Source organism: Adiantum capillus-veneris, chromosome 21 (genome assembly GCF_014529385.1).
Source record: "Adiantum capillus-veneris isolate H3 chromosome 21, ASM1452938v2, whole genome shotgun sequence".
NCBI classification, from domain to species: domain Eukaryota; kingdom Viridiplantae; phylum Streptophyta; class Polypodiopsida; order Polypodiales; family Pteridaceae; genus Adiantum; species Adiantum capillus-veneris.
In genome coordinates, this window is record NC_140951.1 from 92,469,902 (window position 1) to 92,614,080 (window position 144,179).

Below are 144,179 nucleotides of genomic sequence, written 5' to 3' on the forward strand. Positions count from 1 at the left end.
CTGGGAAGTTGCCTTACGCGCAAAAGAGGCACCATGAAATGGTCAAAAAAATTATGAACTCCTTAGATACATGATGTAAAATCACCGTTTTGGAAGTAATAAAAAATATTTGAAATTGTCTCTCTATCTTGCAAATTCTTTTGAATGTGATTTGTCAATCTTGAAAATTGTTTCAATTGGTGATATGGAAATTGTTTTGATTAATGACTTTGTAATTTCAAGTTCTGTATGTAATTTTAGTCAATTTCAGTAAATTTAGGTATTTTATGTTCCCTAGGGGGTAGATAAGCCTACCAAGGGCCAAAAAAAGCGTGGCCACAAGGGCGCACAAATGGCCCATCCATCAGTTTTGGATGGGCCATTTGCGCGCCCTTGTGGCCAGGCTTTATTTTGCCCCTGGTAGGCTTATCTACCCCCTAGGATACTTACAAAGCACAAATTTATTGAAATGAATTGGTTTTGCATCATTAATTTAGATGCACCCTTTTTATGGCAATTCCAGCATATGTTCACACTCAAGGACACTAGAAAAGGTGAAATCAATTATGAAATGAAGTTTCCAGCACACTATCACCTGCTTTAGCTCTACCTAGTACACCCCTGCACCAAAAAGTCCAATTACATTGGACATTGAAAAATCCAAATTAATGTTGCATAGACACTTGGTTTCACAATATGTTTTTTTTTTAAATATCCTATAGGGAATTCAAAGCTTGAAATGGCCAAAAAAGGGTGTCCACAAGGATCCATGTAAAATAATGTTGCAAAACCAATAGGTTTTAGTAAATTTTTGCTTTTTAAGTACCCTTGGGGGTAGATAAGCCTACAAGGGGCAAAAAAAATCCTGGCCACAAAGGCGTGCAAATGGCCCATCCAAAACTGATGGATGGGCCATTTGCGCGCCCTTGTGGACAGGCTTTTTTTTTGCCCCTTATAGGCTTATCTACCCCCAAGGGTACTTAAAAAGCACAAATTTACTGAAATTGACTGAAATTACATACAGAACTTGAAATTACAAAGTCATTTCATTACAAAGATAATAGACACAGTAGACACAACTGTTGATCATATTGTCATTGGAAAGTCAAATCATTACAAAGATAAGGGTGTGCAATACAAAAAAAGGGGTAACTTCGGCTAATGCTCAAAGTCTCGTTGCCAATGGAATTCAAGAGTACCTCCACTCTTTCGATCGTTTCCTGGGACTTTTCCAACGGTTTCATTGTGAAAGGATAGTCAATGTGAAGCTTCAATAGCCTATCAAAAATGCGCATGAATGCGTGTAATGTACAAAAATGTACATTCGATAGAGGAAATCGAAAGATTGGATTCCAAGCGTGGTCCTTTTGATCACGGTCTGGGGCATTGAGCATGGGACATCTCCGAATAGACGCTTCCCATTCTCTACCTTCATCTCCGACATCACGACAATCTAACCCTTGTTCTCCATGCCCTTGCCATGGAAGCATGGAACCGGCCTTTGCAGTGCTCTTATGTGATTTTTTTCCATTAGGTTTGTACCCTCGAGTGCAAAATGGACAAGGCATGAGAGAAGAAGCCCCTTGTTTGCAGCCAAGCAAACACTTTATGGTCTTCAAATCCTCATCTAAGTGCCACTCCATATCATAACTACCAAAACCCTCAATCTCCAACTTCTGACCTGCAATTTGGGAGTGTATTACTTCTGTGATCCCTGGAGTTCTCTCAAAAATCCATGAAAGTACTCCATTGGTCTCTTTGGGCACCTCAATAGCACCCAACCACCAAATGTCTTTCTCTGATTGCACGTTAAAAGATGGGGTGGGAGATGGCTCGACTGAATCCCTTCGCTTGGTTTGCAGAAGGGCCTCGTTCATTATAGTGACACTTAGCCTCTCTAACCTTCGGCCTATCACTATTTGACACTCATCAAGTTTCAGCACAAAATCGACTTTTGTGCGAAGCACTACAAAATAAATAGTGCTAAGACCTTAAACTTCAGAGTCTATGATAAGAATAATACCAAAGAAAAAAGTAAAGTGTGTCACCTTCTTCAGGTAACTCGTAAAATCTAAGCATGGCTTTTTGAAGCCTTCTAAGATCCACAAAAATTTTGTTCCACATTGTGTAAGGAAAGCCCTTCTCCGAAGGTCTTATGGATTGTTTCTTACCTTTTCCCCTTGTCTTTGTTGCGCACGAAGCATAAAGGGAAGTTGCATTGTGTCCTCAATGTGTAGGTATGTCCAAATGCGGAAGAACACATCTTCGTTTGTGGCCTTCTTTGCGAGCTTGACCTTGTGAGGAACGGGAAATAGGTTTTCCACAATGCCATGTTCTTTGAGGGCATCCTTTAGGAGTTGGAAAATAGCCTGATAGGCTTTGGTGTTGATTCTAGCCTCATCACAAGCTTGTTGAACGTCATCATCACTAACCACATTTCTTAATTTACGCATAAGGTCCTTGGTGACTGCATCCTTAATGTGCTTACCTCCAGGTGATTATAAGATAGAAATCACGTCTTGGGTATTGAGACAACTAGTGAGAAGGTTGACTCGATTATCTTGGCTTGTTCCACCGCATGCCTCCTGGATGAAGTTTTTAGCAACAAATAAACATAAATGTTAGAAAATAGTGTGAAGTAAGAATGCATCATGCAAGTAAAGACCAAATCACCTTGTGGCTGTAACTCGTCGTTTGCGTGCTCCTCCCGAATGTGCAAGAGTTTCAATGGATGAATACGTGCGTTTGTGTTCCCTTGCACCAAGGGGTGTTTCTTTCAAGTATGTGATGGTGTTGGTAAGCTTCTGGATGTGGGACTCCTTTTCTTGCATTTGTTGTTCAAGAGTTTTAACTACCCTCTCCGAAGAGGCAACACTCTCTTGTAATGCCGTCGTCTTGAGGTGAAGAGCTTGACATTCGTGCATCCACATATGCAAAGAAGCACCTGCACCATTACACAACCGCTTGCAATAGCCTAACAAGCCTGCTTCTCCCCTCCCATGAAATTGAAGAAATGTGGAAAGGCTATTAAATGGTGGATGGAAGCGGCTTATAGGATCGTAAGGGTAAAAATGGCCATCCACCCAAATGTCAATATTGGTCTCACAAGCGGTGCGACGTTCTTGTGATGACCTTTGATCACCTTCACTAGTGGTTTTCGGTGCAAATGCCGTGGGTAAGTGAATATGTATGCTTTTGGTGTGCGGAGTACGTGGTGGTGGAAGCAAACCATTTGTGATGTCCGTGAGCACCATGGAAGCTGTTGCGTGAGGAAGCCAATGATGAAAAGATAGAGGGGGAAGGGTAGAGAAGTTGAGGAAGATGGGAGGAGAGAAGGAGGGAGGGGGGGGAGGGAGAGATTAGGGAGGAGGAGGAAGGTAGGGGCAGGGAGGGAGAGGAGAGGGAGAGAGAGAGAGGAGGGAGGAGGGAGGAGGAGGAGAGAACAAAATGTTTATTACTTTTTGGGGGAAAAGAGTTTTGAAAAAATGGACTTTCTAAGCTTGTGGATTAAAAAATGGGTCAAAAAATGATTTTTGGATATGTATATATGTTGGGAGGGAGTTTAAAGTTAGAAACAAGTAAAAATGATTTTTTTAAAAAAAGTCAAATTTTGTCTCTTTGTGACCCACGTTTTTGCTGATGTGGACACACCCCTATGCTTCCTTCACTTTAAAAAAAGCTAAAGAGAGAAAGTAACCCTTTAGGTCCACATCCTACATTTGTCTTAAAAAAAGGCTAGAAAAGCCTACTCAAAACTACCTTCTTCAATGCCCTTGCCCCCTAAATCCCACACAACATTAGCCTTAATCCCTAAAAATTAAGATTCCTTACAAGGCCCATGCAAGGTTCATATTTCTCCTAATTCGGAAGATGGAAAGCTTCATGCATCACGAGCTTAACATAAACTTTTCAAAAAGCATTAACTATCCCAAGCCTCAGTCTCAATACCTCAAACACCTTCGAAGGTGGAGAGAGCTAGCGGGGAATGAGGGCAGGGAAGAGGAAGAAGAAACATTTCATACGAAAAAGAAATAGTTCCTCACTTATCATCGCTCTTCTTGCTTATCATAGCCTAATAGCATAATAATGAAGATGAAGAAGATGGAAAGCTTAAGCATTGAAGCATGGCTCTTAGTTGGATTTGCATTTCATAGCCAAGAGTGTTGGTGTAGGCTCTCCACTTCTGAACATACTTGGAGAAGGAGATGGAGCTCTTGCACTTTGCACTCCACACAATGAGAGAATGTATGTGGGAGAGTATACCCCCCTTCTCATGCTTGGTCCACCTCTCTCTCTCTCTCTCTCTCTCTCTCTCACACACACACACACACACACACACATTATTTTATTATTTCATTTGGACATGTGTCCTCTTTTTCCTCTTTGAGAGAAAGAACTTATTTATTTATTTTTATGTATCTAAATTCTCATTGGACCCCTTTAAAACCTAACCAATAACATTCAAACACATCATGAGATCCACATGTGGAGGATCATTTGAACATGTGTCTTTTGTGCTTATTAAGTCATTTGGTTGAATAGAATACTTCAAAGACTTAATCAATCAAGCAAGCATGTGTCTTTTATGCTTCTTGAGTTATTTGTTTTGAATTGAATACTTAGTCAATCAAACATGAACGTTCATGACTCTTGAGAATTTATCTTTGAATTTAACCTCATTTAAGCATAAAAATCACCTCATTTGGACAAGGTTCCCACAACCACTTTAAGCGCCTTAGCACCGCATGCTTGGATACGATTCCCACCTCGAGGTTAGCCCTAGTTTGCATAAGGTCAAAGGACTTTTTAACACTAACTTTTAGAGGTCTTTAATGAAGCTAACCCTAAGGTCTTTTAAGCTCCATTAAATGCACTTTGCTCTTTGATAGACTACCTCCATTTGGACACCTTTTGAGATGTAACCATCTCTCCTCTTGGTCCCTTGCTGAGGTAAATATAAAAGCACTCATTGCACATTGCTCTTTGGTAGACCATCTCCTTTTGAACCCTTATTGAGATGCAACCATTTCTCTTTTCGGTCCCCTGTTGAGATAGGTCTAAAAGCATACACACACACACACACACACACACACACACACACACACACACACACATATATATATACTAACTCTTGTTCCCCTTTTATCTTTCCATATTAAGTGATCAGTTTAATATAAGAAAATCATTTGGTAAAGTTAGATATTATATTTTATGACAAATCACATAAAGTCTATGTGTCATTTTCTATAAGTGCATCATATTCTGATTGCAAGCAAACATGTAATTTTCTAAATTTTGTGTTTCATCAAAAGATAGAGGTTCCTCCACATCACATAAACTAGAAATAACCAAAGCATAACAATCTAACGCATAAGATGCATGGCGAGAACTTGAACAAGTACAACTAGACGTAAGTGCATCCAATTTATTTTCACGCAAAGTATGCACTAGCCATTTTGGCATCCCTCTAGTCTGCTCATTCTCAGTCCTTTCAACATCATGTACATCTGCATCAAGTACATATGCATCATAAATAGGTTGATCTATAGCATTTTCAAAAGTCCACATACCCTATACATTTGCCTCATTAGAATTTACATTCAAGTTTTTATCATTAAAAAGAGAGAACAAAGATACATAAATGTCAAGTGAGCTTACATTATTGTCTCTAGTACATGGCAACAAAGGCTTAATAGAATCTTCCACAAAGACAATATCTTATGAAACCAAGATACGTTTCATTTGCAGATGGTATAACCTGTAACCTTTTATTTCAGTACTGTAACCAACAAAAATGCATTTAACAGCCTTACGATCCAAATTTTTGTGCTGCGTTTGTGGCACCAAAGCATAAGCTAAACAATCAAAAAAGCACATGTGATCAATAGATGGCTTCTTATCATGCCATGCTTCATCAAGAGTCATAGACTGCAAAGCTTTCGTAGGACACCTGTTAAGTACATAAGTAGTACACATGATAACCTCAAGCCAGAACGAATGTGGCAAAGCTTGCCTCTTGACCATACATCGTGCCATCTCCGTAAGAGACTTGTTTTTCCTTTCAGCAACACCATTTTTTTGGGATGTACGGCAATGTATATCAGTGTTTTATCCCACGATTAGTCAGAACATTAAACTCATGAGACCTATACTTCCCCCCCTCAATGATCTAAATGTATGATGCCATAGTACATTTAGAGCATTTTCATCCATATCTAGAAATTGCTTGAACCACATGAACACTTTGGACTTAGCTTCAAGCGGATATACTTATGAATGCCTGGAGTAATCATCAATGAAAGTCACGAAGTATAGGTAATTGCCTAGGGATGGAGTTTTGCATTGACCCACAAACATCACTATACACAAGTTGCAACTTGCATGTAGCCCTTACTAAACCATCCTTTGGAAACTTCAAACGTTGCATCTTACCCAAAATACAACCTTCACTAACATGCTTCACAGATGCTTCAAGAGGCGGCAAAGAAGCAACCATATAAGATTTTTGCAAATGCAACAAACTAGTAAAATTCAGATGCCCAAAACGTGCATGCCAAAGTTTTGCATTTGAAACAACCTTTGAATTCACAACTACATTTGCAAAATTTTGCCCACACTTGTCATACAAAGTGAGCTTATACAGCCTACAACACAAAATGCCAAATGCAACAATTTCATCACCAAAACTGAGATCTAGCAATGCACCAAGAACAATCTGCACAAGTGAACTATCATAAATGACCACCTGCAAAAACAAGTTGCTCATTAATATCCTTTTTAGCCTCATTGCGACTTGCATAAAGACCATCTAGAATATTCAAAGCCTATTTTGCATATTCAAAGCCTATTTAGCTGGTTAGTTGAGCAAATGTGAGGAGTAATAGTGCGCTTCGAAGATAATGCAATGAATGCATGAGCATGTGCATCTCTAACATCGCAATGAGGCTGTTCAGTTGTAGGCAAAACAGCTCTAGCAACAGCAATCCTGCCACCAAAACCTACAGCATCCTCAACAGAACCTATATCCATAGAAGAAAAACGTTCATCAATGCCCTGCACAACATTCCAAACACCCTTTCTTATAAGAACATGTTGCATCATGTAAGCACACATTGGGTAGTTGTCCCCATCCAATTTATCTTCAACAGCAAACACCTTGAAAACATGTGTGTTGTCATCATTTAAGAATTATGTGTAAAATTTTGTAGTGTCTCGTTTGCCATTTTTCTATTGTTCTGATATTTCAAGATAATTAACTTTCTATACTTTTGGATGAATGGGTTGGCATCCTCACCTTAGTTTGCAAAATGTTCAATTTTTGTATTTCTTACATTAGTCTCATACTTCTACAACTTTTCTTCAAGGTGTTCATACATTGTTGTTTGATTAGTTTTGGACTCTTTGTGACTATATTGAATATTTACTTAGTGTGTGCATGTGAGGCTTTGTGCACTTGGTAAGATCTTGAGCTTTCTAGGGCGAAGAGATGGTGGTTTCTTTCTCGGTGCAATTGGTTGTTTAAGATTTTACTAAATGCATGATGAAATTGTGGTCACGAGTGTTGCATTACAATTGCACATGCACAAGAATTAGACAATTCTTTGCATGATGAAGTTTGCGGTTATACTTCATATTTTCTTCTGGAGCTTAGTCTAGCTTCACGAGGTATACATAAAAGTTTTCAATGCAAATGGAGGATATGAGAGGTGAAGTAATTAAACACAAACAAATTAGACGTGACATGCCCTTCAGCAATTACCTTGTTGTTTGGACTCCTATGTTCAGCCTCAACAATCTTAAGAGTTGAGATCTTGCATGCATGCATGTGCATGAAAGGCAAGTAGTCATCTTCAAAGTACTTGTTTTGACCTCTATGGTCTACAAGTGCTGCTTTTTTTTAGATAAAGGAAATTCCTTCATTAAATATCATTTCTTAAAACTCAACAGCAAAGTGAGCTTTGAGTAGCATACTGGTTCACTTTTTCCAAAAAATTAATTAAATCAACCACCCTCCTTTTTTTTTGACAAAAGTGGAATATTAAGATGGCCATTTACCTAGAGTGACATTGTTTAAGCACTTTAAAACAAGGTGTCCGGAGATGGACGTTGGCACTGCCTTTCACTCCAATTATTGAAGAAAGAGAGAGAAGAGAGTCCGAGGGAGAGAAGGAAACGAAGGAGAGAGGGTCAAGCACATAACATAGTTGCTAAGCAAGTGAGAGAACACTAAAATGCGTACACGCATGCCTCGCAAAAAGCTAAAATTCTATCCTTTTGATCTTCATGGCAAGCTCAAACATTTTAGACCTATTCTTTCCTAAATGACATATTGCACTAGCACAATCCATGCCAATGTACCAACTTCCCCAAAAATCGAACGTGGTTATCTGTCTTTTAATCTTATATGCATGTTGAGAATTATTCGATATCTGTCAATTGCCTGATATAAATATCATCCCAAAATTGTTTGAAAAGAGAAACTCTTTTTCATCTCTCTTTCAAATATAGTGGAAAGCTGGAAAAACCATGATTTCCACTTGCTTTGCAGGCGATAAAAAATGCCTAATGTTGCACAGTTTATCAAGATGATGATTGTACCCTCGAACCTTCAGATTGAGGCCCTTTTAGATGGAAGTCTTCATCATCTCATCCTCTGCCATTGAATGCCCGCTGATCATACAACCAGAGCTCAAAAGAGAGGAGCCCCTAGGGTTGACCTTGTCGACGGCTTAAATTCCAAACAGGTGGTAGTCCATCCAATGCTTGGATTGACCTCAAGTGGCTGAGATGCAGAGTACATTGGAGTTCAATATTGTTCTGCCATAACCAAAAGAATTAACGAAGTCCACCCTGTGAATGGATGTGCTCCTTTGCCTCTGCCATTGGCAGCATTGTCATACTGTTCCCATAGATAGCCACTCTCATTGTACGACTCGACGACATTCCTTCAAAGAGAGCTAATGTTAAGCAATTTTTCGTGGAGTAAAAACCATTAAAACAGCCAGTTCAACTCATCACAGACCTTATTAAGTTGTCGCGTAGTTGTGTATAGATTCTCGATGCAGCATCCTTGTACGGTCCCGGTTCTAACATGTCAATGAGAAAAGCCATCAAAGGAGCCCATTATCCATGCCATTGATTACCTTGTGCAACAGTAGACCCTCTACATTTTATACCTTGGGAGTAGCGATGAAGAGCACCAAGGACGAGGTAGTTTATATTGATCCACACAGGGCCTCTCCAGTAAGGCGGATCATGCTCTGTGTTGCGTGCCATGTACATTGAACTGCACAATTGAGCACAGAGACCCCCTTAATGCTGGATGATGCTCAAGAATTGAATCTCAAACTCCACTCTCTTTAGGAAAGGGGTCCTTATGAAAGAAGCATAAGAAGACAACTTGAGCCTTCAAAATAATTTCTAGCCACTACTAATTCCATTGCAATCAACATGCTTGCAGGTTAGCTCCTTTTTGAAAAGGTAGGAGAAATTTTCGACTCAAAAAGGTGTTCTTCTCAACCCTCTATGTGGCTAAGCAGACCATAAAGATGATGCTTGATAAGTCCAAGAAACTTTAATAGTAATGATTGAACCCTGCGCTATTTACAAAGCTCACCTTGTAGTTGCTAGTGATCGAAGTCCATACGCTGTCCATAGCAACTTCTCATCTACAATTAGGTCTAATTGATTCCTGAGCACAGGTGAGTCCTGTAGTTTGTTCACCTTCAGTTAGAGGAATGTCACAAAACTACATGTTGAATCGATACAGCCTTAAAATCCCTTCCCAACACTCACTGCTGGTATTAGCTTCATAATAAATGGAAAGAGGCTGACATATCCAAAGTGGGGAACTAGACGAAGATAAGGATGCCTCTGCACTGAACGAACCAGTTCTTGCCTTACATAGCCAGTCTTTGGATCTTGCCATACCTTCCATGCCAGCTTAACCTACATCCAGAGGCCAAGCCTATGGGATCAACATTGACCAATAAACAGCATAATAGACTGATTACCTTTTCGGTGTGATTTCCAAAGTCGTAATACCTCCCAGAGACCGTATCATAGTGAAGCTATTTTGTGTTCAAAAACAGATAATCAGAAGCTGTTCTTAAAAACATCATTTGAATTAAATGGAAAGTACTTTAATACCTTGTTCAAGAGGTCCATATTTGCTAATTGTTCGGCCATCCTCCTATATTCCTGTCCAAGGCCAGCCATCACAATCAATAGTCTATCTAAAGGTCTTTCTAAATCCTGAAGCATGCAACTTTGGTACCGATAATGCTGGTAGAAGAAAAACACACTTACACCACTGTCTTTGCCCAGTAAGGAGGAGATGCGTAACATAGACTTGGTGGCCAGAACCATCCAGCATCGCAGATCTAGATGCCGTTCATCAGTACTTGGATGAGATGAACGAGGATAATCATCGAGGCCAGAAGAAAGGGTCTAAAGGCAACCATAACAAATTAAATATGGGTCTCATTGCAGTTTCAAAAGTCCTAACTCAAATCTGCATACCAACCTCCACCACAATCATGCTTCATGACATGAACATAAAGAAAATACATAAATACCTTTGCATTGAGCTCTCGATCAGTATCTGCATTTCTTCCATGCCAAAAATAGCTCCCAGGAAGCTTTCCTGAGCGACATGAACACGTCATTGTTTAAGAGGCATTTTGAATAAAAGGATAAATGTCTTCATCGAGATTTTACAACCCCCCCCCCCCCCCCCCCCAACAAAAAAAAAAAACCCCATCTCACAGAAATAAAGCCACAGATTTTCATTACACAAAGTGCATAAGAAGACTACACATTGCCTGTGTTTTCGCAAGTTCGCTAGATTTTACAAATTAAAGAGGATGTGCACAGAAAAGGGTTAATATGTGACTCTCAGAAAACCATCTGCAAACACGTTTTTGCACCCACAACAAAGTATGATTGCAAGAAAAAACCTGCACACTGCCTTACCTTTCAACTGAAAAAGTTGTGAATTTCCAATTGTCCAATTGTAACACAATCACAGAAAATGTCCATGCCTCAGGAACAGCCAATGCCACATCCAAGGAATCTTATACCGTAGGCATGCATCAGACATTTTTTATTTAAGCTGGACAGCATAAGTGAAGACCTTTCCACTTCAAACTGAAGAGCATTGCAGATGTCCATCCTCAAAAGCATTGACACAGTACAGGATTTTCTTACCGACTTGGCTGGTGTTAAACCAGTTGAACCATGCTTGCAGTCTGGGAAAACTTCTTTCCAAAAAAGCACGATCCTCCTCCCCCAACTTAGATGCTGATTCTTCAGATAAAGTGGACAAATAATCTGCATAAACAAGCAAAGGCCTGAGAGAGAGTTTGCAATCACAAAATCCAAGTTGCTGCTGTACAACAATGCTCTTTGCGAAATGAACAGAAAACTAGACATTCGTGAAGTTAGATAAGACCTCCTGATGAGGTGGTAGTTGTTCAGACATTCAACAAAGTAATGGTAAGTGCCAAAGGAGAAACCTTGAATTGCTAAAAACAACGTTGGCGGGTTTGCATTGCTTGTATGCTGTAAAACAAACTCCTCAGGAACCTTGCTGAAAAAAGAAATTATGTATGCTCAGATAAACGAGTGACAACAGCATTGTAAACATGTGGCGGTGCAACAGACTGCAAGTGATTATATTATACCTACGGGATTCCGTTCCAAGTATTTGTTCACGAGGTATCCAACCATCAACATTCATCAAATCAAGCCAATTACCAATAATCTCCATGCTTACCTTCTTATCCCAACGCCTGTGAACATCACAATCAGTAAAAAGTTCCTGTGAGCAGCTGATAACAATACAACTAAATACATAATTTTTGTATGACTGAAACATGCACCACCAAGTTTTGCAGTTGTGGTGCCAATCACCAATTTGCACATTTGACACGGTTGCAAAATTTTCTAAGAAATGCCTAAAATCTAAAGCATGATAAGTATATTTAGAAACAAGAATTGGTTACAATCTCACAAATTTGTCTCATTAGGGTACATCCATGTTTACATAGATAAGGTGCTGCTGCAAAGTGCTATGCAGCCAGATGATTGCCATGCTGATTTGCTGGTAACAATTACATGAATCAGGCAACAGCTTGATTCATAACCATTTTTCTTCTCTAGTATCTAGGACAGCTCCTGAAATGAAATCACAGTTTATATGCACAGTACAAATTGGTATGACAGAGCACCAACATTATAGCCTTTAGGGTTGAAAGGGTTGACAATGAGTGGATTTTGACATGGCAATGAAATCGTATGAGTGGATCGTATGTAAGATAGCCATTTGCACCTTCCCTTCCATGCAAATTTTCAATCTGCTATCATTCTGACAAACATAAAATAAAATTCTCTTCTGCAACAGTTGGTAGCCTAAAGCTCTCATTGCACCTCATGCCTTATGCACTCAAGAAGAGCTTTTGCAACAATGTCATTTTCCATTCAAACTACAACAGATACAAAATCTATCAGGATATAGTCTACAGCTATTATTACACTTCAGCATCACGATGAACCATGAGTTTGCCTTAACGATACACAAACTCAGTTAGAGACCTTATTAGTAGCTGGTGAAAACCTTCATCCCAAAGAAAACCTCGGGGAAACATAGACCGACTGGGAACTGCAGTGTACAGAGCTGAAGGCCAGTAATGCCAGAACCTTTGACTGCTGCTTTCACCCTGCAGGTAAATTTTGGAGCTTATAAGGCAAGTAAAGACTCATCAAAACCGAATGCCTACTCTTTGTTACACACTTTGTTATGAGGACATGAATCAAGAGCATTATTGGTTTAATGAACCACCCTTTCCAAATTAAAAGGACCATCCTCCCTATCCTCTCCATTGTCACTCTCTGCATGCCTTCTCTACTGCAATCCATCCCAGCCTCATCCTGCCTCTCGTAGCCTCCCCCTTGCTACCCTCAAACGCCCTCCCAATGTTGCCACCGCATCCCACCTCGTGTAAGTGTAGATGTTGTTGGGGTATAGGCGCCTGTGCCTTGCCCGGCCGCCCAGAGTCTGGGCGCCCACTGACTTGTATACCTTATACATAGCATAAGTGTATAGGGTGTTGCTCACTCTGATTGAGTCTCCCCACCCATACATCGTGTGTGTGTCTCCTTCTCTCTCTCTCTCTCCGTCTGTGGTGCTCCCCGATCCCCTTCAATTGGTATTAGAGCGACAGGTGTGAGAGCGTAGATGGACGGCTTCGCGATGAACTCGTCGGCTATGGCGGAGAGGTCACATATCTGAGCAAAGAAATAGAGGAGGCTTGTGGGCAGCCATACAGAGGCTTGCAGGAGAGCTCTCAGGAGCTTCCTAGTGCTCAAAGATCAGTCCACAGTTCCTCTACAGATCAGCCCACTGTGTACAGCATCTTCCCTCTTCTCGGCAAGCTTTGCAACAGCTACATCGGCGACAGGTGTAGCAGGGCTACAGTGTCACTTCACAGGACAGTTGGACAGTTGGACAGTTAGTACAGTTGGTCTAGGCTGGTCTAGGCTGTTTCACACTGGACGGACCCTCTGGGCTAGGAGTGACACGTGGCAGTGGCAGGGTACCGACGGTGATCTAGTGGACATCGTGGCCAGGTCACCACATGGCTGACATTTATGAGCCGTTGGTGGCCCTTTATGGTGGTACATATGAGTAGTCGTTTTGGGCCAATTCTATTATCTTGTACGTAGTCGTCTAGAGTGAGTCTATGCACAGAGCACTGCTTCACCATCCCTGCACATCTGAGCCTCGACACCCCATTTGTAACTGTGAGTCCTGGGTTGGAGCTGAGTGTGCTGCCACGCCAGAGTCTGTACATGGTTCTGTGAGATAGTCGAGTCCACATGTTCTGGTCCACTTTGTGTCTTTGTTGTTCTGTTGTTATCCATTGTTTCTGTGTTTCATTCTGTTTGAGTGAGTTTCCATCTGTTGAGTGAGATTGTCACGCACATTGCATTGAAGGGCACCCACATTGTAGAGAGCACGACACATTATCTGCGCTACAGGTACTCTCATTTTGGCGATCACGATGGGACCTCAACTGAAGTCTCACTCTGTTGAGTAGCTGGTTTCTTCGCTTCGCCTGTGCAGCCTGTTGGTCTGGTACAGTTTCACCCTTGACAACTTAATCTAGCTGGTCTAGTCTCTCGCCTTGCTGGTATGGTCCTCTCTCGCCTTGATCCACCCAGTCCTCGTCCTCGTCTAGTCCTTCCTCATCCTGGTCCAGGCCAGGTGGTCTAGTCACTCGCCCTGGTCTAGTAGAGTCTAGACCAATGTTCAACCAAGGGAAGGTTGTCTTGCCCAAGTGAAGGTCTTCTTGCCCAAAGCTTGGTGGGGTTGGCGGTTACTGCATGACACATACAAGGAGGTCATTGGAGCGTCAAAGTGCACTACTGAGTCCTCTGAACTACTGCCATAGACGACGTCAACCCTTGGTGCCCAGTAGAAGCATATTAACCCCATCACCCATACCTACTAATACGGCTACCTCCATTCCTTCGACCGGTTCTACATCCTCCACGTCACCTTCACCGGTAAGGCTCTCCCCCATTTTGTTACAGCAAGCTAGTGAGCAACAGACTCAAGAGCAAGAAGCCATGGAGGAGCTCACAAGTGTTTTGGCAAAGGTGAACATCAAGTTCCCTACCTTTAAAGGTCTCTCCACAGAAGATGCAGACGACCATGCTCGGAGGTTTGTCTCTCTTTGCAGAGGTCGTGGCCTCAACAGAGAAGACGCATACCTGGTGCTCTTCCCGTCCACCTTGGATGGTCTTGCAGATAAATGGTACAGTCAGTTTGCTGAAAACCACTTTACTACTTGGACCATGTTAAGACAGCAGTTCTGTGACGCTTTCCGACCAGGGGATTATCAAGAGAAGATTCTAGATGAGTTGGCCAACCTGTTGCTCCAGCCCAAGGAGACATTTGTAGAGCTCATGACCAGAACAAAGTCCCTGGTCGCCAAGCTGCCTCAGCAACCAGGGGAATTCATGGTGAAGAAGTGGGTAGAGAAGGCTCTGCCTAAGACTTCTCAACAAAAGCTCAGAGAATCTGGAGGACTTTGTTGCTACTGCTACTAGAATAGAAGGAGCAAGAAGGCAGTTCACTGACTCTCCTCGGTTAGATACTGCCCCTGTACTCGTGGACAGTCCATCAGACCCCTTGACTTCTTTACGAAGGCAACTCGAAGCCCTAAAGTTACAGCGGGCCCTTCAAGAAGAGAGATCCTTCTCTCTTAGACAGGAGAAGCCTCCACATCAAGAGGCTTGTGATCAACTTAAAAGAGAGTTAGAAGAGCTCAGGTCTCAGCAGGAGACTTAAGGTTATGGTATGGTGTAGTTCATGCCGCTCTCCAGGACACCCTCCACAGGACTGTCCCCTTCGCTCTTATTGCCACTTCTGCGAAAAATCGGGTCATGAAGATAAGGATTGCTACTATATAAAGGGATTGCACAAAATACAACAAAGTCTTGGTCCTACTCTCCAACAGGGGTTAGCACCAGCATCCAACATGGTTTCCCACTACGGCCATCCCAACTACATGCCACCTTTGCTCTATACCCTTGCTGTCCAAGGTATGTCAAGTACTTTCCCGACTCAAAGTTTTTATAATGCTAATGCCACCTCAACCCCTCAGAGCTTCTACACTTCAGCCTCCAACTCCATGCAGCAACCACCTCATCCCCCGTTTCATCCTTCCAATTGGCCCATACTCTGCTACAGATGCGGAGAATATGGGCATTATCAGAGCAAGTGTCCTTTACCTGAGGAGTCCCCTCCTTGTCGTCATTGCCTTGATTCGAAGGATCACTATAGTAAGGATTGTCCAACGCAAAGGGCATCCACGTCTTCAGGCTCGACTCAGAACCAACAAGATTTCACCTTCCCGAAGATAAACTTGATTACTGTGAACACCGTGCCTCAACCATCACCTGCTACTCATGTGGTTAAGCCACTGCAAGTGGAGGAGCCTGCTAGTGTCCTTACTCGGGCACAAAGAGCAGCTCTTGGTCTCAGTCTGCCCACAGGTCCACCTCACCAGTTCCCACTTCCTCAATCTGGTCTACCTGACCCAAAGGACGAGTCCTTCAAAATTGCTCAGAGCAAACCAACTTCCCTGTTATCTGACATTGATGGAGCCTTCTTGGAAGCAGTGGCTCACTTGGAACAGATTAAGGACCCAAAGGGAGCCCAGTTCGAAGGCGCCAAGCCCATAGCAGAAGCCATCTTGAAAAATACTTTTCAGCAAGTGTCACTATACGACATGCTAAGGCTCGACGCAACACTCAGAAGTGACACCCTGTCAGTCATTCAGTCTCTGTACCCGGGGGCTGGGCCTAGTGGCGGGCACCTCCCTGTACAGCCCTCAGAGTCTTATTTGATTTCCTATCCAACTGCTCCCCTCACCGATTATAAAAGTCCTCGTCTCACTGTATCTATTCTTGAGCACCAGCTATCCGACGTCATCGTTGATGGTGGATCTCGAATCAATTTGATGTCCGAATTCACGATAATGGCCTTAGGTCTACAGCCTACCCGACCTGCTCCTTTCACTGTTACATTGGCCGATCAGAGAACAGTCTACCCAGTGGGCATAGTCGACAAGGTGGCTCTAAAGGTACAAGATTTCACTTTTAACTTGGATTTTGTGGTAGTTAATCTTCCCCAGGTAGAGGGAGGTTATCCCTTGCTGATTGGTAGGCCATGGTTGCGACATACGAAAGCACTTCACGACTGGGGAAACAACGCCATGTGGATACATACTCCTCGCTCCCCGATGCAACCGATTCTTTTAGGAGGTATGGATCCCGTGGTGCAGCAAATTTCTTTGTCAATGGAAACCAACCCTGAACAAGAACAACCTACTACACCTGAAGGGTCAGACGAAGATCTGCTGGAGTGGTTAGAAGCTACCAAATCTATGCCGTGCTATGGAGTCTCTATTCACTCCTTGCCTAGAGATACACCCTCTTCCATTGTTTCCACAATAACTAACCCCAATGAGCCACCTGAGCCAGCTCAAAGGTTGAAGGCCATAGAAGTTACTTTGGATGCGCCCTCGGGGGAAGTCTTTGAATTTGGTGAGCCTATGGAGGAAAATAGAAGTGGGAAGAAATCTCCTCGACAGAAGTTCACCCAACATCAAAAATCAGCCCCATTGGTGTCTGCTTCTCCCAGAACAAAGCTCCCTTTACAGAGCTCGTCCTGCTTGATGAATTCCATTCTCTTTATAGTTGTCCTGCTCATGGTGGCTGCGCTCTGTAGCATCTCCTCTTTCAACCAGGGGACCATGGATTTCATCTACTGCCCTACCCACCCCCTCTCTTACCCTCGCCCCTACCCACCCCCCCTCTTACCCTCGCCCCTACCCACCCCCTTCACCCTCACCCCTACCCCTCCCCACTCTCGCCCCTACCCACCCCCTTCATCCTCGCCCCTACCCTCCCCCTCCCCCCCCTTGCCCCTACCCCTCCCCACTCTCGCCCTACCCACCCCCCTCCTTCACCCTCGCCCCTACCCACCCCCTTCATACTCGCCCCTCCCCCCCCTCGCCCCTACCCCTCACACACACTCGCCCCTACCCAGCCCCCCCCCCCCCCCTCGCCCCTATCCACCCCCTCCCTTTCACTCGCCCCCTATCTATGCTTCCCCACCCCTCTCAGCCTCAACATGTTTTCCCCCCCACTCCGCATCATAGCTGACTCGCAACTTTCACTTGGTTGCCATCCTGGAGCAAGTTTTTCCTCACCCACCCTGCATGATAAGATGGCTCGATGGTTGCCATCCTGTTGCTGCGAAGGCCTTTCTGTTCTGCTATCATGATGGAGCTTAACCCTATAGCTTAACCCTATTTGCGGTGTTACTCGGGCTTATGGTCATCCCACCTTTCGAGAAGAGTGTTGTTGCAAAAAGTGTGGCAAGGTTCATCTACAACTGCAAGCATAGACCAGGTCATTTTCCTATCACTATGGTTAGGGCAGATAAAGATGCATGGAATCAAACTGAGCTTATCTCTTTGCTGGAGAGCATCATTTTTTGCCAATTGGGATTCTTGGATTATGCAATCATACTGAGTCCCGCCTATTCAAAGCTTAAAACGTTTGCAAGCAGTGCAGTGTGTTTAAACTCCACTTTTGGGCCTAGAACCTACTTCAATAAAGATGTACAGATACAGTAACTAATGGTTTTCTTTCACAGTTTTTTCAGTATTCCTCTCACCGGGACGGTGAGCGGTCTTGTGGCGGGCAACCTGTAGAGCAGGGCTACAGTGTCACTTCACAGGACAGGCAGACTGTCACCAGCGTGTGACTACTATCTATCCTTTTTTTTAATTTCTTTCTTAATATCTATTTACTTTCACTTTTTGGAAACACCCCTCGGGAAATCTAACTGCCCTGCATTGCATAGCTAGTGTGGAACTGTCCAGAGGGAGTCCAGGCCTGAGGGCAAAAGAGCACTAAAGTTGGACAAGGACTATGGTTAGCCAAGTGGGGTCATTGACTAGCCATACTGGAATCTTTTGTTACAGAGGCTACATTTCAGTTCTGGGTGTGGCTGCAGTGTACAAAGAGGGTCGGATGACCTAGAAAGATACAATGGCAGCATCTCCTAAAATTTATTTTGGGACCTGAAAATGTGTTTGCGTCATTACCTCCGGAATGACAAGGAGAACATTTTCTTACTCTGCCGTGAAGTCAACTGGGCAACCGGTTGGGAGATTTTTAGGCGGCAACCCCGAAACGGGAAAATGCTTGTAAATGTGCCAAGTGGCACCTTCTGGTGCACTTTCCTCATGCAACAAGAAGTGGCGCTGAATTTTAAGCTGGGAGAGGCTCATTTTCAGTTTTGTCACAGGTTAAGAGCTATGGAGTGCTTGCTTTCCCTCTTATGCACAGTGCGATGCCAGGAGTGATGCCCTGCACGCTACGCACTGCCCTCTCTCCCCCCTTTGGCAGTATGTTATGCCCCACTAGTGGGCTCTTCATTTGACCAATGTACAGTTGTGTGGGTTCATGCGCGATTGCCGAGGCAAGAGCCTCTTGCACAGGTACTAGATTCGCTAGCGGCTAATCCCCCGCAGATACAGGTGATTCGGAGAGGTTTCACGCTCGAAATCTCGTCCGATTCAAAGGGCAAGTAGCCCTATAGGTGCGGGAGCTCGAGGACTTGCTACGGATGCGACCGGCACGCGAAACGGAGCCCGAAACAGTAAATTACAGCCTGCTGTGTATTTTTGCAGGTTTAGGGTTTTGGCCCTAAACGGACCCTAATACCCCCAGGAGGTTCGGGGACGCGAGGGGACCGCTGTACAGGTGATCTAGCGCATTTTCAAGGCTGAAAACAGAGAATTCAACGTGCTGCAGATACTCGCCAGGTTTTGCAAAGTGCCCGTATGCGTCGGGAAAGTCAGTCAATGCGTGGGAATACTCACTGTGAAGGGTCCTAGTACGGTTATGCTACCGAAATCAGGCCGGAACAGTTGAAATTCAGCCAAGTGTGTGCGGGGCAGCTTGTAGGGATCCACAATGTTTATTCCCTCTTTTGAACAATAAAGAAATACCGAAAGGGGCGCCTAAGTTAGGGGCCAATCTGGTGTCGGTCTACTCATACAGGTGCAATCTAGCAGCCTGTATCCCTCTCCCCTTTGTTGTGTCTTGAAAGTACAGGTAAAGTGGACGACAAATTAAATGGGTGAAAGCTAAATCAAGGTTTGAAGTAAAGTCTACCGCCCTTTTTGGATTGAACAGGCCGGTTTCACAGACAGTTGGACAGTTAGTACAGTTGGTCTAGGCTGTTTCACACTGGACGGATCCTCTGGGCTGGGAGTGACACGTGGCAATGGCAGGGTACCAACGGTGATCTAGTGGAGATCGTCGCCAGGTCACCACATGGCTAACATTTATGAGCCGTTGATGGCCCTTTATGGTGGTACATATGAGTAGTCGTTTTGGGCCAATTCTATTATCTTGTACGTAGTCGTCTAGAGTGAGTCTATACACAGAGCACTGCTTCACCATCCCTGCACATCTGAGCCTCGACACCCCATTTGTAACTGTGAGTCCTGGGCTGGAGCTGAGTGTGCTGCCACGCCGGAGTCTGTACATGGTTCTTTGAGATAGTCGAGTCCACATGTTCTAGTCCACTGTTGTGTCTCTGTTGTTCTGTTGTTATCCATTGTTTCTATGTTTCATTCTGTTTGAGTGAGTTTCCATCTGTCGAGTGAGATTGTCACGCACATTGCACTGAGGGGCACCCACACTGTAGAGAGCATGACACATTATCCGCGCTACAACAGGTTGGAGCTTGGAGCTTCCATAGACATGGAAGCATTGTGAGATTGATGCATTCAGCTCACGCATCGAGGTGGGAAGTGAGTTTGAGCCTTTCTATGAGCTCAAAGAAGCATAGAAGAAAGTCGTTCAGTTTTTGACAGTTTGACAACAGTCTACTGTTTTGCTCATAACTTGAGCTACAAAGCTCCGATTCCAAAACTTTTTGGTTCAAAACGGAGCTGGCTTCAAGCTCTACGACTTTGTAGAAGGAATCGTTTTCTGATTCCGAGTGCAGGTGGGTCTGAAATTAAAAACACAGAGACTGTTTTTCAGGACAGTTTTGGGCTCTGTTGTTTTCTTTGTTGCAGACAGCTTACCCGTGCACACTGCAGGTAGCTGGCACATATGAGGTGTTACAAGATCGGGTTTGATTCCCAGGTACAGGTTGAGTCTAGTACTCCCACAGGTGTTGCCAGCTGCAGTTGAGTGGTTCTTCTGCAGTGTTGTGGCTTGCATACATGGTCTTTGAGCGGGTAATGCTCTATGTATGCTTATGTGGTGAGCAGTAGATCTTGTGAGCAAGTGCAGAGGTTGGTTGTGGATGGCATGTATGGTCACCTGTGGTACTCTTTGTGAGCATTTGTTGGACACATGTTTGCAGAGCTTATGCATGTATGTTGAGTGTAGTTTGATGCGCATTGATTGCTCATTGTATTGAGCTTGCAGGACAATGGTTATTTTGTGTTGATAGCCATTGTGCGTCGAAACTCTGGCGAAATTTTCCCAGGAGTTTTATGCGCATCATTTATGCGATCTAGGTAGAGATTGTGGGTTGCACTCAGCATTTGCGTGCGGTGTTCTCTGCAGGTGGGAGATTTGTGCGTGTGTATGCATCGATACCGCACAGTGTGGGCTTGGTGATTAGCTCACGGTTTGATAGGCGTACAGTTATCTTGGCACACTCACAGGAGTGAATATTGTGATGTATGCTTGTGTGGCTACGAGCTAGGTAGCCAGATTCGAGCAGTAATGGCTTGAGTTTTTTCAGCAGGTTTCAGCTACAGGTTTACAAGTTACAAGCAGGTTTGAGGGCTTATTTGGGTGCTGAATTTTCAGCCATTGTTTCCTCTTTGCAAGTGTCCATGTATGGCTCAGTTGTAGGCTGATCTGGGACACGTTTGTGACTTGTTTATGCAGCTGTTTAAGAGCTGAATTTTGGGGCTGATTTGCAGCCATATTTTACAGCCATACAGGAGCTTGGTTTACTCTACAGGAGCCTCGTACACTTGGCATTTGGGATTTGCATCATTGCCATTTGTGGAGCACAGTGTGGTTACACTACTGCAAGAGATTTTATACGTGGATTCGCATGAGCATTGTAGGTGCTGGTGAGCTCTTTTTTTGAGAGCATTTTCTCGTTGCAGGTTGCTTCTTTTGGATTAGTTGAGTGCATTTCATTGCTACCGTACCTAGAGTAGAGTTACAGCTCTTGGTTATTTTTGACATTCACTTATAGAAGTCAATATGTGTGAGACTTTCGAGTCTAGGACAATGACTCATGAGAGACGGCGTTCTCGTTCGTGTCGACACTTGAGATGTTGGCATTGTGGTCACACAGGGCACATAAGACGGCGATGCTTTCGTCGTATGAGACAGCACAGGAGACAGGCTAGTCTCAAGGATGCAGTAGATGCTATAGGCTCCGTTGACTTGACAGTTGAGGATCAGATACAGTGTCTGAGTACCCTAGTGATAGTGAGGTCACATTTGCTTCCTGTATTACTCCTAATTTTTTGACGTCTGAGGATAGTGCACTTCTTTTTGCAGTGGGTGCTAGACAGGAATGCTACTTTTCATGTCTCTCTGTATCGTGACTGGTTCAGTAGCTATTCTAGCAGAGTGCATGGTACTGTGCGATTGGCAGATGGGTCACTGCATGAGATTGCTGGTTCAGGAGATGTGAGACTGTCATTACCGAGCGGTGCATCGTACATACTCAGAGATGTGCGTCATGTGCCAGATTTGACGATGAGTTTGATCTCCGTTGGTCACCTCACGGATAGTGGATGTCGGGTATCACTGCTTGAGCGATCTTTTGCGTTGCATTTGGGTTCGCTAGTGATTGTGAGAGGTGCTAGAGTTGGCACATGGTACCCATTGCACGTAGTACTGGTGCGAAATGGTCGAGTCTCAATCTTGTTACAGCCATGCAGAGAGCGCGAGACCCGGACAGTCTCTTTTGCTCATGGGTTGCAGGGTGCTTTGCATGGAGTGCAGAGTAGTGAGTTCGTTGTGCACACAGTTGGGGCACGACTTGAGCAGTCACACAGAGAGGTGACAGAGTCAGACATGCATGCTTTGCTAGTGACTGAGCAAAGCAGAGAGTCAGTTGTGCAAGATACTTCTATGCAGGATAGACAGGTAGAGCGGTCTTGCTCTAGTGAGTCCCGACAGGAGGACGTTGTGCAAGAGTCTATGCATACGGAGTTAGAGAATGAGAGCTCTAGTGAGTCGCAACAGATTGAGTGGTCATGTTTGCAGTGGATGATTGCAGAGGAAGCTCAGATGTCAGCGATTATGCAGTCATTCCTTTCTATGCTCGACAGTGAGCATGGGAATATAGTTGTGCAAGATATGTCTTCCAGCAGACACCTAGAGCAGCTGGTTTGCTCTGAGGTTGCACGACAGGTTGATGCGTCTTTTGCGGACAGTCAGGAGATGAATGTGGCTGACACGCCTTGTCAGTCAGAGATGCCTATTGCCAGAGATATATATGTTGATGCATGCTCCGTAGAGCTAGCAGGGCCCACTAGCATTGCATCGGCATTCGGTGGTCTCATGTATGAGATGTTGATCTTGAGACCGGATATCGCAGCTGCAGTGGGAGCATTTGTAGTTGGGGTTGTCAGTCGTTTGTTGACTGATGATGGCATAGTGCACGAGGAAGATATGCAGGTATTGCGTACATACTTGCAGTACGTGTGCGGTACGTCTAGTGGTGTATGGACTTACAAGGGAGCAGGACAGCTGGATGCACACGATCACAGCCAGCCAATGGGCATCGGTTGAGAGCGATTTTCTCTCGCCTTTTGTAGTCTTTAGACTAGGTTCCCTTGCTTAAAGGCACATTCGCCTTTAAGTGGGAGGTTGTTGGGGTATAGGCGCCTATGCCTTGCCCGGCCGCCCAAAGTCTGGGCACCCACTGACTTGTATACCTTATACATAGCATAAGTGTATAGGGGGCTGCTCACTCTGATTGAGTCTCCCCACCCATACATCGTGTGTGTGTCTCCTTCTCTCTCTCTCTCTCTCTCCGTCTGTGGTGCTCCCCGATCCCCTTCAGATGTGCAAGCGTGCTGATGTGAGAAGGTTGAAGGAGCACCTAGGATGCATCTACTCCATTTTGCAACAAACACAGCTCTCAAAGTAAGCAATCCAAAATTTAAAATTCTGACGGCATATTCATATTTCTTGTCAAAACAAATGAAGGCAGAGTATGCCGTTTGACAAGGATCTCAATGCAAAGTAGCAACAATTGCAAACACTGACAACTCAAATACTTTGTGGTCATGTTTCACATCTTTAACATTCACCACATGCCCAAAGTGAATAAGACTAAGCCTCACATGAATCCCTTGAAGCATTGATCAAAATGTATATGTATGCAAAATGAATCCTTGAAGCATTGATCAAAATGTATATGTCTATGTATATGTATGCATCTCCATAGCCAGTGTCCATGCACTTTCCCATGCCAAGGTAAACACTTCAAAATTTTGAAGAACAACTTTTCTTACTTCCGAAACAGATGGAACTGCAATACGAGATCGCCCATAAAAATATCCAATACCACCAAGCATATTGCTTAATGCTGCCATACCAGCCTCCACATACCTATCATCAAATCCCTGTAAACACATGTATTAGCAAATAGGTTAGAACCAACTAATGACTCTTTTGCAGTAAAACAAACTCCAGGAGTATAAAAACCTTAACCATGATCCCACCTTTTCTTTTAAGCAAAATGTTTGTTCGAACTGCTTCTCAAATGAGGTTTCCCGTTCACCTAATTCGTTGTTCAAACTGAGACCTGCAAAAAGCCACAAATTGCAATCATTGAACAAGCTTATCTTCTTGAAATTCCATTCAAATCAGGGACCTCTGGCTTCTCTAAGCTAGCTGACAGAACATGTAAAAAGAAGTTTGTTTGCTTTATCTTGAGAAAAGCTGTTTCTGACCTAGCCAGTGAAATGCACAATAGTTACCGAATGCTAAAAGAAGTAATATAAGGACTTTGGGTTGAAAAACAAGAAGGGCTTATACAACTCTCCTCATTTCCTGATTGGTGTATCAAAATTAGGAGAAAAAGAAACTCCTAAGATTTAGATTCATGCAGAAAAAAGCTTAGAAGGTAGAAATAACCTTTATCAGGAGCTCTAAAATGTGAAAATCAATTCAAAGGCCAACTACTACGAGGGCTCCTATATCAGTCTAGAGACCTTGTTGTGATACCACCTTCCTGAAGAGGTGACAAAATCCCATGAACCGCCCAATGGTTCACTAGGCAAACTCAGTATCCTGCTGCTCTATAGCATACCTGCATTCTGCTCTCAAATTTTCTCAAGAGAGAAAAAACTGCCGATCTTGTTTTATCTATGGTACTAGTGCCCAGATGCCTTTGCTCATGCACAGACCTGGTATGTGTGTTGTTGTTTGGAGCCTTTATTCATTAAATTGAGAAAGAAGAGACATAATAAATCAATCACCTTGTCTCTCTTTGATAGGTCATGCATAGAAGGGTTTCACCAAAAAGTTAATATGTCATAAAATCTAATATCTAACCAACCCAAATGATTTTCTCATATTAAACTGATCATCTAAAGTGGGAGAATAAACGGGAACAAGGGTTAAAGTATAGACATGTGCTTCTGGATCTATCTCAACACGGGGCCAAGGTTAAAGGGGTCCAAATGAGAGATGATCTGTCAAAGAGCAAGGCTAGCTAATGGAGCTTAGAGACCTTAGGGTTAGCTTCATTAAAGACCTCCAATGGTTAAGTGTTAAAAGTCCTTTGACCTTAGGCAAGCTAGGGCTGTGCTTGAGGTGGGAACCCGGCCAAGCTAGAGGTGCTTGCTGTCACGAGGACGTGGCAATTGCTAACCTTAGTTGTTGGTTTCTTTCCAATGATTTTTGTTTAATTTTTGAGACCCTCCTTTTGAAGTTGCAAATGGTCGGACATTGTATGGCCAATGTGAACGGTAGTATCACCCGCAGACGGGAAGTTGGTCGGCAGTGGAACTTGTAATGTAAAAGGATGTCTTGGCTCAGTTCAAGATCATGTAGGTCCCCCCGTCACACTTAGCAGTTGGTGGATACTAGGAAGTGAACTCAATAAAAGCATAAAGTCAAGGTGGGATCACCAACAGAAAGTATCCAACAGTTGGGCCACATTGCACTTTTGGATGCGGTTCCAATGAGGATAGATGGTCAGATGACAAGTGGGAGCCCAACGGAAACATCTCCTAAAAATTAGGGAACTACTATTTTGGGCCATGAAATTTGTTCGCATCATTACCTCCGGAATGACAAGGGGAACATTCTATTGCTCTGCTGCAAAGTCAACTAATGCACGAGTTGAAAGATTTTTAAGCAGGAAGCCCAATGCGGGAAAATTGCATGTATGAGTGCCAAGTGGCACTTTTTGGTCAATTTACCAAGTCTGGGAGAACAAAACTCGTAACTGACTCTTTGGGGCAATTTTGGAGGCTGTTAACTCTGATTTTCAACCATTTCTCTCCATTTTTGAGCTTCCCATACTTTACCTAGGTCCAAGGAGCTCATTTTCAGCATTGGAAGGCATCAGATGCGTGTTTACAGGGCTGTTTTGCTGCGTTTTCAGCAATATGCAGGTTTTGGCAGCCATGGAAATCTTCTCCTTTTTGAATCTATTTGTTCACAGATGCATTACAGGTCAAGCACAGAAGAGGGGGCGCTCGATTTATGCTGGGGGGATGCTTCATTGAGAACCTGTCATCACAGGTTAAGAGCTATGGTGTGCTTGCTTTTCTCTCTATGTACAGTGTGGTGCTAGGAGTGATGACCTGCACACTACACACTGCTCTCTCTCTCCCCTACGTGCAATTATGTGATGCCCCACAAGAGGGCTCTTCATTTGACTGATGTACAGCTGTGTGGTTTCATGCTTTTGTGCTGAGGCAAGAGCCTCCTTGAGCAGGAATAGGGGTAGCTAATTGCTACTCCAAAGCAGGCACCAGTGAGGGTCATAACCTCACCGTACAGGTGCGTTCTCAGCCCTGTGTATGCGCTGTAAATTGACTGTTTTTCAGCCATACGGACGCCAAAACCATTGGGAATAGTGCCCCACTGGCAGAGGACAGTTAGGGGACTGTTTGGGGCTGAAAACAGGGCAAAGACCAGTAAATAGTGTGCTGAATTTACTGTTTTGGGCAGGAATTAGAGGGTTATGCCAGTGGAAGTGGGTTCCAACAGGGGAATTGGTTTCGCGCAAGTTTTGGGGCTCTTATGCTGCCAAAATTTGGCCAAATCACGTAGTATCTAGTGTGATACAGGTAAAGGATTCCTAGGACCTTACTTTGTAATTTTCCCTCTCAAAGAATAAAGAAATACCGAAAGGGGCGCCGATTTTGGGGCCTACAAGTTGTCGGCGTCTGCTCGGGGCATTCTAGCTTCCGAGCCGTGTGTGTATTCAAGTGTTAATTCCCGTCGCAGATTCTCTTTGCAAAGTGTTCTGTGTGTGTGTCTAAAGTAAAGAATTTCGGGTGAAAGCCAACGCCTACCGCCCCACGGGCCGGTTCCAAGGTTCCGTTGCCGGGACATCAATCACTTTTTCCTCAAGAAGTGAGCCTCGGTTGTTTTGGGTAAAGATAGAGAGTACATGAACGCGGGAATACACTATGGCCGACAAAGGGAAGGGCATTATGGAAGAGGGTTCCTCTTCGAAGGACAGAAAGGAAATTTTGCATGTACGCCCTGCTAAAAAGCGGTCAAATTAGGACTGATTTTCTGCTGCGTTTTTAGGGTTTGCAAGTATGAACCAAGATGAGATAGGGAGAGGTCTCACGGTGGTAGATTGGCCACTAGATCTCCTGCGGGAGTGATGTGGGTTTGCCAAGTGACACGCTACTTGCCGATTCTTTGAGGCGATTGCTTGGATTCTATGACGCATTGGTAAATCATCTTCAAATTTGAGCTTGCTTGGTCATGGGTGGTACTTCAGTGTTGTGGAATTATGCTCGTTTGCAGAGGCAAGAGCCTTTTGCACACGTAAAAAGTTAAGGGACAGGTTGCAAGATGCTATGTGGTGAAGTTCAAGAACTATCCACCTATTGATGCAAAGTGGATGGAAGAGCATGAACTGTCAGAGTCACCAAATGAATGGTCTCATTAAGCCATTTGTATCTATGTGTTACGACCTTTCTTGCTGATACATGCGATGATAAAAGAGTGCTAACAACACAAGATCATCAGTGGTATGTATTTATGGTTGCAATCGAGGACGTTTGCAATTTCAAGAGGGGGGTATGTCACGTGGACGTGGCAATTGCTAACCTTAGTTGTTGGTTTCTTTTCAATGATTTTTGTTTTATTTTTGAGACCCTCTTTTTGAAGTTGCAAATGGTCGGACATTGTATGGCCAATGTGAACGGTAGTTTCACCCGCAGACGGGAAGTTGGTCGGCACTGGAACTCGTAAAGTAAAAGGATGTCTAGGCTCAGTTCAAGATCATGTAGGTCCCCTCGTCGCACTTAGCAAGTTGGTGGATACTAGGAAGCGAACTCAATAAAGGCATAAAGTCAAGCTAGCATCACCAACAGAAAGTATCCAACAGTTGGGCCACATTGCACTTTTGGATGCGGTTCCAATGAGGATAGATGATCAGATGACCAGTGGGAGCCCAACGGAAACATCTCCTAAAAATTAGGGAACTGCTATTTTGGGCCATGAAATTTGTTCGCGTCATTACCTCCGGAATGACAAGGGGAACATTCTATTGCTCTGCTGCAAAGTCAACTGATGCACCAGTTGAGAGATTTTTAAGCAGGAAGCCCAATGCGGGAAAATTGCATATGAGTGCCAAGTGGCACTTTTTGCTCAATTTACCAAGACTGGGAGAACAGAACTCGTAACTGACTCTTTGGAGCAATTTTGGAGGCTGTTAACTCTAATTTTCAGCCATTTCTCTCCATTTTTGAGCTTCTCATACTTTACCTAGGTCCAAGGAGCTCATTTTCAGCATTGGAAGGCATCAAATGCGTGTTTACAGGGCTGTTTTGCTGCGTTTTCAATGATATGCAGGTTTTGGCAGCCATGGAAATCTTCCCCTTTTTGCATCTATTTGTTCACAGATGCATTACAGGTCAAGCAAAGAAGAGGGGGCGCTCGATTTATGATGGGGGGATGCTTCATTGAGAACCTATCACAGGTTAAGAGCTATGGAGTGCTTGCTTTCCTCTCCATGTATAGTGTGGTGCTAGGAGTGATGACCTACACACTACACACTGCTCTCTCTCTCCCCTACGTGCAATTATGTGATGCCCCACAAGAGGGCTCTTCATTTGACTGATGTACAGCTATGTGGTTTCATGCTTTTGTGATGAGGCAAGAGCCTCCTTGAGCAGGAACAGGGGTAGCTGAAACCGGCCTGTTCAATCCAAAAAGGGCGGTAGACTTTACTTTAAACCTTGATTTAGCTTTCACCCATTATTAGTCGTCTATTTTACCTGTACTTTCAAGACACATCAAAGGGGAGAGGGATACAGGCTGCTAGATTGCACCTGTATGAGTAGACGGACACCAGATTGGCCCCTAACTTAGGCGCCCCTTTCGGTATTTCTTTATTATTCAAAAGAGGGAATAAACGCTGTGGTTCCTACAAGCTGCCCCGCACAAACTCGGCTGAATTTCCACTGTTCCAGCCCGATTTCGGCAGCATAACTGTACTAGAACCCTTCACGGTCAGTATTCCCACGCATTGACTGACCTTCCCGACGCATACGGGCACTTTGCAAAACCTGGCGAGAATCTGCAGCACGCTGAATTCTCTGTTTTCAGCCCTGAAAATGCGCCAGATCGCCTGTACAACGGTCCCCTTGCGTCCCCGAACCTCCTGGGGGTATTAGGGTCCGTTTAGGGCCAAAACCCTAAACCTGCAAAAATACACAGCAGGCTGTAATTCACTGTTTCGGGCTCCGTTTCGCGTGCCGGTCGCATCCCTAGCAAGTCCTCGAGCTCCCGCACCTGTAGGGCTACTTGCCCTTTGAATCGGACGAGATTTCTGGCGTGAAACCTCTCCGAATTCACCTGTACCTGCGGGGGGATTAGCCGCTAGCTAATCCAGTACCTGTGCAAGAGGCTCTTGCCTCGGCAATCGCGCATGAACCCACACAACTGTACATTGGTCAAATGAAGAGCCCACTAGAGGGGCATAACATACTGCCAAAGGGGAGAGAGAGGGCAGTGCGTAGCGTGCAGGGCATCACTCCTGGCACCGCACTGTGCATAAGAGGGAAAGCAAGCACTCCATAGCTCTTAACCTGTGACAAAATCTGAAAATGAGGCTCTCCCCTCTTCAAATTCAGCGCCACTTCTTGTTGCATAAGGCAAGTGCACCAGAAGGTGCCACTTGGCACTTTTACAAGCATTTTCCCGTTTCGGGGTTGCCGCCTAAAAATATCCCAACCGGTTGCCCAGTTGACTTCACGGCAGAGTAAGAAAATGTTCCCTTTGTCATTCCGGAGGTAATGACGCCAACACATTTTCAGGTCCCAAAATAGCAGTTCCCTAAATTTTAGGAGATGCTGCCATTGTATCTTTCTAGGTCATCCGACCCTCTTTGTACACTGCGGCCACATCCAAAACTGAAATGTAGCCTCTGTAGCAAAGGATTCCACTGTGGCTAGTCAATGACCCACTTGGCTAACCATAGTCCTTGTCCAACCTTAGTGCTCTCTTGCCCTCAGGCCTGGACTCCCTCTGTACAGTTCCACACTAGCTATGCAATGCAGGGCAGTTAGATTTCCCGAGGGGTGTTTCCAAAAAGTGAAAGTAAATAGATAATAAGAAAGAAATCAACAAAAAGGATAGATAGTAGTCACACGCTGGTGACAGTAGCTAACTGGTGCTCCAGAGCAGGCACACCTCACCGTACAGGTGCGTTTTTAGCGTTGTGTATGCGCTGTAAATTGACTGTTTTTCAGCCATAAGGACGCCAAAACCATTGGGAATAGTACCCCACTGGGCAGAGGACAGTTAGGGGACTGTTTGGGGCTGAAAACAGGGCAAAAACCAATAAATACAGTGTGCTGAATTTACTGTTTTGGGCAGGAATCAGAGGGTTATGCCAGTGGAAGTGGGTTCCAACAGGGGAATTGGTTTCGAGCAAGTTTTGGGGCTGTTATGCTGCCAAAATTTAGCCAAATCAAGTAGTATCTAGTGTGATACAGGTAAAGGATTCCCAGGACCTTACTTTGTAATTTTCCCTCTCAAAGAATAAAGAAATACCGAAAGGGGCGCCAATTTTGGGGCCTTCAAGTAGTCAGCGTATGCTCGGGGCATTCTAACTTCCGAGCCGTGTGTGTATTCAAGTGTTAATTCCCGTCGCAGGTTCTCTTTGCAAAGTGCTCTGTGTTTATGTCTAAAGTAAAGAATTTCGGGTGAAAGCCAACGCCTACTGCCCCACGGACCGGTTTCACTTGTCGTGCTTGCTGACTAAGATGTTTGAGGTGCTTGTCGTGCTTGCTAACTATGGTGCTTGAGGTGCTTAATGACTAAGGTGCTAAGGTGCTCCATGACTAAGGTGCTTGAGGGGTTAAGGTGTTCAAAAAGTCAATGCACATCCCTACTCATGAGGGGACGGGCCCTCTTTGTAGGAGCTAGAGAGAGAACACGCACCCCCTCACACAAGGCAAGCTTGGTACAAAGAAAGCAAATAGGACACTTGTCAAGCTCCTCTTCATGTTGCCCTCATAGTGTGCCTAAAGCCTATTGGTTGGCCTCCCAAGGTGTCCAATGATATTTAGTTAATTAAATTAATTGTTTATGCATTTATCAAGTCCCCCCACCTAGGTCACAAGGAACACAAAGATTGTATTTTTCCAAGTCTCTCTTGATGGGAGAATCTATAATACAATAGCATATTGGAGGGAGGACCGGCTCCACATAAATCGGTTACTACCGCTAATTAAGTTCACCCTCTATGTTCTCAAAGTAGTCTCACAAAAATGCTCACTCTAATTCTCCTAATTCCGCTATCCTCAAAGTTCATAGGCCATTTCCATTACATAATCTATCTTTGCAAAAAGATTGAAATGAAACCCCCACTTTTACAGCCATGCTTCCAAACAATCTAGATGACCTCCTATGAATTCTGACAACAAAGAAGGCTTGTGCAACATATAACTACATTATAATATTGATGTTTATCAAAACATTCAGAACTGCTATGGCTCTCTAGGAGATTTTGTGTGCATACGTCCAAATAAAGCTACATCAAGCATAGTTACAAGGGAAGTCCATTTTCAGGTCTCTATTACCCATTCCAACTTTCCGTTCCGAATCCTCGTTCCATGTTTCAAACGTGAGTATCCGTAACAGGGAATGGCCTTTCATGCCTATTGCCGTTCCCTGTTCCGCGTCCCGATTTCTTGTTCCGGGTAACTATGACATCGAGTCCTCAACAGGGAGCAGAAAATCAAGAATCTACCACAATTAATAAGTTTGGTCTCCTACACAGATTAGCAACAAGAATCTACCACAATTTAATATGTCCAGTCTCCTACACAAATTAGCAACCATGACATAGACAATCTGGTAAATGCAAACAAGAATTTGCCCAACAGTGACACAAAAATATCTGGAACTCTGATGGTCAGTGTGCACTGTAAAACCTGCACCGAGAAATAACGCTTCCAAGACTCAAAGCATTAATAATCTCTACGAAAAGCTCCTCCTCGTAAATTTATGCAACCCTTTAGAAGTAGACAACTCCCATAAGCTACCATGTGGCCGTCCTGCATCAACACTGCTACCACATGCATCGCAATGCACCTCAAATTACTTTTGAAGATGTGGAAAAATCAAAACACGTCATGTGGTTAGCTTCTACCTTAGCCACTCAAAGTTCAAACGCTGTTATTTAAATTTTGAGTAACTCCCCAAATGAATGCAACCCTTTCTTCATAAGGGCATGCAACGATGAACCGTCTCAACAAAGATTCCAATAAACCGTCAATAATAGGAACATAGCCCCAAGAAGCTCCTCACCTCATGCACCTCTCGTCTTTCCATTGATGACGAGCCTATACTCTTAGAATGCTTGAAATACCTATGCTAGATGCTCTCATTGCTAGGCCTTGGGACTTGGAGAAAAGAATGACATTATCAAAGAATTTGCCAACATACTTCCTATCCTCTTTAAAAAACTTGTCCATCATCCTATTCAATGTTGTAAGAGCATTGGTAAGGTCAAACAGTATAGCCAAAAACTCATACAATCCAAAGGACGTTGGTGCAGCCAAAGTTGGACGAGGCCAAGAGATGGTCTATGCCAGGCAGAGGCAGTAGAAGAGTAAAGTGCAGAAGGCTAGGGCAGGTGCCAAGGCCCTAGGCAGTCAAAGGATAGCGGTGAAGTATGTCTGCAACGGTTTTTTAGGCCAAAAAGTGCTGCGGGATGGTCCAGATGGGATAGTAGTTGGAGGTGTCCGAAATGCCAACTCAGTGCTTTGGAAGGTAGTGCTCAGTGTGCTCTAGAAGTGGGTCCAAACGGCTTGTCGAACGGAGTCCCAATGTGCAAGATACTGAAGTTTAAAGTTGGAGTGTGTAGCAGACCTCCGACAGACAATGCAATTGGGGATAGGTGGCCCAGGCTGATGTCGATATATACAGATATAGTGCTCGAGCTGTGAAGCATCCCTATCTTTTCGGAATGCGAATCGGAGCTTTGGATAGCAAGTTATGGCCAATAGAAGTTTTGTCGGGGGTCAAGTCTGAGTCCATTTGTCAGCATCAGAGGATGCGCCATCTGGTGTTTTCTGGAGCACGCCAAGTGTCTCGTGGATGGTGTGCACTATGTGGAGTTAGTCGAGATTGACCGCATGTGATTCTAAGCCTCGAGCGCCAAGCTATAGCTTGGGGAAGCCTGAAGCTATTGGGGGTGAAGCGGGTGAAGATGATTTTTTAGAGTTTTGGTCGCCTCGGAAAGGGGGCCCCAAAAGATTAAAATGCGGTAAGCACGGGGAAGTTTAAAGTCAAGAGCCGACTTCATCGGACGAGCTTTGCAACAAGAGTACCGGATGTCCGAGCGAGGAGTTGCAGGAGGTTAAAGGTGTCAGGAGAATAAGGTTTTGTCCAAAGAAAAGGAGAAAAAAAAGGGGGTTCAGTGGGCAGTCGATGGGCAGTTGCCACGTGGCCGGCATAAGCCCCATATGCAAGGGCAAAGTGGGAATTAGCATGCTATATATAATGGGGCGTGACCACTATTGGGAGTACACAAGAGGGAGAGAGGAGGCTCCCAACAAGGTCGAGGCCATGGCGCTCACTGGCGGCGTTGTGTTGACGACCCTGGCGGGCGCTGCGTGTGGTTTTTGGCCAGGCAGAGCGGCGCGGTGGCGTGCTCGCGTGAAACGTGAAGCGTGAGGAGAGACGGTCGGCGGCGGAGACCATTGCCTGTTGATGACGTGGCCGCACCCGACGGGGGCCCGTTCCCGCGGCCCTTAGAGGCCCCATCGTTTGAAGTCAAGGGGGGAGGGCATTAGCGACATCGCTAATGCCTCCCTGACTTGAGATAGAGAGCAGTCCCATGTGAGATAGAGAGAGGGTGTAGCCAGTCGGGGGCCCGAGCCAAAAGTTGAGTGCAAGGGGATAAGTTCCAAGAGGAGAGAGCCCAAAGGGCTGCCAAGAGAGCAGGATGATGGTCAGCCAAGCAAAGGCAAGGCGGGAGGTTGGGACCAAGATGAGGAGAGAGAAATAGGGAGAGAGAAGGCAGGGATGAGCCGGATAGAGGTGGTCAAAGAGTCAAAAGAGGAGCAGTGCAAGCCAAATTTCCCCAAGGGTTAAAAAATGAAAGATAAAAATGAAAGATAAAAATAAAAAATGAAAAAAGCCTAGGGGCAATAGCGACATCGCTAATGCCCCCCCCCCCCCAAGAGCAAAAGCGAGAGAAAAGAGCAGATAGAGCAAAGCGGTGCCCCTTTCCCAAAAATGCCAATTCAAGGTGCCAGGTGGACCAATTAAAGTGTAAATTCCCAAATTAAAGCCCCCCCCCTATAAAAGTCAAAATTGGATCAAATTAGGGGCTTTTTTCCTGGCTTTTTGATGCCGTTTGAAGCCTGCAAAGTGGAGTTCTCTAGCAAGCTAGCCCCTTGGTAACTTTTGCTTGAAAATGGCCATGGTGATGGCAGTAGAAGTCAGTGTACATGTTCTTTGAAGTGCAATCAAAGCCACAGTTGCCTCCCCTTGCTGTTGTTTCCCCTTCCCCCCTTCTCTTTCTCCTGCTTTCATGTTTCCCCTCGGTGCCGGCTGTGTGGAAGTGTGTGCCCCCCGGGACCGACGGTGTTTTGAGTGAGAGTGAGATTGAGTGGCTGTGTGTGTGTGTAAGGGTGGAGACGGGCAGTGGTAGCAGGTGTACCTTGTGTGGTGGTTTGAGGAGTGTGTGAGCAGTGGAAATTGAGCAGACGGTGGTCTACTAGTGTAAAGTGTTTCTTTGGAGGGTTTTCTGAGAGGATAGGGGTGTTGTGGATACCCTGAGCTATAGAGAGGCCCTTGTCTTTGTGCCGGGTGTGTTCCCCCATTCCCCCTCTCCAACTTCTGTTGCCCCCACTGAGGAGCATGCTGATTGCTCTTAGTTAATCGAAAAGAAGGGGTTTTTCGCGTTGAAAGTCATGGCAACTAGAAGCTATGGACCGATTTTCACAGGCGAAGAGAGCCCTGGCGAGTGGATGTCGGATTTCGAGCTGTATATGCTATCGTTGCGAATGTTGAACGAGGATAGCAAAATGCAGACTTTTCCTTTGGTGATGCGTGGTAGAGCTAAAGCATGGTACGAAGCGTTAGAAGGTGAGCCGAAGCAAGCATGGCCGGCTCTACGGGCGAGGTTTCTTCACGACTTTCGCAAGCAGACTTCCCCAGTCGAGATGGATGCAAAGCTGAAGACGCTTAAGCAAGATGTAAGTGAAGAGTTCAATCTGTTTTTGGGTCATTTTGAAGAGTGTTGGGCAGAGCTAGCGACAGCCATGCAGTTGGCTAATGGAGACTATTTCAAGCTAGACAAGTTCATGGCGTGTCTACATCCCAAGGTGAGAGAAAAAGTCAATTTCGAGAGCCCAGAGAATTACAATGGTGCGGTAGCCATTGCACGGTCGAAGAGCAGAAAGATAAAGAAGAAGATAGAGCAGGGCGTGTCAGGCTATGAGACGATGGCCCATGTTCAACCGCAGAGTCAGAGAGAGGCTATACACGAAGATAATCACAGAAATCGAGGTGTAGCTGTTGTGCCGCAAAATTGGGTACACACGGTGCAAGATTTGTCCAAGCAAATGCAGGAGTTGGGGCTCAGTGTCATGGATAGAGGACAACCAAGAGGGGCAAGGGGCAGAGCAAGGCCACTGCCAAGTAGGTGTTATAATTGCGGAGAAGAAAGGCACTATGCACCCGATTGTCCTCAACCACAGAGGGAAAGAGGAGGTATCTATCCGCTTTTCAGTAGAGGTCGAGGGCAAGGACAATACAATGGTCCAAGAGAGCAAGCGGTGGAGAATCCTGTGCAGCCGGCTCCGCAAAACGGAGGTGAGGTCACAAGAGTGAATATCATAGGGGTGGATAAGCAGGATGTCGAAGTTTTAGCCAATAAGAGTCTAGAGAGCAAGAGTTGAGAGGGAGACAGAGACAGAGCGGGAAACTAGAGCTCGCAAAGGCAAAGAGAAAGTGTACGAAGGTAGAGAGCAGCCCGAGCCTAGCCAAAGAAGGAGGCGTCGCAAAATCAAGCAAGCGGATTTCCAACTAGGACGTGGCTATCCCGAGAACAATCTGGTGAGTGACGTTCAAAATCAAAAAGCAAACATTACTTTTGGTCAGCTGTTAGCCTTAAATCCAAAGTTAAGAAGGCAGTGGTCTACAAGTGTTAGCACTAGGCTGCCAAGAGCTAAGGGAAATGTACAAGCAGTCAAAACATGGCTTTGAGGGTAGGTAGCCCCATTGATGTTCTTCCACTTGTGGATGCGATTATAGAGAAGAGAATGCAGGTACAGGCCTACATAGACAGTGGAGCGCAGGTTTGTGTCATGACGGAAGCAGCCATGAAAGAGACGGGAGTCAAGGCAGTAGTCATGTCAAATGTGCGCATGAGGATGGCCAACCATACCAAAGCCAGGTATCTGGGTGTGGCGCACGATGTAAAGGTCAAGGTGATGGGCATAGAGTGCCTGATCGATTTTTTTGTGATGAAGGTAGGGAAATGCTTATCCAATTATTTTGGGTAGGCCATGGCTTTTGGCGATAGGAACAAAGGAGAGCAAAGTATTCACTTTGCCTGACAAAGAGAAAGGCAGACAAATTGTGCTTGATTTGAAGACCAAGGAGAGCAGTTCTCGTCCTATGGCAATAAAAGATGAGGGCGACACGACGAGTTATGAGTATGAGACAGAGACGGTGAAACCGGCCTGTACTTTCAAAAAGGGCCATAGACTTGAGACTTAAACCTTATTTGCTTTCACCCATTTAATTTGTCGCCCACTTTCATCTGACCCCCTTTGTACACTGCAGCCACATCAAAAACTGAAATGTAGCCTATGTAGCAAAGGATTCTACTTTGGCTAGTCAATGACCCTACTTTGGCTAACCATAGTCTTTGTCCAACCTTAGTGCTCTCTTGCACTCAGGCCTGGACTCCCTCTGGACAGTTCCACACTAGCTATGCAATGCAGGGCAGTTAGATTTCCCGAGGGGTGTTTCCAAAAAGTGAAAGTAAATAAATAATAAGAAAGAAATCAACAAAAAGGATAGATAGTAGTCACACGCTCGTGACATACCCCCCTCTTGAAATCTCAAACGTCCTCGTTTGCATCTGTCGTACATGCTCACAGTCAACACTGATGTATTCAACACCTGTCGACATATGTACGACACATACATGCTCATTGTCGACCCTGGTGTATTCAACACCTCGTCGACACATGTATTGCCTGCGTGTGAACCCTATCCCAATGACATAGTGGTAGCTTCGCACTGTGCCAATGCTTTGAGCACACTAAGCACACTTTTGGACATTCCATAAGAGCAATTGCCAAACTGACAATCTGTACAGCTCTAACATTCATGTAACAGGTATTTCATTTGAGCTCACTTTAAATACCATGTACATCATTTCTTTCAGAAGCCATTGTCACAGTGACAATCCATGTAGCTTTGAAACTCAAGGGGTCAAGGTAGGTTGCAAATCGAAGGCTTCAAGGTAAAGTGATAACACAGTTGACTCTGCAAGTTCACCTTCTTCCATCCACTTAGCATCCATCGGTGGATAGTTGCTGAACTTTACCAAGTAACGCCTAGCAACCTTGCCTTTCACTTTTCTTTCTTTATGTGCCAAAATCTGTTCCGGGACCAAGATCTCGTCAAATTCCTCGACTTCCGGCTGATCTTCAGTTGGCATATCTTTTGGCACATCACCCACATAGGGTCTGAGAAGACTCACATGAAACGCATTGTGAATCTTCCAACTGTCAGGCAATTTCAACCTATATGCAACATCACTGATTATGTCGCACACTTGAAAAGGCCCATAGTAACGCATGCTAAGCTTTGGAAACAATCTTTCCTTGCCCTTCATCTTCTTTAACCTTGCCTTTTCAAAGCGTAGAAGCACCCAATCACCAAGTGATAATACCACTTCACGACGGTGACGATCAGCTGCTTTCTTTTGCTTTGCCTAAGTCTTTTGTAAGGCCACTTTGACCTTCTCGTACATTTCATCCATGTCCTGAACATACTTATCTGCTTCAAATATCTTGTCCTTTGTATGCAGTATGGGAGGAACTTTCTTGCCACCTTCAACTATCTCAAAAGGTGCCTTGCCAGTTGATGAATGCACTGTATTATTGTATGCATACTCCACCAATGGCAAATACTGCTCCCACTTTCCTTTATGCTCTGACACATAACACTTCAGCAGATCTAGGACAGTAGAATTTGCCTCTTTTGACTGCCTATCTGTCTGAGGATGAAATGACGAAGTGAATTTGAGCGTTGTGCCCATATTCTCAAACAAGCCTCTCGAGAACAAACTTGTCATGCGTGGATCACGGTCGCTAACAATCGACCGTGGCATGCCATGATACTTGACAAATATTGCTCATAAACAAGCGTGCCATCTGATCTGGTTTTATCTTCTTCCTGACAGGAATAAAATGAGCCTGCTTGCTGAATCTGCAAATGATGGTCCAAATACAATCGTTTCCTCTCTGCGTTCTCGGAAGATCAAAGATAAAATCCATAGCAATACTTTCCCATGGTTTATCTGGAATAGGTAGTGGTTGCAATAACCCTACTGCCTTTTGCCTGTCAAACTTGACCTTATGGCAAATTAGGCATTCTCGCACAAAGGCATCCACATCTCTTCTCAATGTAGGCCAATAGAAGAATGTCTCAACTGCTTTAACAGTAGCATCGATACCACGATGCCCTGCATACGGTGGGACAAGACTCTCTTCCATAACTTTGCGTCGCAATGGCTTTGTGACACACAATCTGCCATGCATCATCATGAACCCATCTTTGAGAAGATGGTGTTCATGACGTTGTCCATCCATTAGCTGCTCGAAGACCCTTGCAAAATCATCATCATTTGGATACTGTTCTCTCATATCATCAAGTTCACGATGATAAGGAATTGACACAGCTGAAATTTGTGGCTTCCTTGACAAGGCATCAACCACAACGTTCTTCTTGCCTTCCACATGCACAATATGAAAATGGAACATAGACAAGATATTTGCCCATCGCATATGCTTTTCAGATAACTTTGTTTGTGTCAAGAAGTATCGCAAGGTCTGATGGTCCGTTTGGACAACGAAATCTGCACCTAGCAGGTAGTGTTTCCAACTTAAGAGCGCATGAATCACAGCCAGTAACTCTTTCTCATAGACTTGCATAGTCTTTTCTGGCCCTTGCAAAATTCTGCTCTCATAGGCTACTACCCTGCCATCTTGCATTAGCACTGCACCAATGCTACTACCGCAGGCATCACACTGGACCACAAATGACTTCCTAAGATCTGGCAACACAATGACTGGATCCGAAGTCATCTTTTCCTTTAAGAGATTAAAAGCTGAAATCTCTTTTTGTGTCCATCTAAAGGTGACTGCCTTCTTTTAAAGAGCATGTAAAGGTGAAGCAATCTCAGCGAAATTTCGGATAAACCTTCTGTAATAGGAGCATAGTCCCAAGAAACTTCGGACATCGTGCACCGTCTTCAAATCTGGCCATGACTTTATCGCTTCAACTTTTGCAGGATCCATTCTAACACATCCTTTGAGACAATGTGTCCCAGAAAGTGAATCTCTTCCAGAAAAAATTCACTTTTCTTTGCATTGATGAGCAACCTATGACTGCGTAGCTCTTTGAACACAGTGGCCAAGTGATGCCTATGCTCCTCTTCATTCTTTGAGTAGACTATCATGTCATCAAAGAATGTACCAACAAACTGCTGGTGTGGACGGAAAATTCTGTCCATCATCCTATTGAACGTAGCAGGAGCATTTGTGAGACCAAAGGGCATCACTAAAAATTCGTAAAGGCCAAACATCGTTCTAAAAGCAGTCTTGTGCACATCCTATGATCTAATGCGGATCTGATGGTACCCACTCTTTAGATATGTCCTGCTAAACATAGCTGCTCGTTCTAATTTGTCCAGAATATCATCAATTCTAGGTATAGGGAACCTATTCTTGATGGTATTCTTGTTCAGTGCACGGTAGTCGATGCACATACGCCATGAGCCATCCTTTTTCTGCACCACCAACACTGGAGAACAGATGGAGATGAATTGGGCTGAATCAGCCCCTTTTCTAACAGCTCCTGTACTTGGCCCATTATCTCTTTCTACTGAGCCGCACTAACCCTGTACAGAGGCTTATTGGGTGGGCTACTGCCTGGCACCAAATCTATCGCATGGTCCTCGGGTCTCTCTGGCGGTAATTGAGACGGTAATGAATCGGAAAAACAATCACTATACTGTTGTAAAAACATTGACCTTTCTTTATCTAGCACAGATAAATTTGATTCATCACAATCTGACACTTCACGTGCAAAAACCAAGTACACAGAAAGATGCTTTTTCATTACAAAAGTAATAGCAGAAGCTGATACAGTGGGAATAGACTCCACTTTAAGCTTTACATCCAGAATGTGAGTCTTTCCCCTGCTCTGTACAGTGATCTTTTTGTGATCTTCTCGCTTGAGCAAACCATTGCCAGTGTTTGCTACGTCGATGAGCTGCGTCAAAGTAGTGTCTTTGGTCTTCGTGCAGTACTTTCTCAATCCTCTGGGTAGGCCACAACAGTATTTTTCAATTTGTTCTGTCAATGGCACAAACCTATAGGAAGTTACTAGAAGTAGAGCTTTCCAAAACTTCCGATTGTAATAATCCACATTCTTGCAAGTGGCAGCATTAAGCTGGTGCCATTCTGTCATGACATCTGCTTCAAAATCATCAGATAACCATGCTGCTGCAAAAATCTGCTTGAAATAAATCCATGTGGACTGAGCTTGCCCTTGAAGCAATAAAGTTGTCTACCATTGTCCCGCATTCCCTATCAAGAAAGTGGCTGCCTTGCGGACCTTTGAAGCCTCTATAAAATTTCCCCCTGCATAGGCCTTGTCAAACTGCTGGAGGAATGAGAGAGCCTTCTTCCTGTCATCAAACCCTATAAAGGTCGTGAATGTCACACCTTTGCCACCTTCTTTGTACGGACTTGGCCTCTCCAGCGGCGTTAAGTTGTCATATGGAAGTGACTGAAACATGGGAACGCTCTTAGGGTTCATCAATGTTCCCTGACCGCAATTAAGTTGACCTGGAAATGTCATATTTGGCTGCTGATTTATAATTCCAGCCATACCAAAATTTGCCTGTGGCATCCCAAATTGGCCTTGAGTGCTTTGAAACCCTGGTAGCATGCCCGTGACACCATACATGGGGTTAGGCATCATCGTTTGAGCACCCCCGAACACTGTTCCTGGCGTGTAAAATTGATTTCCAGGTGCATGACCAGCCATGCTCTGGAATACCGATCCACCTCCAAAATAGCCAGGATGTACTGAAGGTGGTGGGAAGACTTGTTGCATAACCTGTAGGTTGCTTCCCTACCCATTAGAACCAGCTATAGGCTGCTGAAAAGTGGCTGGCTGAACTGGTACAGCTTGAAAGACTGGCATCTCAGCCACCTGTTCTTGTACCTTAGGCACAGGTTGTGGAGACCGCATATTCTCCGTCAAGTGTACAGGTGTTTCCATTGACTCTGCAGTATGAATCACCTGTGCTTGAGCCTTAACAGGCTTTTGAATATGATCCAGTGACCCAACTTGCTGAGACGGAAGAGGAGCTTACAGAAAGGCTAAAAACCTCGGGTTCTGCATTACGTGTGTGAACATAGCCACAGCAATAGCCAACTGGGTCCTAAATATATCATCATCCGTCTGTGTTGGTCTTGAAGACTCATCCACTTCATGTGTCCGTTGACCCTGTGAAGAGGAAACCTCTTCAGTCACATCATCTGGTCTGTTAGCCATAATTGCAATTCCCTGTGTCTGGTCTATGATCCCCTGTGTCTACAAGCCCAAACTGACCAAGGCTCACTTCTATGGAAAAAAGTGATTTAATCCCGGGGATGGAACCATGAAACCGGCCTGTACTTTCAAAAAGGGCGGTAGACTTTAGACTTAAACCTTATTTGCTTTCACCCATTTAATTTGTCGCCCACTTTACCTGTACTTTCAAAACACAACAAAGGGGAGAGGGATACAGGCTGCTAGATTGCACCTGTATGAGTAGACCAACACCAGATTGGCCCCTAACTTAAGCGCCCCTTTCGGTATTTCTTTATTGTTTAAAAGAGGGAATAAACGTTGTGGTTCCCTACAAGCTGCACCGCACAAGCTTGGCTGAATTTCAACTATTCCGGCCCGATTTCGGCAACATAACTGTACTAGGACCCTTCACAGTGAGTATTCCCACGCATTGACTGACTCTCCCGACGCATACGGGCACGTTGCAAAACCTGGCGAGAATCTGCAGCACGCTGAATTCTCTGTTTTCAGCCCCGACAATGCGCCAGATCACCTGTACAGCGGTCCCCTCGCGTCCCCGAACCTCCTGGGGGTATTAGGGTCCGTTCAGGGCCAAAACCCTAAACCTGCAAAAATACACAGCAGGCTGTAATTTACTGTTTCAGGCTCCGTTTCGTGTGCCGGTCGCATTTGTAGCAAGTCCTCGAGCTCCCGCACGTGTAGGGCTACTTGCCCTTTGAATCGGACGAGATTTCGGGCGTGAAACCTCTCCGAATCACTCACTAGAGGGGCATAACATACTGCCATAGGGGAGAGAGAGGGCAGTATGTTACGTAGCGTGCAGGGCATCACTCCTGCCACCGCACTGTACATAGGAGGGAAAGGAAGCACTCCATAGCTCTTATCCTGTGACAAAATCAGCAAATGAGGCCCTCCCTCCTTCAAATTCAGCGCCACTTCTTGTTGCATGAGGAAAGTGCACCAGAAGGTGCCACTTGGCACATTTACAAGCATTTTCCTGTTTCGGGGTTGTCGCCTAAAAATCTCCCAACCGGTTGCCCAGTTAACTTCACGGCAGAGTAAGAAAATGTTCCCCTTGTCATTCCGGAGGTAATGACGCAAACACATTTTCAGGTCCCAAAATAGCAGTTCCCTAAATTTCAGGAGATGCTGCCATTGTATCTTTCTAGGTCATCTGACCCCCTTTGTACACTGCAGCCACACCCAAAACTGAAATGTAGCCTATGTAGCAAAGGATTCTACTTTGGCTAGTCAATGACTCCACTTTGGCTAACCATAGTCTTTGTCCAACCTTAGTGCTCTCTTGCCCTCAGGCCTGGACTCCCTCTGGACAGTTCCACACTAGCTATGCAATGCAGGGCAGTTAGATTTCCCGAGGGGTGTTTCCAAAAAGTGAAAGTAAATAAATAATAAGAAAGAAATCAACAAAAAGGATAGATAGTAGTCACACGCTGGTGACAGACGGGCTATGATAAAGGCTATACTAGCACGGAGGAAGAGAAGAGCGAGGATGACATGCTGAGGATAGATGCAGACTTATTCAAGGTCACCATAGACGACTCCCCACCTAAAGAAGAAGGTATGCAGCCTCGAGCTCATGGTTTAAGCATAGAGGAGGTTTCAAGCATGATAAGTGAGGATTTAACCAAAGGTGAAAAGGAAGGTTATGTTCAACTGTGTGGGTCCTACCCCAATCTATTTGCGACGGAGTACAAGCATTTGCGAGGTGCAAAGGGGGTGGAACACAAGATTGTTCTGAAGGAGGGACAGAAGCCAAGCACAGAAGCTGAGAAGACTAGGGGAAATCCAAAAGGAGGTCCTTTGGCAGGAGATCAATAAGCTACTGGAGGCAGGCATCATATTTCCTGTGAAAGAGTCAGAGTGGATCTCGCCAGTGGTCATAACCCCTAAGGAGAATGGGAAATGGAGAGTGTGTGTTGACTACAAGCCACTGAATGCCGCGACCAAGAGGAATCACTATCCATTGCCGTTTCAAGATGAAATCCTAAACCAAGTGGCTGGGCATGAAAGATACTCGACTATGGATGGCTTTTCGGGGTACTTTCAGATAGGGATTGCACTTGAAGACCAGTTGAAGACCACATTCATATCTCCATGGGGTTGTTTCGCTTACCGCAAGATGCCGTTCAGATGGGTGAATGCATATGCCACCTTCCAAGATTGGATGAACAGGGTATTTTGTCCATACTTGGGCCGATTTATGAGGGTCTTTATGGATGCTATTGACTGCTGCAGTTCAAGGTTCGAGCACCTATCAAAGCTCCAGCTATGCTTTCAAAGACTCGATGAAGAAGGGTCAGTTGAACCCCAAGAAGTGCAAGCTAGCACAGCCTCGAGCGCAGTTGTTGGGTCATGTGGTGTCACAGAACGGTACAGAGGCTGATCCCGAGAAGGTGAAGGCGTTGGTGTTGATGGAACCGCCATCAGATGCTCAAGGTTTGGCTTCGTTTGTTCATAAGCTGAAGTATCTGTCACGCTTCTTTTGGATGCTGTCGCAATATGTGCATCATCTTCAAAAGAGGGCTCAGCAGGTGCATGGTTATGAGTGGGATGGGGAAGCTCAGGAGGCTTTTGATAGAGTCAAGGAGATTTTGTGTCAGTTCCCAACAGTGTGTCCTCCCAATCGAGAGGACGATTTCTATGTGTCTATGACAGTGGGCACGGTTGCTATTGCAACGGTTCTACTACAAAAAGTAGGGAAAAGCTACAAGCCGAAATACTTCGAGAGCAGGGTGATTAGCCCAGGAGAGGCTACCTACACCGAGGCAGAGCAGTGGGTGATGCCTCCGGTCTTCGCTTGCAGGAAGTTCAAGGTGCATTTGATTGTGCGCAAGTTTTTTGTGTTGACAGCTAATAATCTATTGCCAGAGGTAGTATAACCGGCCCGTACAACGTAGAGAGCGGAACTATTTCAATTACCTGTTAACTTTACACAGAGCACTGAGAAGGGAAGAGAACACAGTTGCGTCCAGCGACTAGAATGTCACTGCGCACACGAGACCGACACCCTGTAGGCCCCAAAGATGGGCGCCCCGCCCCTTTCGGTATTTCTTTATTCAAATTAAGGTAGACGATCCGACCACTTAGCACAAGCTTTCACAAAGCTGTCCAAACCTGGCGAGGGCTGAAAACGCAGGTTTTCGACCGGATTTCGACAGCATAACAACGCAAAACCCCTGTAGGTCAAAAACACCTATCTAGGACGGATTCCCTCGATATCTAGAAGCTTTCTGGTGAGCTGTCACAGAAATTCAGCAGGCTGTAATTCTCTGTTTTTCACTGCCGAGAGCCCAAAAGCCTGTACACGCATCCCAAGGCTCTCACGAGGCTCCCCCGATGTTCCCTTGCAGTTTAGGTGCGAAACCCTAAACCTGCAGAAAAACACAGCAGGCTGTAATTCCCTGTTTCGGATCGTTTTTAGCGGAGCGAACACACCTACGCGTGTCCCAAGGGCTCCCGCACGCAATGGGACGGTTCCCCTGTGAATTGGACGAGTTTTCACGCGAGAAAACTCTCCAAACTCGCAATCTTTCGTGATGGAACTGTGCGTACCTGTGGGGGATTAGCAATTAGCTAATCCGGTTCCTGTTCAGAAGGCTCTTGCCTTGGCAAACGTGCATAAACCCCCAGAACTGTACATAGGTCAAATGAGAAGCCCACTAGTGGGGCATAACATACTGTACGTAGGGGAGAAAGAGAGCAGTATGTAGCGTGCGGGGCATCGCTCCCGTCACCATACTGTGCATAGAGGGCAAGGTAAGCATTCCATAGCTTCTGTACTTGCTACAATCCACCTGAGGCTGAAATGGCGTCCCCTTTGTTGATATGCAGCTCGTTTTTGCCTCCCAAAGTGCCAAATCGCTCACAGGCTGACACGTCGCCCAGTTTCCAAGTTTCGGCTTTCCCTGCTAAAAATATCTCAATTGGTGCATTAGTTGACTTGGCAGCAGAGCAATAGAATGTTCCCCTCGTCATTCCAGAGCTAATGACGCGAACACATTTTCCGGTCAAAAATAGCAGTTCCCTAAATTTTAGGAGATGCTTCCATGGCATCCCTATCGGTCTCCTGACCATCATTGAAGACTACCATTTGACCAACATCTACAATGTGGGTTAATTTACTGGCCCCTTTCAACTTATAAAGTTGCAGTGACTTGACGAGTGGCCCAAATTCCAGTTTGGCGCACACGAGCTTCCATACTCATCAGAGTTCAGTGCTAACTGGCCAGGGCAGTCCCTGTCTGACCGACCTAGATCCCCGATGTGAGAAACCCATTTGGCTGCAGCCGTTTCACACTGGCCATGCAATGTCCACTTGCACCTTTTCAAGGGTTTTGGGACAAACAAGTAAAAATAAAATAAATATATCTAATACTTATTTACGGAAGGCAACAGGAAAAATACACCTTCTGGTGACACACCCCACCCTTGAAATACTGCAAGCGACCTCGCTTGCATGCCAATAATACATGCAAATATCTCCTAATATCACATATATTCTATGATGGGAATCCAAGATATACATGCTTCCGGAAATGTAGCGTTGGACGATTAAACAATCCCACTAACCTGGCTACGACACATATATCAAGCATAGAAGTCTTCTAGTGTACTCTTGAGCACAAACTTCTCTAGCAAAATTCTGTATGGAAAGAGTAGATACAATTGCTTAACTACTCTCTTGAGCATCATGAACCATGCTCTTGCCTTGCTCCAAAAAGGCGGCATCAAGTCACTCTGGGTTCCATTTGAAAGGCTTCAAGATACAATTGCAATAGCTGAGGTGAATCAAGCAATTCAGACTCTTCCATCCATTTGGCATCTAATGATGGATAGTTCTTGAACTTCACCAAATAGCGTCTTGCAACTTTTCCTCTAATCTTTCTTTCTTTATGTGCCAATATCTGTTCAGGAACAAGGATTTCATCCAATTCTTCCACTTCGGGTTGTTCCACATCAAGCATATTCTCTGGCACATCACCAACAAAGGGCCTTAGAAGGCTGACATGAAAAGCATTATGTATTTTCCAGCCTTCTGGTAGCTTTAACCTGTAAGCTACATCGCTGATCTTTTCTGAAATCTGAAAAGGACCATAATATCGCATACTGAGCTTAGGAAACAAGCATTCCTTGCCTTTCCTTTTCTTTAACCTGGCCTTTTCAAAGCGCAAAAGTACCCAATCACCAAGTGAAAATACAAGTTCACGACGGTAACGATCAACAGCTTTCTTTTGCTTAGCCTGAGTCTTCTTAAGAGCAATCTTTATCTTCCTGTATGTTTCATCCATATCTTGCACATACTTGTCTGCCTCAAATATCTTGTCCTTAGTCTGCAAAATGGGCGGGACTTTCTTTCCTCCTCCTACTATCTCAAATGGTGCCTTACCTGTTGACGTATGCACAGTGTTATTGTAAGCATATTCAACCAATGGGAGATGGTGTTCCCAAGTTGCCTTGTGCTCTGAGACATAACACTTGAGCAGGTCCAAGACAGTAGAATTTGCCTCTTCTGACTGTCCATCAGTTTGCGGATAAAACGAAGAAGAGAACTTGAGCGTAGTGCTCATGTTCTCAAACAATGCCTTCCAGAAAAGACTCGTCATACTTATCCTGTGCCTTCTTCTGTGGGCACTCATTTGCAAAGTGTCCTTCCTCTTCACAAATGTAGCATTTCCTGGCCTCCCTAAGAGCTTTCCTTTCTTGAAAAGTTTTGCCAGAAAAATGTCTTTTTTGTCCTTGTCCTCGTTCCGAAGAAGATTTAGACTGCTTCTTGGACGTATCCGCTTCTTGAGTGGAGGGCTTCTTTACAGGAGACTCAGAAGGCTTTGCTGCAACATTGCCCTTGGCTGAAAACTGTTTGCCTTGGGACCCTTTCTTGTGGCTATTAAATCCATCGGAATCTCCCTTCGACAGATTGCTAGCCACTCGTGCATTCTCTACCAACTGAAACATATTCATGACAGTAGTCTTTGTGCAGTAGTCCCTGATTTTCTTGGGCAATCCGCAACAGTACTTCTCAATCTGTTCTGACAATGGCACAAACCTGTAAGAGGTGACTGGCAACAGTGCGGCCCAAAACCGTTTATTGTACTCTTGGAGATCTGCACACTGTTTAGCATTCAACTCGTGCCATTCCGTCATCACATCCACTTCAAAAGTGTTTGTCAACCATGCAGGCACAAAAAGTTGTTTGAATTGGACCCACGTTGTTGGGGCTTGACCCTGGTTCAACAATGCGGTCCACCATTGGAGCGCATTCCCTTTCAAAAAGTGGCAGCCTTGCGTATCTTTGAAGATTCCGTGAAGTTTCCTCCAGCATAAGCTGCATCGAACTGCTGTATGAAGGTCAAAGCCTTTAATTGGTCCTCAGTTCCTCTGAAAGTTTCAAACTTCACTCCCTGCCCACCTTCCTTGTAATCCTTAGGCTGACTCAAAGGAGCCACGTTATCATAAACAGATGCCTGTAGCAGTGGTGCTCCATGAGTGTTCATTCCAGCACTCACATCAACTGTTTTCCCTGACATATCTGTATTTTGTATGTATGGCTGCGAAAAACCAGCCATACCAAATTGTGTTCCAGGCACTCGAAACTGGCCATAGGCACCCTGAAAACTAGGTTGGACACCCATGTTCGCGTACATAGGGTTACCCATGCCTGTTTGCATTGTCCCGAACACATTCCCTAGCATATAACCTGTGGAAGGTCCAGCCATAGCTTGAAACACTGAACCACCTCCAAAATAACCAGGATAAGTATTAGGTAATGGAAGGGTCTGACGCATAGCCTGTTCATTGCTCCCTTGACCATTCACAAACGGTTCCTGTCCAACTAAAGCAAGTTGCTTTGGATCATTGGACACCGCTAGTTGCTCAACCACATGGGCTTTCCCTCGAGCATCATGAGTCCTCTGCGCATTGGAAATCTCCTTTTCCTGCAACGGCTCAGTCATGCCCTGTGTAGGAGGTTGAAAACCCTGTGTCGAAGCCTGTAAGAATTCCTGCATCCTTGGGTTGTTAGCAAACTGCTGAAACATGTCCATGCAACAACGCAGTTGAGTTCTAAATAACCTGTCCTCTTCTTGAAGAGTTGAAGGAATTTTCTCTGTGCCATGTGAGGAAGATCCCTCTTCAGGTACTTGGTCTCTCTTCTCTGCCATATCGACAAGCTCTGTCTTGCTTTCACCCACAACAATCCACGCTGCACTTTTTGAAGAAAAAGTGACTATCCCGTCGATGGAACCATATAACCGGCCCGTACAACGTAGAGGGTGGTACTATTTCAATTACCTGTTAACTTTACACAGAGCACTGAGAAGGGAAGAGAACACAGTTGCGTCCAGCGACTAGAATGTCACTGCGCACACGAGACCGACACCCTGTAGGCCCCAAAGATGGGCGCCCCGCCCCTTTCGGTATTTCTTTATTCAAATTAAGGTAGACGATCCGACCACTTAGCACAAGCTTTCACAAAGCTGTCCAAACCTGGCGAGGGCTGAAAACGCAGGTTTGCGACCGGATTTCGATAGCATAACAACGCAAAAACCCCTGTAGGCCAAAAACACCTGTCTAGGACGGATTCCCTCGATATCTGGAAGCTTTATGGTGAGCTGTCACAGAAATTCAGCGGGCTGTAATTCTCTATTTTTCACTGCCGGGAGCCCAAAAGCCTGTACACGCATCCCAAGGCTCTCACGAGGCTCCCCCGATGTTCCCTTGCAGTTTAGGTGCGAAACCCTAAACCTGCAGAAAAACACAGCAGGCTGTAATTCCCTGTTTCGGATCGTTTTTAGCGGAGCGAACACGCCTACGCGTGTCCCAAGGGCTCCCGCACGCAATGGGACAGTTCCCCTGTGAATTGGACGAGTTTTCACGCGAGAAAACTCTCCAAACTCGCAATCTTTCGTGATGGAACTGTGCGTGCCTGTGGGGGATTAGCAATTAGCTAATCCGGTTCCTGTTCAGAAGGCTCTTGCCTTGGCAAACGTGCATAAACCCCCAGAACTGTACATAGGTCAAATGAGAAGCCCACTAGTGGGGCATAACATACTGTACGTAGGGGAGAAAGAGAGCAGTATGTAGCGTGCGGGGCATCACTCCCGTCACCATACTGTGCATAGAGGGCAAGGTAAGCATTCCATAGCTTCTGTACTTGCTACAATCCACCTGAGGCTGAAATGGCGTCCCCTTTGTTGATATGCAGCTCGTTTTTGCCTCCCAAAGTGCCAAATCGCTCACAGGCTGACACGTCGCCCAGTTTCCGAGTTTCGGCTTTCCCTGCTAAAAATATCTCAATTGGTGCGTTAGTTGACTTGGCAGCAGAGCAATAGAATGTTCCCCTTGTCATTCCAGAGCTAATGACGCGAACACATTTTCCGGTCAAAAATAGCAGTTCCCTAAATTTTAGGAGATGCTTCCATGGCGTCCCTATCGGTCTCCTGACCATCATTGAAGACTACCATTTGACAAACATCTACAATGTGGGTTAATTTACTGACCCCTTTCAACTTATAAAGTTGCAGTGACTTGACGAGTGGCCCAAATTACAGTTTGGCGAACACGAGCTTCCATACTCATCAGAATTCAGTGCTAACTGGCCCGCGCAGCCCCTGTCTGACCGTCCTAGATCCCCGATGTGAGAAACCCATTTGGCTGCAGCCGTTTCACACTGGCCATGCAATGTCCACTTGCACCTTTTCAAGGGTATTGGGACAAACAAGTAAAAATAAAATAAATATATCTAATACTTATTTACGGAAGGCAACAGGAAAAATATACCTCCTGATGACAGGTAGTGCTACATTTGAAGCCAAGGAGAGGATTATGAAGTGGGTATTGGAGCTGCAAGAGTTCGAGTTCGAGTTTAAGGTAGATCACACGAGCTGGTCTCACCTCGTAGACATTCTTGTCAGCAAGGCCATCGATTTGCCAGCCTATCCAAGAGTGGTGGGAGATGAAGCTAAGGAGGAACCCGACTTGGAAGATGCTTTTACAATGTGGTTCAACGGGGCATATCGAAGGGTAGTACAAAAAAGCATGAGGAGGTGTGGTGATACACGACCCACACGGCAAAGCTATATTTTCGAAGGCGTATGATCTAGAGGATGTCCACACCAATAATGAGACGAAGTGCATAGAGTTTGGCATTTCAAGGTTGGTGGCAAAAGGAGATGCGTTGCTAGTCATCAAGCAACTGTTGGGCCAATGGCAGGTGAAGCGCGATTCTTTGAAGCATGGTTTTTTTCCATCAAGAAGATGTTGAAGTCTTTTGAAGAGGTCCAATTCAAGCATGTGAGAAGAGAGCAAAACCAAGAAGCGGATCAGCTAGCAAGTAGCAAAGTGCAGGTAGTACGTGGTGGTAGCCATTGACTACCTTACAAGGTGGGTCGAGGCCAAAGCAGTGAAGGAAGTAAATGCTAATGTGGTGGCTCAGTTTGTATTTTATAACATTTGTTGCCGTTTTGGTGTTCCATGGGTGTTAGTTTCTGATAGGGGTCAGGGGTTTAGAAGCAAGCTCATGAGTGCATTAGTGAAAAAGTTGAAGATTCAGCATCGGTTTTCCTCGCCCTATCACCCCCAATGCAATGGTCTAGTCGAGAGTGCTAATGGGCAAATCGTCAAGATGTTTACGAAGTACGTGTATAAGCAGGAAGCTGAGTGGGAAGCAAATTTAGAGAAGTGTCTGTGGACGTATAGGACGTCCTATAAAGTGGCTACAAACTTCACTCCATTTGAGCTAGTCTATGGTAAGGAGGCTGTGTTGCCGGTGCATGCACAACTAGGTGCTTTAAAGGGTATGTGGCGTGTCAATGCCACTCAACAAGGAGTTCTACAAGATCGGATAGCCAGTTTAGAGGCTTTGCAGATGGACAGAGAGGCAGCGGCAGACTACTATGTGAAGCAGAGGGAGAAGCGGGTTGCCAAGTTCAATGAGAACCTGTCGGACAAGAAGATAGAAGAAGGAGACATGGTCATGAAGTACGAAAGCTACCTGGATTTCACATTCCACAAGAAGTTCAAGAAGAAGTAGACGGGTCCGTATAAGGTGCGGAACTCTTTCCGAATGGGACGTATCAGCTGGTAAGAGCAAATGGCAAGCTTCTTAGGAACAGGGTGAATGGTGTGCGACTCAAACTGTATTTTGAGAGGGATTTAGTACCTGAGCTGCAACAAATTGTAATCAAGGGGGGTGGGCAACCCACCTAGAGCATGCAGTGTGCGAGAGAAAAGGAGATGGAGCTTTTGTACATAGCCTGTACATATAGTTATGGTTTTGTGAGTTCTTTTAATCGTCAGTTGGTGTGCCTGTTTCAAAGTTCTGTACATATGCTTTTGGTCGAACATAAATGTTCGACAAAGGGGCTGGGCAATGATGATGCAGCCAAAGTTGGTCGAGGGCAGGAGATGATCTATGCCATGCAGAGGCAGCAGTCGAGTGCACTGTAGAAGTCTAGGGCAGGTGCCAAGGCCCTAGGCAGTCAAAGGATAGTGGTCAAGTATGTTTGCAACGGTTTTTTAGGCCAAAAGTGCTGCAGGATGGTCCAGATGGGATGGAAGGTGGAAGTGTCCGAAATGCCTAGTCAGTGCTTTGGAAGGTAGTGCTCAGTGTGCTCTAGAAGCCGGTCCAAACAGTTTGTCGAACAGAGTCCCGGTGTGCAAGATACTGAACTTTACAGTTGGAATGTATAGCAGATCCCCGACGGACAGGGCAACTGGGGACAGGTGGCCCAGGCTGATGTCGGTATATACAAATGTAGTGCTCGAGTTGTGAAGCATGCATGTCTTTTCGGAATACGAATCGAAGCTCTGCATAGCAAGTTATGGCCAATAGAAGTTTTGCGGGCGGCCAGGTCTGAGTCCATTTGTCGGCATCGGAGGATGCACCATCTGGTGTTTTATGGAGCACGCCAGGTGTCTCGTGGATGGTGTGCACTATGTGGAGTTAGTCGAGATCGACCGCATGTGATTCTAAGCCTCGAGCGCCAAGCTATAGCCTTGGGAAGCCTGAAGCTGTTGGGGGTGGAGCAAGGTAGATGATTTTTTAGAGTTTTGGTCGCCTCGGAAAGGGGGCCCCAAAAGATTAAAATGCGGTAAGCACGGGGAAGTCTAAAGTTAAGAGTCGGCTTCATCGGACGAGCTTTGCAAAAGGAGCACCGGGAGGAGTTGCAGGAGGTTAAAGGTGTCAGGAGAATAAGGTTTGTCCAAAGAAAAGGAGAAAAAAAAAAAGGGGGTTCAATGGGCAGTCGATGGGCAGCTGCCACGTGGCCAGCATAAGCCCCATATGCAAGGGCAAAGTGGGAATTAGCATGCTATATATAATGGGGCGTGACCCCTATTGGGAGTACACAAGAGGGAGAGAGGAGACTCCCAACGAGGTCGAGGCCATGGCGCTCACTGGCGGGCATTGTGTTGACGACCCTGGCGGGCGCTGCGCGTGGTTTTTGGCCAGGCAGGGCGGCGCGGTGGCGTGCCCGCGTGAAACGTGAAGCGTGAGGAGAGACGGTCAGCGACAGAGACCATTGCCCGCTGATGACGTGGCCGCACCCGACGGGGGGCCGCTCCCGCGGCCCTTAGAGGCCCCATCGTTTGAAGTCAAGGGGGGAGGGCATTAGCGACATCGCTAATGCCTCCCCGGCTTGAGATAGAGAGCAGTCCCATATAAGATAGAGAGAGGGTGTAGCCAGATTGCGGGCCCAAGCCAAAAGTTGAGTGCAAGGGGGTAAGTTCCAAGAGGAGTGAGCCCAAAGGGCTACCAAGAGAGCAGGATGATGGTCGGCCAAGCAAAGGCAAGGCGGGAGGCCGGGACCAAGATGAGGAGAGAGAAGGCAGGGATGAGCCGGACAGAGGTGGTCAAAGAGTCAAAAGAGGAGCAGTGCAAGCCAAATCCCCCCGAGGGGTAAAAAATGAAAGATAAAAATAAAAATGAAAAAAGCCTAGGGGCAATAGCGACATCGCTAATGCCCGCCCCCCAAGAGCAAAAGAGAGAAGAAAAGAGCAGATAGAGAAAAGCGGTGCCCCTTTCCCAAAACTGCCCATTCAAGGTGCCAGGTGAACCAATTAAAGTGTAAATTCCCAAATTAAAGGCCCCCGCTATAGGGGCTTTTTTCTTGGCTTTTTGGTGCCGTTTGAAGCCTGCAAAGTGGAGTTCTCTAGCAAACTAGCGCCTTGGTAACTTTTGCTTGAAAATGGCCATGGTGATGGCAGTAGAAGTCAGTGTACATGTTCTTTGAAGTGCAATCAAAGCCACAGTTGCCTCCCCTTGCTGTTGTTTCCCCTTCCCCCCTTCTCTTCTCCTGCTTTCATGTTTCCCCTCAGTGCCGGCTGTGTGGAAGTATGTGCCCCCCCGGACCGACGGTGTTTTGAGTGAGAGTGAGATTCAGTGGCTGTGTGTGTGGGTAAGAGTGGAGATGGGCAGTGGTAGCAGGTGTACCTTGTGTGGTGGTTTGTGGAGTGTGTGAGCAGTGGAAATTGAGCAGACGGTGGTCTGCTAGTGTAAAGTGTTTCTTTGGAGGTGTTTTCTGAGAGGATAGGGGTGCTGTGGATACCCTGAGCTATAGAGAGGCCCTTGTGTTTGTGCCGGGCGTGTTCCCCCATTCCCCCTCTCCAACGTCTTGAATGTTATCCTAAATCTGATAGTAACAGTATATGATCAGTAATGGTATTGGAAACCTATTCTTGATGGTGATTTTGTTGAGAGCTCTATATGCATATCCTTCAAAGTCCATCCTTTTGAACAAAAGGGAGAGATAAAACCCTTGTTTAAGTGCTCATTCACTTGACTTATTATCTCCAAAGCCGGGCACTTCCTCGGAACGGAAACGGGAACGGAATGCCATTCCCTTCCCAGGCATAACCGAAACGGCATCCAAGACAGGACCAGACTGGCCAAGTTTGAAACGGGTTGTCCTTCCCATGCTCTCCTACATAAAGAAGGGCTTTAAACCCTCTCTCTCACAATCTCAATCTCAGCCTCACCCTCTCTGACATCGTGCACAGTCTTCAAGTCTGGCCATGTCTTGATAGCTTCGACCTTTGCGGGATCCATTCTAACACCATCCTTTGAGACTATGTGGCCCAGAAAGTGGATCTCTTCGAGGAAGAATTCACTTTTCTTAGGATTGACAAGTAACCTGTGTGACTGCGCAGCTCTTCGAACACAATGGTCAAGTGACGCCTATGCTCCTCTTCATTCTTCGAATACACAATCATGTCATCGAAGAATGTTCCAACAAACTGTTGATGCGAGCGGAAAATCCGGTCCATCATTCTGTTGAACGTGGTAGGAGCATTTGTTAGCCCAAACGGCATCACTAGAAACTCATAAAGACCAAATGTCGTTCTAAACGCAGTCTTGTGCACATCCTCTGGGCTTATACGAATCTGATGGTACCCACTCTTAAGGTCTATCCTGCTGAAAATTGCAGCACCCTCTAAACGATCGAGAATATCATCAATGCGAGGAATAGGAAACCTATTCTTGATGGTATTCTTATTCAACGCACGGTAATCAATACACATGCGCCATGAGCCATCCTTCTTCTGCACTAGGAGCACTGGGGAGCAAAAGGGTGAAGAACTAGGCTGAATCAGCACCTTCTCTAATAACTCCTCAACCTGGCCCATAATCTCTTTCTGCTGTGCCGCACTAACCCTGTAGGGAGGTCTATTTGGTGGGCTACACCCTGGCATCAAATCTATCCGATGGTCCTCAGGTCTCTCTGGCGGCAATTGCGACGGTAATGAATCAGAAAAACAGTCACTAAACTTTTGCAAAAATGCTGACCTTTCTTTATCTAACACAGATAAATTTGACTGATCACTATCTGAGACATCTCGTGCAAAAATCAAGTACACAGAAAGATGATTCTTTATTACAGAAGTGATAGCAGAAGCAAATACAATAGGGACTGACTCTCCTTTAAGCTTAACATCCAAGATGTGAGTTTTGCCCCTATGCTGTACAGTGATCTTTTTGTTGTAGGCATCCAAGACTCCATGCACTCGGAACATCCACGGGATCCCCAACAAGGCGTCACAACCTTCCAGCGGCATGATGTAAAACTCTTCAGTGTCCACATACGACTGAATATGCAAACGCAGTTTTCCAATGATGGGAGTAACACACTTTGAGTGGCCAGGACATGCCAACCCTGCCTCTGCGGTGTACCCCATCTCTTCAGCTCTGATGCCCAGCTTCATAGCTAACTCTGGTGAGATAAAGTTGGCTATGGCACCTCGATCAAAGAATATGAGTGCCATCTGATCCCTAACTTTACCCCATGCCCTGCATAACTCACTGGCATCTGTGTTGGGCCTGTCACCCACCATGTCTGGCACTAAACCTGCCGTGGGTTTAGGCTTCTTGCCTTTCTGGTCTTCTTTATCCTCTGAGTCAGCTGGCCTTTTCCTTTGTGGACAATTGATAGAAATATGACCAGGCTACTCGCATATAAAGCATTTGTTCTCAGCCATTAGGACCTTCTTTTCCTCGAGCGACTTGGGCACAAAAGGCTTCCTTTTCTGTTTCTTTGCCTGCGCTCCACAAGTCCCAGCTGAATCCTTCTCCTTGGTGGCATGTTCTGACCCCTGTGACGCATCAGGAGCCGTTTTCACAAAGGGCTTCTTCGCTGAATTTTTCTTTTGCTTCCCTCCTTTATCACTGCTCGGGAATCCACTCTCCTCTCCTTTCAACAGGGCAAGACCACTGTTCGCAACTTCCATAAGCTAAGTAAGGGTAGCCACTCTGTTCTTTGTACAGTAATCACGAAGGCCTTTAGGCAGCCCACAACAGTACTTCTCTATCTGCTCTGTCAATGGCACAAATCTCTAGGAGGTCACTGAGAGTAATGCTTTACAAAACCTCTTATTGTACTCCAGCAAGCTCTTGCAAGAAGCTGTCGTAAGCTGGTGCCAATCTGTCAGGATATCGGCTTCAAATTCATTTGATAGCCAAGCAAATGCAAACATTTGCTTGAAGTAAACCCAAGTGGCGGGTGCATGTCCTTGCATTAACAATGTCGTCCACCATGTAAGCGCATTGTCCTTTAAGAAAGTGGCAGCTTTCCTAACCTTCGAGGCCTCTGTAAAATTCCCTCCCGCATAAGCTGTATCAAACTGCTGGAGGAAAGTGAGTGCCTTTGTCTTATCCTCGAAACCACTGAAGGTACTGAACTTTACCGTTGCACCACCTTCTTTGTAAGCCTTCGGCTTCTCTAGTGCCCCCAAGTTGTCATACGGGATAGTCTGCAACATGGGCACTGTACTAGGCATGATCGGCACGCCTTGGCCATTCACATTTTGCGTCAGAGGTGCCGATATCTGGTTGCTGTCCAGAAAAACCAGCCATGCCAAAATGACCCTGTGGCACCCCAAAATGACCCTAGTTGCAGTGGAAACCTTGCTGCATGCCGATACTACCATACATGGGGTTTCGCATGATGCCTTGCATACCCCCGAACAGTGTTCCTGGCATGTACGGCTGACTTCCAGACGCATAACCAGCCATACTTTGGAACACTGATCCACCCCCGAAATACCCAAGATGTACCGTGGGTGGTGGAAAAACTGAGTGCATAGCCTGGTATCCAGCTCCCTGTCCATTCAAGACAGCATGCTGGCTCTGAAAGGTGGCAGGCTGAACTAGCATAACCTGTGGAATAGGCGTTCTAGCCACCTGTTCAAGCACGGGAGGAACCTGCTTTGGAGCCCCCGACTCCGCAACATGCGAGTGTTTCCTTTCCTCCTGCGCCTCATGAAGTACCTGGGCTTGAGCTTCAACAAGCTCCGTACGCGGCGTAGGTTGCCTATTTTGCTATTGCACTGGTGGCGCTTGCAAGAATTCCATAAACCTCGGATTCTGCACCAGCTGCGAAAAGACATTCACCGCGGCAACTAACTGAGTCTTAAACGCATCATCCTCAAGTTGCCCTGTCATAAAGCCCTGTACTACTGGAGGAACATTCACGTTGACAGGAGGTACAGACTGACGTGGCCGTGAGCTCTCGCCAACCCTCTTCCATAATTCCCTTCCCCTTGTCGGCCATAGTGTAATCCCCGTATTCTTGCACTGTGTGTCTTTACCCTGAACAATCCAGGCTCACTCTTTGAGGAAAAAGTGATTGATATCCTGGCAATGGAACCATGAAACCGGCCCGAAATTCTTTACTTTATACACACACACAGAGCACTTTGCAAAGGAGACCTGTAACGGGAATTAACACTTAAACACACACACGGCTCAGAAGCTAGAATGCTCCGAGCAGACGCCGACAACCTGTAGGCCCCAAAATTGGTGCCCCTTTCAGTATTTCTTTATTCTTTAGGAGGGTAAATTACAAGGTAAGGTCCTGAGAATCCTTCACATGTATCCACCTAGATACGATTTGATTTGGCCAAATTTCGGCAACATAACAGCCCCAAAACTTGCACGAAACCAATTCCCGTGCTGGAACTCGCTTGCACTGTCGTATACCCTCTGATTCCTGTCCAAAAACAGTAAATTCAGCACACTGTATTTACTGGATTTTGCCCTGTTTTCAGCCCCAAACAGTCCCCTAACTGTCCTCTGCCAGTGGGGCACGATTCCCAATGGTCCTGGAGTCCGTATGGCTGAAAAACAGTGAATTTACAGCACATACACAGCGCTGATTTTGCACCTGTACGGTGAGGTTATGACCCTCACCAGTGCCTGCTTTGGAGCAGCAGTTAGCTACCCCTGTTCCTGCTCAAGGAGGCTCTTGCCTCAGCACAAAAGCATGAACCCACACAACTGTACATCAATCAAATGAGGAGCCCTCTTGTGGGGCATCACATAACTGCACGTAGGGGAGAGAGAGAGCAGTGTGTAGTGTGCAGGGCATCACTCCTAGCACCACACTGTACATGAGAGGGAAAGGAAGCACTCCATAGCTCTTAACCTGTGACAGGTTGCAAATGAGGCCTCTCCCAGCATAAAAATCAGCGCCCATTTTTCTGCAGGAGGAAAGTTCACGAAAATGTGACACTTGGCGCATTTTCAAGCATTTTCCCGTTTCGGGTTTGCCGCTTAAAAATATCCTGACCGGTTGCCCAGTTGACTTCGCGGCAGAGTTATAAAATGTTCCCCTAGTCATACCGGAGGTAATGACGCGAACACATTTCACGGCCCAAAATAGCAGTTCCCTAAATTTTAGGAGATGCTTCCGTTGGGCTGCCACTGGTCTTCTGACCATCTATCCTCATTGGGACCGCATCCAAAAGTGCAATGTGGCCCAAATGTCGGATACTTTTTGTTGGTAGTCCCACCTTGACTTTACACCTTAATTGAGTTCACTTCCTAGTATCCACCAACTTGCTAAGTGCGACGGGGGGACCTATATGATCTTGCTCTGAGCCTAGACATCCTCTTACCATACGAATTCCAGTGCCGACCACTTCCCATCTGCGGGTGAATCTACCGTTCACATTGGGCATACAATGTCCGACCGTTTGCTACTTCAACAAGAGGGTCTTAAACAAATAAAATAAACCCCATTGGAAAGAAACCAACAACCAAGGTTAGCAGTTGCCATATCTCTGTGACATGGTTAATAACTGCCACGTCCTCGTGACACTTTCCCTCAGACCTCAAGGCTCCAAGCCTTCATTGAAGTTCAAGTCTCAAGGCTCAAGCTCCATCCCTCCCTCAAGGCTCATAGCTCCATCTGGCATCCCTCCCGCCACCAAAGCCTTATCCATATATGGTCCCATCTCCTTAGGCTTCATTTCCAACTTTGCCACCCATCTTTGGGGAATAGTTTGTCTTGGCACCGTTGTCGAAGAAGACCAAGGCCACTTGGGCCCTCACTTTACCCCACACTTTGCCGAGCTCTGTAGACTCGCTATCCTACATCTCTAAAATGATCCGACACAAGTCTTGCATTTGTCTTTGCTTTCTTAGCATTCCTCCCCTTGGCAGCTTTTGAAGTCTATGCTTTGTTCTCCTCCTTCTCAGACATTTCGCCAAAATATGGCCCTTTTCCTCGACGTGTGACACTTACTCTATTTGTTACATTCCAACTTCTACTCGGATGAAATATGTGGCTATGCAATCTTTTGACCAAATTTATTTTCATTAAACCCTTGTTCTTCTTCGTGCCTTTCTTCTGGTCCTTGTCTTGCAACTTCTCATCTGAATCTTCATTCTCGAATGTCAACCCCCTGTGAGTAAAGTATATCCATCATGTGCATGCCCTATATGATACCTCTTCAACTCAATAGGTGCATGGTATCTCTCCATCTGCTCATTGAGATCAGCAATCCAAAAAGATCCACCGGTGGAGGTGTCCAAAAAAATTTGATCATATGATAAAGGTATCATTCTTCTTGCACCATGGGTGGTTCCCAACAGTCAAGATGTCTGCTTCATACAATGGTGTCAACCATAGGGAAGCAAACAAATATTTGACTCCCACCGTAGGCTTTTGGTGCTTGTGCTGGAAGATGCTTTTGAACTTTGGAGGCTTCGCTGAAGTTGCCCCACAAAGGCAGTATCAAACTGTTGTATAAAAGCGAGTGCTTTCTTCCCATCTCTGAGCTCAGAGAAAGTATCAAGCTTGGCATTTTGGCCTCCCTCTTCAACTCAATAGCCCGCAACAGTATCTCTCGATCTGTTCATCGAGATTGATAATCTGAAAAGAACCCACCAGTAGAAAAGTGCCCCAAAAAATTTGATTCTATGAACCTATGGGAAACTAACACTTGGATTTTAACTAACCTGAAAGCTGCTCTACACGAGCCTCAGTTGCACTTGTATCACTACCACCATCTGATACGTACACGAACTCAACTTCAAAAGGCACTTTCCCATCAACCTGCAAATGAAAACTTATGGAGTCAGCTTTACACAATTTATACGTTCAGAAACACGCATCAGTGACATCTCCAAGGAAAGAAATTAATGTTTAACAAGAGTAGTTGAATAACAACTTGAAATATTGCAAGATTCGAAAAACTTTGCATGCTGTCTGGCAGCTGTAGCCGTCCAGTCCTCCTGGCCTACGACAGTCATAAATCGTATCAACAATAGTTTTATGGTCAACAAATATGCAGAAACTAAACAAAAACGAATACTGCACTAAAGAAATCCTGATGACTAACCTGAGATTGCAAAACGTGTGACACCAGGGTTGTAATGTTGTGGAAATGTTCTGTCGAATAACCCACGTAATGTATACCTTCTTTAGCCTGCAAAGGAGTCAATATTCCTGTGAAAGTCCAAAAGACATCTTTCTTGTGTTGCCATCAATTTGGCATGAAGTAGCCAAATTACTAGAAAACTAAAAGCCTTATGTATGAAGCTCGGGTACAAGGAAGACGAGGAGCTACCCTTCTCCAAAGCTTGGAGAACCGGCAAAGACCTACAGAAAAGAGCCCTCATCCTCCAATTCCCCTCCGAGAAATCCCGAACCTCATTCATCCGAAAGAGGGTCATCTTGAGAGGCCTAGAAGGCCCACCTATCTACCTTGACGACGACCTCACAAAGATGCAACAAGACCACCGCCGTGCATGCATGCCTAGAGTCAAAAAAAGCTCGCAAGGGAAGGGAGAAGGCGGTATACCGTAATGGTAGGGTCATCATCGATGGCAAGACCATCGCATAGGGACTCGCGGTGTAACAAACTGCTGACGTGTCAAGAATGGAAACCCTAAATTTCTGCCAGAAACCCTAACTGCTGAAACCCTAATTCTGGAAACCCTAACCCTCAAACTGCAGAAAACCTGACCCTAACCCCAAGGGCTGCGTGGCAGATTTCCAAAAATTGTGCTGGCATGATGACGTGGCAGGCTGTACGGATTTCCGCGTTTTGCACTGGCTGATGACGTGGCAGGCTGTACGGATTTCCGTGATTTACGCTGGCAGCTTTTTGGCTTTGCTTTTTGACCAGAAGCTTTTAAGTTTGAAGGTTTTTTTACTGTAAACTGTTTTTTAGGCCAAGGGCCTTTTAAATATGAGGTTAGGGCTCATTCTCTGGCATGCTTCCTGGAGAAGGTGCAGAGTCTGGAGTACCGGCTTGTACTGTGTTGATGCAATATAAAGAAATACCGAAAGGGGCGCCAAGGTTTGGGGCCAATACTCTCTGGGGTGGAATTCCGCCATGCTCTGACCCGTTTCTCAAAAGCAATGCCATGTAAATGTTGATGTCTATAGCTACCAAGCCACACACTCCAAGTACTTGGCAAGCTTTCAAGAAAACAAAATTTGTCCAAAGTTATATGGTTTTTGACATCTTCCAGTGCAACTTCTGGCAGAGTGGGGTATCCTGAAATGCTTGCTATGGAAACCCTAGCAGATTATAACTTGAAATTTCTTGACATCTCTAAGTAGATGTCTCTTCACGAGCAGATGACCTTGGAAGTTCGGTGTGATTGCTATCTCTTGGGACTACCATCGCCGCCAAAGAAACACTATCTGTCCAAGAGCTGATGGACCATGCTGTGCTCAGCTACGACCTCATGGAAGGAACCTAACCCTAATTTTTGGTGCAGGTTTCAAGATGGAAAGTCAATCGACTTTTCGAGCTCGACTGATGTCGAGATTGCTTTTTAAGTTTGAGTTCTCTTTGATCTTGTTTGGTGATCCTGTTTGGAATTTGTTTCAAATGGATGGTATCTGTTTTGAACCTGTTTTGGTGCCGATTTGAATTGTTTGACTCTGGTTTGATACTGGTTTCAATGATTGGTGATTTTACTCCCGGCTGGAGAAGTGAGAAATACTGTTTTGGTATTGTTTGGACCTCGAAACGACGCAGGCCGATGCCTGGGGAGTGTTTCGTTGTATGTTTGAAAACCTCGGAACGACGTAGGCCGATGCCTGGGGAGCGTTCCATTGTATGCTAGAAAACCTCCGAACGACGCAGGCCGATGCCTCGGGAGCGTTTGATTGTATGCTTGAACCTCCGAGCGACGCAAATTGCGGTCTAGGGAGCATTTGGTTGTACAGTCCTCTGAGCTCATGGCTCGGACCTTTTTAGGTTATTTGCGGGGGGAGTGACGAGCTAGTCGTTGAGTAGCTTCATACCGCAGACTGTTTGTCTCGGGGGAGTCCTCAACGGCGCTATTTGTTGTGTCTTGTAACATGCATATGTAAGCATTTATGTTGCATTGTGATGTGCCTATTACTGAATATTCCTAATTGGATGAGATTGCCTGGGTAGTAATTTTAGTGCATCAAGACACCCGTGGAAGATCAGTACGATCTGGGTGTGATGGCTAATTTTACTACGCCGGAATATCAAGAGTTCCGATCTAGACGAAAGGAGAAGCTAACTCCTTGATCAAAAGAGCAGAAAGGAGAAGCTAACTCCTTGATCAAAACAGCCGAAAGGAGAAGCTAACTCCTTGATCAAAAGAGTTAAAAGGAGAAGCTAACTCCTTAATAAAAAGAGCAAATTGATTGTCCCTCGGAATGACCCTAGGAAATTTTAGAGCTAACTTGAGTTGTTTTGCAGATATGCTGTAGTCGAGGACGATTACTCTCTTTCAAGAAGGGGACATGTAACAAACTGCTGACATGTCAAAGCCTAAAGAATGGAAACCCTAATTTCTGCCAGAAACCCTAACTGTTGAAACCCTAATTCTGGAAACTGCAGAAACCCTAACCCTAACCCTAAGGGCAGCGTGGCAGATGTCCGAAAATTGCGCTGACATGATGACGTGGCAGGCTGTACAGATTTTCGTGATTTATGCTGACAGCTTTTTAGCTTTGCTTTTGGAACAGAAGCTTTTAAGTTTAAAGGGTTTTTACTGTAAACTGTTTTTTAGGCCAAGGGCCTTTAAATATGAGGTTCGGGCTCATTCTCTGGCATGCTTCCTGGAGAAGGTGCAGAGTCTGGAGTACCGGCTTGTATTGTGTTGATGGAATATAAAGAAATACCGAAAGGGGCGCCAAGGTTTGGGGCCAATACTCTTTGGGGTGGAATTCCGCCACTCCATGTCGCGTGTCGTCTCTCTCTCTCTTTCAGTTCAGTTGTTATTGAAGTGCTAAAAGTCTGTTCAGTCTGTTCTTTTCTATTGGCACGTGGTTTCCGCCTTGTGACACGCGGCCTATGAGACACATGAGGAGATCCACATTGCGGTCTGGAACTGCAACGGGGGTCTATGGACACCCCCAGAGAGACTTGAGGAGGTGATGAGAGGAAGGACCTCATTCTCCTAGCAGAGACACATGAGAGCCCAGAACGGAGTTTACTGAGGATCCACAGATTTCAATAAGAGTCCTCACATCGAGACGAGTACTTGCCAGCACATACACGAGGGTCAAGTGGGGTGGCTATACTCTTTAGACAGAGACTCCAGAGCGGGATACAGATAGTGGCACGGGACCAACAGGCCCGCTACCTTTGGATTTGCTTCGAACTATCACGAGAGAGGATCATTTACATTGCCCTCTGCTACTTCCCCCCCTCAGGCTCCAGATTCTCTACTGTAGAGATGGAGAGGCACAGGGAGGACAGACAATCCCCATACGCGTGCCTATCAGATGAGATCATGGAGTACTCTACATCGGGGGACGTTTTCTTAATGGGAGACTTCAATGCCAGGACAGGTTGCGACTAGTGCGAGACATACGACATAGAGGACCCTGTGGCACTGCACACCACACGGGAGGAAACTACCATGAGACATTCAGCAGACACAGCCCGCATCACACACTACGGCCACCACTTGCTCAGATTAGGCTCTCAACACCGTCTCGTTATTTATAACGGGATGGCCCAGTGGCCCACTTCAGGAGGGCTGACGTGCATACCACATGGAGTTACAGCCGGGGTGGGGGGGGAGTACCATGGATTACATCATGGGATCCAACGATGCCACCTACCTACTAAGCTCTTTTACCATCCCGCCCATACCCATCAGAGCCGATCACATATATCTAGCACTCTCCCTCATTAGAAACAACACACCCTCCACACCCACGAAACACCCCCCACACCACGATTCACTTCACTCATGAGCTAGCCCCCCTATACTTGGCAGAGGTCGAAAAGGGACTCCCTACCCGTGCTCACCTACCACATCACATTCGTCCTTCAGACATCGACCATTAGCTCTTTCCCGTACACCTCCCACACATGCCGCCACCCCCCCCCCCACCCCCCCCCCCGGGACTATGCCACAGAACAGCTAGTACGATGATGAATGAGAGACCTTTGCCGCCAGTTGCGTGCGCAACAAACCCTCAAGACGATCGTTGACCGAGAGCCAGGCCACAGATGAAGATACTCACACGTTGAAAGCGGCGAGCTTTTGAGGAGGCTCAGGAGCTAGAGCTATACCGCCTATTCATGAGCATGGATAGTGCCACAGCATGGCGCGCCCTTCGAGAGCCGCGACCGCATACCCCTATTGAGGATCCACAGACATGGCACGAGAAACTCTATGAAGTACCAAACCAACCTCTGATTCCACAACCCTCTAATCCCATGAACTCCTCTTTCTTCACAGCACAGATGATCAAGAAGGCCATCCAACGTCTACAACACCATCGGTCTTTATATCACTCAGGATTACAGAGCGATAGGTGAGCACCTCATCTACAGTGCCGCCACTATAGCCCCGTTGATTCCACATGCATTCAATTGGGCTGTAGGGGAGGGCTTCCTAGAGGAGTGGACTCGGCACACCATCGTGCCAATCCACAAATCTGGGGACACCTTGGACCCAGGGAGTTACAGGACTATCATGATTGGCTATACAATGGCCAAATTCTATGAGGCAGTTCTTGAGGCTGAGCTTAGTTCATACAGGGAGACTAAGGGCCTACGGGCTCTTGGCCAGGTAAGGTTCAGACGGACATTCTCCACCATCGACCACATCTTCGTTCTGCGCTGCCTCATTGACGAGGCAAAGGTGCGAAAGAAGAAGCTTTACTGCTCCTTTGTGGATTTCCATGAAGCGTTTGACACAGTCACACGGGAGAGGCTCTTTCGATGGCTTCAAAGTTTGGGGATACCCTCAGGGTTGAAATGGGCCATCTATGCTCTCTATGAGAGAGTGATTGGGAAAGTTCGTTGCCCAAGCAATCTGTCAGAGTCTATTGTTGTCACGTGACATCCAACCCTATGTGTCCGTGGACAAGCTACTTCGATAACAAGGGTTCTGTCAGTCCAGTCAGTCTAGATTAGAAGTGTTCTGGCACTTTTGTGAGTCTGTTCGCAGACCGTGCATGACCAAGCACTTAGTGTAGATGCATATGCTCTGGTTGCACATAGCATGATCATAAGCATTCCCATCAGAATCCTTCAGGGGAATTTTCCAGTGCATTTTGAAACCGGCCCGTAGGGCGGTAGGCATTGGCTTTCACCCGAAATCCTTTACTTTAAGCACACACAAACACAGAGCACTTGCAAAGGAGACCTGTAACGGGAATTAACACTTAATCACACACACGGCTCGGAAGCTAGAATGCTCCGAGCAGACGCCGACAACCTGTAGGCCCCAAAATTGGCGCCCCTTTCGGTATTTCTTTATTCTTTAGGAGGGTAAAGTACAAAGAAGAGTCCTGGGAATCCTTTGACTGTATCCCACTAGATACCGCCTGTTTTGGCCAAATTTCGGCAGCATAACAACCCCAAAACTTGCGCGAAACCAATTCCCCTGCTGGAACTCGCTTCTACTGGCGTATACCCTCTGATTCCTGTCCAAAAACAGTAAATTCAGCACACTGTATTTACTGGTTTTTGCCCTGTTTTCAGCCCCAAACAGTCCCCTAACTGTCCTCTACCAGTGGGGAACGATTCCCAATGGTCCTGGCGTCTGTATGGCTGAAAAACAGTAAAATTACAGCGGATACACAGCACTGATTTTGCACTTGTACGGTGAGGTTATGACGCTCACCAGTGCCTGCTTTGGAGCAACAGCTAGCTACCCCTGTTCCTGCTCAAGGAGGCTCTTGCCTCGGCACAAAAGCATGAACCCACACAACTGTACATCAGTCAAATGAGTGGCCCTCTTGTGGGGCATCACATAACTGCACGTAGGGGAGAGAGAGAGCAGTGTGTAGTGTGCAGGGCATCACTCCTAGCACCACACTGTACATGAGGGGAAAGGAAGCACTCCATAGCTCTTAACCTGTGACAGGTTCTCAATGAAGCATCCTCCCAGCATAAATCGAGCGCCCATTTTTCTGGAAGAGGCAAGTCCCTGAAAATGTGACACTTGGCGCATTTACAAGCATTTTCCCGTTTCGGGTTCGCCACTTAAAAATTTCCCAACCGACGCATCAGTTGACTTCGCGGCAGTTATAAAATGTTCCCCTAGTCATACCGGAGGTAATGACGCTAACACATTTCACGGCCCAAAATAGCAGTTCCCTAAATTTTAGGAGATGCTTCCGTTGGGCTCCCACTGGTCTTCTGACCATCTATCCTCATTGGAACCGCATCCAAAAGTGCAATGTGGCCCAAATGTCGGATACTTTTTGTTGGTAGTCCCACCTTGACTTTACGCCTTAATTGAGTTCACTTCCTAGTATCCACCAACTTGCTAAGTGCGACGGGGGGACCTATATGATCTTGCTCTAAGCCTAGACATCCTCTTACCATACGAATTCCAGTGCCGACCACTTCCCGTCTGCGGGTGAATCTACCGTTCACATTGGCCATACAATGTCCAACGGTTTGCTACTTCAAAAAGAGGGTCTCAAAACAAATAAATAAACCCCATTGGAAAGAAACCAACAACCAAGGTTAGCAGTTGCCACATCTCTGTGACATGGTTAATAACTGCCACGTCCTCGTGACATACCCCTCTCTTGAAATCGCAAACGTCCTCGATTGCATACCATAAATACACGCCACTGATGATCTTGTGCTATCAACACTCTTTTATCATCGCATGTATCCGCAAGAAAGGTCGTAACATACATAGATACAAATGACTTAATGAGGCCTTCATACTTTTGCCATTTTCATCTATGGCATTGAATTCATATGTACATTTGATGTACTAGCTCTATCATTACCCCTCCTTTGCACACGTTGGGTTGGGGCATAAGTAGGCTGTAACCCAAAGGCTTCAAGGTAAAGCTGCAATACATTTGGTGACTCTGACAGTTCATGCTCTTCCATCCACTTTGCATCCATAGGCGGATAGTTCTTGAACTTCACCAAATAGCGTCTTGCAACTTGTCCTTTAACTTTTCTGTCCTTATGTGCCAAAACTTGCTCAGGTACCAGGATCTCATCAAGTTCCTCAACTTCTGGCTGATCCTCTTCTGGCACATCACCCACGAAGGGTCTTAGAAGTCTCACGTGAAACGCATTATGAATCTTCCACGCATCAGGCACTTTCAGCCTGTAAGCCACATCGCTAATCTTGTCAAGCACTTCAAAAGGCCCATAGTAACGCATGCTGAGCTTAGGAAACAGCCGTTCCTTGCCCTTCATCTTCTTTAACCTTGCCTTTTCGAACCTTAGCAGAACCCAATCACCAGGTGATAACAACAATTCACGACGGTGACAATCAGCAGCCTTTTTCTGCTTTGCCTGAGTCTTCTCCAAGGCAACTTTAATCTTCTTATACATCTCATCCATGTTCTCAACATATCGATCTGCCTCAAAGATCTTGTCCTTTGTATGCAAAATGGGAGGAACCTTTTTGCCGCCTTCAACAATCTCAAAAGGTGCTTTGCCAGTAGACGAATGCACCGTATTATTGTACGCATACTCAAGCATAGGCAAATACTGTTCCCACTTGCCCTTATTATCTGACACGTAGCATTTCAGCAGATCTAAGACATTAGAATTAGCCTCTTCTGACTGTCCATCAGTTTGTGGATGAAACGAAGACGAGAACTTAGAGCGTAGTACCCATGTTTTCAAACAATCCTCTCCATAACAAACTGGTCATGCGAGGATCACGATCACTGATAATCGATTGTGGCATACCATGGTACTTAAACACATCGTACATGAACAAGCGTGCCATCTGATCAGATTTTATCTTCTTCCTGACAGGGATAAAATGGGCCTGCTTGCTGAACCTGCAGATAATGGTCCATATACCATCATTCCCTGTTGGCGTTCTTGGAAGATCAAAGATAAAGTCCATAGCAATGCTTTCCCATGGCTTATCCGGAATCGGCAATGGTTGTAACAACCCTGGTGCCTTTTGGCTGTCAAACTTGACCTTTTGGCAAACTATGCATGCTCGCACAAAGGCATCCACATCTCTCCTCAAGGTAGGCCAATAGAAGAATGTCTCTACCACCTTAACTGTTGCATCAATGCCACGATGCCCTGCATACGGTGGGACATGACTCTCTTCCATGACCTTATGTCGCAGTGGCCTAGTGACACGAAGTCTACCATGCATCATCATAAAACCATCTCTGAGGAGGTCGTGCTCGTGATGTTGCCCCTCTTGTAACTGTTCAAAGATCCTTGCAAAATCTTCATCAGCAGTATATTGTTCCTTCATGTCATCTAACTCGTGAGAATAAGGAATTGACACAGCTGAAATTTGTGGCTTTCTTGATAACGCATCAGCCACAACATTCTTCTTGCCTTCCACATGCATAATTTGGAAGTGGAACATGGAAAGAATGTTTGCCCATCGCATATGCTTTTCGGATAACTTTCACTGTGTCAAGAAGTATCGCAAGGTCTGATGATCTGTTTGGACAACAAAATCAGCAGCTAAGAGGTAGTGCTTCCAGCTAGAAAGCGCATGAATCACGGCCAAGAGCTCTTTCTCATAGACTTGCATAGTCCTCTCTGGCCCTTGCAAAATTCGGCTTTCATAAGCTACTACCCGTCCGTCTTGCATTAGCACTGCTCCGATGCTACTGCCACACACGTCACACTGGACCACAAATGACTTCCTAAGATCTGGCAAAACAATAACTGGATCTGAAGTCAACTTTTCCTTTAAGAGACTAAAAGCTGAAATCTCTTTTTGGGTCCATCTGAAAGTGACCTCTATCTTTTGCAATGCGTGAAGAGGCGATGCTATCTCTGCAAAATTTCTGATAAACCTTCTATAGTAGGAACTCGATCCCAAGAAGCTTCTGACATCGTGCACAGTCTTCAAGTCTGGCCATGTCTTGATAGCTTCAACCTTTGCGGGATCCATTCTAACACCATCCTTTGAGACTATGTGGCCCAGAAAGTGGATCTCTTCGACGAAGAATTCACTTTTCTTAGGATTGACAAGTAACCTGTGATTGCACAGCTCTTCGAACAAAATGGTCAAGTGACGCCTATGCTCCTCTTCATTCTTCGAATACACTATCATGTCATCGAAGAACGTTCCAACAAACTGTTGATGCGAGAAAAAAATCCGGTACATCATTAGAAGTGATAGCAGAAGCAGATACAATAGGGACTGACGCTCCTTTAAGCTTTACATCCAAGATGTGAGTTTTACCCCTATGTTGTACAGTGATCTTTTTGTTGTAGGCATCCAAGACTCCATGCACTCGGAACATCCACGGGATCCCCAACAAGGCGTCACAACCTTCCAGCGGCATGATGTAAAATTCTTCAGTGTCCACATACGACTGAATATGCAGACGCAGTTTTCCAATGATGGGAGTAACACACTCTGAGTGGCCGAGACATGCCAACCTTGCCTCTGCTGTGTACCCCATCTCTTCAGCTTTGATGCCCAGCTTCATAGCTAACACTGGTGAGATAAAGTTGGCTTTGGCACCTAGATCAGAGAAGATAAGTGCCGTCTGATCCCTAACTTTACCCCATGCCCTGCATAACTCACTGGCATCTGTGTTGGGCCTGTCACCCACCATGTCTGGCACTAAACCTGCCGTGGGTTTTGGCTTCTTGCCTTTCTGGTCTTCTTTATCCTCTGAGTCAGCTGGCCTTTTCCTTTGTGGACAATTGATAGAAAAGTGACCAGGCTACTCGCATATAAAGCATTTGTTCTCAGCCATTAGGACCTTCTTTTCCTCGAGCGACTTGGGCACAAAAGGCTTCCTTTTCTGTTTCTTTGCCTGCGCTCCAGAAGTCCCGGCTGAATCCTTATCTTTGGCGGCCTTTTCTGACCCCTGTGACGCATCAGGAGCCGTCTTCACAAAAGGCTTCTTCGCTGAATTTTTCTTTTGCTGCCCTCCTTTGTCACTGCTCGGAAATCCATTGTCCTCTCCTTTCAACAAGGCAAGACCAGTGTTCGCAACTTCCATAAGCTGAGTAAGGGTAGCCACTCTGTTCTTTGTACAGTAATCGCGAAGCCCTTTAGGCAGCCCACAACAGTACTTCTCTATCTGCTCTGTCGATGGCACAAATCTGTAGGAGGTCATTGAATAATGCTTTACAAAACCTCCTATTGTACTCCAGCAAGCTCTTGCACGAAGCTGAAGTAAGCTAGTGCCAATCTGTCAGGACAACGGCTTCAAATTCATTTGATAGCCAAGCAGATGCAAACATTTGCTTGAAGTAAACCCAAGTGGCGGGTGCCTGTCCTCGCATTAACAATGTCGTCCACCATGTAAGCGCATTGTCCTTTAAGAAAGTGGCAGCTTTCCTGACCTTCGAGGCCTCTGTAAAATTCCCTCCCGCATAAGCAGTATCAAACTGCTGGAGGAAAGTGAGTGCGTTTTTCTTGTCCTCGAAACCACTGAAGGTACTGAACTTTACCGCTGCACCACCTTCTTTGGAAGCCTTCGGCTTCTCTAGTGCACCCAAATTGTCATACGGAATGGTCTGCAACATGGACACTGTACTAGGCATCATCGGCACGTGTTGGCCATTCACATTTTGCGTCAGAGGTGCGATATTTGGCTGCTGTCCAGAAAAACCAGCCATGCCAAAATGACCCTGTGGCACCCCAAAATGACCCTAGTTGCAGTGGAAACCTTGCTACATGCCGATACTACCATACATGGGGTTTCGCATGATGCCTTGCATACCCCCGAACACTGTTCCTGGCATGTACGCCTGACTTCCAGACGCATAACCAGCCATACTTTGGAACACTGATCCACCCCCGAAATACCCAAGATGTACCGTGGGTGGTGGAAAAACTGAGTGCATAGCCTGGTATCCAGCTCCCTGTCCATTCAAGACAGCATGCTGGCTCTGAAAGGTGGCGGGCTGAACTGGCATAACCTGTGGAATAGGCGTTCTAGCCACCTGTTCAAGCACGGGAGGAACCTGCTTTGGAGCCCCCGACTCCGCAACATGCGAGTGTTCCCTTTCCTCCTGCGCCTCATGAAGTACCTCGGCTTGAGCTTCAACAAGCTCCGTACGAGGCGTAGGTTGCCTATTTTGCTGTTGCACTGGTGGCGCTTGCAAGAATTCCATAAACCTCGGATTCTGCACCAGCTGCGAAAAGACATTCACCGCGGCAACTAACTGAGTCTTAAATGCATCATCCTCAAGTTGCCCTGTCATAAAGCCCTGTACTACTGGAGGGACATTCACGTTGACAGGAGGTACAGACTGACGTGGCCGTGAGCTCTCGCCAACCCTCTTCCATAATTCCCTTCAACTTGTCGGCCATAGTGTAATCCCCGTATTCTTGCACTGTGTGTCTTTACCCTGAACAATCCAGGCTCACTCTTTGAGGAAAAAGTGATTGATATCCTTGCAATGGAACCATGAAACCGGCCCGAAATTCTTTACCCAAAATTCTTTACTTTATACACACACACAGAGCACTTTGCAAAGGAGACCTGTAACGGGAATTAACACTTAAACACACACACGGCTCGGAAGCTAGAATGCTCCGAGCAGACGCCGACAACCTGTAGGCCCCAAAATTGACGCCCCTTTCGGTATTTCTTTATTCTTTAGAGGGTAAAGTACAAAGAAGAGTCCTGGGAATCCTTTGACTGTATCCCACTAGATACCGCCTGTTTTGGCCAAATTTCGGCAGCATAACAACCCCAAAACTTGCGCGAAACCAATTCCCCTGCTGGAACTCACTTCTACTGGCGTATACCCTCTGATTCCTATCCAAAAACAGTAAATTCAGCACACTGTATTTACTGGTTTTTGCCCTGTTTTCAGCCCCAAACAGTCCCCTAACTGTCCTCTGCCAGTGGGGCACGATTCCCAATGGTCGTGGCGTCCGTATGGCTGAAAAACAGTAAAATTACAGCACATACACAGCGCTGATTTTGCACCTGTACGGTGAGGTTATGACCCTCACCAGTGCCTGCTTTGGAGCAGCAGCTAGCTACCCCTGTTCCTGCTCAAGGAGGCTCTTGCCTCGGCACAAAAGCATGAACCCACACAACAGTACATCAGTCAAATGAGTAGCCCTCTTGTGGGGCATCACATAATTGCACATAGGGGAGAGAGAGAGCAGTGTGTAGTGTGCAGGGCATAACTCCTAGCACCACACTGTACATGAGAGGGAAAGGAAGCACTCCATAGCTCTTAACCTGTGACAGGTTCTCAATGAAGCATCCTCCCAGCATAAATCGAGCGCCCATTTTTCTGGAAGAGGCAAGTCCCTGAAAATGTGACACTTGGCGCATTTACAAGCATTTTTCCCGTTTCGGGTTCGCCGCTGAAAAATATCCCAACCGACGCGTCAGTTGACTTCGCAGCAGAGTTATAAAATGTTCCCCTAGTCATACCGGAGGTAATGACGCGAACACATTTCACAGCCCAAAATAGCAGTTCCCTAAATTTTAGGAGATGCTTCCGTTGTGCTCCCACTGGTCTTCTGACCATCTATCCTCATTGGGACCGCATCCAAAAGTGCAATGTGGCCCAAATGTCGGATACTTTTTGTTGGTAGTCCTACCGTGACTTTACGCCTTAATTGAGTTCACTTCCTAGTATCCACCAACTTGCTAAGTGCGACGGGGGGACCTATATGATCTTGCTCTGAGCCTAGACAGCCTCTTACCATACGAATTCCAGTGCCGACCACTTCCCGTCTGCGGGTGAATCTACCGTTCACATTGGCCATACAATGTCCGACCGTTTGCTACTTCAAAAAGAGGGTCTCAAAACAAATAAAATAAACCCCATTGGAAAGAAACCAACAACCAAGGTTAACAGTTGCCACATCTCTGTGACATGGTTAATAACTGCCACGTCCTTGTGACACATTTAGCCTTTTTTACCTATTTTTGACATTTTTCATTTATTAATTTAACTTTTGTTGGAAAGTAGGTAGGGCAAATTGGGTAAGATAATATATAAGCAAACCAAGGTTAGCACTATTTGGCAGATGAGCAAGGAGAACACGCGCCTTCGGCGACAGGTTCCCCCTCTCTCTCAACAAGACTCCCTCACCTTGGCGATTTCCCTCAACCAAGCCTAGCGTTTTTTGGTCCTCATCGCCTAGCCTTTCCCCACTTGGCGTTTTCAGCAATCGTCACCCCATGGCAGTCATTTGACATAGCGTTTCCACCAGAAGCTTCATCAAGCCCTAGAGTTTTTCATCCCAGCAAGGATCGCCACAGTTTTCAGCCTTGGCGATTTTTCAGCAGGTTGTTTTCAGCCCCTTTCCATAGCTATTTCAGCCCCACAGTAGCAGCAGATTTTCGGTCATAAAGACCAGCAAAATCAGCGTTTTCCACAGCGTTTTCAGCAGTCGCAGAATTCAGCCAGCAGCGTTTTTTGGACAGCAGATAAAGACCATCAGATTTCAGCCACAACGTCAGTCTCGTCATCCCCGTCGTCGACATCGACCTAGTCTATATTGCATCAGTTTCATGCATACACTTTGTACCAGTTTGTGCAATTGATTGTAGACCACTCTTGCCAACGAGAGTGGGGCCTTCGAAGGAGGGTTTTACAACGTCTCTGGTGTCGTATTTCTCTTCTCTCTCTATCTCTCAGTCTCATACACTTGCACGCACAGTGTCCACTCACTTTGTTCGTGATCATTGCACTCTCTGAAGACGAGCGACCTGGGAGGCCGATCGGGAGGGTCAACGAGCGGCCTTGGAGGCCGAGCGCGAGGCTCAAAGAGAACTCGGCACTCAAGAATTGGTTCGACAAGTTCTTGCATCAAAGTCTGAACCAGCCAAACAGGTTGGTAGTTCCTCAAGTGGCGCAAGCCGTGATGCGGACTCCAACAATCCAATCACAGAGAAGTTGACTTTCAGTAAGTATGATGGTAAGATGGATGCTACGGTTATTCATTCTTGGTTGCATCAATTTAATGTTTATTTTGCGACAACTAAGAAGACAGGGAACAGCAAAGTTTTGATGGCAGCTATGTACCTTGCCGGTGATGCCATTAATTGGTACCACGCATGGCAAGAGGCACAGTTAGCCGCGCACCTAGAGGAAGCCGATGAACTCACGCCCCTTTCCTTCAATTGGGCTGATTTCCAAGACAAGCTCAAGGCGCGGTTTATGCCACCTCAGTACCTAACACGATTGAAGGACCATTGGCGCGCTCTCAAGCAAAATGGTATGCCGGTTATGTCTTTCTCTAATCGTGTTTTGCAGCTCGGCACTCAATTCCGCAAATCGGATGCGGAGCGCAAGGAGGCATTCCTTTATGGATTGGACAAGTATATCAAGTATGATGTGGAGGTACTTGATCCAATCGATCTCAACAAGGCGGTAGCGATTGCTCTCGCACACGAGATGAAGCACAACAAGAGAAAGCCTAAGGAAAACAAGACCTCTCAAGGAACCCCTCAGAATTCTCAGAACCCGCAAAATGGTAAGAACAGTAAGAATGGTAACTCTTCTAGCCCTTCTTCCTCTAATTCCTCGGAAAAGAACTCTAACAATGAATCTAAGCGTAAAGCTAAAGCACCTGCAAAACCTAAGCTAACCCCCGATGAAAAAGCTGCACAAGGAATTATAGGAGGATACATCACGGCTGAAGAACAAGTGATTTATGCTAAGGAAGGTAGATGTTATCAATGTCACGTCAAGGGTCACATTAAGAAGGCTTGTCCTAAGACAGCCCCACCTAAAGAACCAAAGGCACCCACAGCAACCACAAGCACTATAGTGAACCAAGTTGAATCTTCTCATGACTCTGACACACACATTCATGAGTCTCTCATGAAGTGTTATGGTCATGTAAAGGGTCAACGTTTTATCATATTGTTTGATCCAGGCAGTATGCATGATGTGATTAGCCCCTCTCTTGTTGAGAGAGCCCGCCTAGAGGTTAGTAAGAAATCTCCTCTAGAAGTTTCTGGCTTCGCTCCTGGTATGGACTCTCTCATCACGAAAGAGTGCCTTGAGCATTAAATGGTTTCGTGAGCTTAACCCTCTCATTGATTGGGAGGCTAACACTCTCACTTTGCACGCCAAAATTGACTCCCCCCTCATCATTCTTACTGAGGAGAGCTTGCATTCTTTGCCTCTCATCTCTATTGTACAGGTAAAGCGTGAATAACGACGAGGAGCACAAGCGGCATTCATCTATGCTGCTCCAGTTTCCCAGAGCATTCTGGCTCCAACTAAGTATTCTGATTTGTTTACCAAGTTTAAGCATCTCTTTTTGCAGGATGTCTTCCACCCCGTCTCCCACCCGAGCGGCCGGAGGACCATCGCATCAAGCTTATGGAGGGGGCACAGCCTGTCAGTAAGGCTCCCTATCGTTTGAACAAGACACAAGAGGAAGAGTTAGAGCGACAACTCATGGAGTTGGTGGCTAGAGGATTCATACGTACTTGTGTAAGTCCTTTTGCTGCTCTTATTTTGTTTATTAGCAAGAAAGATGGTTCGTCTCGTTTGTGTATTGATTACAGGGCATTAAACAAGATCACCGTCAAAAACAAGTTTCCGATGCCTCGCATTGAGTATATCCTAAATAGGCACAATGGGGCAAAGGTTTTCAGCAAGGTCGATCTCAAGAGTGGATACCATCAGGTAAGGGTATTCAAAGGCGACATCTTCAAGACCACTTTTCGCACCGAGCGAGGGCAATGGGAGTATATTGTTATGCCTTTTAAATTGAGAGGTGTTGTGGGTACATTTAATCGTCTCATGATAGGTCGTTTCGGCGATATGGTCGATGTATGTGTGTTCATCTTTTTGGATGATATTCTCATTTTTTTTGCATCGTGGGAACAACATGAAAGAGATGTCGAAAGGGTACTAACCCGTTTGGATGAGTGTCAGTTGTACATTGCAGCTAAGAAGTCTGAATTTTTTCTTACTGAAGTCACTTATCTAGGTTATATCATTTCTGCAGAAGGCGTTAAGCTAGATCTCGCGAAGGTGGAACAGGTTCGTAATTGGGATTTGCCCAAAACTGCATATGACGTGCGTTCTTTTCTTCGTTTATGTCAAGCGTATAGTTCGCACATAGAGAATTTTGCACGTATTGCTGCACCTATGACTGATGTTTTGAAAGGGGTAAAGACTCGCCGTCAGCGCGTAGACTTGCCCGAAGCAGCCATTGAGGTTTTCGCAGCTCTCAAGGTTGCGGTGACAGAAGCACCGTGTCTTATCCTTGCCTCTTGGGATGATCCCTTTGAGGTATGGATGGATGCGAGCAATGTCGCCATCGGCCCTGTGCTTCAGCAGCATGGTCGTCTTGTAGCTTTCCTTAGCCAGAAGCTCAATAGTGCAAAAAAGAATTATTCAGTTTATGGTAAAGAACTTTTGTCTGTCATTCACTCTCTTAAGCATTGGAAGCATTTTCTTTATGGTAGAGAGTTTACAGTTCGCACAGATCATCAAGCCCTCAAGTGGCTCCAGTCTATGCCTAGTGCACATTGAAGTGATCGCCAAGCACGGTGGTCACAATTTTTTGAGCAATTTGGAGGTTTGATTGAGTATGTGCCTGGAAAAGCTAACCCTGTTGTGCAGATGCGTTGAGTCGCAAAGGACAGATTTTGGCTCTTGAGTCAAGATCCACATTTTCTATTCAGGGTGAGTCTTTTGACAGCATGAAGAATCAGTATGCGGATTCCGAGTTTGGTAAGCATTGGTTGCAAGCTCTTGCTTCCCAAGGGCCAAGCAACTATCTCATTCGTGATGGTTTGTTGTATTTTCGTCAACGATTATGTGTGTTGCTCTCTCTCAGGCCAACCATATTGCATGATGCACATGATTCTCTCACGGGTGGGCACAGCGGAATGAACACCACTTTGGAAAAAATTGAAAGATTCTTTTATTGGCCTAAAATGCGAAAAGATGTGTTTCGTTATGTCACACAGTGCACTATATGTCAAAAAGTAAAAGCTCCTCGGGGTAAGCAGCAAGGCCTCTTGCTTCAAGATCTTTCCATGGATTTTGTGACTAACCTACCACCAAGTTTGCATTCAAGTAACACTCAATGTTTGACAGTTGTTGATCGTTTCAGCAAGTTTTGCATGTTGATTTCTTGTAAAGCCACAGTCACGGCACAAGATGTAGCACGCTTGTTCATTAAGCATTGGTACCCCCTCTCTGGTTTGCCAAAATCCATTGTTTCAGATAGGGATGTTAAGTTCACGTCCAATTTTAGGCGCGCACTCTTTTGAAAATTTTTGGCCCTAAGTTGAATTTTTCATCGGCTTTTCATCCACAGTCAGATGGTCAAACAGAAGTTTACAATCAATTGGCTTTTGATATTTTAAAGTCATATGTGCATGATCAGTAGCCTCAGTGGTAGCTCTATCTCCCATTGGTTCAGGCTATTTTGAATGACTTCTTTTCTTCTGCTATTGGTCGAACTCCGTATAAGACAGCTTTTGGTTGTCCGTTCCAGTCACTTTTGACTCGCTCGGTCAATCAAATGCCTGATGCCAATGCTGAAAGTCGGTCATTGGATGAGATTTCTAAGAGTGTGAAGCTTCGGTTAAGCAAGGCTCAGGAATCTTATTCACAGTAGGCTAATAAGCATTGTCAGGATGTTTCGATCAAGGAAGGAGATTTGGTGTATTTAAGAATCATGAAGCAACGTCTTAAGCAAGTTGGGAAGAAGTATCCAAAGTTGTCTTTTCGTATGTATGGTCCATTTCCAATCATTAATGAAATTGCAGTTGCCTAACTCATGGTCAATGCACACAACGTTTTCCATGTTTCTTGGTTGAAAGTGTTTCAGGGAACACCTCCAAAGGACATTTCGGAAGAAGAAGAACCGGAGATCATTGATGAAGCTGAAGTCATGGAGCCGGAGCAAGTGTTGTTGCATCGGTTTCGACATGGTTCGAAGAAGCAAGTGAGACAATACTTTTTGAAGTTCAAGGATCGAGGAACCCACGAAGCGGTGTGGGTCGAAGAAGAGTTTTTAAAGATTATTGAGAGTTGTTGGCAGACTACAAGGAAGCCATGCAGCTCGGTACCAGTACCTCACTTTAAAAAGGAGGGGATGTCACGTGACACATCCAACCCTATGTGTCCGTGGACAAGCTACTTCGATAACAAGGGTTCCGTCAGTCCAGTCGGTCTAGATTAGAAGTGTTCTGGCACTTTTGTGAGTTTGTTCGCAGACCGTGCATGATCAGGCACTTAGTATAGATACATATCCTCTGGTTGCACACAACATGATCATAAGTATTCCCATCAGAATCCTTCAGGGGAATTTTCCAGTGCATTTAGCCTATTTTACCTATTTTTGACATTTTTCACTTATTAATTTAACTTTTGTTGGAAAGTAGGTAGGGCAAATTGGGTAAGATAATATATAAGCAAACCAAGGTTAGCACTATTTGGCAGATGAGCAAGGAGAACACAGGCCTTCGGCGACAGGTTCCCCCTCTCGCTCAGCAAGACTCCCTCACCTTGGCGATTTCCCTCAACCAAGCCTAGCGTTTTTGGTCCTCATCGCCTAGCCTTTCCCCACGTGGCGTTTTCAGCAATCGTCACTGCATGGCAGTGATTTGACATAGCGTTTCCACCAAAAAAAGCTTCATCAAGCCCTAGCGTTTTTCATCCCAGCAAGGATCGCCACAGTTTTCAGCCTTGGTGATTTTTCAGCAGGTTGTTTTCAGCCCCTTTCCATAGCCATTTCAGCCCCACAGTAGCAGCAAATTTTCAGCCATAAAAACCAGTAAAATCAGCGTTTTCCACAGCGTTTTCAGCAGTCGCAGAACTCAGCCAGCAGCGTTTTTTGGACAGCAGATAAAGACCATCAGATTTCAGCCACAACGTCGGTCTCGTCATCCCCGTCGTTGACATCGACCTAGTCTAGATTGCATCAGTTTCATGCATACACTTGGTACCAGTTTGTGCAATCGATCGTAGACCACTCTTGCCAACGAGAGTGGGGCCTTCGGAGGAGGGTTTTACGTCTCTGGTGTCGCATTTCTCTTCTCTCTCTATCTCTCAGTCTCATACACTTGCACGCACAGTGTCCACTCACTTTGTTCGTGATCATTGCACCCTCTCATTAAAGACAGAAGGCTCTCCCTTCCATAAGAACAAAAAGGAACCTTGAGCACATTGGAGCACTCATCTTGAGAAAGAACAACATTCATTCCGCTGCACCTTACAATTGCTAGCACCATTGGTGTTAAGCAAGGATGCCCCCTCTCGCCGACCCTCTTCGGATTCTACGTCGATGAGATCTCCGACTACATCCTACAAGCACGAGGGGCAAGAGCTGACCTAGCACGTACTCCAATCCACATTATGCTATATGCTCATGACTTTGTATTGATCTCAGAGTCACCAGAGGGCCTACAAAGCCATTTGAGAGCCTTGGATGAGTTTTGTACAAACAGGGGACTGACAGTCAACCTTTGGAAGACCAAGGTCATGATATTCCACACCTCCAGATCAATCCGACGAGCAGCCACATTTACAACAGCAGGCGGACTTGTAGAGGTGGTCACCTCCTACGTCTACCTGGCAGTCACATTCACTAGCAGGCAGGGATCCTTCTCCATGGCACAGGCCGCCACTGACAAACTCACCCGAGGATATGCAGCACTGGCCATGCTAGAGCGGCGATGCCATCAGGCACAATTTCAAGAGCCCCGCACAAAGGGGTGGCTATTTGACACATTAGTTACTCCGATCCTGATGTATGCAGCAGCAGTGTGGGCACCCACATTGACAGATAGACAGTGGGCACGAATTGAAGACCACAGATCTATATGATTTCTCGCCTGTTTCGAGGCAAGCACATAATGCCACAAGACATCATCGAGGCAGATCTTGCAACACCCCCCCCCCCCCCAACAATGGTAGTGGAGGCACTCTTCCAGACGGTCTCCTTTATCCAGAGAGTGAGAGAGCTCCCGATTGACAAACTCACGCAACGGGCATTTGAGTCAGCTATACAGATGGCAGAGTCTGGGTATGGACAGAGCATGGTACACATAGGTTAGAGCATGGTTCGGAGCACACGGCCTTGATCTTGAGAGTTTGCCACCTTTCCAGTACGACCCCGACTCTCCCGAGCTTCATCTCACGTAGTGAGAGAAACATAGTGATCCGACAGGATCTCTGGCAGCTCTTTATCAGACACACTTGGATCACATCTCCCCTCCAACGGAAGATGTCACACTACAGAGATCATTTTCTTACCATATTGGAGGACAAGTTCATACAACGACCACGCTATATAGACATCTACATGCCCCACAGCTCACAGGTGGCGATTGGTCAGCTCAGAGTGTCATCACACACACACTAGAGATCGAGGTGGAGTGAGCTCATGACATTCCCAAGGAGGAGAGAGTCTGCCGAGTATGTAGAGAGGACGTGGAGAGTGAGGAGCATTTTGTTTGCAAATGCAGAGCTTATGCTGACATTAGAGGCCGATACGAGCCACTATTCAGAGGGCAGCCTACCCTCCATGAGATCATGCACTCTCAAGATCAGAGACAGTTGGGCTGCTACTTGCTAGAGATACAGAGGCACAGGGATACACTTCTACAGCCACCTACATAGACCAAGGTGGGGGGGAGGGATAGTCAGCTTACAGATTTCTTCCAGAGAGCTACACCGCCCCCACTCGTAGACCCACCGAGGGGCGTGACCCTTCAGCAAGTTGAGATGAGCCGAGCCAAATGACGCCCACGTGCTACCGGATGCCACGCCCCACGACCCCACCACAGACAGATCGTGGAGATCTGGACCCGAGCGTATTGAGCTGCTGAGGAGAGACGAGCCCAGATGATGGCTCACCCAGTTGCGTTCATTAGGGCAGCCCTTGCTCCCAATCCTTCCATGTACCACATTTACATCCCCACAAGCACAGGATGGAGCTAGCTAGATTGATGCATTTGCATGGTTGTACTACCCTGGGCATATAGACTTTGTCTTTTTCGATAGTCCTTTTCTTTTATTATGTACCAGTTTGAACTATTTTGCCTTTTCCGATAGATGGAGGCATACACACATGTCTACTTGATTTGACTTCGGCCTCACATAGACGTTAAAAAGCAGACACACAGAGAGCTTGATGAGAGAAAAGACTAGCCAGTCTCAGAGACAGATCACAGACTTCTTTAGAGCTTCCACTAGACAACCGGAGGAGTTACTACCACAAGCAGAGCTTGTCGCTTTACACCAGAGGCATACTGATTGACCGAGCGACTGAGTTGGGGAGATCCAGACGCCCACGACTACGAAGGACTACACAACATCGACAGAGGTTGCACCAGAGGATCCGGGTCACTCTGGCTCGACATGCACGACGCCCGATCAAACTACTGACCATGGAGGAGATTGATGAGATCCGCCAGTGACCGATGCTGGATCTCCTGTGATCTAGCTATCCTAGCTAGCTGTTTTAGCTGCTTAGTCCACACCCAGCAGTCTAGGATTCCATAGTATTTTATTTTGTCATTTTGTCATCTTGTTACTCTGACTTTGTATCAAATCCACCACATTGTAACTTTCCGGTCTCATAGGTCACTTTGGCCTTTTGAAGACGTTAATATAACATTTCATTTCATTTCATCTCTCTCTCTCTCTCTCTCTCTCTCTCTCTCTCTCTCTCTCTCTCTCTCTCTCTCTCTCTCAGAGCGTGGACTGCTGGACTGCCTCACGCCACCTGCTGCAGCCTCACGCCACCTACTGCTCTGTTGAGTACTGCCCACGCAGCCCCACGCGCCCTCTCTCAGCTGGACAGCAGCGCGCTTAATCTCTCACCAGCTAGACTGCGCCTCCCGCACCCCCCCCCCCCCCCCCCCCCTGTTGTGACAGTACGTCGCCCCCCCCCCCTCTCGTGGCTGGACAATGCCCCCCCCCCCAAAGCCCGCAGGTGCATTACAGGGCAGATAGCGGGCAGTCATACCTGAAAATTTTTCGAAAAATTTTCAGACCTACAAAATTTACTCAGACTTGCAGAATTAGAAAATACAGAATTTACATTTACATTTTTCACGAGTTGCAGACCTGCAGGGAAATCTCAGAATTTCAGAATTACATAAATTTCAGCATTGACAAAAATTTGCAGAAAAGGAAAATCTCAAAAATGTACGATTGATATGGGGAACACACATGTATGCATTATGCGGGACAGGGATGTATGTGTGATGTGGACATAGTGGGTTGACATGGCAGAAGTGCATTTGTATTTTTGATGGAGGTCATGATTGCTTCACCGGTATGTAAGCCCCATCCGAAGGCAACCTTTGTGCTTACAAACAAGCGGATTACACAAATGGAGAGGGAGATGAAAGACTGGAAAGCAGATATGGAGGGATGGTGGAAAGAAAAGGCCAACCTTCTTCAAATGTTTCTCAACGAAGGCGCGCAGTGGAAGAAAGAGAAAGAAGACCTGCACGCAGAGCTACAAGCACTTAAGGCGGACTCCAAAGCACTTAAAGAAGAGGTCTCAGCTCTCAAGCGAGAACTTGATGATAGAGTGAGCAGTGGACTAGAGGAGGGGGAATTCTAGCCTTCGGTAGTAGAGGAAATCAAGGTCATTAAAGAGCAGGTACGGATGATCAAAGAGGAGGAGAAACAAAAGATGGTAAAGACGTCTTCGTGGATGGATGTGATCACGAAGACGCAAAAGAAGGCAGATGAGGCCGAGAAGTGGATAGAAGTCGTTAAGAAAGGCAAAGGGAAAGAAACCACATCTGTCCCCACTCCTACAATCATCAACATGACTCTAGAGGAAGAACAACGAAGGAAAACTAGAGCTTTGCATATAAGAGTAACCGGTCTAAAAGACCGAGATGAGGTGGAAGGGGAAGTTGAAGAACTTCTCCGCATGATGGGTAGTGAGGCTACTCATACAAAGGCATGGAGGGTGGGGAAGAAGACACAAGGCAATGGGGAGACTTCAAAAGGGAGAGCTCTAATCATACGTTTCCCATCCATGGAGGCAAAGGACTTCTTGAAGAAGCGACCTACACTAAAGAAAACGGGCATATTTCTTGGAGATGACCTCACTCTCACACAGCTTGCCCATATGAGAGAGGTAATGCCAGAGATTCAAGCGGCAAGGGAGAAGGGAAAGACGGCCTTCTACAGAGATAGCCGGGTTGTGATTGTAGAGCGGCGCTCCACATGACGGTGCGAGACCCATGCGACCACCTTCAAAGTTGCCACGTGGAATTGTAATGGATCTATGCGACTTGATGTGGGCGCCTTTGAGGATAGTTTCAGGGGAAGAGACATCGTCTTCTACTCTAAGACACATCAGGCCCCTGGGCAGTCTATGCCTCACATTAGTGGATATAGATGGGAGAGTGCCTATAGACAGGAGACACGATCAGAGCGCAGAGGGCGAGGATCAAGAGGAGTGGCAGTGTTATTCAGGGAGGAGTTGCAGCCATTGATACATATAGCCCGCAGAGATGAGCAAGCTAGGTACATGTGGGTGAGACTGAGAGCAGAGACAGAAAGATATCTTTACATTGCTATTTGCTACTTTCCCCCGAGCATGTCAGTGTATGCACCACCCAGAGGACAGTCCCCTTTCTCTATTTTGGATGATGACATATGGGAGTTCTCTAGAGATGGTGACATCATCATTCTAGGGGATTTCAACGCTAGGACTGCCCATCATCAGACAGTATTTTATGATTACTTCAGAGGAGATGCTGAGAGAGCTGGATGCTGCAGAGACAGGCCTATCCAGACTATCACAAGATGGAGAACACACTCAGTATGGACGACACTTGATAGACATGGGGACGGCACATGGATTGGCCATCTTGAATGGCCTACAGAGATTTCCCGCTTCAGGGGGTTTTACATGCTTTCCACACAGACATGGAGCCAGCACAGTGGATTATGTCAAGGCACAGCCGAGCCTCATCTCTAGTATCCAGGATCTCATGGTTGGACCCAGACCTGTTGGTGTGGCAATGGATCATGCTCTTGTGTCAATGACCGTCTCTTTTCAGTTTAGTGTAGCACACAGGCTACGGACAGCAGCCCCTACTCGCTACACCTTCACGCGGGAGACAGACTCTGTATACATAGATGGGATCTACAGACGCCTATGCACAGAGGAGCCAGGGCGACCTCTGGAGGAGCTTACTACTATATTGACACAGACACTACATGATGCAGCAGCAGAGGCATACCCACATACCCAGCCTGAGCAGAGACGCCGTTCGGGGAGCATGCCCCAGAGCAATTGGTATGATGAGGAATGCCGGGACACTAGAGCTAGACTTCAGAGGGAGGTGCTTTTGGGGGACATCACTCACAGACAGTCACAGATTGACTTCAGACGCCTAGTGCGGCAGAAGAAGAGGGCATTTTTGGCTCGGCTAGAGCAAGATCTATATCAGCTGTTCTTGAGTCAAGACTCACGTGAGGCGTGGCGCCTCTTTCAGGAGCATTCTCCCCCCCCCCCCCCCCCCCCCCGCCATCACTTCTACAGAGGACTGGGGCCAGTACGCATCATTTCTGTACACAGTTCTTGAGCAGCCCGCCCCTCCCGATCCATGCCCACACATGTGCTTTTTTCACCGCGGAGATGGTGAGGAAGGCCATTGACAAGATGAGGACTGGTAGAGCATACGATCATGATGGTTTAGTGGCTGAGCATTTCACGCATGCCAGAGATCTACTAGCAGAGCTTCTAGCAGTGATGTTTAACCATGCCATGTGTGAGGGCTTGCCGGATACTTGGAGCCTATCTACTATTGTACCTATCTTCAAGTCGGGAGACCCTATGGAGCCTGGGAATCATCGCACTATCATGATTGGACACACATTGGCACGGTTGTACGCATCTATTCTTGAGCAGCAGCTGAGTAGATGGGTAGAGAGGGAGGGGATACGCGTAGCCGGGCACGCAGGGTTCAGGAGGGGTTTTTCTACTCTTGACCATATCTTGACACTCAGAGCCATCATTGAGGAGGGTAGATCGCGTGGGAGACGGATCTATTGTAGCTTTGTGGATTTCCGCAAAGCATTTGACACAGTGCCTAGAGCTAGATTGATGCGCAGATTACAGCAAATGGGAGTACCCACAGAGCTCATTTGGGGGGTCATGGCATTATACAGGTCAGTAGTGGGGCAGGTACGCACCTCAGAGGGTCTATCCACACCGATTCACTCCACTATTGGGGTGAAGCAGGGTTGCCCGCTCTCTCCTCTATTTGGTATGTATGTGGATGAGGTTTCTGACTACATTGAGAGAGATGGTGATAGAGGTGCACAGCTGGCAGGGATATGGATTCCATTATTGTTATATGCTAATGATATTGTGTTGATCTCCGACTCTCCAGAGGGGATGCAACGTCACTTGGATGCTTTGAATAGGTTTGCTCAAGAAAGTGGTTTGTCCGTCAACCTTGGTAAAACCAAGGTCATGGTATTTAATACCACCCCACAGTGGATCAGGAGGCCAGCGCCAGCATTCACATACGGCCAGGAGACTGTGGAATATACAGAGGCATACACTTACCTCGGAGTGGTTTTTAGTGGGCCAGTATTTTCATTGAGGAGGGCAGCAGAGACTAGACTGACCAGAGCCCATGCAGCATTGGGTAAATTGGAAAGGATGTGTTCACAGGTTCAGTTTCAGGAGCCTCGGACGAAGCTCTGGCTCTTGGACACTCTGGTGGCTTCTGCATTGCTTTATGGAGCTCAGATTTGGGGACCTTCATTAGATCATCACGGGAGGACAGGCCGCAGTGATGGATGGGGGGACATGGAGAAGCCTCTGGTCTCTATGATCTCGCGGCTCATTAGAGCCAAGGCCTCAGTACCACGAGCTATTGTTCGAGCAGAGCTAGCTGCCCCCCCCACTAGTGGTTGAGGCGCTCACCAAATCGGTCTCCTTCATACACCGCATGTGGGAGCTTCCCAGAGACAGATATGCCCGCCTTGCACTTGAGTCCTCTCGACAGTTAGCCATGCAGGGAGATACTGCATGCTGGTATGGGGAGATGACATCATGGTTTCAGGCGCATGGGTTCAGCATAGACAGATTGCCTCCCTTCCAGTACTCACTGGATGCACCCTCTCTAACTCTTACACAATCCGAGATCACCGGGCTCATCTGCCAGGACTTGACTCAGCTAGACACCAGGAGGACATGGATACAACCAGCACAGGAGCTGGGCACGAAGATGGCTTTCTACAGATAGCATCTCCTCCAACTTACGGTTGATGGTTTTGTGACGATGCCCAGATACATGGACACCCACTTGTCTCATGGGATACGATGTGCTATCGGCCAGATACGTACATCTTCACACCAGCTGCGGATCGGGACTGGGAGATACATCGGAGTACCAGCAGAGGCTAGGACATGCCCCCTATGTGACATCGAGCCTGAGACAGAGTTGCACTACACATGCCACTGCCCCGTCTACTACGAGATACGAGGCCGCTTCCATTGCTTGTTCAGAGAGGGCTTTGGACCATTCTCCAGAGTCATGCAGTACAAGGATCAGAGATGCTTGGGTTTGTTTTTGCTCGAGCTACGCAGACACAGAGAGAGCCTGATGAGAGGAGAGGCTAGCCAGTCCCAGAGACAGATCACAGATTTCTTTAGAGCTACCACTGGACACCCGGAGGAGTTACTACCACAGCAGAGCTCGTCGTCTCACACCAGAGGCACACTGATCGACCGAGCAACTGAGCTGGGAAGATCCAGACGCCCACGACTGCGGAGGACTACACAGCATTGGCAGAGGCTGCATGAGAGGATTCGGATCACTTTGGCTCGACATGCACGACACCCGGTCAGACTACTGACCATGGAGGAGATTGATGAGATCCGCCAGCGACCGATGCTGGATTTCTTGTGATCTAGCTGTCCCAGCTAGCTGCTTAGTTCACACCTAGTAGTTTAGGATTCCATAGTATTTTATTGTGACATTTATCATTTCATTTTTGCCATTGTTGTCATCTTGTTACTCTGACTCTGACTTTGTATCAGATCCACCACATTGTAACTTTCTGGTCTCATAGGTCACTTTGGCCTTTTGAAGACGTTAATATAACATTTCATTTCTCTCTCTCTCTCTCTCTCTCTCTCTCTCTCTCTCTCTCTCTCTCTCTCTCTCTCTCTCTCTCTCTCTCTCTCTCTCTCTCTCTCTCTCTCTCTCTCTCTCTCTCTCTCCGCTGGAAGCATTTGCCGCTTTTATCTTCATCTTGGTCTTTGACCTAGGGTTTACCGATTCTCTTCACTACCAAAAAAAAATTATTCATTGGTTGAGGACCTCTTCTCCAGCAAATAATTTTCACCCAATGTGGATTTCGTGACTCTGTAAATTCTACATGATGACACAAGCATGTATGGTGCAGGAAGAATCAGGAGAGTTGGACTCCAGCACTATCTATCACTATAAATCTCCTTGAGAAACATTCCAAAAATAAGCAGGAAACCACCAACTACAACTATATTCACAAATCAACAAGCAGATCCGTATGGAAAAGCATACATGCATGCATATGTTTAACATAGGCATCTTACCATTCCTTTTACATGAAGAGTCCATTGGCCTGCATCTTTCATTGTTCCGGAGACAAGACGAGTCCCCTGCCTATCATTTGGATGTAACTTCAAGCTCCTACCAGCCTCATCAGCCACATAAAACAGCAGTGTTTTGATATTTTCAGAACTTTCCTCACTGTGATAACAATGCAAGTCCACAGTCAATGTCCAACAACATAATGCACCCAGCAAAAGTACACAAGAATTGAAAGCATGTAAAATGGATTCCAAGACTTAGTTATAAATTCATTCGCACATGCATATCTCCACATAAAGACAGGTACAAAAGAAAAACTCAATATAGAGAACTTCACTTGTATTTGTGGATATCTGGTAGAGACACTGAATAAAAGGAAATTGCCACCACCAGGCATTCCTATTGGACACATCGGCGTGGAACTCCTGTATATTGGTTTGAGATAAATAAAATGGATTGACTAATGAGATCAAACAAAAATAGGTACAAGTTGGGTAACTTTCTGGAACCAGTTGCGAAAACATAGCCCAAAATCCCTGTTGTAGAAAGCCCTCCTGATTTCATCATGTGTACAAATTTTATTGATAAAGTAAAACATTGCCAACCTGAAGGTTATTTAAGCACAACAAACCAATTGAATCAAGAAGAGAAACAATAATATTTCAGATACTCTCCTAGCACTTGTTTTCATCAACAATTGATTACTGCATACATCTGCTTGCAGCACTTCGTTTTTTGACCCTCTAGAAAGCCTAAGTAAGTAGACATCATAGAGGCATAAGATAGAACCTTATGTCTTCCACTCGAATACGAACTACCCAATCGCCACCGTACCCACTGGAGCTGAACTTTTTCTTCACAAATGTGGTCTTTAAAAGCATGCTTCCATCTAACAATTCCTGTAACATAAATAAGAAACAAACACACTCAAAAGTGAGGTAAGAAAACTGTTTACTCTCTTACTACTGGATCAATTCTCCCTGTCATTAGGCCTAGTGTAACACTTTAAACACCTAGCTACAGGTGGTGTGCATGAGATATCCTGCAGGCTAAGGTAGCACCCAGCTCGTTTGTGTTGAACGTTATCTTAGACAAAGCAATTTCTTTACACATCAGTAACCACCAGTGCATCCAATATTGTATCTAAAAAAAAGGCAGTCATAATCCATATAAATTTGAACCTGTTATGCAATTTCCTGCAGATAGACTAGTATATTCATGCATTACCTAGACTTTACATGAAGGGACTCATTAACATAAAGTGCAGATGGCTCACAACAGACCACCTTCATTAAGAGAATGGACTGAGAATAAGGGAAACTCAAGGACAGACAACCCTAGCACAGCAAATTTCAAGAAACAAAAAGGTTGAAAGCGCACTCGAGCAACAGTTGGATTCCTAGAACAGAAAAAGACAATGCTTTTATTCGCTCCAATGGATTAAGATTGTACTACCTAAAAATAATTTGTTGAAAAAAGTCAAAAATAACCTGATAACCAAAAGATCTCCCATCGTGCCTTAACCACCCATACCGTTTCATGTTATCGGAGGCCTCACATGTATGACGGACTGCAAGCATACCACTGCTGTCCACACTTATCCACATAAGCCCAGCCAATAGCGATTTTGGAACCCTGCATCAATCAGGCCAAGCTTCGTTTTAACCAAGAAACATGAGAACCGTAGCAAAGGTAGATAGTACAGAGATCCATAGAATTTGTCTTCACCTAGCACGTATTCCAAGGTACAAGTTTGACCTATAAGTTCCCCAGTAAAGTTCCTCATGATGCTTTCCCCTGAACTGTGACCAGAGAGTTAATAAGAGAAGCTAATTAGAAGTCACACTCCCAAACAAACCAGACTCACAGAAATAGCTCGATAAACTCCTCAGATGTGAAAACTATTCTGCAATCATAGAATGCTCAATATTCCATACCCATTCTATAGTCATAGATTAGGGCTGCCTTGAAACAGCACGCATACCCAACTGAAATCTAATGTTTACCAAAACTAAACTTTCATTTCAAAACGTTACACATTTATGGCATCCCCTTCACAACCTTGCACAAAAGAATTAAATCTATTGGGAGATAAAAGAGGAAAAAATATCCACGAAAAGCCCAAATTCCCCTATAAAGGTAAGTGCAGGTGACCTGAATATCAGAGCGCAAATTTTAACGCCTAGAAAGAAAGTCTGGCTTTAACGTCATTGTTTGTTAAACAAGAATTGAAAGGTCATTATTTATCATGCATAGCTTAGACAAAAGCTACAATATTCCTGCTCGCCTCAACACTAAACAAGAGTGGGTGCAACTTTGTAAAGAGTTAGTTTCTTATTAACCTGGTTTTTAACATAGTACTGAGGTGACAGGCAAATTGAGTGCAGGGACAGGCTGGATTTCTCTATGCTTGATCATATATTTACACTTCGAGCTATCATTGGGGAAGGTTGAGCACATGGATGTCGAGCTTTTTGATACAATACCTAAAGCGAGAATGATGCATAGATTGTATGAAATTGAGTGTTCTGAGTGAGATTACATGGGCTACCTTGGTACTTCATGAGACAATGACCAAGTGGAGCGTGTGCATTAGAAAGGCTATCAAAGATGGTTCACTCCACCATTGGAGTGAAGTAGGGATGTCTGCTCTCTCACGTCACCGATATACTTACCATTGTCGCAACCAAGGCATAATTGAGAGGCATAGAGCAGCTCCTATGAGGTTCATTTTAGAAGACAAGATTGATACCATGATGGAGTGGAGTTTATGTGATGGTACTTACAGTGGCAGCCTAGCAACAAGATGAGGCTTTTACAATTGTCGCATCCAAGGCATTATTGAGAGGTATAGAGAATCTCCTAAGATGTTCTTTTTAGAGGACAAGATTGATGTCATGATGCAGCGGCCCATGACAGAGTTTATGCAATGGTACTTACAATGGCCTAGCAAGGAGATCGGGCTTTGGGAGACATTCTTTTGGACTTGGGGTCAAACTTCCCCCTCTACTCCTTCGGTACATGGACGTATGCATCGCTTCCATCTGAAAAAAAGAGACACCGGGCTTTCTACCAAAGTAAGTGTCACGTGCGCACTTCATTTGCGCTACGTGGACATGCTTCTGCTACAATCTAGCATGTGTCTTAGCTTAGGACTAGCTTGGCACCTTTGTGAGCCTCTAGCAAGACGTGAATGTCTAGGCCGGTCAGAGTTGCATTACCCTCTCTTGCATTGAACATGCATTTCATCATATAGGCATTTGTGCCGCACGAACCACGTCTTAAGTCATTTTTTCAATAAGTGACTTTAGCCATTTATTCCAAATCGTGGGAGCTGATTGGAGCACTACTCGACCCAGGAGTCTGGAGCTATAAAAGCAGGCCTAGGAGCCTGTGGACATCAGAGGACAGGAGGGCTCAAGTGCACAAGGAAGCGTGCAGCAGAGCAGCCCCTCTTCAGCGTTTTCTGATGACCTAGAAGATCAGCGTTTTCAGGCCAGAAAGACCAGCGTTGTTCAGCCTAAAGACCTGCATTTTCAGATCAGCCTTTGCCCTCGGTGAACCGACCTGACCTGTTGCAGATCCTCGCCGGTTTTCCCCTATCGCAGCAGATGCACTAACGCTCAGTTTCAGCCGGGAAACCACCAGCGTTTTCGCATCCTCAGCTTTGCATACAGTGGTGGTTGCAGACCAGCAGTAGAACCGCCGACAGTTGCAAATTATAGCAGAGCATCTAGCATTTTCAGATTTCAGCATTGACGCCGTCGACACAATACCCCATAGTACCTGCATGACCAACATGATCTCATCGCCGACCTCCCCGTCTTCGACATAGCACCACATGACCCCGTCGACGACCTCTCCGTCTTCGACATAGTACCCATTAGCCTCAGCATCTAGTAATTGTATGAGCATTTGTGCAAGAATAAAGAAACTACTTGCTTTGGCAACAGAGCAAGGGGGCCCTTGAGGGTTGGGACCCGACATCCCGTGTCGTCTCTTTTCTTTCTCTTGGCTAATTCTTTCTTTCAATTCAGTTCAGTTCTTTCAAGTGAAGTAAAGTTTGTGCGGAGTACTAGATCCGAGCTAAATCCATAAACACTTCCGCTGCACTTGACAGTAAGCCTCAAACAGAGTCTTCTTTGGAACTAAAGAAATTGGAGATGGGTTTCTGGTATGAATTGCCGTCACATTGTTTCGGGCCATAAAGACTTCGGCCGATCTCGATGCTCAAGTATAGTCCGTGCCATCTCAACCACAGTCTTATTCTTCTGCTCCACGACTCCATTGTCTAAGAGCGATCTGCTATTTGCAAGTTCCCGCTTGATGCCATGGTCTACACAACCAGATCACCTTCAGAGAATGGAGTTGTTAAGCGGTAGAATAGAACAGTGGTAGAAATGGCACGGACCATGTCACATAGTGACAATGTGGCATGACCAACTCGTAGAGAATGGCCGAGTGGACAAGAGAAACTGAACCGATCAACTAAGAGTGTCACAAACCTGTGACATGGCAACCAGTACACATACACACACATCCTCCCTTGGCATGGACAGTCCCGGATTTTCCGTTGAATGCTGACGTGGCTCTGCCGTATGGACATTTCCGAAATTCACGACGCGTTTAGCGGGACTGATGACATGGCAGCAGTGTACAAATTTGTTGCAGCTTTTCTCTACGCAAAGTGGGCTGCTTTATTCTACGCTATGGCTGAAGGAAATTCCTACGCAAAAAACTTGCTTTATATTGGAGTTGCTTTATTTACCAAGGCTTGAGAGGAAATGCCTTTATGTTTGAATGCTTTTTAATGGGCAGCTTTTGGGGCTCTGCTTTTGGCATCCCTTGTAAACCTTTATAAGTGAGGTTTGGGCTCTCACTTCTCAGAGCATCTGAACGTAGAGTCTAAGAGTGAGACCCTCCCACTCCCTTGTACTTTGTTGCAGATTAATACAAAAAGAAATACCGAAAGGAGCGCCAGTCTTTGGGGCCAATATCTCTAGGCACGAAACTCCGCCGGGCCGTGTCGAATCAATTGTGAACTGTGAACTGTTGAAGTGAAATCCTATCGTGTCGCGGTAGAATCTTGACTTGGAGTGTCCAGGTTTGTTACAGTGGTATCAGAGCACGACCGATTTCTCTTCTACCGGGAAATCCGATCCTTTTTACGCGGCACTTATGGATTCAAACAGAGATCAGTCGACTACCTCTGCATCTGGAGATGCGGGAAGAGATCACAAAGAAGATTCTCACGAGGAGTATGGCCCGCCTCGGCCTACTCAGGCGGAGATTGAAGAGATGGAGCGTCGACGATTGATTGACGATGCAACAAAGATGATGATAAATTTTGCGAAGGACCCGAAATTTGCAAAATTTATGACCCAGACCTCCTTTGACGAGGTGCACGCACAGTGGCGGCAAACCATAGAACCACCCCTCAAACCGACACTCAAGAAACATCCTACTCCAAGGATGTTTACAGAGCAAGAATTAGAAGAGGTGGTTGGTACACGGATTTCTCAGCTTTTTGACGCGCAGAACAAAGCTGAAAAGCACGACGAAAAGCAGAAGAAAGGCACTGACTTCCCGGGTTATTTGGGTCATCAGTCTATATTTGCCTCGGCAAGAAAGCAGAAAAAGCACAGATTTGAAGGAGTATCAAGTTCTTCTTCTTCTTCGTCTGATAGTTCTTCTAGCTCTTCTGACTCGAGCGAAGAAGACAGAAAAGGGAAAAAGCGAAGCAAAAAGTAAAGCTTCGGAAAGGGTAAAAAAAGCCTAGATTTCGCCCAGTTTCCGACAGTTCTACAAAGGACTCGTCTTCAGACAGGTCGGACTCCGATGATCACAGATTCTATGCAAAGAAGAAGAACTTCTATAAAGCCAACCAGTATGACTTTCTGGAAGATAAAAGCAAGAAAGTCCGAGAATTTAAAGGTGGACAATCAATTAAATTTGACACGGTTTTTGGATATCGAGATGCTTCGAAGGCTTTGGCCTTCGTGCGCCAGTTTGACATAGCTTTCTCTGGAGGGTGTTACTCAGAGCACTCCAAGATTCGGAGGGCTACCTCTTACTTCAAGGGAAATGCTCGAACTTGGTGGTCCACGCTTCTATTGAACAAGACAATGCCAGTTAAATGGCTGAAATTTAAAAGGCTTTTTATTTCTTTTTGGTTGACTCGGGAGTACAAACGCGACATACGAACTGTTTGGAACCATCTTCGGATGACCAAGAAACATTCATTGGACGCATATTGCGAGAGATTCTGGAGCTCTTTTCTACCAGCTCTTCATTTAACACAATCTCGTTCAAAGAACAGATTGAGCGGGTTACCTTGGGACTTCCTACAGAGATCCGAGATCACTGCTTAGAGCAAAAGTCAGATTTCATTCAGGAACTGATGAGTCATGCGAAACAGGCATTTGCCATTCATTCAGACAATTGACCTACCCCACAAATGAAATCATGATGCAAAGGACCGAACAGAGTTCGAACAATGAAAGTAGAAAGAAGAAGAGCAGCCCAGAAAAGAAAGAAAAGAATGCACAACCTAAGCTCACTCTTCGAGAGAGAGCTAACTACATCAAAGAGAGGAAGTGCTTTGGATGCGGGGAAACTGGGCACATCTCCGCAAGTGCCCTAAAAAGGCAACGAATGTCACGTGACACATCCAACCCTATGTGTCTGTGGACAAGCTACAGCATGATCAGGGTTTAGTCAGTCAAGTCAGTCTAGAATAGGAAGTGATATGGCACTTTTGTGAGTCTATTCGCAGACCGTGCATGTCCAGACATTTAAGTTAGATGCATATCCTCTGGTTGCACACAACATGACCATCAAATTCCAGTCAGATCCCATCAGTAGCATTTTTAAAGTGCATAGGCCTATTTTCCCTATTTTTGACATTTTTCGCTTATTATTTTTAAGTGACTTTTGTTGGAAAGTAGGTAGGGCAATTTTGCTAAGTTTGTACAAATAGAAACCTAGCGCTAGCACTTTCTGTCAGAAGAGGCAGCAAGAGCACCTTGCTCAACAGGCAACTTCTCAGCAAGACACCCCATCTCAGCAAGGCTAGCGTCTATGCATCTGCAAGGACCTAGCGTTTTCACCTACAGGCAGCCCGGCGCTTATTGCACAGCAGATCAGCCCCGGCAGTAGCAAGACCCAACAAGAAGCCTAGCGTTTTGCAGTTGCAGAACCACCGGCGACAGCAAGACAAATTTCAGCCCTAGCGTTTTGGTTTGCAGCACAACCTCAGCATTTTTGCAGATCATCGCGACAGAATCAACCCTAGGACCAGCGTTTTCAGTTTTCAGCCTTTAGACACCGCAGAACAACCCCCGAACCTCGCCGATCTCACCTTCCCGCAGCAGATCTTCGCCGCACGGTCAAATCCAGCGAAGTTTACAGTTTCAGCCCTTAGCGATTTCAGTTTTCAGCGCGTCGTCGTCGTACCGTCGTCATCGACATCGTCACCAACATAGAGTCAGAATTCAGCAGATAAAGATTTGCAAATTTCAGCGCTTAGCATTCTCAGTTTTCAGCCCGTCTCGTCGTCATCGACATCGTGGCAAGTCCAAGCATTGTAGAGATTTGTGCAATCATTAGTAGACCGCTCTCGCCATAGAGAGTGGGGCCTTCGGAGGAGGGTTTTACAACGTCTCTGGTGTCATATTCTCTTCTCTATCTCTCAGTCTCATGCACTTCCATTCACGGTGTCCATTCACTTTGTTTGTGTCCATTGCACTCTCTCACTAAAGGAACGGAAGGCTCTCCCTTCCGTAAGTAAAAGGAACCTTGAGCACAGTTCGGAGCACTCATCTTTAGCAAAGTTCAAACATTCATTCCACTGCACCTTACACTGGTATCAAAGCTTTGGCAGTGTTCTGTATCACTCAAGGAAAGAACCACAAGAACCACAGAATTTTTTTTGCTTGTTGCGGTCGCACGAACCCAAGTTCGCTTGGGCGTGTCGATTCCTAATCGGGTTTTTGAAGAGTGACAGGAATCCCAGGAAAGAAGGGCTTGTCCAGCCTCCCCTTGTGCCTCTTTTCACTCATTGAGAGCGGACCATGCACTTAGCGGCCGGCCAATCGACATGAGGTGGGAAAAAGCAACTTTGGTGTGAGCGCAAGGCCGCCAAGGGGTGCGCCCGCGGAAAAGAGCAGAACTCGGGTGAAGAGAAGATCCTTCTCTAACACAGATTGCAAGCGAAAGAAGAACTCAAGAACCTCAAGACCCTCAAGAACCCAAGAACCCAAGTTCCTCGTGAACTTAAGAACCCAAGACCACAAGAACCCAAGGCTTCAATGGATGGTTGTAACTAAGTCAGACTTTGTAAATAATTGATTTATTTACGAGAAAAGAATTATCTAATTAGTTGTGTGCACATCAGAATAGATTTAGAAGTTCTGGGGCCTCGGGTGCGCCCAAGTTTGGGCCAGTGCACCTCAGGGGGACCCTAGCAGAAAATACCCTGAAGCCCTAGCGATTGGGAAATCGGGTCTTCAATGAAGGGGTAGATAGTAGCCTCAGATTTCAAGCTCAGAAAATTACACGCGCTAGTGCAAGCACAGGAATGAGATGGGGTCCTTAGACTATTAACCCTAAGCTTGATTATTTTACGGCCTTAGGATAAGTTAGTTAAAGTATTCTTAAATGATTTGCGCTGGACCAAATCGCCGGACAAGTGCGAACAGGCAATGCCAGAGCAATGTCGGTACGGCATTGCGCTGGGGAGCAGCTAACAATTTAATTGGTTGAATCTGTGTGCAGTTGTGCACTTAATTGCACATTTCATTAACTAGCATAGGATTTTTAAAGTCAAATTGAATGGTTTTTAAATTTTAAAGTAAGTGTGCCACTTGGCACACTTTCCCATGCAATCTCTCTCTCTCTCTCTCTCACTCCCTCTCTTCATGCTAGCGCCCCCTCTTCTGGGAGGCTATAGGAGAGCAGCCCCTCCCCCTCTTGCCAGGTTGGCAATGCACTACCCCCCCTAAGTTGAACGTCCTCTACGCAGTGAAGCTCTCCATTGAAGCTTGAGAGCAGCACCTTGTGGTGTATGTGGAGCCTCTGTGCACCCATCACCTAGAACAAGGCCTCTCATGGTCATAGGCAGCTGTGGGAGAAGTTTCATCGCGTAAAGTAGTAGAAAACTCTTTTTCTCTCTCTACTAGCTGCTGCAAATTCTCTGTTTTCAGCCCCTAATCACCTGTATTAGGGTGAATTTCAGCAAAGCTTTAGTAGGAAACTATTCCTCTCTACCTACTATACACACACACAAAGTTTGGAGCGTTTCCGTCGCGAAAAGGACCTCCGTTTCGGCATTGGAACGCGCTTAGGAAACAATTTCTGGTTATGTGCAGAAAATTACAGCAAGCGTGCGTGCGTGTGTTTTGCATGTTTCCTTCGTGGGTTGACTGCAGGAATGATTATGTCCGAAGAGACATAGTTAGCGGAAGATAGACTCTCGTTTTTGAGAGCTTCCGATGAGTGTTGTGGAAGATAGACTCTCATCTACAAGAGCTTCCCAAAATCTCACAGAAGAGGAAAGATCCTCTTAGTAGTCAGGAGAGCAGTTCTTCTACTCTCTCAGTCAGAAGAAGAAGAAGAAGGACAAGAAAGAATAGAGGACGGGCTTTTGCCCCATTCCTGTGCTTGTAAAGAATTCTCCCTTAGTAATAAAGATATTCTCTTTATGGGGGGGGACCAGCCCATCTTCTGTCCCCAATGATATGTCAAGCTCTCTCTCTTTCTCTCCAAAGTCTCTTGAGTATATAAAATTTAACAGTCAGTTTTCGCTTCCGTATTTTTGTGACAATGGTCATCACTCGAAGCGGAATGGATACTTCGCTTAGAGGTGGTGAGCATGGGAGTGGCGAAGAAGATTTTTCCTCACCAGGCGGTTTTTCCAACCCTTCACCATCTATGCCAAAGATTGCACCAAATCCTATGAAGCTTTTCGACAAGAGGATGATGGACAAGGAGTTCGCAGAAACGATGGCAGCCATAGATCGTGACTACAAAGAAACAGTGGCAGCCATAGAGTATAAGTACAATTTGGAAGAAAAAGAAAGTCAAGCCAAATTGGATCGCGAGAACAAAGAAAGAGAAGCAAAATTTGATCGCGAGAACAAAGAAAGACAAGCCGAATTAGATCGCGAGAACAAAGCAAGAAAAGCAATGAACGACCAACACATGAAAGAGATGTTGCAACTCTTTTCTCAAGTGCAGGCACAGTGTCACGTGGCACATCCCAACCCTATGTGTCCGTGGACAAGCTACACCACACCAGGGTTCAGTCAGTCCAGTTAGTTTAGATTAGCAGTGATCTGGCACTTTTGTGAGTCTATTCGTAGACCGTGCATGCCCAGTTACTTAGTGTAGATGCATATCCTCTGGTTGCACACAGCATGATCATCGGAATTCCCATCAGAATCTATTAGCATCAGTTAGGGGAATTTTCCAGTGCATTTAGCCTATTTTCCTATTTATTGGTATTCACTTATTATTTTTAAGTGACTTTCCAACAAAAGTAGGTAGGGCAATTTTGCTAAGTTAATATATAAGAAAACCCAAGTTAGCACTTTCTGGCAGAAGAGGCAGCAGGAGCTTCCCGCCCAACAGGCAACTTCTCAGCAGTAACCCCCCTCAGCAGTAGACCCTCGCCATCCACTCCTTCCCTTTGACGTTTCCTCCCAGCAAACCATCGCCTACAAGTCCTCTTGCCTGGCGTTTTCCAACCTCAGCAGATACATCCCAGCCAGCGTTTTTCAGCCTTGACAAAAACACCAGCATTACTTGCAAATTCAGCGTTTTTTCAGCCTTGTCAAAAACGCCAGCTCAGCAGTAGCAAAAACGCAAAATTCAGCAGTTGGATTCTCGCAGTTTCAGCCTATGACACAATAGCAGATCAGCCCCTAGACGGTTGCACATGTTCCCCCCATTTTCAGCCATAAAAACGCAGCCAAAACAGTCATTTTCAACCACCTAAACAGTCCCCGAATTCAGCGATTAGAAGATCATAGATTTCAACCATCAAGTCGTTATCGTCACCACCGTCGTCGTCGTCGGCATAGTCCAAGTTGCATCAGTCCATTGCATTCGCATAGTACACATTTGTGCAAGCAAAGTAGACCACTCTCGCCGACGAGAGTGGGGCCTTCGGAGGAGGGTTTTACAACCTCTCGGTGTCGTATCTCTTCTCTCTCCTTCTCTAAGTCTCATTCACTTGCACACACAATATCCACTCACTTTGTTCGTGACCACAGCACTCTACAGACGGAAAGCTCTCTCTTTCCTAAAGAACTAAAAGGAACCTTGAGCAATACAGATCACTAATCTTGAGAAAATACAGCATTCATTCCGCTGCACCTAACACACAGATGCAACAGAATCAGGAAAAGGAGACTCTCTCAGTCTCTACTTCTCCAAAGCATGACACACAGGATTTGCATGATGATTTGAATGATAATGATGAGCATGCTAATTTGGATGACAATGACAAGCATGATGATTTGCATGATCAAGATGTGATTTCTCACAAGCATGATGATTTGCATGAAGAAGATGTGATTGTTCACAAGAAGGATGAGTTAGTGGATGCTTTTTCTAGCGAAGCAAACCTCGTTGCATATTCGATCAATCACGAAGGATCGATCTTGGCTCTCGAGCCTAGGTCCAAAGAACCCCCTCAAGAAGAACCGATCTTGGCTCTCGAGCCTATGTCCAAAGAACTCTCATAGGAAGAACCGATCTTGGCTCTCGAACCTAAGTCCAAAGAACCCTCACAGGAAGTATTATGTGTTCGCATGATTAGTCAGCACGCATTGATCGAGTGTTTTATTCGTGATCGTTTCATGTATTTTCGTCAACGTCTTTATGTGATCCCTTTTCCTAGGCATGACATATTGTACGTTGAGCACGTTTCACTCATGAATGAGCACGAATGTATGCGGATTATTGATGAAAAGTATGCATTCAAGGAAGTCAAGTTCCATGTCTCTTCCTTGGCACGACACAGTTGTAGAAAGAGCACATGAAAGTATGAGCACCAAGCATGGGCATTTCCATTGTGAATTGCCACAATTGATTACTTTAGATCATAAGAGAGAGATTCGATCTCATTGTTTGTCTGTGTGTGGTGAACGGTTTAGCACTCCGTCTCTTTGTTCATCTACATTGCATGCACAGTCTTTGAGGAAGACAAGATTTTTTCCACTCACTTTACATGGAATGGGTATGTTCATGTTTTTGTGTTGGAAGTGGTTTTAGGAATTTTCAGTCGTGGAGATTCTTGAAGAAGAAAGAAGCATGACTCTAGACGAGGTTGAAGCATTGAAGGAGACTCAGAAGACTTTGTGTCGCTTTCGGAACGGCCCAAAGAATAAGGCATTGCAGACCTTTATGAAGTTCAAGTACCGCAAGACCCACACATCAGAGCGGCACCCGGTAGGGACGTAGCCATTACACCTGTCATTGGCAAACTTCGGTTGCATTGTCAGGGGTATTTGGGACACAAGGACTTCTACATAATGCCCTTGGAAGGTTGCGAAACCGGCCTGTTCAATCCAAAAAGGGCGGTAGACTTTACTTTAAACCTTGATTTAGCTTTCACCCATTATTAGTCGTCTATTTTACCTGTACTTTCAAGACACAACAAAGGGGAGAGGGATACAGGCTGCTAGATTGCACCTGTATGAGTAGACGGACACCAGATTGGCCCCTAACTTAGGCGCCCCTTTCGGTATTTCTTTATTGTTCAAAAGAGGGAATAAACGTTGTGGTTCCCTACAAGCTGTACCGCACAAACTCGGCTGAATTTCCACTGTTCCAGCCCGATTTCGGCAGCATAACTGTACTAGAACCCTTCACAGTCAGTATTCCCACGCATTGGATGACTTTCCAGACGCATATGGGCACTTTGCAAAACCTGGCGAGAATCTGCAGCACGCTGAATTCTCTGTTTTCAGCACTGAAAATGCGCCAGATCACCTGTACAGCGGTCCCCTTGCGTCCCCAAACCTCCTGGGGGTATTAGGGTCCGTTTAGGGCCAAAACCCTAAACCTGCAAAAATACACAGCAGGCTGTAATTCACTGTCTCGGGCTCCGTTTCGCGTGCCGGTCGCATCCGTAGCAAGTCCTCGAGTTCCCGCACCTGTAGGGCTACTTGCCCTTTGAATCGGACGAGATTTCTGGCGTGAAACCTCTCCGAATTCACCTGTACCTGCGGGGGGATTAGCCGCTAGCTAATCCAGTACCTGTGCAAGAGGCTCTTGCCTCGGCAATCGCGCATGAACCCACACAACTGTACATTGGTCAAATGAAGAGCCCACTAGAGGGGCATAACATACTGCCAAAGGGGAGAGAGAGGGCAGTGCGTAGCGTGCAGGGCATCACTCCTGGCACCGCACTGTGCATAAGAGGGAAAGCAAGCACTCCATAGCTCTTAACCTGTGACAAAATCTGAAAATGAGGCTCTCCCCTCTTCAAATTCAGCGCCACTTCTTGTTGCATGAGGCAAGTGCACCAGAATGTGCCACTTGGCACATTTACAAGCATTTTCCCGTTTCGGGGTTGCCGCCTAAAAATATCCCAACCGGTTGCCCAGTTGACTTCACGGCAGAGTAAGAAAATGTTCCCTTTGTCATTCCGGAGGTAATGACGCCAACACATTTTCAGGTCCCAAAATAGCAGTTTCCTAAATTTTAGGAGATGCTGCCATTGTATCTTTCTAGGTCATCCGACCCTCTTTGTACATTGTGGCCACATCCAGAACTGAAATGTAGCCTCTGTAGCAAAGGATTCCACTTTGGCTAGTCAATGACCCCACTTGGCTAACCATAGTCCTTGTCCAACCTTAGTGCTCTCTTGCCCTCAGGCCTGGACTTCCTCTGGACAGTTCCACACTAGCTATGCAATGCAGGGCAGTTAGATTTCCCGAGGGGTGTTTCCAAAAAGTGAAAGTAAATAGATAATAAGAAAGAAATCAACAAAAAGGATAGATAGTAGTCACACGCTGGTGACATACCCCCCTCTTGAAATCTCAAACGTCCTCGTTTGCATCTATGTCGTACATGCTTACTGTCAACACTGATGTATTCAACACCTGTCGACACATATACGACACATACATGCTCATTGTCAACCCTGGTGTATTCAACACCTCGTCGACTCATGTATTGCTTGCGTGTGAACCCTGTCCCAATGACATAGTGGTAGCTTCGCACTCTGCCATTGCTTTGAGTCACTAACTTTCCAATGACAAAATGGTAGCTGCACATTTTGCCATTGTCTTATAGTACACGTTGGATCCCGTAACACTTTCGACCATACCCAAACCGACAGTTTAAGAATGCAGTTACACATGTACTCTTCAATAGAAGCAATCACTGTATCCTTGACAAACTGACAAGAAATACTCACTTCTGTAGCACTAACCAAACTTTTGGACATTCCATAAGAGCAATTGCCAAACTGACAATCTGTACAGCTCTAACATTCATGTAACAGGTATTTCATTTGAGCTCACTTTAAATACCATGTACATCATTTGTTTCAGAAGCCATTGGCACATTGACAATCCATTTAGCTTTGAAACTCAAGGGGTCAAGGTAGGTTGCAAATCGAAGGCTTCCAGGTAAAGTGATAACACAGTTGGTGACTCTGCAAGTTCACCTTCTTCCATCCACTTAGCATCCATTGGTGGATAGTTTCTGAACTTTACCAAGTAACGCATAGCAACCTTGCCTTTCACTTTCCTTTCTTTGTGTGCCAAAATCTGTTCAGGGACCAAGATCTCGTCAAGTTCCTCGACTTCCGGCTGATCTTCAGCTGGCATATCTTCTGGCACATCACCCACATAGGGTCTGAGAAGACTCTACATAGGACTGGATATGTAGACGCAACTTTCCAATGATGGGTGTCACAGCCTCTGTATGGCCAGGAAATGCCAAACCTGCCTCTGCTGTATACCCCATCTCTTCAGGTCTGATTCCCAACTTTGAAGCCAATTCTGGGGAAATAAAGTTGGCTTTGGCACCTGGATCAAAGAAGATAAGCATTGTTTGATCCCTGACCTTTCCCCATGCTCTGCAAAGCTCACTTGCATCTGAATTTGGCTTGTCGCCCACCATATCTGGCACTAGACCAGCCATGGGCTTCTTTCCTTTCTTGTCTTCCTTGTCATCAGAATCAGTTGGCCTTTTCTTTGTAGGACAATTGTAAGCAATGTGACCAGGCTGCTCACATATAAAGCATTTGTTCTCTAGCCTCAGGACCTTCTTTTGCTCTTCTGACTTGCGCGGAAAACGTCTTTTCCATTTCTTCGTTGGTCCTTTTTCTGATTCAGCCGTAGTTTTATCTTTCCCTACGTTGGCTGACTCCTGAGTCCCTTTAGGAGCCTCATTGGGAACGTGCTTCTTGGCTGAATATTTCTTGCCTGATCCTGCCTTGACGCCAGTGTTAAATTCACAATCTTCTCCCTTGAGCAAACCATTGCCAGTGTTTGCTACCTCGATGAGCTGCGTCAAAGTAGTGACTTTTGTCTTCGTGCAGTACTTTCTCAATCCTTTAGGTAGACCACAACAGTATTTTTCAATCTGTTCTGTCAAAGGCACAAACCTATAGGAAGTTACTGGTAGAAGAGCTTTCCAAAACTTCCGATTGTAATCATCCAGATTTCTGCAAGTGGCAGCATTAAGCTGGTGCCATTCTGTCATGACATCTGCTTCGAAATCATCAGATAACCATGCTGCTGCAAAAATCTGCTTGAAGTAAATCCATGTGGACGGAGCTTGCCCTTGAAGCAATAAAGTTGTCCACCATTGTCCCTCATTCCCTGTCAAGAAAGTGGCTGCCTTGCGGACCTTTGAAGCCTCTGTAAAGTTTCCCTCTGCATAGGCCTTGTCAAACTACTGGAGGAATGAGAGAGCCTTCTTCCTGTCATCAAACCCTGTAAAGGTCGTGAATGACACACCTTTGCCACCTTCTTTGTACGGAGTTGGCCTCTCCAACGGCGTTAAATTGTCATATGGAAGTGACTGAAACATGGGAACACTATTAGGGTTCATCTGTGTTCCTTGGCCGCTATTAACTTGACCTGGAAATGCCATATTTGGCTGCTGATTTGTAATTCCAGCCATACAAAAATTTGCTTGTGGCATCCCAAATTGGCCCTGAGTGCTCTGAAACCCTGGTAGCATGCCTGTGACACCATACATGGGGTTAGGCATCATCGTTTGAGCACCCCCACACACTGTTCCTGGCGTGTAAAACTGATTTCCAGGTGCATGACCAGCCATGCTCTGGAATACCGATCCACCTCCAAAATAGCCAGGGTGTACTGAAGATGGTGGGAAGACCTGTTGCATAGCCTGTAGGTTGCTTCCCTACCCATTAGAGCCAGCTATAGGCTGCTGAAAGGTGGCGGACTGAACTGGTACAGCTTGAAAAACTGGCATCTCAGCCACCTGTTCTTGCACCTTAGGCATAGGTTGTGGAGACTGCATGTTCTCCGTCAAGTGTACAGGTGTTTCCATTGAATGTGCGGTATGAATCACCTGTGCTCGAGCCTTAACAGGCTTTTGAATATGATCCAGTGACCCAACTTGCTGAGACGGAACAGGAGGTTGCAGAAAGGCTAAAAACCTTGGGTTCTGCATTACTTGTGTAAACATAGCCACAGCAGTAGCCAACTAGGTCCTAAATATATCATCATCTGTCTGTGGTGGTCTTGAGGACTCACCCACTTCATGTGTCTGTTGACCCTGCGAGGAGGAAACCTCTTCAGTCACATCATCGGGTCTGTCAGCCATAATTGCAATTCCCTGTGTCTGGTCTATGGACCCCTCTGTCTTCAAGCCCAAAACTGACCAAGGCTCACTTCTATGGCAAAAAGTGATTTAATCCCGTCGATGGAACCATGAAACCGGCCTGTTCAATCCAAAAAGGGCGGTAGACTTTACTTTAAACCTTGATTTAGCTTTCACCCATTATTAGTCGTCTATTTTACCTGTACTTTCAAGACACAACAAAGGGGAGAGGGATCCAGGCTGCTAGATTGCACCTGTATGAGTAGACGGACACCAGATTGGCCCCTAACTTAGGCGCCCCTTTCGGTATTTCTTTATTGTTCAAAAGAGGGAATAAACGCTGTGGTTCCCTACAAGCTGCCCCGCACAAACTCGGCTGAATTTCCACTGTTCCAGCCCGATTTCGGCAGCATAACTATACTAGAACCCTTCACAGTCAGTATTCCCACGCATTGGATGACTTTCCAGACGCATACGGGCACTTTGCAAAACCTGGCGAGAATCTGCAGCACGCTGAATTCTCTGTTTTCAGCACTGAAAATGCGCCAAATCACCTGTACAGCGGTCCCCTTGCGTCCCCGAACCTCCTGGGGGTATTAGGGTCCGTTTAGGGCCAAAACCCTAAACCTGCAAAAATACACAGCAGGCTGTAATTCACTGTCTCGGGCTCCGTTTCGCGTGCCGGTCACATCCGTAGCAAGTCCTCGAGCTCCCGCACCTGTAGGGCTACTTGCCCTTTGAATCGGACGAGATTTCTGGCGTGAAACCTCTCCGAATTCACCTGTACCTGCGGGGGGATTAGCCGCTAGCTAATCCAGTACCTGTGCAAGAGGCTCTTGCCTCGGCAATCGCGCATGAACCCACACAACTGTACATTGGTCAAATGAAGAGCCCACTAGAGGGGCATAACATACTGCCAAAGGGGAGAGAGAGGGCAGTGCGTAGCGTGCAGGGCATCACTCCTGGCACCGCACTGTGCATAAGAGGGAAAGCAAGCACTCCATAGCTCTTAACCTGTGACAAAATCTGAAAATGAGGCTCTCCCCTCTTCAAATTCAGCGCCACTTCTTGTTGCATGAGGCAAGTGCACCAAAATGTGCCACTTGGCACATTTACAAGCATTTTCCCGTTTCGGGGTTGCCGCCTAAAAATATCCCAACCGGTTGCCCAGTTGACTTCACGGTAGAGTAAGAAAATGTTCCCTTTGTCATTCCGGAGGTAATGACGCCAACACATTTTCAGGTCCCAAAATAGCAGTTCCCTAAATTTTAGGAGATGCTGCCATTGTATCTTTCTAGGTCATCCGACCCTCTTTGTACATTGTGGCCACATCCAGAACTGAAATGTAGCCTCTGTAGCAAAGGATTCCACTTTGGCTAGTCAATGACCCCACTTGGCTAACCATAGTCCTTGTCCAACCTTAGTGCTCTCTTGCCCTCAGGCCTGGACTTCCTCTGGACAGTTCCACACTAGCTATGCAATGCAGGGCAGTTAGATTTCCCGAGGGGTGTTTCCAAAAAGTGAAAGTAAATAGATAATAAGAAAGAAATCAACAAAAAGGATAGATAGTAGTCACACGCTGGTGACAGGTTGTGATGTCCTCTGTCACAAGACGGGCACCACGTGCCAATAGAAAACAACAGACTGAACAGACTTTTAGCACTTCATTAACAACTGAACTGAGAGAGAGAGAAACAACACGCGACATGGAGTGGCGGAATTCCACCCCAGAGAGTATTGGCCCCAAACCTTGGCGCCCCTTTCGGTATTTCTTTATATTGCATCAACATAGTACAAGCCGGTACTCCAGACTCTGCACCTTCCCCAGGAAGCATGCCAGAGAACGAGCCCTAACCTCATATTTAAAGGCCCTTGGCCTAAGAAGCAATTACAGTGAAAAGCCTTCAAAACTCAAAAGCTTTTGGTCCAAAAGCAAAGCCAAAAAGCTTGCCAACGTAAATCCGTACAGCCTGCCACGTCATCAGCCAATGCAAAACGCGGAAATCTCCCTCCTTCCCTTAGGGTTAGGGTTAGGGTTAGGGTTAGGGTTAGGCTTTCTGCAGTTTTAGGGTTTTTGGCAGAAATTAGGGTTTGTAGGTTTTAGGGTTAAAGTTTTCAAAATTAGGCTTGCAGGTTTTAGGGTTAGGGTTTTCTAGTATTAGGGTTTCTGTAGTTAGGGTTTCTAGCAAAAATTAGGGTTAGGGTTTCTGCTCTTGAACAGCCACATTATCACTTTGTGACAGTTTAGGCCCCTCGGCCACATCTGTAAGTTGGCTCCATTCTTTAGGCTTTGACACGTCAGCAGTTTGTTACATCTTCCCTTCTTGAAAGAGAGTAATCGTCCGCGATTATAGCATATCTACAAAACAACTCAAGTCAGCTCAAAAATTTCCGAGGCACAATCGGTTTGCTCTTTTGATCAAGGAGTTAGCTTCTCCTTTCGGCTGTTTTGATTAAGGAGTTAGCTTCTCCTTTCTGCTCTTTTGATCAAGGAGTTAGCTTCTCCTTTCGTCCAGATCGGAACTCTTGTTTCCAGCGTAGTAAAATTAGCCATCACACCCAGACCGTACTGATCTTCCACAGGTGTCTTGATGCACTAAAATTACATACCCAGGCAATCTCATCCAATTAAAAATATTCAGTAGTTGGCACATCACAATGCAACACAAATGCTTACATATGCATGTTACAAGGCATAGAAACATAACCTACCGATGAACACTCCTCCAGCATAACCTAACAAGGTCCGGGCCAGGAGATATTCAACGGCTCTGTCATCACTCCTCCCGCATAACCTAAAAAGGTCCGGGCCAGGACATTTAGAGGCCTTTTACAACCAAACACCCCCTAGACCGCAGCCTGCGTCGTTTGGAGGTGCTCAGAGTAACCACTGCTCAGACTTCTTAATACTCCTCCCGCATAACCATCCAGGTCCGGGCCGGGAGTCATAACAACAATACTCCCCCCGTAAATAACCACAAGGGTCCAAGCCATGAGTAAAAAAAAAACAGCACTTTTCAATCATTCAATACTCCCCCCGCAAATAACCACAAGGGTCCGGGCCATGAGTATGAACAAGCATTCTCAAACATAATTTCTCACTTCTCCACCAGGGAGTAAAATCACCAATCATTGAAACCAATATCAAACCATAGTCAAACAATTCAAATCAGCACCAAAACAGGTTCAAAACAGATACCATCCATTTCAAACAAACAGGATCATCGAACAAGATCAAACAAAACTCAAACATAAAAAGCAATCTCGACATCAGTCGAGCTCGAAAAGTTGATTGACTTTCCATCCTGAAACATGCATCAAAAATTAGGGTTAGGTTTCTTCCATAGGGTCGTGGCCGAGCACAGCATGGTCCATCAGCTCTTGGACAAACAATTGGTGGCGATGGTAGTCCCAAGATATATCTGTCACATCGGACCTCCAAGGTCTTCAGCTCGTGAAGAGACATCTACTGAGAGATGTCGAGAAATTTCAAGTTATAAACTGTTAGGGTTTCCATGGCAAGCATTTCAGGATACCCCACTCTGCCACAAGTTGCACTCCGAAGGAAGATGTCAGAAACCATATAACTTCGGACAAATTTTTTTCTTGAAAGCTTGCCAAGTACTTGGAAGTGTGCCGCTTGGTAGTTGTAGACATCAACATCTGCATGGCACTGCTTCTGAGAAAAACAATGACTTGAAACAAATCTGGATCCTTCTCCTACAAAGTGATCTTAACTGGCTTATGCCCTATAAGACATGAGCGGTGAAGACGGGAGCGCGCCCGATGCGCAATGAAGTAAGGGTGGTTGTGGCTAATAAGTCCGGGATGGAGGCTGAAGATACCTCAAATAGATTTCCAAAAAGCTCCGTCTGCTCTTTTGTAGGACCGGTATGCTTTCAGAAAAGAACACGCTTGATACTCTAATACCAGTGTCACAAGACGGGCACCACGTGCCAATAGAAAAGAACAGATTGAACAGACTTTTAGCACTTCATTACCAACTGAACTGAGAGAGAGAGAGAGACAACATGCGACATGGAGTGGCGGAATACCACCCCAGAGAGTATTGGCCCCAAACCTTGGCGCCCCTTTCGGGATTTCTTTATATTGCATCGACATAGTACAAGCCGGTACTACAGACTCTGCACCTTCGCCAGGAAGCATGCCAGAGAACGAGCCCTAACCTCATATTTAAAGGCCCTTGGCCTAAAAAGCAATTACAGTGAAAAGCCTTCAAAACTCAAAAGCTTCTGGTCCAAAAGCAAAGCCAAAAAGCTTGCCAGCGTAAATCCGTATAGCCTGCCACGTCATCAGCCAGCGCAAAACGTGGGAATCTCCCTGCTGCCCTTAGGGTTAGGGTTTCTACAGTTTTAGGGTTTCTGGCAAAAATTAGGGTTTGCAAGTTTTTGGGTTAGGATTTCTAGAATTAGGGTTTGCAAGTTTTAGGGTTAGGGTTTTCTAGAATTAGGGTTTCAGCAATTAGGGTTTCTTGCAAAAATTAGGGTTAGGGTTTCTGCTCTTAGGCAGCCACGTCATCACTTTGTGACAGTTTAGGTCCCTCGGCCACATCTATAAGTTGGCTCCATTCTTTAGGCTTTGACACGTAGCAGTTTGTTACATCCTCTTGGGAATTCCCTGGTACCACAAGAACAACGTCGTGGTCAACTATTGGGCGAGAAAAGCAACTTTGACTACAAAGAAGGGCCGAACTATTGTACTTGATGTGAAACTTAAGGCGAGTCTATCCCTATTGTATCGGCTTCGGCCATTTCCAAATTAATGAAATCTAGTCTATTTGTTTACTCGATCTTTTTGAAAGAGTTGAATGATGAGAATAGGATAAATATGTCTGACCTTAATAAAGAACGCCAAGATTTTCTCCACACTCATGCCGATTGCTTTCAAAGGGCCTGCCAGGCGAGTTACCACCCGCTCATCTTGAGGATCATACCATTGATCTGATACCTGGAAGCACACCACTGAACCGGCCACCTTACCGTGTGAGCTGAGCCCCGAATGAAGAAATTATGAACCAAGTAAAAGACCTCTTGGAAAAGGGTCTTGTCTAGCCTAGTACTTCACCATACTGCTCTCCAGTGTTGTTAGTTTTGAAGAAAGACGCATCTTGGAGAATGTGCATTGACTATAGAGCTCTCAACAAAATCACCATCAAGAACAGAATTTCGATTCCAAGGATCGATGATATTCTAGACCGACTACAGGGATCCTCTTGTTTCAGCAGGATCGATTTGAAGAGCGAATATCATCAGATCCGAATCGCGCCACGAGATGTCTACAAGCCAGCTTTTCGGACGACTTTTGGATTATTTGAGTTTTTGGTGATGCCTTTTGGCCTAACCAATGCTCCAACGACATTTGGGGACCCACAAAGGTGAATGCCTTTCAGACATTGAAAGAGAAATTGACTACAAGACCAGTTTTGACTTTGCCGAACTTGCAGAAGTCATTTGAAGTATATTGTGATGCTTGTGGTCGTAGTCTGGGTGCAGTCTTAATGCAAGAAGGCCATGTCATTGCCTACGAAAGCCGATTGTTTTCAAGGCAATTGACAGCACAGATTTATGAGAAAGAGTTCTTGGCCGTTATCCATGCTCTTACTCAGTGGCAACATTACCTATTCGCAGCGGATTTGGCACATATACGGATTTCGCAAATATTTTCCTACGGAATGGGGAGATGGTAGCGGGATATTCCATTCGGGATGCCTACTTGATGAGGAAACGATGTTGTGCGTTACACAACCGTTGAGGGAAAAGGTTTTAACCGAATGCCACTGTCCACCTTTTACGGGTCACCGCGGCATAGCTACCACCTTGAAAGGTGTGGAGAGATACTTCTTTTGGCCGGGACCCAAGAAGGATGTGGACGATTTTGTACGCAGTTGCTTAGTATGCAAAAAGGTCAAGTTTGACAGGCATAAAGCACTCGGATTGTTACATCCTTTACCCATACCCACCCGCCCCCAAGAAAGTATTGCAATGGATTCAAGGTTGCATCCGTACGTACGTACGGATTCTATCCGTACCGTACGGTTCAGTACGTACGGATAGGTTCCGTACACGGTTCCCCCCCCCCCCTATTGGGTCCTTCAATCCTATTTAAGCTGATTTCAGTCCTCATCATCATCTTCAGTCCTATTTCAACCCTGTTTCAGCTAAGTGTGCGGTTTTTAGTGCTTACTAGTTATTAGAGTCGAGACTCCATACTTCAATCTTGGATTTATCATTTTCATGATTCATTATGTATTTATTTTGATTCTCTTAGTTTTATGTGACCATGATAGCAGACATCTGATACTATTTGTTTGTAAACATTGATCAATGGTTAGCTAATCTCAGCTTTGCCTTTTCATTGTTCAGTTAGAGTCGTGGACTCCATTTTTGGTATTTGTAACGGTGTATTGTTGATATGCTAGTCTTTATTTGAAGTCTTGGTGAATACATAAGTAAATGTACGAAGTACTCTCAGCTTTAGGCTTTGTGGAAAAAAGGACGAATTTTTACGTACCTAAAAACTCAATCCATTCTGTACTACGTACCTTACGTACCGAATTTGTACCGAACACTACGTACCTAACTACCTTGAATGGATTTCATTTTTGATCTCCCGAGAACACAGAGTGGTCACAATAGTATCTGACTGTTATTGACAGATTTAGCAAGCAAGCTCATTTCATTCCAGTAAAGAAAACAGTCAAGCCGGATCACTTAGCGAGACTGTTTGTGGCCCAGATCTTCAGATTACATAGCATGCCTGAGACGATTGTCTCCGACAGGGACCCCAGTATTTACGAGTTTGTTTTGGAAGGCTATTTGGGAGAACATTGGCACGCGGGTGAAGTTTTCATCATCGTTCCACCCGCAAACTGACGGGCAATCAGAGATTGCCAATTCAATGGTACTAGATTTATTGAAGTCTTACATCTCGGATCAAAAGACTCAATGGGAAAAGTATTTACCTTTAGTGGAATTTGCCTACAATAACACGATACACTCTTCGACGGGGAAGGCGCCATCTAAGATTATTGAAGGTGATATGAAGGTTCCACCCTTCCTAAGCACGAAAGATAAGATTTTTGAAGCTGACGAGTACACGCATGACTTGGACATGGCTTTTGCCAAGGTCCCCGAGGCTTTGCAAAAATCTCAAGAAAGACGGAAAAACGCAGCAAATTGCTATCGGCGTGATTTGAGATTGAAGGAGAACGATTGGGTGCTCTTATGTTTTGAGAAGGCACACCTCAGAAAGAAACAGGAAAATGAGAGACTTTTTCCAAAGCTTAGTAGGCGATACTACGGACCTTTCCAAATTTCCGAAAAGATTAATGGTCTCCTTTAGATTGAAGCTGCCTGATACTTGGAGAATTCACAATGCTTTTCATATGAGTCTCTTGAAGCCTTTTAAAGGCGATGTGCCCAAAGATGGGGAGCCTAATGAGCAACCCGAAGTGGAAGAAAACGAGGAGATCCTTGTTCCAAAACAGATATTGGCACACAAAGACAGAAAGATTAAGGGTAAAGTGATAAGGCGGTTCTTTGTTAAATTCAAAAACTATCCTGCATTGGATGCAAAGTGGATGGAGGAGGAGGACCTAGCAGATACTCCTCAAATTGTGAATCTTTACCTTAAAGCATTTAGATTAGCATAGTCTATTCTAAATGGAACCCCGAACTCAGCTTGGGCGGAATCTGGTGCAACGGGTATGCACAAGAGGGGAGTCACTCCGCCCCTTTGTCAACAAATTGCCTCGATTTTTGATACTAAAGTCACTGATGTCTTTTTGAGTTTCAGGGATACTGTGAGCTGACAGTATTCTGTTGTATGACTTTATGAACTGAAATTCCCGATAATATTATTCTTATTTGTTCTTGACTTGTTTAAGTGCATGAACTGATAGACGAAATGACTGCAGCATTTTGGTATGAACGATCTCGATAGACGTGATTGCAATAAGGATTAGTCAATCGGGCATCTCTTAGGTCCTGAGTAAATCTAGATGCAATTGCTAAATACGTTGCTACATGTGCTAGATGTGTGTTCCTAGTGCGTCCGTACTAACAGTCAGTGTCTGCTAAGACAGTTTATGGCCTCTGTCTGTTTTGCAGGCGTAATCGAGGGCGATTACAATGCTTTCAAGAGGGGGTATGTCACAAACCTATGACGTGGCAGACAGTACACATACACACACCCTCCCTTGGCATGGACAGTCTCGGATTTTCCGCCGAATGCTGACGTGGCACTACCGTACGGACATTTCCGGAATTCACGACGCGTTTTGCAAGACTGATGACGTGGCAACAACGTACGGATTTGTTGCAGCTTTTCTCTACGCAAAGTGGGCTGCTTTATTCTACGCTATGGCTGAAGGAAATTCCTATGCAAAAAACTTGCTTTATTTTGGAGTTGCTTTATTTACCAAGGCTTGAGAGGAATTGCCTTTATTTTTTAATGCTTTTTAATGGGCAGCTTTTGGGGCTCTGCTTTTGGCATCCCTTGTAAACCTTTATAAGTGAGGTTTGGGCTCTCACTTCTCAGAGCATCTGGACACAGAGTCTGAGAGTGAGACCCTCCCACTCCCTTGTACTTTGAGTTGCAGATTAATACAAAAAGAAATACCGAAAGAGGCGCCAGTCTTTGGGGTTAATATCTTTAGGCATGGAACTCCGTCGGGCGTGTCGAATCAATTGTAAACTGTGAATTGTTTTGAAGTGAATCCCTATTGTGTCGCGGTAGAATCTTGACTTGGAGTATCCTAGTTTGTTACAAAGAGAACTTATGAAGCACCGGCCAAGGGCCTAAAACCCTAAGAGACAAAAGCTTGATCTCTGGAAGGGATTTCTGTAAATCGCGCTGGCATGCTAACGTGGCAAATCGTACGGATGTTGACGTGGCAGGCCTGTACGGATCTCCGCAAATTGCCTTGTTGGTGCCACATGGCAGGCTATACGGATTTCCGCGATTTAGGCTAACAGCTTTTGGCGCTAGCATGAGAGACCAGAGCTTTTGGGTGGAAGTGCTTTTGAACCTGATGCTTTTGGGGCTCTGCTTTTGGGCATCCCTTGTAAAGTTTAAAAGAGGCTTTTGGGCCTCACTCTGCAGAGCATCTGAAAGCAGAGTCTCAGAGCACAAGGCCCTCGGTAGTTGTACCTTGTTGAAATCAATAAATAAAGAAATACCGAAAGGGACGCAAGTCTTTGAAGCCAATGCTTCTAGGCACAGAACTCTGCCGTACTCAAAAGCAAAAGTTCCAAAAGCTTCAAACTTAAAAGTAAATAAGTCCAAAATACTTATGGCTCCAAAGACTGCCCAAAAAGCAGTCACCACAATGTATGGAGATTCCCTTCAGCTATCAACGCAAAAAGCGGGCCTGTCCGTACAGCCTGCCACGTCAAGCTGTATACGGAATTTTCGGATGTTCTATATTGCTGCCACGTTAGCGTTCGTACCACCTCCCACATCAACATGTTAGCGTAGAATCCGAGAATCCGTACAATCAGCACGCGTGTGTCCGGACATAATTGCCACGTCATCAATTTGTGACAGCTCAACACGGAGGGAACGGGAGCACTAGAGAGAGGAGAGAGATCGATGGCAAAACTCAAAAGGGAGAGAGAAAATGTTTGTGCTGAAAGAATACGCTAGAGAGAGGAGATTGCACACAAAAACGCCACAGAGAATGCGCTAGAGAGTGTACCCAAATGTTGGAACTCTGCATGTATCAAATCATTAGTACACGTGCACATGGAGAGGGAGGAGGGTGTCTGCGATTTGCCCTGCTCGGTTAGAACCACGACCCCCAAAAATTGGTTGAAATGTTGATAAATGTGCAAGCTCACTAAAAGTTACCTATAACACACATTTAACAACACAAATGCAGAACACTGGAGACTATGACCCAAGAAACCCTAGGAACAGGGGCTCGCCTCATGCGAGCCTACTGGGTGGGCGACACAGTGGAATGCACCGCCAAGAAAAGGTATGCCTACCTCAGATACGGCCAAGCACAGCCACAAAACAGCCCCCACTCCTTAATCTTGTCCTAGGAGATATTGGAGCCACCACCGGACAAGAATCTGAATTCTAACAAGAACATCTCAATGTGGTTGACATGAGCAAGTTCATTGCCCACTAACACAACCAGAGTTCTTATACTTTAATGATGTGTAGGAGCAAACAATTTTCCATGCTTGATCTCCAACTCAAGAGGTTGCACGCCGATGTCTAAAAGCAACCGTTTGCTATGTACTTGCTCTGCGCAACATATACAAGATTGCAGTCCCCATACAATATACATTAAGCAGGAAACCAGTTGTGCCTGCTCTTCCCAAGCACAGAGCAAACACAAACCAACACGTGCGTATATGGAAATTGAGAGAGAAGAAACTAACTTGAGAGAGGTCAGAGATTTTTGGCCCTGGAAATGGTGTGATGTGAGTGGGAAGCTGTAATGGCCCATTTCGAGATCTCATGCTGTAGAACAGAACCACTATCAAGGAGATGAAGACGAGGAAGAGAAGGACCCAGTTACGAGAAGAGGAACGCTCCCTTCTCTTCTCCTTTGAGGGTTTAGAATGAGCTTTTCGGGGGTTCGTTTGCTGCGAGCTGCTCGTAGCAACCCTTGCTGATCGTCTCTCCTGCAATGACGCCATAGTATTCATTGCAATAGTATTGAGCTCCGATCACTCGGGGGGTGGAGATGAAAGCATTTTCATGGCCCTTTTGTTCACACAAGCTCGACGGAAGCAAGCTCGGGGGCACTTCCGCTCCCCCTCCCGTTCACACGGAGGCAACAGAAGAGATCTAACTTGGGGAAGTTCACATGATAGCTTCGATTTTGAGCTATCCAGTAACCAAAGAAACTACTAGCCATTCGATTCTAAAAACTAGAGTGCTTCATTAGCCGCATTTGTATTGAATTGAAGTGAGTCCAAGGGTAGGAGAAAACAAGAACCTAGAAGAGAAAAGCTTAGAGAGAGAGAGAGAGAGCTTGTGATTTGTTTTCCACAAATTATGTAACCTCGAGTTGACATGCTCATGTGTTTACAACACCACGATCTTCATGTCCCAATTTTGATATGTCTAAATATTTCCTTAGCTTTTAGATTGTATTAATTCTTTGATTTAATATCGCTGTATTGTGTGCATTTTTGTCATTTGTGTAAGTGTGGTTGTATCATTTGAAGATTCAACAAGAGAATACATCTCTGGAGAAGAAAATGGAGAGAAAGAGAGAGATCGTTAGCTTCATGTTTCCTTGTTTTTTGATTGGTACCTTCCTTAATATGTTATGATCGTGAGGCCCCAATTTTATTTTATTTTTGACACACCAAAGGGCCCTGCTTATCCCTTCCAAATATTAGCCATCTTACATGGTCGGGCAAGGGCCACGTACCATCGGGTAAGAGCTGCACGTAGGCATCACCATGGCCACCTAATTGATGCGCCACATACTAGGAACAATGGAGAGAACTTGTAGCAACCAGCTAGGAACCTCCTCCTCGGGTGACCCACCCTAAGAGGAGGATGCACTCAAGTGTCCAAGGGCAAGAGCCATAGCAACATGAACACCATGTGAGCACAAGGTGTCCCTCTAGAGTATGCCCCAATGGGGGATTGAACCCACAACCCATAGGTTGAGAGGTCAAAGCCTTACCATCAGACCAACTCTTTGGGGACGAGGCCCCAATTTTGATTAGTGTAACTCGCAAAAGAACCATGAGAAAGGTTAGAATTTATATAAATTGATCATACGGATCATTTGAAATATGTCCATTTTTAGATGTTGTCCCCCTTTTATGTTTGGGGAAAAAAAAAAGAAAACATACAAGTCTCCTTGCAGGGGAAGTTTGCACAGTCCTCCCCAATTTTTATAATACAAGGGAACGTGGCATTCCCACGGCAACATGCAATTTTTAGTGTGTTCGTTTCACTACGTTCTTAGTGTAAAGAATTCAAAATATCTTACATACCTTCTATTTCGACATTCATTTGTCGATTGTCCTAACCAACATGATGATGTTGGCTAAAGCTTTGTGAATGAGCTTGTCGACATGCTTCTTGCCTGCTCCCATTGATATATCTTGGAATCTTGTCGTGGATTCTCATTCATGTGAAGGTCTTGTGTAAGGACACAAGCTTTCAAAGAGCTGACCAAACTAGAGGATGATCATATGATGGCACCATGTTTCCATTTAGATAAAGGCATTCGCTTCACAACTGGTAAAAACAACCTAAAGTTTCCTTTCCATAGCCACATTGGACATATCCCAAAATCAACGTGCTCCAAGAGACGACATGGCAAAAATGCCCGTCCAGAACTTTTTGTGCTTTCGTGAGGGAACCACATTTGGCATATATACCGAGCAAAGTGCCAACAAGAACGACATCCTACTTCAACAGTGCGTTCCAACTGATGATAGTCAAGATAGGAAGTCCTTCATGTGATGCCTCGGCTCTATATCATTGGTAGCAATGGGGGGTGGGAATGGAGAGAGCTTTTGGAGGAAGCTTTTGAGAGAGCTTTTTCCTATACATCTACTAGGGTAGTGTATGCACTGCAAAAACTCTCTATGCGGTTGGAGTTCGTGTCTTCAGAGAGAGCTTTTTTGGTAAATTTAGATCCCTACAGAGTGGGATGACAAGAAGTTACGTCCCACTAGAATGAAACACGACATTCTACCAACGAGAGAACACACTTCCATGTAGCTTCTATCAATTTTGTATGCACACCATGGCTTCAAGCTCGGCTATCAAACCATGGCATTCATCAAACATCAATATATTAGCTTCAAGCCCATCTATCAAACCATGGCATTCATCAAACATAACAATTGGGTGTCAGCTTATATCATCGGCAATCCATAGAGCACACCATTCACAAATCGAACTAAGAGCAAGACAGAAGTCATCTCCTCAAAAAATGAATTTTCACAATAAGAATTACAATATTAATCGTCAATTACAGCTAGTGCCATAAGATTCGTATGCACATTATGAAATCCAAATAAAATAGAGAAAATCAAAAATATCATATATGTCGTTCGCTTGCAGCTGCATACATGTAGTAGATCCTCATCAGTCAGCTTGCTCTGATGTTGTTTGCCTACAGCTAAATACATGTAGTAGATCATCATTAGTCAACTTGCTCTGATGGATAAACATATTGTGGTTCAAATCCAATCCAAAAAAGCTCAAGAAGATGTAGTAAATATGCTTGCAGGCCATATATGGTTTGCTTTGCGCCACTCGTTCGGCAAAGTCTCCACATGTACACATCGGGCTACTGGCAACATGAACTTCATACCTCTCTCCCAGATGTGGGAAGAAGATGTCTCCACCGTGAATTTTTCATGCTTGCCTGCCTTCACTACAGTGTGTTGAACAATTTGTGCCTCCATGGTTGCGGCCGCTTCAATTCTTTTCGAGGCTTGAATTGACACTCCGGTCCAATAACGCACCTTGATGGTTTCCTTTGCTGCAATTTTCTCGAATGTGAAGCCTCTCGTCTCCAATTCCAATAGCTCTAAAGCATTCAAGTTTGTTCCCCTTTCCACTGGCCAAGTGTTGGGGACTCTTGCAAGGCATTGGGTGATTGTGTTACAAATCCTCCATGTGAGGATCCACACTATTATTGCAGAACCACAGGAATTGTGCCTTTGTCCCGGTCCCTTGACCATTGCCACCTCCTCTCTCCCAAGTGTGAATCCCCCAGAAGGATGGTGCAACTGCACCCGCACCCGTGTTATTTATATTTTTAACCACCCTTGGCATTGTACCCTGCTCCCTTGTGGAATACGACGGATTGCCCACATTGTTTTGTGAATATCTATCTCCTCAACCATCATCCCATCTTCTTGTTCTTCGACCACGTTATTTGCTCGAACGGATTCTTTTTGGGGTCCTCGATGACTTTGTGGGATTTTTTGTGTGAGATATTCTGGTCTATGCAACGCATTCTCCTCCTCACAGGTCACTGTTGCAGTATGTTTTCGCTTCTTGGCAACTGTAATATTATCTCTCTCCATTGCCGATGTATAAAAGAGTTGTGTACCTGCTAGCTCATCCTCGATCTCTCTAGCTATAGTAGCTGGACCATGTGTCTGGCCTGTTGAGCCCGATGACCAAGTTTTTGAGCAGAAGGTCCAGCTCCATGATATCTACCTTCAACAAAAGCAAGCATTTTCACACTTTGCAGCAGAGCGTTTGAAAGATCAGAAACACATGCATGGTACAAGCTCAACATTTCTTTGTTTCCCTCGCGAGCTAGCCAACTTGCGTGTTTTGTTTTGGCAAGGTTTGTAGTAGGAATGCTTGATAAAACAAACCGAGCGTTTTCGCAAGTCTCCACTTCCATCTTGTCGCTTTCTATTCACAAGCTCCACACCAGAACCCGGGCCATTGATCGATATTTTGAACACATGACATCTGTTGTTATGATCTCTGGATTGACCCGAAAAAATATCGTGGAAGAACCTGTAGCCACAACTATTTTCTAACTGCAGCAATTTAGACTCGGCACCAATACCAATCCTTGTGGTAGTTGCTTCTCTCATCCAGTGTTTGAATCTAAATTTAACAAAACATACTTAAAGATTAGTCTCTATGAGGACGTTTATTGTTTGGCAGTCGTAAACATAATTCAATACCTTTGAGTATGAATCAATGGTTGCATCTCCTCTAACACAAACAGTAGCTCTTTGCTATTTAGCTCCTCCCCATTTTCTCGAACTACTACCCCCATAACCATCTGCTTTGCCAAATTCAATTCCAAATGCCTAGGTCCAGTTTTACTGGTGTTTCAGACACTACATGAGATACGAGCTCCCTCGTTTTATGTATGATTATGCCTACCGATTTGGATGAACAAACGGGTCCAATTGAATTTAGTGAGCACATAGTACACAGTGCAGGGACACTCTCGCACCAGAAATGGACTATTACCACAGTGGAAGCAACGGAGGGTTCCATTTTCGGATCTCAACATACGAACCAATGCTATTGATGTTTGCAACTTCCCTGTCCAAGAAGTCTCATTTGGATGCCCGTTCATTTCATTGATAGAACATGAGCTATTTTTGTAAACGAGGTGTCCGCCACATTTACTTCTTTTGATCAATGCTGGATACCTCATTCTAGAATGAACAGGCTTTACCCAGCAATGACCATCATACTTTTGTTTCATTCCTAACATTTTTGGGACACCATCTGGCACGGCCTCCAGCTCATATACGCAATCTGAATTATACACTTGTGAAACGTCATTAACGTGCCTCTTAATTGAACATCTAGAAATCATCCAACTCAACTTGGGATACTTGTGGCTATTTAAAGCAATGTACTCCAACGTACTCTGAGTTATTTCTATTTGGTCCACTGGCATAGACTTATTTATGTGTCCTTTTTCTTCCTCTACTGAACGATCTAGCTCTGCTTGATGACAAACAAAAAAATTTGTTGCTGGTTAAGTTTTCGACCGCAATCACTTCTTGTTCCTCATTGGAGCTATCCCCAACAACTCAACTATTGTCACTTTTGGCTTTGGTGATTTATCCACTCAATTGTCTGTGACCAACAGAAACCTTGTAGACTAGGCTGAATTTAAAAGGAATTGAAACCGATGACCTATTGTCACACCATCTTTCACCTCTGCATGGATATCCCCATCTGGAGTAAAAATGATAGCAAACATCTCGCTGCCCCCACAAATGCTGTAATCCCTAGGGTTCACCATGGCAAATTTTTTAGTGCAATCAAGCATCATAGGGACACCGCTAGTAGTATTCAAGAACAAACTCACCTTGCACATTGAAGAGGAAGCCATTGCTCAAAAATTCAATCCAGGTAGCTAGATATCAAACTATATTTTTAGTCTACCCACTATCCTTTAGTTATAGGCAAATGGAACACTCTCTCTGTTATCCCTTTTTATCTCCCTTTCTCTCTGATACAAGCTCACTCTCCACCTACCTACCACTTGTCTCTCTAACTCTACATTCTTTTCTTTCTCTCTCTTAGTCTTACTCTACCTCTAATACTCCCCTTCTCTTCTCTGCCAAAAGCTCCCCTTATTCTCTATTCATCCAAACACTCTCTACCTCAATCTCAACCTTTTTCTCTCTCTTTCTATATCTCCTACCTTACTTCTTTTGCTCTCTCTCTCTCTCTCTATCTCTCTCTCTCTCTCTCTCTCTCTCTCTCTCTCTCTCTCTCTCTCTCTCTCTCTCTAAAGACATATTTGTCTCTCACTCTCTCTCTTACAATTCTCTCCGGTCTCTCTTTCTCTAATTCCATAGTTATCTTATTTCTCTCTATTTCTCATAATTCATCTACCTCTATCTCTCCCTTTCTCTTATGTCTTTCAAGGTATTTCTCTTTTGTTACTCTCACTCTATCTTTGTTTATACTCTCACTAGCTAAAAATATCAGTGTCTCTCTCTCTCTCTCTCTCTCTCTCTCTCTCTCTCTCTCTCTCTCTCTCTCTCTCTCTCTCTCTCTCTCTCTCTCTTTGTTTCTGTATAATAGCCAGATAGAGTGGCCAACTAATTCAAATGGTAATGGCTATAAGAGGGCTTGATGCATATTCATTGGCATAGATTGCTCATGTAAGCATGTAGAATACACTTATTCAATGGTATGCCAACAAAGGCAGGTTAAGGAAACAATAGCTTTTCTTAAGTAGCTGCAACTTGTACAATTCAATGTAGAAAGAAAGCTTGTCTCAGCCTTTTGTTTGCATGTCAAATGGTATACTCTCATTGGTGCTTGCCAAAGAATTGGCAATTAATCTTGGAAGACAAGAATTTGAGTTTGCTAGAAGCCTCCGTGAGAAGCTTGCTGAAAAATATGTCTCCATCTCCAATATTTACATTTCGACTCAAAGGTCAATCCATGAGCTATAATTGTCGAGGCTTCACTACAAGAGGTTGTGTGCTCTTGTGACGCTTATAGCGACAGAAATACACTGGGTTTTTAAAACCCCCGGCGTCGCTAAAAGCGTCGATACGGAAACGTCGCTATAGCAGTCGCTATAAGCGTCGCTGAGCAAGGCATTAGCCGATGAAGGAAAAAGATGACTTTGCAAGTATGCGTAGTGGACAATTACCTTATATGATGTGAACTAAAATATGATGCTAACTATGTTCTTGCCTGTATTAGGTGGTTGCGGGTTTGCAAGTTTAACATAAAAGGGGTCAAGAGTTTGCAAGCAATGCTTGACATCAAAAAATCAGAGCATATTTTTAACCCAATGTAGATGGCACACAATTTTAGAAGCAAAGTCTACCAAGATTTGCCATGGTTCTTGGAGTATGGTGAGGGATACTTTCCTCCAAACGAGGAGAAGGCACACAACGATGTTGTGAAAGATAGAGAAGAAAGAGCACATGGAGGCACACAAATATTTGCGATAGTAGAGTCACGTGTCCAAAGACCTCAAATGGAGGGGTATGATACAACGTTTCAAGTATGAAAGTTGAGGCCTTCATAATTGTATGGTGCTTGTCCACATCGTTAGATTTAGTTTTGAATAGATATTTGATAATTCTTTGCAGATAGAGCAATCTGGGGAGGCTTTGGGTTCGCATGGGGTAGCTCGTGCAAGACAGAAACGTAAGTATGCTTACTAACCTCTATATGGTGAACATAGTTTCATACGCTTTGAAAATTGCGCTTTTGTTGGTGATCAGGTAAGAAAAGTGGAATGTCAACAAAGGAGGTGGTGGACTTTGCAACGAGCTTAGAAATAGAGATAATGCATGTCTCAGACTGCCAATGGCTACATACCGGTCGCCTGGTATGTGGCAATCTTGATTGAGAGTTGCGGTGCATTTTGAGATCTAGCTTTTGCTGATTGAGGTATCTATAGAAAGCGATGTCGACCATATTCAGATTGTTCACTTCGATTCAGACAAGACAGAGGATGACTTGAATATGGCCTTGCTAAGCTCTGTGAGGCCACACATTGTGGAAAAATCCCTTCGTCCATTACGAGATGGATCACTGTGGATTCTGCAGTGAACACTTTCATTGTTTTTTGCCCTTGCAATACATCCGTACATGGGTTGTCAAACACTGAAGTGCCTGAATGGAATAGCATGGATGTATGCAAGTTTGGACAGCTTGCCCGTCTAGCACTATCTCTATCTGATGGCAGAGGTGTGTTCATAGTTGTCTCCCTATCAGATAATTATGGAATGGTGCATGATATTGCCGTTGCAGCTACATGGCGTGAAGACTACGTAAATGTGGTTGTCTACAAGACACCCATATGCAAAAAAGATAATAGAATTGTGTTCACATTATTGATGTCCGTAATGAGAAAAGACCACACCTAAACTTCAGAGGCAATTGACATACCATCGGATGATGCCTAGTGCAATGGGTTGGAGGAGAGTGATTGGACAAAGGAAGATGATGGGACACCTATGCGAGGTACACTTTGGCACTCCTAATGCAAAGTAAAGTTTCCTTGTTGTCTTCGACTATTGTTTGTCGTCCAAGAGGTATGGAATTGGACATTGGTTTCTTTGGCCAACTGCTTGCCCAATATACAAATGAGAACAACATTGTCGTGCAGTACGGAGGTGACTATGGAGAAATGGCTTTACTGGGGAGCCAGATGGGTCGAATGATGACAATAAATGAGAGGAACGAAGAGTTCTCCACCAAACCATGCTCAGTTCCTGAAATCCAAGCACAACAGCTAAGAGAGATTCAAGAGCAAGATAGAAATCTTGATGAGGAGGCGGATCGTGCATTATAGGAAGCATCATTGATTGAGCCACATCCAAAAATTATGGAATTAGATCCTACCAGCACTCAACTAAATTAGCCTTGTCAAATTTCTACTCGCATAGTGTATCGATAATCTTTGTAGTCGCTATGAATGATTGCTTCTTGTAGTCCTTCGCAAACTAATTTTCGTGTTATTGTAACACTTTTCATTAGGCTTGGAATCACTGTGTTTCTACTTTGTTTGTGGTTGTGCTTACAATCACAAATTCGCTGCTCTGCAGTCAAGATTCATTCTTTCTCGTCTAGTCTCTCTTTAACTATCTCTCCCTCTGTCCATCGCCATCTCAAGTCATTGTCGGGAATTGATATTTGAGAAATTATCAAAAAAACATTTGCAAATGAAGTATGTCTTCTTGACAATCGCACCTGCTGTAACATGCCGATTGAGGTGTGATTGTCTCTCTCAAATTTTTTTAAGTGCACTCTCTCTTCCTCTCTATCTATCTCTCTCCCATCTCCCCACACAACGTGCGTTGTGTCAGATAAGTTATGTCTAGCACCTTGAACCTCATAATTTAGTTCAGTTGTATTTTAAGTTGGACTAATGCAATTCTCTTCACATTTACTATATCTTGTATGCAAGCACATGGTTCAAAATGCAAATATAACCTCCAACCAACCAATCGCCACTCCATCTCCTTGTCTATCAATGTAGCGGCACGATGTTGGACATAGCTCATTGTTTGGTGGAGGGAGCTTTTTGCATAAGATTGGAGAAACCAGCACAAAGTTCATAGAGAGAGCTTTTTCGATAAATTTTCCAGCCGATCCATTTTATGAATAAAGCTCCCTCCCCACCTATACTCGCAACAATGCGCACTTCCTTAAACTATTGTTCTCGGACATCATATATCTATATTGAGTCCTTAGGGAGTGGTGGATTGCACCATCTATCTCATAAAGAGTCTACGTGTCTTTGCCTTTGTTAAAAACAACAAGAAAGATAAAGAGTCTACCCCACAACCATGTTGAGATATCCTATAATCAACATGTTCCAAGAGGTGACATCTCAAACAAAGAACTTCTCATGCTTTCATGTGGATATGAGATTTGGCATACGAACTCAAAAACTATGCTTCGATAAAATTGGTGGACCTTTGTGTATCCTGCTGAATTGGTTCTAACAGCTCATTTCTTTTGACACTCTTTCTATCTATGCTTGAAATTTGGGATACGTATCAACCATAATATTACCAATCACATCTTTTTTTATAGTCAACAATCATGTCGTGAATTCTCTCCCACATGTGAGTATCTTACATTAGGCCATAGGCCTTCATGGTGCAAGCATAGGTGATTGCGTTAGGAGAAAGGCCTTTCCTTCACATTTGGTTAAAATCACCCACAACTTCATTTCCATACCCAAAGCTTCCTTATCATAGCCATGCTGGACATACTTGTAGTCAATACATTCCAAGTGATAAAAGTCGAGAGAGAATCAGCCAAAATGCCACTAAACATGTCATTTTGCCTATGGAAACAGGCCTCCCCTTTGTATCCAGTGTGCATCTTTGCCACAACCGTGTTGGGATATGCCGTTACATTACCAATGAGAACAAGCTTGTGCTTTTGTGAGGGTACCATATTTGGCATCAAACATATTTGGTCCTTTTTAAGTAACCCAATGTTGACGTCTTGTGTAAGTAAGGCCACAAGGTTGAAAGGTGCAAGCATAGGTGATTTTCATTTGGAGAGAGCTCTTTCCTTCGCATCCACCAGTGAAAGCAACACAGTGTTTCCTTGCCACAGCATAAGGGGCATCCTACAGTCAACCTCTATAGTGTGGAGACTTGAAGAAGATCGGACCAGGTGACTAATGATTGTGTGCGTGAGACAGTTGAAGGTGAAAACGGATGAAAGCTTTATCAACAGGTTGATGCGAGGCATCAATAAAAAAAGGCAAGACAAAGGAACAGCCATGTGCCACATGGATCAACCACCTGCCAGATTTTCGAATATGTATGTATCGCTAACAAAGTATACCAAAATCATTGCATTCCAAGAGGCGACATTCCGAACAGGAAGCTCCTCAAACATTTTTTGTGTTTTCTCAAGTGCACCACATTTGGCATACATATCGACCAAGACAGTGTCCAACACAACACCTTTTTTCAACAACCTCTAACTAACAATATGATTGTGGATTTTTGTGCCTATATCAGCATCTTGCATACAGCCAAATGCCTTCAAGATGCATGCATAGGTTATTGCATTTGCTAAAAAAAGACTAGAGATTTCTCTTGTGGAAAATCTAGCAATCAATGCATTCCAAGAGTCCACACTCCGGATAGGAAGATGAAAACAACCTAGAGATTTTTGGCCTTGCTCCTGTCGTGTGTATCCCACAACCAGTGCATTACATGCCTTCAAGATGGAAGCATAGCCTTCAAGACGAAAGTATAGGTGACTGAATTTGAAGAGATACACCTGATTTGCATCCATTGAATATAGACTAGAGCTTTCTCCCGTGGGGAAAATCTTGCAGTCAATGCATTCCAAGAGTCCACATTCCAAATAGGAAGTTAAAAACATCCTAGAGCTTTCTGGTCTTGCTCCTCTCGTGTGTATCCTACGATCAATGCATCCCAATGTTTAGAATCCGTTGAAAATAGCCTAGAGCTTTCTAGCCCTACTCTTGTTGCACACATCCTCGCAATCAATGCATTCCAAAGGAGACATTCTAGAGAGGAAGCTCCTCAAGCACTTTTTGTGCTTTCTAAAGCGCACCAGATAGGAAGTTGAAAACAACATAGAGCTTTGTGGTCATGCTCCTATTGTGTGAATCCCATGACCAATGCATTTTGGTGCTTTGCATCCAACAACCTAGACTTTCTAACCCTGCTCTTGTTGTGCACATCCCGCAATCAGTGTATTCCAGGAGGCGAAATTCCGATAGGACCTTCTTGTGAAACATGCACCACATTTGGCATACATATCAACCAAGACATTGCCAAGCACGACATTTTTTTTTTAACAGCCCCTGACTAACAATATGAGGCTGAATTTTTGTGCCCATATCAACATTTTGTGTTGCATCTGAAATGATTCATGCTTCCCTTGCACTTCTTGGCCAGCCGATGGAAGTGGCGGAGGGTGGTTTCCACTCCTTCTTAACCTTGATAATAGCTTGGATCACCTAGGGCTCCTTAATGAGCTTCAAAGTTGAATTCAAAGTTATATAGATGAATGTAACGACTCAGCTGGAGAAGCACTTCAGAAGTTCATATTATAAAATGATATAGAAACAAATATCACATTGACAAATTCCTTGATTTGCATGCATGCATCCTTTGGGAATCAATTGTTCAGAATTTTAGAAAAAAATCATTGCTTCTACCTAGGGTGCCATCACAAGAGAGGCCTTCCCTTCCCATCTAGTAAAAGGAGCCCAGAGCTTTCTTGCCACATCCAAGTTGGTTATATCTTGCAATCACTCTGGTCTGAAAAGCAAATGCATTGCCTTTAACCCCTCATCATGCTCTACTTGTCTCTACTTGACTTGTCTTCTGGATATCGCTTGTTCCCTGGATTTTTCTAATTGAAAATTGAGAAAAAATAATTGTGTTTGAAGCCTATGAGGTGGAAGCGTAGGTGATTACAATTAGAGACAAGTATGCCCTCCAAGAGTTTCCTTGCCGCAACCAGGTTGACCATATCTTGCAATCCACTCACTCCAAACGGTTGTTGAAAATAGCCTATAGATTTATGGCCCTGCCCTCGTTGCGCACATCTCGGAATTAGTGCATTCCAAGAGGCAACATTCTGAACAGATAGCTCCTCAAGCGCTTTTTGTGCTTTCTCAAGTGCACCACATTTGGCATACACATTGACCAAGACAGTGTAAGGCACGACATCTTTTTTCAATAGTCTCTAACTAACAATATTATTTTTGAATTTTTGTGCCCATGTTAGCATCTTGCATAGAGCTGCATGCCTTCGAGATGCATGCATAATTGATTGCATCTGGAGAGAGACCCTTGCTTTGCATCTTTGAAAACAGACTAGAGATTTTTGGCCTTGCCCCTAGGCGGCAAATCTTGGAATCAATGCATTCCAAGAGTCCACACTCCGGACAAGAAGCTCCTCGAGCACTTGCATAAAGCCACATGCCTTCAAGATGTAAGCATAGCCTTCATGATGAAAGTATGAATGACTAAATTTGGAGAGATGCACTTACTTTGCATCCGATGAAAGTAGCGTAGATATTTTTGGCGCTGCTCTTGTTGCACATATCCCGCAATAAGTGCATTCTAAGAGGCGACATTCCATACAAGAAGCTCCTCAAGCACTTTTTGTGCTTTCTCAAGTGCTCCACATTTGGCATACATATTGACCAAGGCAATGCCAAGCACAACATTTGTTTTCAACAATCTCTGACTAACGATATAATTGTGCCCATAACAACATCTTGCGTAAAGCCACATGCCTTCAACATACATGTTTGGGTGATCGCATCTGTAGAGAGACCCTCGCTTTGCATACATATCGACAAAAGACAATGCCACGCATGACATATTTTTTCAACCCCCTTGCTGTGTGAGGCAAATCTTGCAATCGATGCATGCCAAGAGTCCACACTCCAGACAGGAAGCTTTTCAAGCACTTGCGTAGAGCCAAATGCCTTCAAGATGTAAGAATAGCCTTCATGATGAAAGTATAGATACACTTGCTATGCACCCGCTGAATTTCACAAGGACACCACATTTGGCATACATATCGACCAAGATAGCGTCCAACATGACACCTTTTTTTAACAATGTAATTGTAACACCACATTAGATAGTTTGAGACTTTAGAGCCAATGTGGGAATCACTAATGTCTTGAAGATTTTGCCATATGGACAAATCTCAAATTGTTTTTTAAGGACAAAGCCTTCCACAAGGCAGTACTTGAAAATCTCTTCTCAGCCATGCTCTCAAAACTTTGGCTAAGATTTGGCCATGCGGTCAAATCTTAAGAAGTTAACTTTGGTCATCCTTGTTATTATTATTGAGTTATGGGCCAGGCTTGTTGGCTCCACACATGTACTCATGGGTGATTGTTGATGATAGGCATGCGCCATGTTTAGTAGAGAGAGAGAGAGAGAGAGAGAGAGAGAGAGAGAGAGAGAGAGAGAGAGAGAGAGAGAGAGAGAGAGAGAGAGCATACTAATTGTCGGCCAACTGTGGTTGGGACGACTCACATAAGGGCCTATAACCCTAACTTTTTTCTTATTCTTGAGGGTATGTTTGCTTGCTCTCCTCTCCCAGGTAGACTCATGTTGTGTGTGAGCATGAGAGAGTGTGCATGTGTGCGAGCGAGAGTGACGATACGGAAACAATGATGTAGTTGAGAAGCGACGGCGAGCTCCCTCTTCACGACGGTGCAAGATTTTTGCATCGACAAGTTACAGAGGTAAGTGACACATCGTATGTGTCCGTGAGCTTCCTTGCACACAGGTTCTGTGTTTGCAGCCTTAGTGGCTCACACACGGCGCACAACAAGTCCCCCATAATATGATATTTTTGGCGTCGTTGCCGGAGAGGCGTTGTGTGTGAAGCTCCATATGTAGCAATTTTCTGTCTTTTTGCAGTTTTCTATCGTTTTACAGTTTCTGCAGATCTATTGTTGCAGTAGTGCCGACTTACTGTTTTGGCTGAGATAAGGTTTAAGGTTAGGACATATTTTCTATTTTTTGTATTTTTTATTTCAAGGCTAATTTTTGCAGCATTTTTCAACATTTATAGCAATTTCCTATATTTTTTGCACCAAAATCTGCATTTTTTTGTTTTTTTGCATTAAAATTGTTTTTTTTTTCATTTTTAACACTAAAATTTGCAATTTTTTTATTTTTAAACAAATATTTTTAAAAATGAAATAAAAAATAAAAGAAAAACAAAAAAATAGAAACACCACACAACCGGCCAACTAGATTTAGGAATTGTTTTTGGTTGAAAAAAAAAGTTGAAAAGAAAGACCACCAATTGTCCCCCAATCCGAGCCCAAGCCCGAGCTCGAGCACGAGCACGGTCCCAATCTTGGTCTAACGATATATGTGAAACATGGTTTCACATATATAGTCGACTACTTGAAGGGTGGAATGAGCAATGTGGGATAAGGCTTTCTCCTTTTTCCTCCACTAGCTTCCTTAGACTTTTCCTCTTGTGCCTATGAGCCCAAGTAGAAAAAGACTCTTTTGCAGATTACGAGGGCTTTCGGTAACCAAATTGTGTGTTGTAAAGCATGCCATGTCCCTCTGAACGATATGCTCGTTTTGAGCTATCATATGACCAATTTCACATTACACACCTAAAAAGGTGTTAAAAAATATAAATAAAAACATCAAGCAAAAATGGACTAGAATAATTAGTGGTGAGACCTCTTGGGATACTCGTCAACGCCTTTAGGGTATGCACATCACTTGTATCTACGCTTTGGTAGAGTCCTAGGGTCTAAAAGACTTGAGAGCACTTCAAATTATGTCGACACTCACTATCCACCTACGTTAGGTCCGGACCTTCATCCGGGACCCAAGGTAGTACTACCCAAGACCTACATATCGCATCTAATGACTCTTTCTCTGACTAAGACATCATGGCAAATTACCCTACACAAAAACCTGAGATTTCAAGTCAAGACATGCATACCTTGGCCCCACGGCCTAGGTCTAGTGTGTTTAGCCGCTTAAGAGAGACCTTTAGGAGAGCCACTCGCTCCAAATACGCGTCTAGCAAAGTGGATGAAGGGGTGGGGAGGTAAATTTACCTTTCATGTCCAATGTAGACCCCACCTTCCTTAGAATTTCCCATGGGAATATTCCATCCACTACACTCCCTGGCCCTTCAGAGTTATCCCCTCTAAAGTTATATTACCTGATGATAGGAGTCTTGTCAAAGTGTAAGAGGTTGAGCACTATATCTTTGCAGCTAGGGAGAAGGAAATTGAAAGCTTACGCAAGGCAGAGCAACGGAGAGAACTAAAAGCAAAGATCCCTATGATGACAATCATGCCAGTCGAGCAATCACGTACTCCCAAATTAGTAGTTGCTAAGGTTCAAACCATAGGGAGAGGGAGCCACATTGCATCTACTTCAAAGGGCACCTCTAGCACCTCAACCCTAGATGGGGCATTTCTAAATGAAACTTGGGAGTATGAACTACAAACAGAGACCTAACTAGCCTATACACGGGTCACACCTACCAGGTGGGCTGGTTGGATATCCTATAATCCACATCATCGGGTGCTACCAGTGTAGATGAGCAACAACAAAGAGTTTGCAATGTCATCCATAAGTTTATAGTTGGAGAGGCAGAATAGAGGGATTGACATGCCTTTGACGGGTCTCATGAGATTCTTGGATACGGGGAAGGCCCAACAACCAACCTTATCACAAATGGAGACTCCTTCGGTGAGCCCGATGGATCCTTCATATGTTGTTTCACCGGGAGTCTCAGTACAATCTGAGCCCACAAGCAATGGTTTCACCTTTCCAAATCTAGATCATCTTTCCCTTGACGACACAATGCCTACCATGCCTACCTCGGTGATGAACCGCTACCTAGTAGCACAATGCCTACAACATTACCTACAAGTGTGTATCAAGCATACGTACCGGTTGCCCCTCATGCTCATGTAGCTCCTACACCCCCAATTGTTTTGACAACTTATGCTCCACTACCACCCTATCCAAGCTCTTATTCTAGTGGAGCCATACCGGCTAGCATTAACATGACACGTCTTGCGTCTACTAGGTCTAGGGCCACACATATGAACCTCAGGCCATCATATGGCACAATGCCATACCAAGCCTGGGACCCAAGGACAACCCGTATTCCACACTTAATGCCAACCCATATTCCACATGCAGTCCTGGAGCACCTCTGTCCACTATACCTGCTCACTTGTGTAGCTTGGCAACATTCGCTCAACCTTTAGGTCGATCTATTGCTGAAAATATGTGTAACACACTTGATAGAGAGCTTAGAAGCAAGGTAGTACAAGTAGCCAAGCTTACACAAAATATCAGTGGAGATGGAGATGTTAGGAAGCATATCCAAGTATTTGAACAAGTATGTGATTTCTTGGAAGAGCACAATGAGTTGCATAAGTGCAAGGCTTTAAGCTTGATTCTAAGTGGGAAAGCAAGGGATTGGTATAGAACCTTAAGGAATGAAGAGTGCACGTAATATCCCACTCTTAGAAGATTGTTCTTGAAAGAGTACATACAAGAGGGAGTACTTTGGGGTGTAGCCTCTCACCTCCAGAAAGCCCACGTGAGGAAGGCGAGCCAGTGAGAGACTTTATTAGTCGCTTGAAGAATTTGAACTCTTGCTATAATCCAAATGAGCGTTTTAACAATAACCAATTTCTTGATAGATTCATTAGCGGACTGCAATATGAGGATATCTATAATGGCCTTGTCATTATAGGTATCACTACTTGGTAGGCAATCACCACCATTGTAATCCAATTGGAGGACAATTTAATGATTGTAGGAGAAAAAGTGTCTGTTGAGCCGAAATCTACTAGCTCGCAAGCAATTGGGCATGAGCCAATAACCATAAAACCCATTGTCAAAGAGCAAAATCTATCTGAGATGACTTTGCCTAACCTAACCAAGGCTATTCAAGAAATTCTTAAGGATAATCATGCTCCGCAAAACAATCATATGTATTCGAGAAGGGAGCAACAATGGTGCTCAATTTGCTTTGGTCCTACCGATGAATGCCCTACGTTTAGAGTAAAATTTAGCGAGAATTGCAATGCATTTGGGAGGTATGGTCATCAAGCCATGTATTGCATAGTGTTTAAATGTGCGATGGCAAATATACCAACTTTGTCATGGACAGACACACCTTGAGTGCCTGCATTGATGCCTACCCCACCTCTTGAACAACCATCACAACACATGGTTCCTAGGGCCCAAAATGTTGTTCAACGACACCATTGCCACCTCCAGTGTTAGGGCCGCAACCCCCACATCTGACAGTCACTCTTGTGAACCAAATGGGGTGTGAGCCATCTAGTGCTTGTGTGGATTGCGAGCATGATATAGACCCTAGTATTGCCTATGGGATTGATGCACTTGAAGAGTGTCCATAATACAACATGTAAGACTACTGGGGACAAGTCAAGCTTGTTTATCAAGTAGCTGCTCTTGCGGCAAGAGGCCAAAATATCAATCTCACTACCAAGAGACCACCTCTTCAATGCTACGAGTGTGGGGGTCTGCATCGTGTAGTTGAGTGTCCTAGTAGACTACAAAAGAATGCCACACTAGTGCACACCAATCAAGGGAGCACAACTACAATGTCGATACTCGTGTGTAACCAATGTGGCATAGATCATTTGAATGCCCAATGTCCTAATAATTTGAATGTACCAAAGATCATGCCGTTGAACTTAATTGAGATTGCTGAAACATCATCACAAAGTACACATGTGGTACCAGTAAATGTACTCACACGATCGATACTCCAAAATCGAAATCATATTCTTGAGGAAAGAGATGCGGCATCAATCGCCCAATCCTAGAAGAAGAAAAAAACATGAAGGAAGAGATTGCAAAAATCAACAAAGTCAAACCCTAGTTCAAAGACCAACATAGGGACTGGTGATGACCTTGTGTATATGAACGACCTTGGAAATGATTCTGATTCAGATGAGACCATGGAGACTAAAATGGCCATTAGGAAAGAAAAAAACAAAGAGGATCATCATGAGCCACAATGGCTAAAACCTAAGGAACCCATGAAGAAGATCGAAACTTACCCAAACCCTATAGAGGAGTTAGTGCAAGTCAAGCAATTAAGGAGTTTGGTAGAAGAGACCCAGAGGGAGCTAGAGCCAATACCTAGGTAGATACAGTTTACAAACACAGTGTTTCCTACACAAAATCAGCCTCACAAGGACCATAGACCACTAGCCATTCCTAGTGTCATCCAAGAAGAAAGTGACTTTAAGTCATTGGAATGCGGACATACTCCTTTCTTGTTGGAGAGGATGTTCGCGAAAGGATTACCTTACCCTATCAAAGAAATGGAGATTCCGTCTTCCCCATGTCAAGGAACTGAAGCCCAAAAAGTATTGGTAGATATTGCCAAATGGATGGATTTCATGGCTTCAGAAGTTAGAACCACTCTCATGTCTAAACTATATGGAGACCCCGAGCTATTCCTAGCTCTTCGAGCTTTCCTCAATGGAGAACTAAAAGTTGGGTTACACAATTTGCACATATGGATAGGGCTAATGAAGTACCAATAGAGGAGGACCACTTATATCCACAACCCAACCTAGATGAGAACTTTGTTGGTTAGATACCTCTTAATAAATTGGGACAATATTTGCAAGGTGATGAATCCAATGAGACCCTACCAATCACTACTAAATGATTAGCAATTGAGGCTATGTCCTCGAACCTCATTTTTTGATACTCAACCTCTTTCATGGGTTGTTTGTGCATCTTTGATTCATTAAAAACACTTGTGACCTATGAATAACTCTTTGAGATTTGTGGTGCCAAAGACGATAACCTATCTCTCCATCTGCACCATAGCCATGAAGTTGCATTTGTGCGACTTGGGGTTTAGCTTCTTTCTAAGCTCTTTAGGCACATGTGAGAATTCCTCACACACAAACACATGTAATATGTCATAATTAGGCTTCTTGCCCATCCACATCTCCTGCAAAATCTTGTAGTTCAACAGTGTACTAAGCGACCGATTCGTTATATGCATTATTGTCATAACAACTTCTTCCCAAAAATCTTGAGGTAAATTTGCCATAGATAGCATGAAAGTGACCCTCTCTTGAACAAGCCTATTCATGCACTCTCAATTTTGAGTAGGTGTGTAGTACTTCATAGCGAACTGCCTCGTTTGCAACAAAAGTCTTTAAATGCAGTGGAGACGTACTCTCCCCCATTGTCAATGTGCAAATCCTTCAACTTCTCACTTCTCGACCATAGCTAGGAACTTCTGGAAGACTCTAAAGACTTTGTATATCCTCTTTACGAGCTAGACCCACACCTTTTGAGTAGATTCATCTATGAAAGTCAAGAAATATAATCCCCCCCCCCCCCCCCCCCCCGAGATTTATGCAGCATAGGCCCGCATAAATCACTATGTGCCAAATCTAGAGGATTCCTTAACTCTCTATTCAATGGAAAAGTGGTAAGCCTTGTTTGTTTTCAGTATATGCAATGCTCACACGAACTACATGGATATAGCCAAAACGCTTTAACTATTTCATTCCCTTTTGGCCCATATAACTAAGCAAGCTTTCAGTAGAAGGCAACTCAACTACATTAATTAATTCTCTTTCATAAAAGAGACATACGAGGAATATAATGAGCTAGACTTTTGGCCTTTGAGCATGACCAAGTTACCTTTTCTTTCTTCCAAAAACCATTGCCAAACACTATAGTATATCCAATATCATCAAATTGTCATGCTGAAACCGAGCTCTTAGTTAGCTTTGGCAATTGTTTAACACCTCACAGCATTAACTCAATATCGTTGTACACATGCAACTTCACATCTCCAATGTCACATATCTCAAGCTGATGAGTCCTTCTCATGAGTAACATGAAAACTGGCACCTGAGCCAATAATTCAATTCTCTCCATAGCATTCATCAAGAGATAACAATGCTTTTGAACTCAAATCACAAGTGAAGACTAGTACATTTGATTGTTGCGACACAATAGGAACAACACCAACATGTAGAGATTCAACGATATTGAGCTCCTCTATCTTCACACTGCTTATAGGAGGTACATAACTTATGACAATGACTTTACCCTTCTCTCTTTGCAACCAATGGCATTCTTTTTTGATGTTTTCTTTCTTGTGACCATGGTAGCATTCAATGTCCCTCGTGTCACATCCACGGATCTTGCTACATGAATTCTTGCAATTTTGAGAATGACCACAACTACAACTACAACCTCCTCACCTTTGATTCTACTTGCCATATACACATCACCATGCCCACCACTAGTGTCAAGAGACTACGTTGTAAACAAGCTTGCCCTTAGGGGCGGAGTTACTAATGGCACTGTTAAATGTATCCCATGATGCATGCAAAGAACGTAGCACAAAAATGGATTTCATTTCATAATGTCAATTGAATAAACACACTATTAAAATCATTCAGGTGTGAACTAACATTGCTACCTTCTTTCATGTTTAGAAACGCAAGCTTCTTCATCAGAAATATTTTGTTCAATGCACACTTACATTCCCATGTTGAGCATAAAGACTCCCACAATTCTTTAGCATTGGTCTTGTCTATAATCATGAAGGATATAGACTCACCAAGATGCAACCTGATACTTGCCATGATACGAGCATCAAGCTCCTCCCACTGATCATTAGTGTACAAACCCTTTTTGCCCTTTCAATGGCATTGCAAGTCCTTTGTTGACGAGGAAATCAAGCCTTCTCTACTTCCATAGGGTAAAATTTGTGCCATCAAATTTCTTGATGTAATAATCTTCTTTCTAAAGATCTCACGATACTAACAAGAGCTAGCTACAAGAGAGTAACGCTAAGAACTTATGAAAAATTTTCTAGCAAAAATTCTAGCAAAGTATCCTTTGCTTAGAGATAAAAATCTCAACTAGAAACTCAGCAAAATTATTGCAATGTCAATGCAAAAGAGTATTGTAGGCAAACTAGAGGACTCAAAGGAAAAATATGGCAGAGTCTCCTTTGTACAAATATCAAAATCTCAAGAAAAAAGAGCAAACAACAATGCATGAACCAGCAAAGACTGCTTACAAGGAATAAACTGGCATATACTGCTCAAAGAAATTGTCAAAAGCCTGCCAACTTGGGGTCAAAGCACCAATATCCATCCATACATGTCCTACAACGAGACCATAAATGGGGATCTGCAAAAACCTAATCCACCTCAGACGGGGTAAACCAGTCCCTAGTGCTTGAATTCAAAAATCCTCACGCAATGACCCTCACAAAAGGTTATGCAAACATGACTAGACATAGTTTCAAAAAGGGCTCTTATTGACCGAGTCTCAAAGACGGTCAAGGTTGCCAAAAAAGCCAAAATCAACTCCACAAATGAGGTACAATGGCAGTATTTGCAACGTAGTGTACATCCAAAATGTGAAACTGTCACTGCAAAATTGCAAGATACACGCTCAAACACGTGTCAATGAGATGCAAGCAAAATCTAGACCAAAGTGAGCTCCCTGTGGGGACCTGTGAGGAGTAAAAAATTGCTCTCAATAGAGCTAAAGGACACACAAGGTGGTGCATAAAACTCCTAAGAGAAGCAATCACTGGTCAAAAATCTCCCCCTAAACGTTGAATTTGCATTGATAAAACTTGGGAACTTAGCCAACTAGGCTAGGAAAAATTAAACCATAGATACCATGGATACGGTAGCTGGCACCTGTCAAGTGTAAGAACAATAGACTGGTAGTAGGAAGCATGTTAAGAAAACCTATAATCTGGAAGATGTGTAGACATGTGAGAGCACTACACAAAAGAGAGTGCATTGGAGACTACACACATAGGCAATGTTGTACTATAGAGGTGAGGCGATAGAGAAAGAGAGCGTGAGCTCTCGCGTGTGTGCAATGGTAGAGTGTGTGTGTTGGCTTACACGCACGCACACACACACACACACAAGCATATTTTGTTTCAACACCAAAAGAGAGTAGAGGGAGAAAGCTTTCTTACTTCTCTCACGGCACATACATTTTGAGATCTCATTTGGCATCAGCGAGCTACTTCTATTGGCATTGGATACACAATCTATTTTCTGACATTGGCTCTTGACATTGACGACATCATCTTTTTGGGTTGTGGCATTGGTGATGAATCTTCGTGGCTTCAATGCCTTCAACATAGCGAGAAACAGAGAGAGCACATTGCATTTCTTGACACCCGGCATCAACGAGGCATTTTTGTTCTATGGTGGAAATCTCTAGCGCATTCTAATCCTTACTAAGAGCTCCACTATGTATTTGCTCTTTTCTCCCTCAACACTCCGCACGCACCACACACTCAACAAGTGGTATTAGAGCTTTGATGGTGTCTTCCTTCCCCTTGCAAAAAAGTGAGCGAAGGCTTGCAGCCTTAGGTGAAGGACACAACAAATATTGTACACTATGCAAAGCTTTGGCAGCCTATGCAAAAGCTTTAATAGAGGAGCTTCATAGCTTGAATCCAACACACAAAAGTGAAGTGGAGATCAGATTGGAGTGCGAGAGAGAAGAAGAGCAGACACAGAGTGTTGGTGAAGCTCTTAATAAGGATTAGAATGCTTCACTTTTCCTTATTATTCTATATAACCAAAGAATGAGATAAGGTTAGTATGATCAATAAGATGGGTGCCCGGCTAGTTTGCATGAACCCTAACAAAAAATTGTAAGAAGTGATAACAATTTTTTTTTACCTGGTGAAGAGACTCTTTAGATTGGTGATTATCCTACTATCTTTGAGGTATTCAATGTCCCAAATTCCCAATATTTTAGTTTTCATGAGCTTAGTGTGCCTAGATAGCACATACATCTACTGTGGATCCCTTGAGGCCTTGGGTGCTTGGATAATGCAAAAACCCTAGGTATGAAGTGTGAGATCTGGTTCTCATTGTAATTAAGTCTCTCAATATTTGAAACCCACTCTTGTGACAGCTAACCATGTGTGGCTATGGCTATGGAGTCTTTGAACTTCACCATGATCTTATGATGAGTTTACCAACACAATGAGCTACACTATGTCCTTCCAATATTGTCTCTTCTACTCTACAAGATGTTTGTGTGTGCATATATTTGTGTAGACCTTTGGCTATGGAGTCTTTGAGATAGTACCAAGACGCTCTCTCTAATGAAGTGGAAATTCGCTTCAATGTGCTTCATCCTCTCATGAAACATTGGGTTTTGTGAGCTAGTTGTACGTTAGTAAGGTTATCACAATAGGTGACAATTAGCTTATGTACCTTTACTCCAAAATCCTAAAGTAGAAAGAATAGCTATTCTACCTCACATGCCGCCACTAGAACACCCATGTACTTTCCCTTTTTACTTGATTGAGAAACTGTTGATTGCTACTTGTTGCTTCATGTGATAACATCACTCCCAAGTGAAAACATGATTAATTTGTATCTATGTAACTAGAGAGATACAAGTCCACATCAGCCGTATAAAGGAATGCATGATCCAAAGTAGCATTCACATAGCACATTGTGCACCTCACTGCATCCAAATGTGGCTCCTTGGGAGAATGCATGAACCGACTCACCACCCTAACTATGTAACTCAAGTAGATCAAGCTACCCACAATCTTCTTGTACATGGAAGATTTCTCAAGTATTTGACCTGCATCATTCCCCAACTTCAATTTTTTTATCTAAGGGCATTGCAAAAGGTTTACAATTTGCCATCCCATACTTTGTCAACATGTCTAAAGCATACCGCCTTTATGACAACTATACACCCTTTGGTGTGCGAATAATATCAATACCCAAAAAGTAACGCAAATATCCCTGATATTTTATCTCAAGTTCCCGAATAAATAGAGCCCACACACCCTCTACTTTGTTGTGGTAAAGGCGGCATGCCTTCTTCGGGTCGAAATGCCAGTGGTTGGCCACCCACTATATAAATATGATACCTTATTATTGATAGATGTCAAATAAAGGGCTCTCTCACATTGGGTCTAAGAGGTGCTCTACCCATGTCTGCTTATTCCTCTCCTTCCTCACCGCACGTATGCATTTCAACCACCACCTTGTCTTCTACTACTATCAGAGTTGATGGCTATGGCTGTGCGCTTCACAACCTCAAGGGCTTTGCAGTGATGGCTTGCACAATGACAAGAAAGGAGGATGTAGATCAAAGATTGAGCTTCCAAGCAGCGACACTTCAGCCCAAGAAAGAGCTTGAAGAGTGAGGCGGCATCCACACCGCATGTGTGATGGATGTGGATCGACCTAAGGTTCAAGGTCTATGGTTTGTATCAAATTAATTGCAGAATTGATTTTTGGGTCGCTCAGCTATGTCAACCTGATAATAGCTCAATATTTTGGTCATAATTTGAGCTAGAAAGCTCCGTTTTGAGAAAAAAAAAAATGTTCTTCAAATTGACTTCAAGATCTTCAACTTTGTAGACGAAGTTGTTAGCAGCTGATTTGAAGTGCATGTGAGACAAAAATGCAAAACACAAAGACAATTTTAAAGATGATGCTATGTTTGAAAGGCTTGTCACTAAAGTGGGATTGCTTTTTTTTTAAAAATAGCATCAGCCACACCTCCATCTAGTGTCCTGCAATTTTGATATCGACTTTGACAGCCACCTCGACTCCAATATGCAAATATAGTTTCAACATCCCGATTGCTCTCACACATGAGCACATAGGTGGCGCACACACACACACACACACACACTCTCATGTAAGAGCACTAGAAGGCACCTTAGGACACTCAAGGAGTGCCAATTAATTCATGTTTGGTGTGGATCAGTGAATTTAATTGAGTGATTGTGTTGCAATCTCTTTTGACATTAAGATAGTTTGCATTTTTCTCGGGCGTGTATCTTGGTCGGAGATAGAGGACTAGACCTGTGAGTGGACTCTTGACATCGGCACCTATGGACTGGTCAAGCAATCTATCTCAAAGTAGTGAATGCTAGAGGGTAGGAGATTTCTACTACGGCATTACATGTGAGGATATTTGACGGATATGGGATTCAACTGAGGCATAGGGTCAACATCAAAGTATAGGTAGAGTGTTGCATAGATATACAAGTTTTATGTATGATTTCTTTTGGTTTTCAATAGTGAGACTCAAAGTTTTGTGTAGCCATAGATTGGCTTGCACATAGGAAGAGTCTTATATACATATACAAGTTTTATGTATGATGTATTGTGATTTGCAATAGTGAGTCTCTGAGTTTTGTGTAGCCATAGGTCCGCTTGCAATTTGCACTTTTTATAGGTGCTTTGGACATTGTTATAGAATCATGTAGCATTAAATATGGGATGCTTTGTGATGCATATGATTACATGGTTTATACAATTTTCACCGCTTTTGCTCTTTGGAGAGAAATGTTTCCCTGCACAAATCTATCTTCGTGTAGTGATCGTTTGGCTTTCTCACCATATTTTGTGCCATACGCATTAAGATATGTATGACATATAGTCTACAAAGTTCTCTTTGTAGAGACGGTGGTCTCATTCTTGTTGGCTTATGTGATGTTGGCATTGTAGTAACGTAGGGCACATTCGACGATGTTGCTTCAGGCATATGAGGCAACACAAGAGAGGTATACGTGCTAGAAATATGGTTGTGATGCCAATTAGTGAGGCACTTGTAGTGGTTGAGTATGCCAACAACGAGGGGATTTCACGTTTGCCTTCAATTTACGAGCTATTTACTTTATGCACACTTAATTCACATTGGTTGCTAGATGATGATGTTGTTTTTCATAGTACACCATGCCATGAGTGGTTCAAAAGTTAAGTTTTTATAGTGGTAGATTTGGTTGTGTGCATCTTACTGATGGTTCAATGTGTGACAACAATGGTGTAGGAGATGTATGCTTGTCATTTCTTTGTTGTGCATCTTATACGGTTTGTCATGTGCGTTATGTTCCTTAGCTAAGACATAGCTTGATTTCGGTGAGATAGTTGCGGGTTGCAAATTTTGTGGATATGGAGGTAGAGCTAGAGTGCCCTTGTGAGTCACAACAGGTTTATAGATGATGGATATGGAATTCTTTGACATGCTCATTCTAGAAGCTAACATGGTTATGCTGGGGGAGTTCCATGTGGATGAAGGGGATCCTCCTGAAGTTAGAGTTGACACATCCATATGTAACCAGTCTTGATAATGATGATGCATTCGATGCAGATAGGATTGAGGTAGCTAGGTTTGTTGTGGTCATATAGTTATCATCAACATTCGAGAGACTCATCTATGACCTTCTAGTGTCCAGACCCCACTCTAGCAGCTACAATGGTAGCATTTGCATTTGTGATTGTTAGTCATGTGATGATTGACATTAGCACGATGCATGGTGGAGCTATGCAATTTCTTAAAGGATGCTTGTAGGATATACATGCATGCTCTACTAGTAGCAATACACATGTAGAGTGGATATAATTGCATGCATACACTTCAAGAGAGCTAGTGGATGTAGGTTGAGAGTTTCTCTCTCCCCATTGCTTGTATACACTAGAGTTATCTAGTAGGTCAACTCATTGACACATTCACCTTTATGTGGGAGTATGTTGCGGTAAAGGTGGTGTGCCTTCTTTGAGTCGGACACGTGTCAGTGGCAGACCTCTTGCTGTATACACATGATATCTTACTCTTTATAGACATATAATAAAGGGCTCTCTCACACTTGGTTTGAGAGGTGCTCCACCCACTTCTTGTTTTTGCTTACTCTTCTCCTTCCTCACTACACACATGCATTTTACACCAGTGTGTGCTCTTCATACTTCAGCCACATTATTACCATCAATAATCAAGTCATCTACATAGATGCAAATAATCAAAATTCTTGCATAATTTGTTCACACATACAAAGAACGATTTGCACCAAACATCCAAAATCCCAAAAAACCCCACAATCTGCTCATGCCAAGCTCTAGGTGCTTGCTTCAATCCATATAATTCTTTCTTTAACCTACATACAAGGTTGTGTAGAATCATATTGTTATAACCCTATGGTGGCATCATAAGCACGACTTCATTGAAGTCTCCATTCATCAAGAAAGCATTCTTTATATCCATATGTTTGAACACCCATCCTAAAGCTATAGCCACTATAGTAAACACATGTATGGTATCCATCTTGGCTATAGGCGAAACATCTTTGTCCATAACCCTTGGCTACAATCCTTGCTTTGTACCTAGTTACACTGCCATCGAAATTGTGCTTCATTCTGTAGAGCCACTTACATCTAATTTCCTTCTTATCCTCTAGCAATGATACCAACACATATGTTCCATTTGCAATAAGAGCAACATCTCCTCATCCATAGTTTGCCACCATTTTGCATCCTTAACATCATCCTCAAAATAAGTGGATCCTTTCTCTTTACAATCATTGCAAAGATTTCTTGCTCTCTAAGGTCTACATGGTACATGATCACTTTCAAGTGCCTCATCCCCTGGTTGCATCCTTCTTGCACCCTTTGAAGTCTTCACGGAGGGTATCCCAAACTCCTCACATAAACTCTACTCAGAGCCACTACTATTACCATCATCATGACTTACACTCAAATTTAGCAGCTTAAGGGCATCATCAACTTTATTATTTTCTTTTCTTGATATATTTGAAAAGCTATCAAGAATTAATTTTTTATGCAGCCTACCACTCCATGGCTTCTCACCATATCTTACACTAGTTGACCCTTATGTCCCACTTAAAACCTATGACTGCGCACTTGTTCTTTTTGTAGCCACATTCTCTCTTACATCAACCCCTAAATCATCCTTCACATCAGCATACCAACTTGCCATTTCATTAAAAAACATCTTTGCTCACCCTCAGTTTACTTGTGACAAGATTGCAACACTTATACCCTTTTTTCTCAAGGAAATAAGCAATGAACACACATTTCTTTGCCTTTGGGTCTTTCAACTCATTTGGCACATGCACATAAGCAATACAACCAAACAATGTAAAATATTTTACCAACAACATTGTCTTCAAGTGTCGTATGATGCACACGAGCTGTCAAAGAATGTAATATATACA

General features: G+C 44.8%; 1 protein-coding gene across 2 annotated transcripts; it reads right to left on the minus strand.

Moving 5' to 3' along the window:
- Positions 1–8,159: 8,159 nt before the first annotated feature.
- LOC147431361 (mannosyl-oligosaccharide glucosidase GCS1-like) lies at positions 8,160–116,456 on the minus strand. 2 transcript variants are annotated; one of them, XM_086493964.1, is made up of 23 exons: positions 116,060–116,456; positions 90,561–90,634; positions 90,323–90,467; positions 89,622–89,731; positions 88,835–88,991; positions 61,255–61,341; positions 61,084–61,152; positions 60,872–60,968; positions 24,294–24,376; positions 24,084–24,194; positions 12,574–12,698; positions 11,664–11,771; positions 11,496–11,569; positions 11,188–11,310; positions 10,557–10,624; positions 10,288–10,428; positions 10,129–10,179; positions 9,993–10,049; positions 9,775–9,927; positions 9,596–9,687; positions 9,156–9,265; positions 9,002–9,065; positions 8,160–8,924 (listed from the first exon to the last, which is right to left on the minus strand). In XM_086493964.1, the coding sequence occupies exons 1-23, from the start codon at positions 116,327–116,329 to the stop codon at positions 8,786–8,788; spliced, it is 2,508 nt and encodes an 835-aa protein (XP_086350090.1). In that variant the 5' UTR covers positions 116,330–116,456; the 3' UTR covers positions 8,160–8,785. The 2 variants fall into 2 exon arrangements, with proteins under 2 accessions (XP_086350090.1, XP_086350091.1); XM_086493965.1 differs by lacking the exon at positions 116,060–116,456 and having other exon boundaries at positions 90,366–90,467; positions 90,561–90,585.
- Positions 116,457–144,179: the final 27,723 nt, after the last annotated feature.

Bases quoted from the DNA above. Each gene is read 5' to 3' on its own strand.
- LOC147431361 (XM_086493964.1), bottom strand. From the start codon at position 116,329: ATGAATACTATGGCGTCATTGCAGGAGAGACGATCAGCAAGGGTTGCT. The intron at 10,180-10,287 runs GTAAGTGTGTTT...GGCCTTGGACAG, and splicing joins TACTGGGCAAAGACAGTGGT to GAATATAGGAGGATGGCCGA. The intron at 9,928-9,992 runs GTAATCAGTCTA...CTCTGGATGTAG, and splicing joins TTGGAAATCACACCGAAAAG to GTTAAGCTGGCATGGAAGGT.